Raw genomic sequence first — 115,556 nt, 5'->3', positions numbered from 1 at the left:
TTTATATACTGTGGCTAAATTTGCCTCTCATGCCTTTACTGACTCATCATGAAACCAGGGATGAATGTAGGGTTTTTTAAATTGTCATTTTATTACCAATGTTTGATGTTTTGTTTGTTTTTTTTTTTTTTTTCCTCAGCTATCTTCACTATGGGAGCTGCCCTCCCTTTTTCTTCCCTCACTCACTTCTCTAGGCTTTTCTGCTGCTCCTACCACCAGGAGCCTAACACCTATTAGACCTGGAAATTCCTCATCTGCTTCTGCACACACACTGCAGCTGCTGCCCCACATGTGCAAGGTATGAGCCTCTGTCAGATCTCTTTACTTCTTTTTCCATGTGTGGGACATCATGAGGACCACATCTCCTGTGGAGGGTTGAATTGCAATTGTTTACAATTTCCAGATGTATAACAGGATGTTTGGGGGTTTCTTATAAAATCTTTCTAGGAATTAATGCAAGGGGGAGAGGCAGAAGGGACATCATTCTGTGCTCTGCTTTTTCTAATGTGGGCAGCTTGTTTTGGCCTGTCCTTGGCCCACAACTCCTCTCCCAGGTAACCTCTCCTGGTGGGTGGCAACTGCACTGCTCCCCTGAGTAAAATGCACCTGATTTCATGTGGAATTTTTTATCATCAGTAATCATGTTTCTTTATTTTGATTGCCATCTGCTGGCAGAATGATGTGTTCATCACCATTTCACACGTGTCACATATGGGTTTTTTTAATACTAAGCATTTTGAATGTGTTTGTGTAGTTTGTATGTGCATGTTGCAAAAAAGGGCTGCTTTTGGATGTCTGAATTCACAGGCTGACAATGCCGGAGGCAGAGCTCACAACCTATGAGAACAGATGCTTCACAAAGTGGAGAGAAGCAAGTAATCTATGCTGGAGAATGAGGAAGAGGAGACATGCACCACAGGAGTCTTGAAGTTCAGGTGGGGATGGACACACGGACTGGAAACAGCACAAGAGAGCAAAGGGCTGGGCAGCAAGCATCCAGGTAGATCCCGGGGCTGTGCCCTGCATTTGCTCAGCCTGTGGTGAGTAGGTGTGACCTCAGCACAGACACACAGTGTTTGGAATGCAGGTACTCAGACAGCTGCAGGGAGAGGAGAAAGAACAGACTAAGCACCCAGAGATTCTGGGCGGTGCAAACGGCTGTACTGTCCTAACACCTGCTCTGAGTAAAGGAGGCTGTAAAATGAGTCCCTGACAGTTCAGCCCAGGCTGCTTCACCCGTGGGGAGATTGTGTGAGGTTCCAAAGTGACTGCAAAGGGTACCTGCCTGCACAGCCCAGCGCTAGACCCAGGGTTAGCATCCTGAACCAGTGCTCTCATGGAAAGGCCCATTTCTCACCAGTGTTTCTGTGCCCCACCACGAATGCCACAAAATTCATCTGGTTAGCACCTTGAACACTCAAAGTCAGCTTCTGAATCAAATTCTGTCCTGGAATGTTTCCTGTCTGAAAAAAAAATGTCCACAGCTTCAAAGGAAAATTTATGTACATTTATTAATCCCCGTGCAGGATGGTATAAAACTCAGCCCAAATGACAGCAATTCAAAAGGATGTAATACCAACAAGACCTCAAAAACAAAGTCTGAGTTTTACCTGGATGAATGACTGAAAACTGCATCTTTAATATGATCAAGCATCTTGTGTAAGGTAAATAAAATTAGATGAGCTTCAACTTTTAATTCCATTGCTGTGAAGTGTAATGTGTCTGCTTCAAATGAGAAATCACAAATGCTGTTGTTTAATTTCAGTTCTATGCAAATAGTATTAGAAGATTACTCCAGATGCTGGAAGATCAGAATCTGCTGAATTTTTCAGCAGATCTTTAGCATAGACTGGAATTCCTGTTGCTATGATCCATGGTGGTGTTTAATACTTTATATCCTTTTCCACACACAGGCAGAAATGCAAAAGCATTTCCCAAAGACATTTCTCCTGGCAGTGTTCTCAATTTCTGCAGAAGCATCCAAAGAAGGAGATGTTAGAAGACCATGCTCTTATCCAGAATTGTGAAATGAAGCTCCAGTTCTGCAGAGCAGTGGTGTACCTCTGTGTCCCCTAACAGGAAAAAGGCTGCATCAGTTTTAATGACCCCCACTGGACAGTGTACAGGAGAAGGCACACACCTGCCTACTGTGCCAGTTTTGTCCTCCAGCCAGACCCACCCCTGCATTTTCTTCCAGGAAGTCACTCAAGTTCAAGGTAAAGAAAACCAAGTAATCTTTCCTTACCTTTGTCTTAAAAATGGCTCGAGTTTTCCCTCTATATTGCTCTTGTGGGCTGCCACCTGTAGGATTGAGTCCACCTCTGTTGCCCTCTGCAGCATAGGGGTATGGACCTGTGGAAGTGAGTTCCAAGGAGGCCACAGAGAAGATCAGAGGGCTGAAGCAGCTGTCCTTTGAAGAGGTCACTCTGAGGTGACCTCCTTGTGGCCTTCTAGCACCTAAAGGGGGCTTATAAAAAGGAGGGAGAGAGGTTTGTGGACAGAGCATATAGTGACAGGACAAGGGGCAGGAGTTTTCCTGGAGCTGAAGAACCTGGACGTGTCCTGGCATGATCTTGGGCACAGCATTGCTCCTGAGCTGGCTTCTCCAAGATAAGGAAAAGAGCAAAAATTTTGTCCTAAAAGGTACAATGCTTTGTTTATAGCACTGGTTACTTCATCAGTATCTTGCCTTATCCCTTCCTGTACATTGTTCATTGGCATTTCACAGCATTTTCCTGGAAAATGCTTTGTGGATGATGGTTACTAATTTTTTTCTTGTTCTTGGGTATTTTTAGGGAGATCTTTGTATGTATCAACCTTGCACATACTGGTAGATTATATGTTCTTGTCTCCTGTGAGTCCAGAGGGTTAATTATACCCTGATTATTCAGGTCTGCTGTTCCTTTGTATCTAGCACAATTTCTTAGGAAGGAAGAACAACAGAATTAGCACAAGCTAAACAAAGCTTACACTAAAAGACATTTGAGGCAATGTCTCAAAAACAAAAAAAAAAGCTCTAAGCCACAGGACAAGAGCAGGCACTGACCATCAGACAATTTTGCTGTTGCAGTTTGCACAGATGGCCAAAATCAAGCAAAGATAAATTTAAGGCCTGATAGCTTGAGGTCTAGTAAAACGATGTGTTGAAGCTCAAGATCTGTTGTTAGTATGACTGAGCCACAAGGTTACAATTTCTAGGTGAGAAAAGGCAAATCCAAGGCCTCTTTGATATGAAAGATACGAAATGTCAGAAATTCTGTTTTCAGTGATATGTTTGTGGAGGGCAGACACTTAGCAATAGGAGGTCAGTACTTCTGATAACTTAGGCAGCTTCAAAAAAATCCAAAGTTTTTACATTTTAGTGCCTTTAGTACAGGTGCTACAGGCCTATGTATTTCATATTTCCTGATATTTGACTCTGTCTGAAGTAATGTTTGCCCTTGTTTTACACATCCAGTTATCGATGGTGAAGCAATTTATTTTTGGAGCAGTGAGCATGAATAAGAAAGCAGCCCAGCACTCTAGGAAATGTGTGCTGAGGCAGAGCCCTGTTTTCAGGTATGTGGCTTTTGCAGAATTATCTGCTTATCTATCTCTGCAACTCCAATGTCAGAGTCTTCTGAAATAGTGGTGATTTATCTATTTTTCTCACTATGGAATTTTTTGAATTCTGTAGGCGTTCCCCTGGCATTAAATACTGCTGCAGTGGTGCCTCCACTTCTCTCTTTAGCTTCAACTCAGGTTTCCACAGCAGTGACTGGCCAGTGCTGTGGGATCCCTGGTTTGGGCAGATGTGTCTCTTTGGGGGCACATGGACACCATGTTTCTTGTGTCACCTGGGCTGTGCTCCCAAGCCAGGCCCAGGAGTGGGTCTGCACCAGGCCACAAGCCTTCAAGGAGGACAGAGAGGATTTCTGTGGCATTAGCAAGGTGCAGCTTTCCCAGCAGGAGAGTTTAGTAAGAAAATTATGCTTTTCATTTCTGCTTCTTTCTAAAGGGCAGAATAAATATTGATGTGCTAGTAAGGTCCAGCTGAGCTGTCTGAATAATCCTCTAATAAATTGTACAATAAAGAAGTGAATTCAGTAGGAGATAAGCTGTTTACACTGATCTGTAATTGATCTCTAGCAAATAACACATGCAGTTAGAATCTTTCTTTCTTTTAATATGGACATTTCAGCCCTGGGGACATGGAGGATGAGATGACACAAGCTGTTTCCTGCCCCTCTACCTGTAATATCATAGTTTGTAAAGTCACCAGGACCAGGAGCAGTGGGAGCCATTGCTGGCCAGTTGAAGGCTGAGGCTCTGCATAAGCAGCATGCAGCTACACAGACCAGGGACTGATATCTCGAAATAGCAGAAATACCTCGCTAGGCAGAACTGGTTCTGCTCCTGCTGCTGCAGACTCGACACCAGGAGCTGACAAAGGAGCTGGCTCTGCATTGCTGCAGGGGAGCTGTTTGCAGAAGCTTGCTTTAGGGCTAACAGAGACTGCTGCAGGAAGAAGGGCAGCTCTGGGGTTCTGGGTGCCTGCTGGGGTATTGGACCTCTGACTTCAGAGCAAATCTTTTGGAAGCAAGGCACGTGACACGTGCTAGGAATCTGCACGCTGCTTCCCCAGGGATCCTGAAATAGTTCCACCCTCTGTCATGTGGTCTGGACCCCTGGGAGTCAGTCTTTGAATGGTTATTCTTTTGGCTCCAGGGCTATCATATCCTGGGCTTTCTGGAAATTTCATACAGCATCTGTGATGCTGAGAGCCTGAAGCATTGGAACAGCTGACCATGAAAATGCAGGTCTAATCGTTCAGCATCAGAGAGGGGATCTGCCCTTCTCCAGGGACTGGTGTCAGGCTAACAAACCCTTTTGTACCATGGGACAATGAACTGAATAAAAGGACTTGGGTGCCTTCAACCAGCCCTCTATGATCTCATGCTGTTTCCCCTGATATGCCTCATGCTTGGCCAGGAGGCCAGAGGAACCCGCCTGTCCTGTCCTGGACAGGAAACCCTGTCCCAAATGTCTTGGAGGGGCCTGTCCTCTTCTTCCTGTCACAGCAGCTACAAGGCAAGGAACACAATGTTCTCCTTACAGTCCAAAGTTGTACTTCTCAAGTCTTCTACACACCCTTCTGCAACAGACCCACCTCTGTGTCATACAGCAGCACAAGAGGCCCTGCTACTCACCCTGGTTTTTCCTTGGTACCACAGAGGGACAGGCACTCACAGGCTTCCCTCCTGCTGCCCAGCCTGTGACAGCTGTGCTGAGCTGCAGGGCATGACACCTTTTACAGCTTCTCACCCTCTGCTGGGTTTGAGGGCGCAGGGTTTGTGCCTAGCAGTGAGCACTGGTTATGCTTTGGCCCCAGAACAGGTTTTACGTGTGTCCTTTGGAGTCCTGGTGCGTGTCCGGGTGAAAGGCTTGTTGGGTTGCAAACGAGCCCTGGGTCGATGCATGCTGTCAGCAGGTGCTCCTGCCATCGCACAGCACGGTCTGCCTCCTCCAGAGGGCACGGGCTTAACCTGCCGGCGAGCAGAGCTGCGGGGATGCAGAGCACGTTGCCATACGCATGGCCAGTGTCAGTGCTAGGAAGGCTTTACTTAGAGCCTGTGAAATGAGATAAGCCAGACAGCGTTATGTTGGTATCGGTGGACAAAAGAACTGGAAGTAAGGGCTCTGCGTAACAGCAACAACAACAAAAAGATATATCAAGTCTGATGTTAGATGATTCATAAAATAATTAGCGTTTCCAAGTGTGTCCTAATTTCAGACAAAAGTGAAAATACAACAAGATGAGCAGAAAATGATGGGTTATGCTTTTAGAACAAGGCACTTTAATTGAGCCAGATGGGCCCAGATGTTTCCTCACACTCTGACTGAAATGATCACCTATTCAAAAGGATATGCTGTAGGAGAAACTGTAACGAAGATGCAAGAGGAAATTTTCCACAAGCAATAAATATATTAAGGAGACTTGAGTTAGCTCTTACTGCTCTGGTGAGGCTAATTGTGTGTGAAAATAGGAACATTTCATGCTGACTTAGAGTTCCTTGCTGCTGCTAACACTTCAGCTTGTATTTTGATCCAAGAAAGACTTTATAATCACTCTCCTCTCTCATCATATGGTTTTTACTCCAGGTCTCCTTTTGGTCATCTGCTCTTTCTGTTCCTGGTTAATGCAAGCAAATCTCTCCTCTCTGTGCTTCCAGTTTTCCTGATGAGGTTGATAACAGTGGCTGTTTTTCTTCAAACCTGCTTTTAGAGTATCAGTTTGAAGTTGCACCTCAGAGAAATGGTTTTATATGGTTGCAACATTTGAAATAATCAACCTAACCAGACATCTCTAAAGAGTGTTTCACACTGTAAAGGCCTCCCTTCTTCCCTGCAGATGCATTTGAAGCTGCCAAGGGATTCTGTGTTTGTGAGGAGGTGTAAAGCATGTGTGCACTCATGCAGATGTGTCCACACAAGAAAATGGAAATTTAAGACTACAACACTAGGAGACTTTTTGGTATTAGGAAGATAATGAGGCCATCAGGTCTGGAATGGGTCTGGTGATGCTTTATCTGTCTGTCCTGAGTGCTCCCTTGTTCCCTGCACTCCACCTCACCCTCTTGGCTGCAGTCAGTCACAGTGGTATGAGAAAGAAGGCTTGGTTTATTTTTCTGCTCAGGTTTGCTTTATTTTTTGGCTGTGGTGCTCAGGTGCACAGCTGCGTGGAAGCTGTCCTTGGACAGCCCTGGCTGCATAGCTCAGTGTCCTGTTACTTGATCCTCTGCTTTGCTGTCCTTGTCCTTCCCTTTAACAGCTCAATCCCCTCTCAGATAAACAGAACATACAAAAATGACACAACATGGAGGTGGCTGGGAAAGTGAGGAAACCAAGTTCATCACTGTGAAAATGGAAACCTCAGAAGTCTGGGAGTCAATTCTCTTTTTCTAAATGCTCTCAGAGTGAGGAAAAGGAGCCTCTCCCACGTGGCCTAATCTTCAAAGTGCTCCACTGTCAGCCCCTGCACTGGATCTTTGGCTCTTACAGCCCCACCACATACATAGAAGGAGCTGATGGGCCTTGGATGACATGGGGTAGGGCTTCTGTCTCTTCAGAGAGGTTCACTGGGAGCTGTGTACCCCTCCTCCATCAGCTGTATCTCAGTCTAGCTCAGCTGGAAAGGAAGGCAGGGTGTAATTTTTTAGTATTTCACTAATTAACATTGCAGAACAATGTTTCTCTCTCAGGCACACCTGACCCAGCTCCTCCACTGTTAGGAACTAGCTCCTGCTCAGGCTGGCAGAGCTGGCAGAGCAAAAACCTCCCATGAGATCCAGTGATTCCTCCTCTTCCTTGCATGATGAAAGTGTTAGTCCCATGGACCTGGGTTTGCCTTACAGCCAAACAGGAGACTGCTCCCTGTGACTAACTTAGGGCAGCAGGCTTCTCTCCACGTGCCTCAAATGCTGTTGCAGATTTGCAGAGGACCTGCACAAACATAGTGTCCAAGATGGTGCTTGAGGCATGAGAAGCTGCTGCATCCATCAAACACAACCACGTTCTTATTGGGAAGGGATTCCTAAAAGGAGGGCAGTCGAGAGCTGGACAGCAGTACCCACCAACCTTTCTCTGGAGGCTTGTTCCTCCTTAGCTTGGCCCGTTTCCTCTGAGCCCCCAGTGTGCACAACTGGTGTTCTGATTCTTGCTGTGGAGGCCTGTTTGCATCTCAAATTGTCTAGAGCTGTATCAGTAGCATAATAGTTCCTGAGGTGAATTGTCTTATAGGTTCTATTCTTCATATAAGAAAAGCCTAAAGTCACTCTTCAAATCTGTACTCTGGATCCCTGTATTGTGGATTAACCTCTGAGAGCCCCAGGGGGCAGAGCTCATACACATGTTCAGTTGTTTCAAGCAATGCTACAAGCACACAGCTGTTAAAAGAATAATCTTATGCAGGTAGTAACTCCTCACCATCCCCTCACACCTGTTACTTAGCTTACAAAATCTCATTTCTGCTGATGGGAATAAAGAGCATTTGTTTTTTCCCCCATTTTCAGTAGGTTTCTGGGTAGGAGTTAGTTGTGCAGAAACAAAAATTACACAATTTCCTGGCCTGATCTTGGTGTAGGAGGCAGTATCCCCCCCCCACGCTCTCCCTGGGCAGCTGCAGCACCGAGTGCATCAGCAAAATACAGCTGGGAGGAGGGAGGGAGGGAGGGAGGGAGGGAGGTATAAAGGCTCCTTGGGCATCCTCAGGCATTATAGCTGCACAGAGACATAAATCTGCCTTGAAGCAACTCTTGGTAGCTGTTTACCCTGAGCTATTGCTACCACTGGACCTCAGAAATGAGAGATATTCATTTAGGAAACAGATCTCCCCAGGTAACCACAAATCCTTCCTTAAGCTGCTCTGTTACAATGCACAGAAGTGCGTGAACCACAGCTCCCAAATGTAGAGTGCTTTTTGCATGCACCCTGGGATGTGGGAACATCATTCTCTCAGCTTTGGCTGAGAAAACCTTACTGATGAGCTGGACAACCTCTCCTTTGTGACTGCATCACAAGCTTTCGTTGGTTTTGGTTTTTTTTCCCTTGGAAATAGAGGGCAGCGAGCAGATGAAATAAAGACAAATTGCAGTGTTGTGAGTGGTTCCTCAGCAGATTCACAGAAACTCTCCCAGGAGTGCAAAAGCTGTTCTCAGATCTCTGGTTTATGTTGGTATTTGAGCACTTAGCGTATGTGATACTGCAAGAGTCACTGAATCCTAATCAAAGCAACTCTCAAAAAGAGAGAAGCTGCTTGACTATGAATCTGGACACCAGGGGTTCAGGCATTTTGAACCCTGGCATTCAGCAGCTGTTACCTAGAGGGGATCCCTCTAGGGGATCTGGTATTTCAGAGAACTCCTTTCAAAGCAAGAGTCAGTTGTTAAACCAGGCACGGGGGAGTCTGAATATTTATTCAACCTTAGCTCTGCCCCTTTGAGCATGACACAGCAGCTCCCTATTGTGAACATCCACCTGCTGTCATGTTACCCGCTGCAGCTTGTACAGGGAGTTGTGTTCACAGAAATCCTAGGAAGCAGTTTTTCCTATGCTGAAGACACCGCACTCTGCTTCCTGGAAGCACAGAAACAGGCAAGAATGTATTTGGGCACTCTAGTTTCTTCCAAATATATGTACATCCCACTACTGCTGATAAAGGAATTGGGTTGCCTCACTGGCTACAAACACAGGTTCTTGGGTTTTTTTGGAAGCAGAAACAAAATTCTTTAGTAGTTCTTAATTTCTAAAATCATTTTAGTTCATCATGAGTTGTACAATGGTAAAATCTTCCAGTAAAAATAGATTACCTTTGTTGCTGTCACTGCCAATTTAGGACATGCCTTCTCACATGGGACACATGTCAGAAAAGGCAAAAAGAAACTTTGCAAAAACCAAACCAAAACACAAGGTAAAGTCACTTTTATTAATGTGATCTGGCTAGCAGCAATACGGTGTTGAACAAACACAAGCCATTGATAAATGAATGATGACTAGCTCTTGGCCTGTGAAAGGAAATGCCTGCCTTGTCACTGCAGTTGAGATGGCTCCCAATAATGGCTCTGGTTCAGTCCTGGAGGACACTTACAGTATGTGGGATATGGTCAAAATGAAAATGTCATGAGTCCTCATCACCACAGGCAGCTGCACTTTGGTGATGCTGGGTTCTGGGTTCTGCAGAACACTGCAGCTGGGGCTCTTTGCTGCTCCCAAAGTATTGGTGAATCCTCTTTTGTGAGGGCACCCACATAGTTAAAAGGCCTGTTCTTTTACCACCTGAAACCCATGCACAGTCTGAGCCCTCTTGTCTCCAAAGGCCCTGGGAAGGAAATTGGCTTTAAATGGATGTTTGAAGGCTGCCAAGCAGTTAGCAGAAGTGGTGTCTTCAAGTCATGCCCACTGCAAGCCCTCCTGCACACTGGGCTGGGAAAGTGACGTGCCCGTGTGCTGTCATGGGGTGCCTGTGAACCTGCTAGGAATTATGAGGGGGTCTGCATGTGCTCTTTCAGGGGCTTTGCAGGGGCCAAGGAGAGTGAGAGGAGAGGATCTGCACTCTCTGGCCTGGAGCAGAGGCAACTCCCTGAGACAAAGGGGTCTGGCAGCAGTGTATGTGCCCCGCTCCCACTGTCCTACCGTCACAGGGACTTGCAGTATCTGGAAGAAAATATGCCTGAGCCAGAAACACATTTCTGCAGGTTCCTCCCTGCATTCTGAGGAGAAACCCCCTGATTTGGGTCAATGCTGCTTTCTGCATCTTGTGAACAACTATTGTAAGGATGTGACCTATTTCTGTGTACCACCTGAAACAAGTCAAGTACCCTCCAAAACATCAGAGAAACTTCTGCCACCCTGGATTATCTGTGCAACCCACCCCCAACAGATCCTGCTCTAACAACAGCATCCTGTCTTCCTCCTTTTTCTCAGGTAGTGTCAGGTCTAACAGTTAGTAGGACTCCCATGAGTCCTTCTGTTTCAACAATATGATAATCATTCCCTCTCTGCCCTACTTCTAGGCTTTATGGCATTCAGAAAGGTTAATAGTTCAATTCCTAAAGGAGCTGAATACATATTTCTTTTGTATTTGAGGAACTGAATAAAACAGAGGGTGATTTTTTTTTTTTTTTGAGACTGTATATTGGGGACAATCTAAAACTTGTTATTCTAGTTCCCCTGGTATCCTGCAAAGAAGTTCTACCAGCAAAAAGCATATTTTGCCAGCTGGTGTACAGCATCTGTTTTGTCTATGATTAACACACTTTTTAAACAACACTCCTTTGTGAAAACAGAGGATGTAGCATCACTGTGCTGGACAGGAGGGGTGTCAAACTGTCCAGGGAGCTGGTGCAAGAAGGAGGAGCAGTGGGGAGTGCAAGAGGGCTCAAGCATGGTCTTGAGAGCCTCTGTGAACATACCCACGGCTGTGCCTTAGAGAGGATGCTGAGTGAAACTTCCCCAAGGACCTCTGGGGACTCTGGCTGAAGCTGAGAGGAGTTACTGAGTGCTGGTATGACATGTGTGCCATGGATCTACCTATCCTACCTGGAAACTGCTGCAAGCTGGAGGGAATTAATTTACTATTGCCTTGATTTCTGTTCATCTGATTATGTGTTCCCTCAAGAGCAGGTTGTTCAGTGCCTGTTCTGACAAAAATCTGTCCCCAGCAAGGTTCATGGTATCTTCACACACCATAGTGACTGTAGCCACAACAGAGAGATGGTCGAAACATCACTTATGTTTGTTCAGACTGAGCAGGAAGGTGGAAAAATGGGCACCCTAGTGGCTGGATGACTTGCTCTGCTTCCCTTGCATAGGTAAGAAGGAGAGAGGTTAGCGCCTAAAGTTCTCACTCCAGTCTCAGCAGGCTTAGCATCAACGTCAGGCAGTTTCATGAGGATGCCGATCATGTGCTATTGTTTTAGCAGATTTCCCAGGTGCTGGTCTCTGGATAAGAACTCAATTCCAGGGGTTAGCTCACGAGAAGGCAGACTTTGCAAAGAAACTGAACTTAGAAATTATGTATTAAAAATGAACAGTGTATTGCAGCAGGTGAATTGAAATTAATGCATTATAAATAATAAATAGAATAAATAGCATGTGATTTAATTCCTATAAATATAACAGAAGGGAATACTTGTGTACTGAACATTTTGAAATCTTGAAAATGTTAAAATACCACAGATGGGTAGCCAAACATTGCAGAGACTTCTGATGCAGCTCAATTATTTTAAATTTGGTTTTACAAGAGCTAGCCTGGATTGTAGGCAGTTTGAGGGTAAAAGTAAAAAAAAAAAAAAGTCTACGTTACTTCCATAGCTTCTTATTGAAGACCACATTGTCTGGTTCCTCTTTTCTCTTTGATCCAGCTTAAACTGAAGGTCTTAACATAATACTCATAATCCTTCAAAGAAATCTAAGGCTCTGAAAGAAATGCAAAAATTTATTGCCTTTGCTACTTTCCTACTTCCCTTTTTTTGTATATGCAGCTTGGGATTAAAAGCAGCTGCTCTTGGTTTTTGTTTGCACAACACCCAAATCAGCAGATTTGGTCCATCTCTGGGTTTTCTATATTCTGCTGAAAAGCCTGCATTTTCTAGGCAACCATCAAGCTTGCATTCTTGCAGGAATCCAGACTGAATCTGCCTGCCTGAAGACAGCAGCAGGTGCTTTGTTCTTGCACCCTCCTTTCCCTCATGCCACTTCTGAAATGACATAGCTGTCTTTACAAGAGATCTCTGCATTTGTATCATCTGCACCAGCCTGGAAAGCCATATATTCCCACTGCTTGTACAAACAGCTACATGGTAGTGCTCACTGTATCCCATGGCAGGGGGACTGGAGCCAGATGATCTTTCTTGTCTCTTTCAACTCAAACCATTCTGATGAAATCATTCTGTGATTTTACTGCAGTCCTTAAGCAAAATCTCAGGCACTCAGATGAAAAGAACTGCTTTAAATGGGGGATCACTGTGCCCTGGAGGCTTTGTGAAATAAACTTCTGTTGTATAGCATAGTAAAACAAGAAGCTCTGAAAGCATTTCACCATTGGTGCTACATCATATTGTCCTTTCCTTGATTTCCATGTAGTCTCTTGTTTCCTACAAGCTTCAAATGAAGAAATTCTTTCTATCAAGAACATAGAAGAAAGCTGCTGCTTGACCACAGCTCTTGAATTTAGAGGTGTTGGTGTTCCTTTGCTGGAGCAGTTCTGACTGTTAATAGAGCATTGTGTGCCACTCAGTGCTTGACCCCAAGACTAGCCACATGTAAATAATCAGAACTTCCTGCAGAATGAAGTTCTGCTCATTCTGAGTGAAAAAGCAGGTCCTTCATTAACTTCACTGCCTTTTGCTCATGCTATTTTTATGAGAGTAGTCCCCAGATGGCACTGTTTGGTCACTTAATGTGATTATTTCTTGTCTGCTTTTTTAAACATTCATATGCAATGTAGTCGTTGAAGAAACACTACAGATTCTCTCCATACAGAAGGAAGGGACTGCTTCCTAGGAGCCATGGCTTGATGATGGGATTATTTATTTCTTCTTGTTTTTAGAGTCTCCCTCACAGAAATGGCTTCACTCTTTTTGAATGTCAGTGTTTCACAATTCTCTGCTCTCCAGAAGCCCTTTCCTCCTACAACAGATCTCCCTTGCCTTAGAATGTTCTTCAAGTATTGCAGGCAGCAAGAAGCTGACAGCAAGGCCCTGCTGTACTTGCTAGGTGGCATATCCTGAAGCATCATACTCACAACCTGCCATCCTTCTTTGCAGTTCCAGGTTCCCATCCTTATACTCTCAGGGATGTTTATGTTTCTTTCCTTTTTTTGATGTCTTTTTTTATGACTGCTTCCATTGTTACATTCCACACTTCATTCCACACTTCAACTATTATTGGAAAACCAAGGTGACTTTGATACATTTTTCTCCAGACAGAATTTCAAGCTGGTAAGGGACTTCTAAACTGTAAATAACTACTAAGATTGCTACTGCTATGATTTGAGAAAAAGCCAAAGAATAATTTTTCTTGTTGCACTCGGTGCTCAGGAAGGGGACCCAGAACCAGATAAAAACAGAGTAACACAATGGACAGAAATAGCAGGGGAAGGATGCCATCCATAGTGGCAGTGAAACCTGTTCTTGGGTGGAAAGAATTAAGTTCCTCATCTAGTACGGGAAATTATGAGCTTCAGAAGGAAAGAATGTGTCTATTCATGTGTAAAGTCATGTTAACACAACAAAGTGAGTGAGACAGATTTATAGGCACTGTGCTTGGGATTCGGAGGAATAGCTGATTAATAGAAGTCAAAGGTGCTGACTGCAATAGCCCATTTAGAGACAGGACTGATCTGTGCTGTCCTGTGGATGGTAACTTGTTTATATTTTTACTAGTGATTTTTGGCACAAGAATTAGAACTTGATTATTTAAGGTGAAGAGAGCAATGATACAATATGAGCTTCAGTAATCCAAAGTGGTAAGATTATGGTCTTGAGAACTAGCAGCTAGAATCTTTGTGTTCAACTGGAAACACATCAGAGGTCATGTAGGCGAAACAAAATGCATGACAGCATGCCATTTACAAAATTATCGGAGAATTGGTGGGGCACAGCTGGGAGAAGATCTTCATGGCCACTGCCTGCAGAGACGGAAGAGACTCTCATGACCACTTGGGACTTACTGAGGCCTTCTTCAAACACTGTGGGCTGCGCTGGTCACTTGCAGCATTGAAATGAGGCCCAGCACCTATAACCTAGGTGGGTGCAGCACAGCCAAAAAGGGCTAAAGTGTGGTAAGAGTTTTCTCGACAAAGTCACCAGTGCAGGGGGATGAAAAGCCTGCTGCGAGTGAGAGGAGCTAAGCTGGATGACATGAAGTTCTGGCATGTGAACAAGGGATCCTCAGTATGCTGAGGGTGGAAATTCACAGCTTCCTAGAAATTGTAATTCATCCTCTTGGAACAACCTAAGAAGCCCAAATAACAACCTGGAGTGTGACTGGTTTAAGGAAACCAGCATGTAAGATGATAAGAAAATGATGAGGTGCAGCCCCTTAATCTATTTCCCTGTGCCATTTTGCTTGAAAAAAAGAGATGTGATTTTTCGTAGTTCATTCTTTCTTGTAGAGTTTTTGGAACTGAACTTAATCACTGTTACAAGCAAAATAATAGAAAAAGACCTCTCCAAAAACAAACCAGAGGTGAAAAAAACAACACAAAAATCTTGACCTGCTGTTGTACCTATTACATTGTGTGGTTTTGGTGTTCTGCCTAAGTTGATAATTAAACTCACAGTAGAGTCTGCTGCAGTTTAAAATAGAGTGTATAAGGAAGACTCCTACTCCAATAAAAGAGGATACACAGATACCTGTCCTAATAATACAGGCATTCAAGGAACAGAAAACCTTTCTTACTAAGGGCTGAATAGAAATCTCATCTTCTTGACAGTTTTTGATTCTTGGTTATAGTAGTTCTTGTGCTCATTGAAAGCTTTCAAAATTTATTGAAATGGACACAAAACTACTGGATTTTTTTTTTTCCTTTTTCTACTGTTAGGAGCACTGGTTAACTTTGAACATCCTCCAAAAGCTCAGCTGGTTCCATGTTGCTGAGACCCAAGCCTCATTCTCCATGTACATTTTGAGAACACAGGCACTGAGAACAGCCTAAGTAAGGGAGAAATCTTGCTTAAGCTTTGTTTCATTTGATGGATATGCCAGAAGCTGTCTTGGAAATGGAAAAAAAAAAAAAAAAAAAACTCAGACAAGGAAACTTTTTCAGTTTACTAGTGCAGGTAAGATTAACAGCCTGCAATTAGATGTAAGCAGTTCTTGACTTATTTCCTCTAGAAATAGGGTTTACAGGCTTATAATGTCTATATGTGTCACTGTCAGTCCATCTTAACACTTTATTCCCCTTATCAACTACAAAGAAACATGCAGATAGGCAGCAATATTGTATGACTTGAGGACACAGGGGCTGAGTAAGGTAGAGAGGACCTGGAAGGCTGGAAGTAATATTGAGCCCCTCAAAATTTGGGCGCCTCAAGATCTGAATCAAACTTCACAATTTTTTTTGTTGTGGTCAATCAGTAGATGTAGCTAGACAGTTATGATTAGGCAATTGCATTGTGAACATAAGCTTGGCTAGTGTTTGTTTTAGGGAAAAGGGAAGACAATCCCAGGATGAATGGCCTGTCTGAATGAGAGCCACCAGCAGTAAGGTCAGGACTGAGCAGTCACTGGGAGAGAGTTAATTCCAGCAGTGGACCATCAACTCAGTGAGCACCTACTCAGACCCCGGAGTCAGACAGAGGGAAGAACTGCACCTGCAGACTAATTAGCATGGCAAATAGGGGATTGAGTACTAATTAATGAAAGTCACGTAATCTGTGAGCAATGAATGCTGATGCTTTGTTTGTTAAAATGTACAAATGCTGTAAAGTTTTGATGACTGGGGAGCCAGTCTTTTGTGGGCTACCACCCTGCTCCCTCCTTTGCACAAACCTGAATGAGAGGTAGAAATACCTCGCCTGGGTGTGTGAGTTGGTGCTATGCAACAGGGAAGGAGCTGGAGGTTGGCACAAGAGAAGCACTAAAGCAAAATTCTGCCTTATTAGACCTTAGGGATCCATGAGACATCATAATTGGCTCAATTTGGTGGGGCAAGCAAGAGGTCCAGCCATATAAAGAAATTAAACTCTGGAAAATCTAGATGGCTTAGTTTTTCTGCCTGGCAGTCTAATCTTGGCCTGGCTGCAGGGGTCAGGTGTGAATACAGGTAATTGAAATGTGGTAATGCAGATTGTCTGTCTAAGGATCTTACTTCCCTTGGGTGACACTGCACCAGGCTTGGCCCGCTGTGACCATTCAGGCAGGTCAAGCTCCCTCTGATCCCCTATGCTCCTTCACAGGGTGGGCAACAGCTGACAGCTCCCCACCTAGAAAACACACCACTCTGCCATTGCAGAAGCAAGCTGGGAAAACCCCCAAATCAATGGTCTCGAAGAGCTAGTTGATTCAGGGCATGGAGGAGAGAGGGCCCAGGTGTGATGACTGTGACCCATGAAGGAGCAGCTAGACTTTTCCCACAGGGCAGGAAATGGGTACATCTGCATGGCAGGCTGTTACTCTGTGATAAAGCTATTAGAGCAAGAAATCCTAGGTACACAGCACTGGAAGAAAATTATCCTGAAACTACAAACACTTGAAAACCTTTTTCAGAATTTACTGATGCCAGGGCTTGATGCTGATTAATTACCCTCGGTGACTAAAGACAGCTAAGTTGCTGTTTCTTCCCTCCTCACAAACACTTTTGCTTTGGATAATTTACCAGCTGACAGTTTCTTGTTTTCCTGACCTCCCTGCAGCCACTAACACATCTTATTAAGGCCCCTTGTACAGTTTCAGCTTCTCCCTTGGCGATGACTTGGCTATCCAGTGTGAAATTTGACAAAGCGCACACTTCAGCTAGCAAGCGCACCAACAGCCTGCACTCTCAACGCCTGCCAGCCTTCCTCACTCTCTGCTTTCTCAGCCCAGACAGCTGAAGAGCGTCTGAGCATTAAGATGAGCAGGCTTATGATGCTGCTTGGTACAGCACAGCAATTCCCTGCAGTGAAAAGCAACACATAAAGATCTCTCTCCTGGAAACAAGTGCACGAGGAAATGTCAGAGAAGGTGGTTTCTGAAACAAGAAGTGCTTATGTTATATTTTGGTATTTTTTAACACAGTGTAGTGTTTAGCTAGTAAAAAATACCTAGGCCTAAGGTAAATAAACGCAGTGTCATTGAACATCTGGCACCTGCAGGTGAATCACTTAAAAATGAAGGCTTCAGCTTAGAGAAGGGAAAGATGCGAGGCAAGAAGTCTATGAAGATAAAAAAATGCTTTACTAGGATATTTTAGGAAGGTAATTTTAGTAAAGTCATATGTCATGGAAGAATGTAGCTACATTTCCTATTTTATTGTTGTAATTGTTTATCACCATTGATCGCAGGGACACAGGAAGAGAGGATTTCTGCAGCATGAGAAATTCTCAGTAGGATAAAGACCATGTGACTAAAGAAAGCCCTATAGCACTAGGCATATCAGGCAAGCAAGGAGGACTGGAGGGAGTTGAAGTCACCACCTGCATGCTGAGTATAATGTACTAATGTCATGGAGAAGCAGTAGCTAAGGAGAAAAAGAGACAGTCGGATTTCTTGCAGCTGCAGGGAGGAGTTGCTGGATTCCCTGGTAACCAAGATGCAAACATTTGGTTGTTTTGCACATGTTTCTGGATGTGATGCTTTTGCACCTGATAGGGAGTCAGGTTACACAACAGGCAGTTTCCTTGATAGGGGCACTGACAATGTCTGTTTGCTGTTTCAAATCACCATTAAATCTGGAAAAACCTAGTATCACTGGATTCCATGTTCATTACCTCTCCAAAAAATAGCTAAGGCTGTCAGGAAAAGCAGGAGAGAGATAGGAAAGAATGTGGGATTAAAGGAGGGTAAAAGATAAGCAAGATAAGTGGGTAAAATTGTAGGGAGGAGAGATTATGGTTAGTTTTCATGTGTCATGAAAAGATGTTGCTTCAGCTGAGCCCTGATTTGGCTCCTTCTCTCAGTGCCTGCTCTGAAGGCTAGACGACTAGCATTACTCTAACTTGTGGAGTCTGCTGACATTTGGGGGAAGTTTCAGACATTAATACTAACAGAATCAGTCCACCTTAAGTGGTTTTGGAAGTTTTCCTTGAGGTTTTACTCTTTTTCATTCACGTTTTAACCAGTTAATTTAGACTGAATGAAAAACTTACCTTGGGTCAGCATCCCATGATCTGTTCTAATCAGCAGCACATATGGGGTTCATGCTCAGTGACCCCAGTTTATGGCTGCAGCTCTGAAAGAACCTGCCTGGGTGAGTGCACAAATGCAGCTCTAAAGCCAGGGCTTTCTTAAGCAAGAATGACTAGCTACATCTCTGCACAACCCTGTGTAGAGGAAGAGGGATGCAGATATTGCTACTAAACCGTGCAAACTTTGAGTGCAAGGCTCTGGGGGGAAACTAACAAGCAGCTTCTTTCTCCAATTAGTTCTTGCTCTGCAGCTTTGCTTCCCCTTCAAAAGCAAGTAACCTCATACTGCGGCAAGTAACAAGTCTGCAGTGTACAGAAACAAACCAGGCTTTGGCTCCCTACAGCTCACCAGCTCAGGGGTTATCAGGGGTTATCTTCATCAGTGATCCCTAGTAGCCTCAATCTCAAATCCCATAAGCTCTTCAAGCAGGGTTTCCAAAATAGCTAAATCTGAAGGCAGACTTTGGTGCATGTGTGCACACATGTGTGTGTGCACAAAGACAGACAATCAATTATTTGATGTGGATAAAGTTATTGAATTATTTCTTAACATATTTTTTCCTAAGTGAAGAAAGTCCTGTTTCGTCTCAGATTTCAGAAGCTGGGTTTACAATGCAGGGCTTTTGCTTTGTCTTTTGCCTCAGCAATTACAATCTCTGGAGGTTTTGCAGTGCACCAGAATGGAGGAGGGAGAGTCACACTTCAGCAGTCTTTTATAACCTTTTCTGATGTTTTACTGTGTCTTAAATACAGCAGATACCTGACATACATTCAAATTGCCATGTACTGAAGATTGGAAAAATGATAGGAGATAAAAAATTACTATGTGTCCTTCTGAATTTCTAACTACATCACAGTGCTTTCAGAGTGTCAGATCACCTTGGGAAGTCTCGTTTTTTTATTACAGTTTCACTTAATTTTTAATTAATTCTTCCTCACACCCCTTGCATGTAAAAATGATTGCTTTTGCTTATACATGCCAATTTTGCTACTGTCCATACTCCTGCTCCACTTGTGTATTCTCCAATAAATATTAAATGTATTAGGGACAAGTTTAAGAGGTATCACTGATTACAGAAAAGAGATGTTTTGTTTAAATGCCTTGTTTAAACCACTGGCATGAGGTGCTCACATATCTGACACTGTCAGTGTCAGAAGAGGTGTGCAAGAGATGTGCATAAACACACATTCAGATGTGAAATCCTGTTAAATTGGGCCCAGAGAGGAGAATAACACAGGCAGTTCAAAAAGCAAGGCAGTGAGCTGCAGATACCCAGAACTTATCAACAGCAGGTAAACAGGCCTGAGAGCAAAACTACATGGGAATATTCAAAATAAAGCTAAGTAAGAGAATGGAAAAATTGAAAAAAAAAAACAAAAACTGAGAAAACTGACTGCATATTGTCTGTATTTGAAACTAAGGAAAAGGGAAGATAGGGCCTGTTTCTCTAGTCAAATTGTGAAACATAAGAAATGAAAGAATCAGGAGAGAAGGAGCTGGGGAAGCAGACATGCTGAGTGCTGACCAACAGGCAGTGTTTCATTAAGTGGTGGCAGAGGACACAGAGACTGTTGGAAGGGGGTGTGCTCTTCCCCCATTGGACATACCAATTTTTTATCTTATCTAGTTTTTACTAGTTGACTCAGTAAAGAAAAGCCTGAGGGATGCCAGAGTGACTAACAATATCACCTGGCTGCTTTAAATGCTGGTGGCAAAGACACTCACCAAAATGTGTTCCTACCAGTTCCTACATTTGCCTCTTGAAGACAAGGCTTGGTTGGCTTTCAGTCTGCTAATTTCTCAGCAGATTTGGAAAATGCCTCTAGAGAGGCTTTGCACAGAGCACTAAATTCCTTCTTCTTCCTCAACACACAGAGATGTAAATTTGCTTGAGTGGCTCTTCACAACAGCAGCAGTAGCAACATGCTCTCCTGTAGGGAAAGATGCAAATTAATCTCTGTCCTGGATTGCCAAGCAAATTGTATTCTATTTGCCATCTGTATGGCAGTTGTCTTCTGTTAAGTGGGCAGTTTTCCTTATCTCTTCCACACCCACTCCTCCCTCCGGGGAGACATCTGCTGATAACAGGCTATGGAATGTCACTGCATGACTGATAACAATTACAGCACCCCATTGTGAGATGCCCTGCCCAGAGGGAGGAGCCAAGCATTCCTACCCAGGTATAATCTGGAGTTTCTGGAACACCAGCACAGCTTCTCCACTGGATTTCCCAGTGGAACAGCAGCTGTCTCTTCCACTGGATCTTTAGAGGAAGGCTACACCTTTCCACAGGATCCCTGCTCCAACAGAACCACATCTGACACTCCAGGAGGACTGCAGCCACAATTCCAATTGGACTGCTACCAACACTCTGACCAACAGGGTGTCAGGTTGTGTTCTGACTCTGTTGGTGTTGTTTTAGTTTACTGCATTGTTTATTTTATCTTTTTATTTTCTTCCCTAATAAAGAACTGTTATTCCTGCTCCCATATTTTTGCCTGAGAGCCCCTTAATTTCAAATTTACAACAATTCAGAGGGAGGGGGTTTACATTTTTCCACTTCAGGGGAGGCTCCTGCCTTCCTTAGCAGACACCTGTCTTTCAAAACTCCCACAGGGATGGGTTGTGCTGTGTTCTAAAATGTTTGCTAGCTCTGATGAAACAAAAGCCTTCTGAATCACATGAAGTGCACTATAATGCACCTTTCCAGACATTCTGGCACGAACCTTTAACCTTCCAAAGGCTATTTAAGTCAGCCGGTACCCCTTCAACATAAATTGGTGCATGCAACACTGATTGTGTGCTTACAAACTGGGAATTCCTCTGAATGCTCACAAAATCACCAGCTGTCAGGGCATAAATGAGTTATGCACAACAGAGGAGGTTATACCCAAGAGGCTGTAAAACGGCCACAGCAGTGCACAGCAGTGATTGTCAATATATTATGTTGTAACATGCTTGTAGACTCACAGACAGACAGATTTAAAGTCTTGTACAACGCTCAGGATTCTCCCTGTATTTGACCCCTGCAGTTAAGTGCTACAGTAATGGACTAGAAAGCATGTTGCTGCAAGAACTTGCCAAATGGTGATGGTACTCAGTAAACACCCAGCGATAGGTCCCAGGGAGTGTGAATCACATGCTAGGTACTGCTTTTATGTCTGTAGAGAAATCCTTTTTCTGAATGCAAAAATTCTGGTCTGCTGTGGGAATTTGAAGGTTTGAATGCGGCAGAAAGATGCAGTTTGGGGAATTTCCACTTATTGAAAGGGAAAGTAAGCTTTACACATGAAATAAAAAGAAAACAGACATTTCTTATATGTTCTTCTTCTGTTTTGTGATGAATAAACATTGCCTACATTAGGTTGCTTTATATTTGTTAGGCAACCTTTCCTAGTTTCTGGTTGGAGAGTCTCACAAATTCGAAAAATACCCATAAAAAAAGCAACCAATACAGTTTCTCAATACAGTACAAATAATGTAACTTTAAGGCATATTACCTAAAGCCATTTTAACGTTTGAATACAATGGCCCAAAGTTGCTTTCTGCCATGTCCTACTGTTTCAAGCAACATTCCTTGTATATTTTTTTCTGAATTTCATTGCACTGCCCATAATCAGCTGAAGTTAATTACTGAATACTAACTTTCCTGGGCCCTCAGAGTTGTGCTTCTGCAAAGAAACAAGTGAATAGTGTCCACAAAAATACAATTTCTTTAAAAAGTATTGGTTTTGGATCATCTCAAGAAATGAAAATGCTATCAGTATTCTCAGTAGAAGCATGAAGTGGTAAAAGTGGCCAGAAAAAGCACTGCATAAGTAGCATAGTGCGCAGAGATGCTCATACGTAAAGAGCATGAATCCACAGGACTCAAGCTCCTTGATTTTTTCTCTGTATTTGGAGACCCTACGAAAGGCCAATACAAAGCTGTTATCCTGAACCCACTCACACATGCTTCTCACGTCACAGCAACTTTGCCTTGTGGCAGGAGTTGCAAAGCCCAGAATTAACAGCTGGCCAGTGAAAGTGGCAGTAAAACCACAAATTGACCAACTGCAGCAGGAAAACATTTCTCAAAGCACGGTACAACGCATTTGGCCTGAGTTTACACAAAACAGATCATGCTTTGCGCTGAGGGAAAAGACCCAGCAGGAAAACCAGCCTGGGGTCTGCTCACATGGCTCTTGCAGGGTCACACGGGAGCACAGGCACACAGGGAGCTGTGGGTGGTGGCTGCAAACAGGTGCCATGCCAGCAGCAGACTGTGGCAGTGCAGCTTTGTCCTGAATGACCACAGCCAGACGCATCCCGGTGTAAATGGAAGTGCAGCTGGCAGGGTGCTGTGCTAGTAAGATCAGGGAAAATGTGCCACTCACAGGCAAAGCCAAGGACTTGTGTACACTGCAGAAACATGTGCCACATCTTTCCAGCACAGTGCTGGGCCATACATAAACTGCCTGGGTAGAAATGAGGAGCAGTTTTCTTTGGGAGAACAAAATTTTGATGCTATCTTCCTATTTCAGTATACATAGACCAGTATAAACTCTGCTTCACTTTGCAGAGTGTCTTTGGTTTCCTTTTCAGAAAATTTAAATTTAAAACTTACTTCTCCTCATCTTCTGACATTATCTGCCTGCCATAGTCCATTTCCATTGCAACGGAAAGACTGAGAAACACCCTTATTCAGTTTTATTAAGAAGTGTGTTTGCGTGGGGAAAGATTCTGCTTGCCAAACACCCGCAGCAGCCACTGTGCAGGACTCCTTCCTCACCTGCCAAGCATTCTTTGCTGCAGCAATCCATCGAACCTCCTTTCCGCTCCCGCCGGGGAAGGCGGGGTGTGGACGCGGGGTGGGATGAGGGGCTGGAGCGCGGGCTGGGGGTGTGGGACGCGCATTTGGGCCGCAGGTGTGGGACGCGGGAGTGGCAAGCGGGGGCTGGAATGCAGAGATGAGACACGCAACGGGATGCGGGCCCCAGAGGCGACCTGAGGAGGTGGGACGCGGGGCTCGGGGGGGGTGGGTCCAGGAGGGGGGACGCAGGCCCAGGAGGCGAGGCCGGAGGCGGGATGCGGGATGCGGGGGCCGGAGGCGGGGCCGGAGGCGGGATGCGGGGGCCGGAGGCAGGGCCGGAGGCGGGATGCGGGATGCGGGGGCCGGGAGCCGGAGGCGGGGCCGGGAGGAGGGCTGTGGGGGCGGAACGAGGGGCTGTACTTCCGGTTCGGTGTTGCCCTTACCCTCTCGCGCAGGGGCTGCCGGCCGCTGGCAGAACCGGCGCAGCGCCGGCCGGGCCGGGCCGGGTCGGTGCGGTGCTGCTGTCGCCGGTGCCGATCCAGGATGCGGCTGCGCTCGGGCGTGTTCGCCTCCTCCTGCCTCCTCGTGCAGGCCTTGGGCGTCGCGCTGTTCCTCCGCGGCTTCTTCCCGGTGCCCGTCAGGTCCGTGCCCCGCAGAGAGGCCCGCGCGGACCCTCCCGCCGAGCCGGCCCCGCCCGGCCCAGGTAACGCGAGCCGCTGCCGGGCGCGCCCCGTCCCTCGGCGTCGCGGAACATCTTGCTGTAGCGCCCTCGTGTTTCCAGACCGGTTTCCCGAGTAGTTTAGAACTGAACTGGTTTTCAGGTAGTTATGGATCACAGGCAGGAGTACCTGCTCGCAGTCGAAAAGCCTCAGGCGTCAGCTGTCACTTTTTGGAAGGGTGTGTTTTCCTGTCGTTTTGTTTCCCTCTCCCTGACTGATGGATCCGTGATACCCGGTCCTGTTCAAGGGCAGGTTGCTTGCATTCAATGATGCCGCCTTAGCTAAAACGCCTCACGCGTTTCCTGTGATCATTCGCTGGCTGTGCTGTGCCCGAGATTCATTGTTTCTGTGGTGTGTGAGTGTCTTAATGCCACCTCAATGAGACTTTTAACACCTCAGTAGTGACAAAGCAACTGTAGTAATGCAGGTTGCAATATGTACAGTATTGCCATCCGTCACCATTTCTGTGAAATCACTGTCTTTACAAGTCCTGCTCCGTTCCAGAGCTGAATTGTGAAAACAGAATTTTCAAGAATCTTTTTAAGGAGCCTGTAGAGGATGTGCTAATAAAGTAGTTGTTTCATATGTTCAGTCACAAATTGTACTAAAGTAATGTGAAGAGGACTGTGTACTTGAGGGACTGTTTTTCACCAGTTTGGAGCTTGTGGGATGAAACTTCAGGTTCACTTGGCAGCTGGATAGAGTAATATTTTGCTCATACAAAGCTCTTGATTGGGACACCAAGTTATGGTGAACTTTTTGGAGCAGGACTGTAACTGCCAAACTGGGTCTTTAGCTGCTTGATATTTACTGTTAATTCTTCTGAAGTGTGCGATGTTATGGCTGTAGGGACAGGCTTAAATTGCAAGACACAGTGGAGAGAACAGAAGGCTGTGTGGTTTAGAGTGTGGTGTGCTGGTACTGGTTAAGCAGGAACACTGAAAGAATCTAATCTGGTAACAGACTGAATGGTTTCTGCTGAAAGGCAGGTTGATTTTTAGCTGGAGTTTAACAAGACTATATATATATATATATATATATATATATATATATATATATATCACTATATATTTGTTAGGCTGCTGTGAGTGAAATGTTGCATTCATGTGTGATTATTAGCAGAAGACTTATGTAGAAGGAGACTGTTTGGGTGGGAAGGAGATGTCAGACAATTTGGTTTTGAAAGGACTGGTTTGTGTTGCAGAGTGGAAGTGTGTGCCACAGGGCTCTACAAGCAGTTTAAATTTAGGCATGTCACGAGCAAGGCTAGGTGTGCTAGGCGAAAATGGAGTAACAGTAGGAGAATACTTTTGGTAGTACTTGGTTACAATGTGCTTGCAGAGTTATGTCTGGATGATAATGTCTAAAGGCAGGGTATTGCTTACTAAACCATGATGCAGAAGGCTTTCAACCTACTTTAGACCTATTCAGAAAACAATATTTCTCCAGTGCTTCTTTAACTCCTGAATGTTTCATTTTGTGAGTCCTGACTGCTTTTGAGTGCATGCTGTCTTGCCTGTTAGAAGGCTGTGATAGTGAATGCTTGCAGCACACTGTTGTAACAAGATCTTGGTAGAGTACCTGTGGTTTTCTTCACAGAAGTTCAGGTTCATTCATAGAGTAACTGTTTTCTAAGTAACCCTGGCAGAGATAAATAAGCGTGCTGCACGGCAAGACCTGGACAATGTGTTGCTTTAGCTATCTTACAGTAAGTATTTTCACGTGGCTTGTAAATGACTCCAAATTCATTTGAACTTCTCAACACTTTGACTTTCTGATAAATCACACTGCAGGAGGAGGTTAGGAATAGGGCATATGTGTTTGTGATGTGAACATTTTTGGTGTCCAGCAAGCTTTCTTTCACTAAGCAGTGGATAGGGGAAAGATGTAACTAACAGAACATTTGGTGGTGCCATCTTGTTTTTCATGGAGAGCCAAAGCATACCTGATAAGTTGATAATTCAAGTCCCAGAAAAAAACAAAATTATAAATTTAGTTAGAATTGCTTGCAGTCAGCATTTTGTTGTTGAGATTTCCTTCTTCTCCCTGCTGTGCCCTGCTCCCCCATTTCTTGATCTGGAAAAATTGCTAGCAGTAACTACTCTGTGAATGTCAGTTATCACAGACGCTTATCTGTGTACCCCAGAATAAAATTTCTGAGGTTGTTTTTGATGTTGCTGTGTTAGGCACAGCATTATCTGCAACGTTTCCAAATTGTCAACTGCTTTTGCAGAAAAGAAACTTTGCTCTAAAGGATTGTAAACCCCCTAACTTTATATAACGCATTTACTGAGCAGTTGATTCAACACAATGGTGTCTGGGTAGAGGCCTGTGGGTGGGCTACATTCTGCTTCCATTTTGCCCTTCTGTGTTTTTTCCTGGTAGAGAAATGAGACCTGTAGAGGTTGGAGCAAAAATGCTGCTGTAAGACCATGAATGTCACCATGTGGACCAAGTTCAATGCAGATGAAGAGTTGCTGTGGCCAGAATTAAGTCCATGCAAGAGAAAGAGGTGGGCTTGAAGGCATGGCGTTGCCTACTACTTGATGCACAGCAGCATTTTTTTGTACCCACCTCCATGTTCAGGGAATTCTGGAATTGCATTTTGGCCCTGCAGCTGCCATCACTGAGCTAGCCTGTCATACAGTCTTCTACCTTGAAGGTAGTGAATGTGCATAAATCTATTTCATGCAAGTTTCAGTGAAACTATCTCTTTCTTCGTAATCTTCCCGTTATCTTATGGTGAGATTTCATACAGAGGCATTATTTTTGTTGTGATGTGCAAGACTGGGTATTAGCACAGGTGAATGCTATGTCGTTTTTCTAACAGAAGTTGTCTGTCAGATAGTTCAACTTTACTGAAGTAAAAAGAGAGAAGGTAGCAACAATTCCTTCTTATTACTTTGAACACTCTCAGTTTCAAAGCTTTTCCTCAGTTTTCTCAATTGCATGTGACACATTCCTTTCACATCATGTTTTACTTCCTAGAGGTGGTATTGGAGTTGTTGTGTTATTCCTGTGCTGGATGGCTTGAAAACTCATCTTCTTCATATTATTTCTCAGGTTTGCTGTTTGCAGCTGCTTGTTTCTGGGTGTAGAATTAGTAAAGAAGTTGAAAGTACTCATTTATGTGGTGAAGTTGTTCTTTAACTTCTGTCTTGCCTTTGGTAAAATTTGTTGACGACTTTTATATGCCCTGTTTTTGTTGTTTAGGAATGGTTTCTAACTGGACCAAGATTCCTCCACCACTTTTCAAAAAAGTTGTCATTGTGCTGATAGATGCTTTGAGAGATGACTTCATGTTTGGATCCAAAGGTAAACAGTTCATGCCGTATACTACTCAAGTTGTTGAAAAAGGGACTTCCTACAGTTTCATTGCTGAAGCCAAGCCACCCACTGTGACTATGCCTCGAATTAAGGTAAGAGGGATTTTTTTCTATAATTTCATTGGAGAAGCTTTTGAAGTATGAGTTCTTTCATATGCTTGGAGTTGGCATAGAGGACGTGTGTGGTGTTAGTGCAATCTATGGCTGAATGTCTCTTTGCTGTAGTAGTGTGTGTGGTAGACTCCTGATTTGCCATGGGCAATAGGTTAAGGACAGGTAAGGCCCTAGTCCAGGCTTAAATGATTGACATAGCCTTTTTATTTGTAATCATGGGAAGGCGGTAGTCTCTTAGTTGTCCAGTTTTCCAATGTCTTCTATCTAGGAATATTTTTATTGTATTTCTCTGTGTTCTTGTAACTTCTGAGAGAAAATCCAGTTTAGTATAAAATTGTTTTGTCACAGAGATGCTTCTGAAGAGCTTAAAAAGGAAATTCTGCCAAGTTCCAGGTAAATAAAACATGAATTTTGTTGGTGTCATCGAAATACTAGATCATTCAGGCTTGTTAATGGTAGATCTAAGTAACACCTCTGTGCACTGAAGAGGCTGAAGGAATGATCATTGATAGGTCAACTAGCAGGAAAGTGAGGGAGAGACAGTCTGGTAACTCTTTATACGTGGACTTCAGTGCTTCTTCTAGAAGTTTCTTACTTACTGTTTTGAAGGTACTGTTGTTGTTAATGGTGAGTCAATTTACTTACACCTAATTTGTCTTTTGGCGGTTTAATGACCAGTAAATGAAACAAACATCAACTGTTTCTTTGATGAAAAGACTGAAAGTCTTTTTTCTGTCCATTAACTGAGACAGTAATATTTTTTGTACTTTCTGTAAAGCCATTGTCATAGACATCAACTAGCACTGTGTTGTGGCAGATGAGGTTATGTGGCAAGACAGCTTGTGTTTTTTACTTTGTTATACATTTCGTTACCAAAAATATGATTTGTCTGCCATCTGACTTATTGTTTCCTCCCATTGCTACTGTCTTCTGAGCACTGGAAGTTTCCTGTTTAATGTGTCTCTTTTCTTCTGTTTTAGGCTTTGATGACAGGTAGCATACCTGGTTTCATCGATGTTGTTGTGAACCTCAATTCTCCAGCTCTCTTGGATGACAATCTGATATGGCAGGCAAAAACAGCTGGGAAAAGAATAATATTTTATGGTGATGATACTTGGGTCAAATTGTTCCCAAAGCACTTCGTAGAATACGATGGAACAACATCGTTTTTTGTGTCAGACTTCACAGAGGTGAGAGGTTTTGTAGAATCCCAAGTTAAATGAAGTGAGTACAAACAGTGTCAGTTTCTGAGAATGAGTGAGTAAAGCTACCCTTGTTTGAAATATTCACCTGGCAATTAAATAGAAATTGAATTTGTATGTAATTTTGGTGTGGGTGCTGTGAAGCTACGCATTTGAATCCCTCATGCATGTGCTGTAAAAAGTGTTAGGATGATACAGTAATCATGAATTTATCACTCTATAATTTAAATAAACATGCAGTTTTCTCACAAAACTTGTTGTGGTTGGAAGTTAGACTAGTTGCTTTGTTTAAAAATTCTACTGTCCACATTTTCAGTTTACTATCAGATATTTTTAGTTAGTGCAGTCTTGAAGAGGTCCATTAATATATTAGCTTGGTCTCTTAAAGGTATACTTTTATAGTATTGCATCACTTTTGTAATTGCAATGGGAGCAGTGTTTCTTTATGTTGTAAAAGAGGGAGCATAGAAAGTAAGTGAAACAAATTCTGATAGTTCTTACTCTGGGCACATTAGAAGAGTAAATACTTTGACAAATTTACTTAATTTTTGAACCTTTATGATTTGTAGAACCTCAAGCCATTGACCTGCTGCTACTAAGTATTTTATTATTTAAGGAAGTTAGAAAGGTCTAATGTGAATTGGAAGACATGTTTAATTGGTTATGTTGATAAGACTTGCAAAAGCTTCTACCTGGAGTAAAAAGTACAAATGTTCTACTAGATCTGTGGTTATGTGACTCCCAAATTCTTTATGTAGTCCTTATGCTGTCTTAATATAGTCTATTAAACACACAGCTTTTTATAGTCTTTTGGTAGTTATATACAGACTCAACAAATTAGTATCACATGGGAAATATTGTAAGGATTTTTAATAACTGAAGAGAGTATATGCAACTAAAAATGCGTTGTCAATCTAAGCAGGAAAACAGCTGAGTTAGGCCCCAAATAGCACTTTTCAAACAGTATTTCTTTCTCATTGTGTTGTCAGTTCTTTTACTCATAGCAAGTACCATCTTCTTGTGTTTGCACGTTAAATGCAGTTCAGAGATTAGGGTTTGTTGTACCTCCGACTTTCCCATGGCTAAACTGAGACATTTTGTTGTACTTGTGATACACTGTATCACGTGTGAAGTGATAATATGGAGTGTGCAGGGTGAAAGTGATTGAAAAGTTCTTGGAACAGTTTTTAAAAGTTTCTGTGGCAGCTTGGCAACCCATTTGCCTTGTCTGCATGTATTCTGGTGTGTCCTTACCAGAAAAGATTACATGGGGTGAAGAATATTTTGTTAGACAAATATATTTGACTGCCTGATGTTGAACTAATCAATTTTTTTTCTTATTAACATTGTGCATGTAATCTCATCAACTTCTATAGAACTTTCATGGGTAGTGTAGTTAATTTTTTTGTGCTTTTTAAAAGAGCGAAGTTTTTTTAACCTTGTAGTTGTTTTCTTTGAGGTTGATGATAATGTCACCAGACATTTGGATAGAGTGTTAAAGAGAGAAGACTGGGATCTCCTAATACTACATTATCTGGGGTTGGACCATATCGGTCATATGACTGGGCCAAACAGCCCATTAGTGGGACCAAAACTTCGTGAAATGGATAACATACTGAAGAAGATTCATATTTCCCTTCTTTCAAAGGTAATACAGCTTCTTGGATCAATGTCTGTTAGTTGTGGACTAAAACATTAAAATGCTTGCTGTTTGTTGTTGGTAGCTTTTTTATTCATAGACTGAAGGGTTTATTCTGTTCTTTGCCTTCCTGGGCTATTTTCCAGTGTAGCATTTTTAAGGATTTGGTGGCTGACCTTAGTAACATCTGCTAACAGCATCTTCTGGGCAGCTGTGGGAAATAACGTCCCCTTGATGTGCAGGAAGATGAGAGGAATGCCTGCCAAAATTCTCTCATCACTTGTGAATTAAAATGGTTGTTGGTGTGCTTTCTAGTAATGAAATTCTGCAGAAGGAGTAATGGGCACGTGTAGCTAATAGCTCTGATGTCCAGGATTATGAAGGCAAACAGAACTCTTAGATATTTGATAAATTCAAATGGAAGTAGTGGTCTTAATCTGTTTTTTTTTTTTTTTTTTGTTAAATTTTTTTTTTTTTTTTTTTTTTTTTTTTTTATGGTAAATGTAGCTCATCTGAATCTGTTTTTAGATTTGTAAATACTAGTGGTCACTTACCTAAGCAGTCTGGATACTGAAATACCAAGTCCTAGTTCCAGGTGGCCTGAAGCTCTTTCTATTGTTTGTTTTTGGTTACTGCAATTCAGAATAGCTGATCATGAAATTTTAATGGTATTTTTAGTCAAGTGGATACTATTACCTGAAAAGTAAGGTTAAATCCTGTGTGTGGAAGTTCTATGAATGTTACAGTTGTTTTGCTGCATTTTAGTATCTTTGCTTTTGCCATTTATATTCAAGTCTTTATCTCTGATAAAGAGAATACAGATATAATAAAAGCACTTATTTTTTGGATACAGTATGTACTGGTAGTAACTAGAGGTGATACAAAAGTACTTTGTTGTTGAATGGCTATTAATTTTCTGCCACTGATTTGTTAGCTCAAAATTCTTGGACAGGTCTCACTTAAGTTTCTGTTTCTCTATTCAGAAACATACACCTCATTCAACATCATTCTTTGACAATCATTAACAGTTAGTCTTCATTGACAGATTTAAATCCCAAATCAGTCAGATTTCAATCCCTAAAGCTCTTGGGAAGCTAGAGACTATTAGAAACAGGATTATTTTTTTATATTGAATTGATATTTTGTTAGTATTTACAATATTAATAATTCAGCATTTATATTAAAACTTAGTGAAGCTGAAGAAATGAAGAGGGGTAATATTTCTGTGTTAATGATGCTCTTCTGGGACTCCTGATTTTCTTCTCATGGTGTGATAGCCTTTATTTCATCTTTCAGAGAGTTTCTTGTAACTCTGTAAATTCAGGGTTTTTTAAAAAAAGATTTTTTTATTCTTTTTTTTTTTTTTTTTTTTTTTTTTTTTTATTTTTTTTTTTTTTTTTTTTTTTTTTTTTTTTTTTGCTAAGATACTGACTAGTATGTTAGATGTGAATATGCCTTAACTTTTTAAAATTACTATTACTGAGTTACACTCAATTGCAGTGATTATCTGCCCCATAGTGAGCAAGTTTCAAAACTGAAGTTAATGTTGAGACATACTCATGTTTGAAAATGATGAAGATAGTGAAATTATAGAAATGAATTGTGTTTATATGGTAGTTCAGATTTTTTTTCCTGTGATTTGCAGGAGGAAGCTTCTTTTCCCAATTTGTTAGTTGTTTGTGGGGACCATGGAATGTCTGAAACAGGAAGTCATGGTGGTTCTTCAGAAGGAGAAGTGCACACACCGCTACTGTTTATCAGCTCTGCTTTTGGGAAGAGAAGTGGTATGTATCAAAGAAGCCTGATGTTTTTTAGAACTATCTTAGTTTCAGATGGAATAGAGTTAATTTTCTACTTAGTGGCTGGTACAGGACTGTTTTCTGGATTCAGTATGAGAATAATGTTGATAACAGACTGGTGTTCTAGTATTTACTCTGAATCAAGGACTTTTCTGTTTCCCATGCTCTGCCATTGTGCAGGTGCAAAAGGAGCCATTATGGAGCATAGCAAGGACATCTGACCTGAACTGGCCAAAGGGATATTTCATACCATGGAACATCATCCCTAGTATATAAACTGGGGCTGTCAGTCACTGCTTGGGGATGGACTGGACATCGGTCAGCAGGGCGTGACAAATTTTATTGTGAATCACTTGTTTCTCTTGGGTTTTATTCTTCCCCCGTCTTCTTTTCATTACTATTATTATTATAATATTTAATTTTGTTTCAGTTATTAAACTGTTATAGTCTCAACCCATGAGGTTTACCTTTTCTTTCTCCTCCCCACCAGGATGGGGGTTGTGAGTGAGTGAGTGGCTCCAGTAGATACCAGTGCATAGTGTACTCTAATGGGAACACTACTACTGCATATAACTGTAACAAGAATAGCAATAATAATTATGTGTAGATTATAGTTATTATTGTAAGGGAAAAGGGGGAGAGAGAGGAATAAAACCCAAGAGAAACGTGATGCACAATGCAATTGCTCACCACCTGCTGACTGGTGCCCAGCCCACCTTCAAGCAGCAATCCACAGCCCTCAGTCAACTCCCTCCAGTTTGTGTACTGGCTATGATGCTCTATGGTATGGAGTATTCCTTCAACCAGTTCAGGTCAGCTGCCCCAACTGTGTTCCCTCCCAGCTTCTCATGCTCGCTGGCAGAGCACAGGAAGTGGAAAAGTTCTTGATTTAGAGTAAGCCCTCCTTACCAACATCAGTCTGTTATCAACATTAGTCTCATACTGAATCCAAAACGCAGCCCCTGTACCAGATACTAGGAAGAAAATTAACTCTGTCCCAGTTGAAACCAGGACAAGAACACACTGGCAACTCTTAATTTATATTATACTAGAATTCTTTCTGAAAAGTGCTTTGGTTTGTTTTACAGTTATTTGGGAAAGCCCATTCTGTGTGATCTAAAACTCTGGTTTCAGCCAAAGTTAGCATCTGTATCTCCGTGAAACTGAGAATCATGAATCAAGCTTTGTAACCAGTGAGAGAATTGTGTATTTCTGAGATGATAATCTTTTACAGCACTGTCCTATCCGAATGTTGAGCGCTAATGAGACCTGTTGTCAGGATACTGGGCTAAGGGTAAATGAATAGGTGTAGATCCAAAATCCTATTTGCAGTGGGTTGAAACTGTGTCTTTCGTGGCCAGAATATTTCCTTGGCCTCCATTCTTCTCTCTCAGGCAGCTAGGATAAAAGAATGAATGACAATTTCTCACACAGAGTCCACCAGAAGGAGGAAGAAAGCCTTTGGGAGACTAGAGACTATTTGAAATAGGATTATTTTTAACATTAAATTTATCTGACCCTTGTGAAAGGGTGAGAGGTGATGGCATTGACAACATGACTATTGATTGCAAAGTCTTAAGGATAGAAATGGACCATGAGTCTGTTTATTGTATAGGCTGGTTAATTTTATATCACTGATTTGAGTTCACATGGTTCTGAAGCTTATTTTCTACTTGTAGATAATGATAAAAAATAAAAACTAGATAGTTAAAGGCAAGAGGCAATAAAGAAATTGAGTGGTTGAGAATCTTTAGTCTACTTTGTAGAGTTGTGCTTAAACAAACTCCTTGACTGAGTGGATTGGTAGAGTGTAGTTATACCAGGAGTGAATATTTTCCCCAAAATAATACTCCCTTCTGCCTTTCATTCTGCCACTTGCTCATTTCCATATGATTTATTTTCTTCTAAAACCTGTGTGCAGAACCTTGATTTATTTGTCTTGCTGGAGGTTTCTGCAGCACAGTGGAGGTAGATTTTCCTGTAATCTGTGAAGTTGTTATTAAGCTATTACGTTATGCAATAGAAAACACTGCTTGAGAAGTCCTTGACCTCTTCTCACGTCTGTAAACAAAACAAAGTCAAGAGTGGATCAAAGCTCTTGGCTAAGTTTTTATTTTATGAATTTCACTAGCATGTGTTGACAACCAGGCCACAAGAGTATAGATTCTGTAAATGCAGTCTCCTGTTCACTGGAATTAGTTTAACCTGAATGAGCAGTTTTTACAATACAGTGAAATATACCTATTTACCTGTCTTTTGGGATAGAGTTTGTGATTTCTAATGCCTTTGTAAATATCCAGCAGTTTACTTTTCATTGGTACAGTAATCAGGATTCTAGTGACTACTCCTTATGATCCTACTGTAAACAAAATGTACTGTGGTTAATTTGGTAGACCTCAAAATAGTAATTCTGTGGGCTTTTTACATTTAGTATGCTGTCAGAGTATTACTTGTATAGCCTTCTACAGAGATGTGTCACCCATGATTGGCTAAACGTGTTTGGTAGTTTGGCTTTTTTTACCAGTTAAGAACTTGCCTTTTAAAGATAAAATCTGAAAACTGCTGACATACAGGCACTCATGCAAAGAGGCTTTACGGATTATAGATGGCATTCCGTACAAGTATGGGATTAATCTGAGCTAGATGAGAAATGAGGCAAATTTTAAGTCTCTTTAAAGCAGCCTTGAGAGGAATTAAGACTATATAGAATTCTTTCTATACTGCATTTAAGTCAAAACACTCAATGCTTGAAGTTACAAAGAGGATGAAATAAAAGCATGTAGAAAAATACCGTTACCTAACTAGTTCTGCACAAAAAGAAACAGCTGGCAAAACAATCTTAAACAGAAGGTTCCTTATGTTAATAAAATCATTCATATCTGCAGATTTCTGTGGGACTGAAGGCTAACCCTGATAACTGCAGTAAATTAATGGAATCTTACATAGGACTCTTTAAAAATCACTGGGTTTGCCTGCGTGTAGCCATGGATTTAGAGCCTCAGCATTCTTAACCTGATGTCTAATTCTGTTTTCCTAGTGACCTGATATTAATTAAATCTTGAGCTGTTGTCATTATATTGAGATGCTTCTGGAATGCAGTCAGCATTATTTTAGGTTCTCATTCTTTGTTCATATATTAAATTGGCCTACTGTAGTGCTTTCTATTATTTCTAATGTAAAAGTTATGAAATCCTCTCAGGATGTAGGCTGCAACTTGATATTAAGGTGATGTTCTGGACCATCTGTTTTCTTACTTGTATAACATTTATGTCGTGTTTACAGTAGTTGTTAGCATTGAAGAGTGTGCTGGCTAAGAATTTAATAAATATTGGATTTACAGCAGCAGATGATAGCAGCTGAAAAAGATCAGTCAGCTCTCTGTAGACCACTTAAAATAGCTGATCTAACACCAATGAAACAATTTTCAAACTAATAAGGTGCCAGCTGTCTCTGGAGAAATAGAATGGGCTTCTTATTGAAATACTTCTTTTCCTCTCTCTTTTTTTTCTCTTTTTTTTTGTTCATTCTAGCTCCTCTAGCCCAACCTGAACATGTGCAGCAAACAGATTTAGCTAGCACACTGGCAATAGGTCTTGGCCTACCAATTTCAAGAAACAGTGTTGGGAACCTTATATTACCAGTCGTTGGAGGCAAGACAATGAGAGAACAGCTACGTTTTGTGCACTTGAATGGGTTCCAGCTTAGCAGATTGCTGCAAGAGAATACACCTGCATATGAAAAAGGTAAATTAGCTAAAAAAATGTTACAGATATATTAAAAGGAAACATGAAACAGTTTGGACTTTTAAATTTAATAGTATGGCATTGCACTGCAAGTTAGCTATTCTTTTGAGGGCAATATTCAGAACAGTTGTACTGAATTCAATCTTTACTGCAACCTACTTTGATACACTTCTGAATACAGTTTTTTTAATGACTGCTAATATTCCTAGTTGGCAAAAGAGCAAAAATAATGATGGAGTAAGATTAAAGTAAAATTGCCAGTGTAGTTAAATCTCAGTGGTTTCATAACTGCTCTATGTGAGGTGTTCTATATAGGGCACTGACTCTGAGCTATTTGGAGAATTAACACAATGGACTGAATTTTCTAGTTTAAATAAAAAGATGCTTCAAGTAAAGCTGGGAGATAATTTAGGGTAAGTTATCATTTTATTTCATTTTTATGTAATAAATTCTCTTGGAATGAGAACCTAGAGAACAGCTAATTAAAAATTCATGGGGTGTGTATGTGTACTTGGAGGAAAGAATAAAAAACAAGTAGAAAAAATAAACCAAGCCTAGCAAAATGTGGTATTTCATTAGGAAGCATGATACAAACCGCAGTATAAATAATGAAGTTAATATGATAATTTTGTGAAAAAAAAAAAAAATTGAGTCAGAGGGTGAAGGAGAATATTTTACCATTGACATTAGAAGATGTCTTAAAGTGACTGTGAAGCTTGTCAATTGATTTGTAATCTGTTGAATTATTAAAATAACTAGATGAGAATGCAGAACTGTTTTACAGCTAGGAATAATTAAAGTGGATAGCAATGTAGATTTTAGCAGAATGATTGTTCTAGGTCAAGAATCAATTATCTTTCAACATCACAGCTTCTAATCATAATTAAACCTTGTCCAGGAATCTCAACAGAACAAATTCTACTTGTAGCAACAACATGCCTATAGCTGGACCCATGCTCCATCTCTTCTGACATTTTTTTTCTGCACAGATTTCTTCACTTAACCCAGTTGTGTCAAGTGAGGAACTTGCCCTGTTGAGGGGTTTCAGGATATGACTGTGTTGCTGAAAATGCCATCACAAAATTCCATCTGACAGTATTTCTGCAAACACTGATGAAGCAGGCTGGAGTTTCTACCAGCTTCTTGTTTGTATCTTCATTTTAATTTTATTTTTTGTCTGGGAACAGCTCAATTTCAACTTGTAGCTTTCATCTGAGTAATTAAAGGCAAAATTGCCAAGGATAAAAATGTGAGAACTTTTTATGGTGCTTGCTTGTGACTGCAAACTTACTAGAGGTGCTACCATGCTGGAAAGAGTTTGGGAGGCAAAGCATCCACAATGACTTTCTCTCCTTTCAGTAATGGAAAGTCTCAATTACATGGTGCAAATCCAAGTCCAAGTCATGGTAGCTTTTTTTACAGTCTTAATGTCAATTTCCCCTGTTTCTGTTGACTTCTTAGAGGGATCTTGCTTTTCTTAGAGTGTCCTAGATGTGCAAGGCTATAGGTTAATGCTTGGCTCTGTTCAGTTAAGACTGGCAGGGAAACTGTACATTCTGTTTGTTTAGTGTTGTTTGATTGATGTGGATACTTCAGGCCTAGAGATACTAAAGACAAAGTCACTAACTCAGTGACTAATATATGTAACTCAGGATCGTGCATGGATGGCCATTTGTTTTGCGTGGCTTTCAAGTGAAGATAAATGCCATCCCACTATACCACTACAGGCACATATACATATGTCAGGATTCCTCTAGAAGGAGGTTACCTTGCAGAGAAGTTATTATATTCAGTAATCTGATTCATGTTCAATAAGTTTGCCTGCTTCTTAAAAAAGGTAAAAAGGAGGATCCTGGGAACTGCTTAACTAGTCAACCTCACCTCTGTGCTTGGTAAGATCACAAAACATCTTCCTGGAAGACATACTAAAACATATGGAAGACAGAAAGGTTATTGGAAATGACTGACACTACTTTGCCATTGGCAGATTGTGCCTGACTAATTTTGTGTCCTTCTATGATGGAGTAAATGCATCAGTGGACAAAAGATGTGTCATCTACGTAGACTTCTGTGAGGCCTTTGGTAAGGCCTCCCTGAACATTTCTGCTGCTGTTGTTAGAGTGATATGGTTTGACAAATGGACTCTCTAATGAATAAGAAATTGGCTGCATGTCTGTAAAGTCGGTGGCTTAATGTCTAATTGGAAACCAGTAATGAGTGGTGATGTAGTGAAAGATGTCTCCATTAACAGGGCTGGTGATGAACGAGAGAATCTTAAAAGCAGCTTCCAGCCTGAATAATTTTACAATTCTAAGATTTTAAGTTGGGAATGTGAGGAGGGAAAATTGATCTTTATGTAAGAGAGTGATAGGCATGTAGCTGTGCCTGGGAGTGGATGATGAAATAGCTGAGAACTTCTGGGTCAGGATTAGTGCACAGACCAACATGGGCAATATTTTATGGGCATCTAGGACAGACGTATTGTAAGGAATTCCTAGCTTTTCAGACAACTAGAGGGAGTCTTACTTTCATTAGCCATGGTGCTTATGTGGTGCTTCAGCCATCCTGTTGCATTTCAGACTAGAGATAACTGGACAGTGAGATGGACTGAAAAGTGGCTCACCTTCTGGGCTCATGTGAATGTGATCAGCAGCATGAAGTCCCCCTGAAGGCCATTGTGATCAGCCATAGGGCATGACTCAAGCCAGAACTATTCAACATCATCATTAGTGATCTGGCCAGTGGGACAAAGTGGTGTCTTAGTAAGGGAAGGACACAAAGAAATCTGGGAGAAGTGCTTGATGCAATAGGTGGGTCTCTTGCCACTCAGAAGCACTTAGACAGGCTGGAGAAATGGGCTGACAGGAACTTCTTAAGGTTCAGAAAAGGAAAATGCCAAATCCTACACCTGGGAAGAAGTAATCCCAAAGTATTGTAGCAGACTGGGTTTTGACTGACTGGAAATAGCTGGAAGAACCACCGCGATGTGACTAGAGACACCAAGTTGATTATCAGGCAGCAGAGCACCCTTGTAAAAGGCAGGGCAATAGCATCCAAGGTGGCATGAGGATGACAGTCATCAGTTGGTCAGTCCTGCCTCTTCTATCAGCTGTGGTGAGCAGGCATCAGGAGTCTTGGGTCTGGTTCTGGGCTTCTCAGTACCATAATTTTGTGGATATAACATAGTAAGTGCAGTGCATGGTCATGAAGGTGATGAAGGGATTGGAATGTTTGTCATACGAGGAGGGCCTGCGGGTGCTAGGACTGTTTAGGAGGGGTCTTATCAATGTAGGTAATATATGATGGGAGGGAATAAACAAGATGGGACCAGAGTCCAGTTGGTGGTCCTCACAAAAAATCTGGAGGAAACCTTTTTAGGTAAGATTTGTCAAACACTGGAATGAGTTGGCAAGAGAGGTTGTGGAGGCTTCATACCTGTAAATGTTCAAGACCTGACTGGACACAGATCTGAGCAATCTTCTTTAACTTACCCTACTCAGAACCTTTTAATCTGTATTTGTAGAACATCTGAACACTCATCCGAGTTGTACTGACAGCTCTTGGGCTATATAATTTCTGAATTCCACAGACAAGGACTTCTGCCAGGTTTTTTTGAGTGAAAGAAGCCCCAAAAGACAGTTGGAGTCAGTCATTTGCTTAGTTGGACATCACTGATATTGAAACTGCTGCTGTAGTTTCAAGCTTTCCAATGTGGATTCTCCTCTAATAGCAACTAGTGGATCATAACATTTCGGTTCAATGCTAAGAGAAATGCCTTTTACTGGAACTTCAGTTTAAAGTGAAAGATATACTTGAAAATGCTTGCAAGGATAGCATAAGTCTTGCTGCTTTAAAAAAAAAAAAATTTCGACTGTTGAGGTGAAAACCAGTAAGCTCTGCTGAAGGAGAAAACCTGGCATTCCTGTCCAGTGCTGTAATTTACAGGACAGGGGTTAGAGCACCAGCTGTTGGGACCATGAGGATGATGACTGAGTCAGGAAAAAACTCACCCATTTTAAGCTATATCATAAAATATACTTTCATTTTTGGTGGAATATTAGTTTCCTTCTTGACACAATGGGATGAAGTCAGCTGTCAGTTGAGTTGAATCACTGTCAGATGGGAAGGCAGAATGATTTTAACAAGCTGTTTGATAAAGAAGCCATGGATTTCCCTGAATTCGACTGCTCCAATGTTAAGAGCAAACTGTAATAATAAATGAAAATTTCTTTTCATCTTCAAGCGTGTTTTAAATATACCTATTAATAAATAAAGAGCAGAATGAAGGTAGGTCGAGTAACTCTCCCCCCAGTGTTTGTTCATATAAGCACACATTTTAAAACTAAGAGGTTGCACAACATTTAATTGGACTTGGGCTTTGCTTTATTAAGGTTCAAAAGAATCCTCACACTTAAACATATCATCAAGTAAATTAAATTTTACATGAGATACTTGAAGGTTGACTAAGCCTTTATTATTTAAAACATATATTTTGAAACATGCTAATAAATTGTAATGTGAGGCATGAGGTTTCTTTTTGATAGATGTGGATACATGCAGCTAAAGAAAAAGTCTGAAAAAGGAGAATAAAAATAGCTAGCAAAAATTAAAAAGCTGAAAGAAGAATTATCTAAAAACACACTTTGAGTTTTTGAGCAAGTTTATACCTCAGTGTAGGATTGGTAGCCCTAGGTATCTTGCAATGCTTCCCTTATGTTCTGAACTTCTGAACATGTAGTTGAATGATAAATTAGGGACTTTTCTTTGAAAGACATTTTACAGTGGAATGAAGAGTCATGCTGGAGAGGAAGTTGGCTAGTGTTATTAAAATGAGTGCAAGCTTTTAGCTTGGGACTGATCTTGAAATTGCATTAGATTAAAATAATTTGACTTTTACTGGGACATGTATATGTTGAAACTGGAGAAGTCACTTTTACATTATTCATTCTTTCTTATAGCTCTTTTTAAATGATTGCTGCCTGTGACTGGAACTAAGTGAAATTATTGTCAAACAGGTGCTTGCAAAGCTTATCCATCTGGTTGTGATGAGACGGTAGTAAGGCTGAAGCACAAATTGCTAATGTAATACTATGCAAGTAAAACATTGCCAGTGCTTTGTGAAATGTGCAGCTGGGCAAGATTTCTTTGGATTTTGTTTCAATTTTGACTTGTTTTATGAGTATCCCATATGGGAGTGACTTGCCAATATTACCTACCTGTTAGCAAAATGCTTCTCCAACAACTTAATGTCCATGACCCTTATTATTTTATGCCTTCTGCGTATAAATGTGCCACTGAACCAATATAACTGGTTCTCCAATGAAATTTGGCAACCATGGTCTTTTATTCCTGTCTGAAAGATGTTTAAATCATTCATTCGTGAGAGTTTGGCTAAAAGTCATCTTTCATAACATGGATGCAATGGTTTTGGTGGGCAGTTAGCTTGGAAAGGAGTAGATGAGAATGAAATAAAAATGCTAAAAAGGCTGAAGAGGGAGACTAGTCAAGAAGCATGAAAAGAGAGAAGAACAGGAGCAGAAGATGTGGAGGAAATTTATTTATGTTTCAAAATATAGCCTGAACTCATTTCAGTCTTCTGTATAATGAAAAAGTGTCATGTCAAATCTCAGTTTGATTAAAGCTCATTTTAGATGATCCTTTATGGATGTCCTCAAACGTATGAATATTTAACTCTTATTTCAAATATACCGAACAAGAAACTTGACAGGGAAGTTAAAAGAATTACAGGAAGGAAATGAAATCCTCTGAGTGCACAGGCAGCTACCTTGATATACAGGTGTTTGCAGATCCCTGCAAGCCCCCTGCATAGCAGGGTCAGCATGCCTTGGAGTCAGAAGGGCTGGGAAAACAGACTGGACATTTTGAGTTAAACATTGCCTTTTAAAATTCTCACCTTGAATTCAGCCCACAGTAGATAATGAAATGTCTTGTGTGATAAGAGACTTGTAAATAGTAAGCACGGTTCTTTCATGACTATACGGATTGAGAATAGAAATACTTCATTCACTTGAAATAAAATTTAAAATGTTTCTGGATTTAATAATGTACTTTTGCTGAAAAGACTTCACAAAAAAAAAAGTGTTTTTTTTTCCCAAGTAGAATACACTGTTCATCTACGAGGAGTGAAAAAGAGCTGCAACTTAAGTCTTTATGACACCAAAGTTATTTCACTCATTGTTTTAACCTTTTTTGTCTGAAGCTGTACAGCTGTACAGTAGTTCACAGTAGTTCCCTACTTTCAGCTAAGAAGGGAAGAACTGGACATTATATAAAATTTCCAAATTGACCTTTTGTACTTAAAGTTATCTTTATCTTTCAAGTCAAATTGCAGGGAAATAGCAAGTACTATTAGTGTGAATGAAAATAAAAATAAACATCTGTTTTTCAGAAAATACTGCAGGTAATTGTGAATATTCATGTATAGTGTAGTTCCAGTGAGATATGAGTTTCTGAAAATTATGCTCTTGCTTTCCATGTGTTATCAACTGAATTTGTATTGTGAATGCATACTGTATTCAATGACCAGTATTTGAAAAGCAGAATCACGCATAAGGTGAAGTTGGAGTGGATCACTGCAGGTTATCTAGTCCAACCACTGCTCAAGCAGGGTCCCCTACAGCCCATTACTCAGCAATGTGTCCAGACAACTTTTGCATAACTCAAGAAAAGGGCTCTGCAACTTCTCCATGCAACCTGTTCCAGTGTTCAGCCACCCACAGAGTAAAAAAGTTCTTCCTCGTGTTTAGGTATAACTTCCTGTGTTCCCGTGTTGCCTCTTGTCAACAGGCAGATTCCTGCCTCTTGCTGGGCACCATGGAGAAGAGCCTGGCTCCATGCTCACACCTTTCCTTCAGATACTGACAGACATTTCTGAGGTCCCCTCTCAGCCATCTCTTCTCGAAGATGAACAGGCCCAGCTCCCTCAGCCCTTCCTCAAAGAAGAGATGCTTCAGTCCCCTCATCATCTTTGTTGCCTCCACTGGACCTGCTCCAGGAGCTCCATGTCTCTCTTGTCCTGAGGAGCCCAGAACTGGACACAGCACTCCAGATGTGCCTCACCAGGGCTGAGCAGAAGGACAGGATCACCTCCCTCAACCTGCTGGCAATGCTCTTCCTAAGGCATCCCAGGATCCCATTGACCTTCTTGGCCCCCAGGACACACTGCTGGCTCATGGACAGCTTGTTGTCCACCAGGATCCCCAGGTCCTTCTCCACAGAGCTGCTCCCCAGCAGGTCACCCCCAGCCTGTGATGGTGCCTGGGGCTGTTCCTCCCCAGGTGCAGGATCATGCACTTGCCTCTGTTGAATTTCAGATATTTCTTCTCTTCCCATCCCTCCAGCCTGTTAAGGTTCTTCTGAAGGGCTGCACATCCCTCTGGGGTATTGGCCAGCCCCTCAGCTTTGTGTCATTAGGGAACTTGCTCATGGGAGGCCTCTGTGCTCTGTGTCATCCAAGTCACTGGTGAATAAGTTAAACTGCTTTGGACCCAGCGTCAACTTGCAGGGGATGCTGCTGCTAACAGGCCTCCAACTAGATAGACTTGACACTGCTGATTAAAAAACCCTCTGAGCTCTGCCTTTCTTTTAGTTCTCAGTCCACCTTCACCATCCACTCATCCAGCCCGTACTACCAGCTGATGTGGTGTGCGTGTTGTCTTCTTTGGTGTTTTCCCTTGACATCAGCCATTTGATCATCTCCTACTTAGCTTATACAATGTGTTCTGGATAATGAGTAGTTCCGGTGGGCAGCATTGCTTTCTTCCCCCTCCCCCCACCCCAGTATCTAAAGCATTTAAATTGTTTGTCCTGGAAACATTTTGTAAAAATGAATGACAAACTTATTTTAATGAGTTTGTCAATTGTTAGAGGTCTTGACAGTTTATTAGGTTAGAACTAATTGCTTTTATTCCAAGTAACTCGTACTGCTGCAGGAAGACAGTGTAATTTTGTACCTGTGAAAAAATTTTCAACTGGCATAGTAATTATATATTTTTATACATTATACAAGCAAATATAAAAATATGATTACATCTCCGAGTAATGTTTGTTCATGGATCCTCTTGCTTCTTTTCTTTTCTCTCCTTCTCTCCAGATCCTGGATATGAACATTTTAAGATAGCAGAAAAATCCCATGGTAATTGGATCAAACTGTATTTAGAGGGGAATAATTCAGAAATACTCTTAAATCTTGGCAAGAAGGTCCTGAAGCAATACTTAGAGGCCCTCAAGACTTTGAGTTCTTCATTAAGCAAACAAGTGGCACAATATGACATGTATTCGATGATGGTGGGGACTGTGATCATTATGGAGGTATGAAAATAGATCTTTCTGTGTAAAAAGTTAAGTGCACAAAAGTAAAGTATCTTGGTGTTGGATATGTAATGTATACACCTACTAATCTTTAAAATTACTGAATATAGATTCTTAGGGTTGGCTGACATTCTGCTTGCATAAGATTAATACTCTTTTTAAAGTAAAATCTGGCCTTTAAAATGATTCAAGAGTGCTTTTGATGTGAATTACTTATGTTTTAGTGTAGCTAGTTATAGTAGATACGCAGATGTGCTACAACATCAATTACTCCCATATTAGTTAGCCTTCTGTTTTTGAGTAACTTTAGGGAAAAAAACAAGAGTCTGGCAAGTAAATCCCTAGCTGTTCCTCTTTATCTAATATTGAGTATAGCTGCTCCAAGCAGGCAATACCTTATATGGAAAATTCTCACAGTTCCAGGAATTGTTCCTTGTACTGATACATTTAGAACCCTGAAATAAATACTTGCTGTAGGGTTACCTTTTCATATCTCCTGTAGTTACAAGGATAAGATATACCATATCTCTTTAAGTGGATCTGTCCAAGTGATGATTTGTGGAAAATTCGAGTGCTGGGTCTCCTTTGCCCTGGCAGGGCTCTGTGCCTTGTCTCCCATGCACTAACAGAGTGCCTCTGAAACGGCTTTCTGGTAGACTGCTCAGTGGGGTTAGTCACTCTGCTGATCGCTTCACAGGAATGAGTTCCATGGTGCCGTTGCGTAGATGGGATGGTAGGTTCTGTTCCTGCTCTACAGATGGAAGATCTGGAGGTGGACAAACTTCACTGCAAAGGTGAAGGTGCATATCTTTCTTTGTTCCTTTGTTTTCAGAACCTGTGCATTCAAGCTGTTGACTGTTATTTTAGATCTGAAGCACTGGATTTTTTTTTTTGGACTGCAATTGTAGATGCTTACTATTTCTGGAAAACAAATCTTAGGTGTTATACACAATCAGTTTTTTATCAAAGAAATACGCAGCTACTAACCACAAAAATTTTTGTTGAGAAGTGTATGCTCAGTGTAGTTGTAAGACTCCAGCAAAATGGCTGGAGTTATTTTTTTTCTCCAGTGCAACACTAAAGAAACTGCCTTGCTCTCCGAAATGTTTTTGTCTTGAAATCGATTTTCCACCTTCACTGAATAAATAAGAGTAGAGGAACTCAGATGTCTCTTTAAACTACACTATGCTATAGATGCTGTTTATCCTGTATTTCAGATAAGGAGAATACCTCTGAGAAGTGAACTGATAACAGTGCATTTGTTCAAAAGACCTAAATTTAGTTTGGTAGATACCTACAGTTTGAGCATTTTCCTGCCATGAGTGCTATTTTGGTTTTAATTTTAAGTGATGGGCTGAAATGTAAGACTTAAGCCAGTGTGATAATCAAAACTGCATATTTTCATAACCAAATGAAATATGCAGTAGAATATGAAGAAATAGCTGACTATTGCAATACATTTTTTTTTGTCTACTTTACTATGTCTCACTGTAGTGTGGGAAAAATTTTAGGCATAGGTCTTTACAAGTGACAGTGAAAGATTTCAGATTGACAGTGGTCTGATATAGTTGTTTTTGTTTTTATTTGTTTTAATCTTGCCCTACCACCAGCTGATTGAGGTCAGTCTAGTCCTAGCTCCTTCTCTGCAGCTTGCAAACATTTTAGCATGTGGCTGAAATTTCCCACTTTTTGGTAAAGATTTGTATATGAGCACAGAAAGTTTCTTTGTGTTGTTCATCTCTGCTGCCACAGTTACGTAAGAGAAAACTTGGAATTCTCTTCGATCTGTGTGCAGGTCAGAGCAAAGTGAAAGTAAAACCAATAAATTCAGCTAAGGTAAGGAGAGATACAAGAAGTAAATACTGCGAGAATTCATGAGCTAGAAATTCAGCATACACTTCTGCGATGGTATAAGAACTTCCCCTAGTTTGGGAAGCTATTTAGCTCAGCAGGATCTCATACATATGTATTTCTTATACAGGAAATAAATTGCCTTTGACAGAGTGTATTAACTTCAGGCATTTACAGGTGACAAACAATGGGTCAAATTTGTTTGCTTAGGAACTATTTTGATACTGGGAGCTCAAGATCTTTTACAGGGAATGAAGGTCATACATATCACTGGTTGCCACAGGTGAGGAGGCAAATGATGAGTTATTAAACTTGGGAACTTGTGTATTTAAGCCCTTAATAAATGAAAAGACAATATTGCGTTTTCCCATTTATATGGTAATATCTTACTGGGGGAAAAGAAATCCAATATAATTCTTCACAGGTATTTTTGATAAAGTATGCATATCAACAGAGTGACATGGATGACAACAGCGTGATTTTTTGTGTGAATTCTTACTGTATGCTAGCCCAAATTTTCAAAGTATTAATTCTCCTTTTTTTTTTTTTTTCTCTAGGTTCTGATACTGCTTTTGCTCAGTGTTCCAAAAGCCTTGAGCAAGCGGGCAGAATTTGAAGTGCCCCTCTCCCCTCCACTGTTCTCTCTGCTGTTTTACTTGATGTGTCTGATGCTGTGTGCTGTTCATGTCATTGTATGCACATCAGCAGAAAGTTTGTGCTATTTCTGCAGTATGTCCTGGTTAACAGCAGTTGGAGTGATGATGCTGATTTCTGCACTCATGTGTGGTATTTTATCTGCTGTTGCAAAGATTTTTGAGAATTACAGACTACCACCGAAGGTGAGCGTGTGCATTAATTATGGTTCAAAATGTTTTATCTTTCATATACTGTTTCATATACTGTCTTCTATCTTCTATCAATATTATTATTGTCAGTTAAAATTTTGTTTTCTTTGTATATGCTTAAAGAAATTCTTACAAAGAATTCTTTGTAATGTAATATGAATATGTATTTAAAACTGTGATTGAAATGTGTTGTGGTCCCTGTGGCATGATACCAACCTGATGAAGATCTAAGAAGTGCTTTTTTTGACATGTTTTGAAGAATTTTTTAAAATACTGTACAGTATTTTTCAGTTGATTTTATGAGATTGGAAACATATATATATGCCTTGTATATGCTTTTACATAGTTAGGTTTCACAATTGCAATTAAAGCAAGATGTATAATACTTTACAATAATATTAACAAAGGACAAGTGACGATACAACAGACAGTAATGCTCTAAGAAGAATATACTTTTCCAGTATACCTTTTCTTGTATTGATGTTATTAATGTTTGGGGTTTTTAAAAAATAATTTTGAAAATGTGATAAAGGGAGATAATTTAATCTGTCTTTTCTACTTTTTAAGCTTAAGAAATAGAGTTTGTTAAAATCTTTTGGAGTATGAGGAGTTACCTTCTGTATATTACTTGATGAATTTTATTGTTGTGTTCAGTAGAATACAGGTAATTCCAAGGAAAGAGAGTTTGCAATGTCTTTTCTTCCACTATGAAACTTAGTGTGCCAAGAGCTGTCAGTCACACCATAAAATCAGTTTCTAGCTGTTTTTTCTACTGATTGTTAGTCATATTTTTCAAAGGTCTCTGATGTTCAATAGCTTCACTGCTCATAGTACTCCATTTGATGGTGCAGCCTCTGCGTAGTACAGTCCTTCATCAATCTGTGTTTTCTAGAATCAAGCTTGGGGGTTTAGTACCTTTTTTTGAGTGTCTGACAAAATATGGCAAGTATGTTGCTTTTATGATATGACAACATGCTCTATCAAGGAAAAAAGCAAACTTTCTGACTTGAAGAAACATTTTGTAACAGCTATGTTTCTTACAATTCAGAAAATTCAGAACTCCCGAGTAAAGATTAATTTTGCACTCTGTGCAGATATGTGCTGTAATTCCTGAGTGTAGATTTAAATCCAAATTCTTACAAGTAGGGCTGCTAATATATTTTATTCAAACTATACCAGATCATAATTTATTTCTATAATTTCTGATTAGGTGCTTTTTTTCTTAGAAAAAGAATAAAAATATAATCTTGAAATAATTATTAATGCTCCAGTGTAGAAATCTCACATGTACTTGGTGTGCAATGACAAACACAACTATGAAAGATAAACTTGTTTTTCATATCTTTTTACTAGTTTTTCTAATTTTAGTAAACAGTAGAAATTGAAATACAATGAATTTTGTAGACCTGCATAAAATTTACATACATGCCACTTCAATAGCATGAAGAGCAATTACAACAGGTGATACATTTCTTCTCCAGTCTCAAAGATATAGTCTCAAAAAAGATAGTCTCAAAGAATCACAGAATGACAGAATGGTTTGGGTTGGAAGGGATGAGAAAGATCATCTGGTTCCAAATCACTTCCATGGGCAGGGACACCTTCCACTGGACCAGGCTGCTCAGAACTCTATCTAGCCTGACCCTGATGGGGCATCCACAGCTTCTCTGAGCAGCCTCTTCTAATGTCTCACTACCCTCAGATAATCTGCTTCAAGTTGATAATACACAAATGAGATTTTCAGCAATGTCTTCCAGATTTGTTCATATGTTTGTTTTTCCAGGGCTGGGGCAGATAGAAATAAAAAATACTGGATTCTTCATCCCAGGTTGGTCTGTGATCATATTCCTACCTGAGATATATCTGAAAATGTAGAAGCTTAAGTATATCTCATGAACTTTAGCAATAGTAATTCTGGTTGGGCAGACATGACTTTATATTCAGACCAGTAGAAATAGATTTTTGTCATCCTGTCTTCACTCCTATCCCATGGGTGAGTGAATTACTGGATGTATCTCATTGCATCAGTCAGGGAGGCTTTGCTGTCTCTGTTCAAGTTCCAAAGAAAGCTTGAAATATTCCTTGTGCCTTCATTCCAGATATGTGTAAAAGCAGTGACTTGGTTCTGAATAACATTTTATATCAGTCTCAACACTGTTGCAGAATGATGTAGTGGGGGTTTTTTTGGGTCTGCTTAGACATATACAGAGCCTGGAGAAGGTGAAAGGAGCAGTGTATAAATCTGGTGCTGATTGTAATGCAGATGTGTTCCAAACATTCATCTCCATCTTTCATCCCCTTTCCAGTAGAATGCCTAGATTTTGGGGGAGAAATGGGTTCTTTTTATATGCTGTGTGTTGATCTCAAGGGGCCTTCTGTGTGAGATGTGAGTATCAGTTATGCTAAAATATCTCTGAATCCAAGTGTTTTGTGACCTGTGCATCTCCACATTGTGAATCTGCCTGTGGAGTCAACTTCTGAAAGAATTCTGAAGCCCTTGTCTTCTGATGGTGGGAGTACAATCCTGAATCTTGGCCTTTCTGGTTAAAAAAAAAAAAAAAAAAAAGCTAAAAAGACTTTTCTAAGTTCAAACTAGACGATAAAATGTAGGTATTCTAAAAGTAATTAAGATAAGCTCTCCTGTTAATGGCTTCAGAGCTTTTTTTCCTTCAAATTGTTTCCGTTCACTTCTAAAGATTTCTCTGAAGTGCTTCTCATTTGTAATGCTTTTTTTTCCCCACTGTGGCTGAATATAGAAACTGATTACCAAGTTCATGAATTTTCTGAAGACCAGTGCAGGCAGCTTTAGCATCTGCTTCCTGACTGTTATTTATAGATTCTGATTGCTGTGTTTCTAGCAGAACCAGTCCCTTCTTTTAATGATACTTCAGGCTTTAAATAGTTCTGCAGCCATTTATGAATTCCAGAAAATCATTGAAAATTTTAACTTCTTGTTCATAGTTTCACTGTAATTGCTTGGTAGTTGATTTAAGCATGGTATTTACTACTATTAATTGTGGGGGGGTTTTGTGCTGTTTCTGGTGGAAATAAAAACTAACTATTTTTTTGCAACTAGAATACAGAAGTTAAGGCTTGTCAAGTAGAGTTCTTGAGAATTTTCATTATGCAGAATTACAGTGGGTTTTTATCACATCTACAAAATGTCCTTCTTTCAGTTTATTTTACAACACCTGTTCATTTAACAGTATTTTTGATTTTCCTCCTTTTTTTTGATATTCTTGATGAATTGAACAATGTTACATTTTTATGCAATTGCACTTAAAATATTTTTGGCATTTTCGGTCTTGGGGAGAAAAAAGCTGATTGGGTGATGTCTTTACCAGATAGCATTCAAAAATTATCCCAAACTGCTGTGAAAATGTAGGAGCAAGTGTGATCTGTAGTACTTTGTCATGGAAAAGTAACCATCATAGAGAATCATGGGTTCAGGGAGCTCAAGTATCAGAAGGGAATATAATGATAAGTGCTTAAATTGTAAGAGATGGTGAGCATGAAAAATAAAATGTTTGTCATCTGAAAAGTAGTTGCAGAATTTCTCAGGCATTAACTGTAGATGGTTAATCAATCACACACACAAAAAAGGTAACTGGAATAAGACTCAGAACACAGACTACAGGAGGTTTATTTCAAAGTGAAGAAATTTCAAAATTTAATGATCAAAGGTGCATGTACTCTGTCATTTAGGTACTGACACTTTTGCAAGCTAGCAAGGTACGTTCAAAGATAGGGCAGAGAGGTCAGTTTCTGTATTGCTTAAATATTAGTGCTGATACATCAGTTGTTAAAATTGCCTTGGCTTGGAAGATGATATGTTTACATCACTTGAAGCCTGGCATTTAAAGATTTCTAAACAAAAGCTTCTGTTTTAAGTTTTTTTGCCAAGATACCAAACAAGCTGAGAGTAATACAGGTTTTTTAGTATCTGGAGCGTCTGCTGAGTTCCTGAGGGCTGGAAATGTTCAGCAGCTGGAAAAACAGAGCTGTGAATATCAGAATAAGACCTACATTTCAATGTCTTTAAACCAAATCTAAAAACTAGGTACGATCTAAATAATCTAATGTCAGACTGTATATGACACCATACTCAAGGCATTCATAATAAGGCACAGTTAATATATAAGGGATTAGAAGTAAATGTAGAAATCCTTGATGAAGGTATTTCTAGAATTTCTTAAGATTATCAAGGCTCAGGAGATTATAATTTGCATCATAATTTTAAATTTTGCATAGTGATTTAACTCTGATCCGAAATGTGGTTTATCAGTAAATGTCATTGGATTTTAATCCTTTGATGTAAATGTAGGAGTAATTTTTTTCTCTTTTCACTGAAGTTATGAGAGACAAGCAGGCAAGAAATACAGATTTCTGATCCTGGGACATTTCACATTAATGCCATCATTTTAATGAGGTTTTTGTATGTTCCCCACTGATAATGCATCACTTCTTCAGTTTCATAGTAGTTGCTGACAGAAAGTAGATACAAGAGACCAATCCTTCTATATATTTTATGTTATGTCTTACAAAGAAGACAAATTATATCAAGGACTTGTTCATTCTCATTTATTTAGGATCTCCGATTCCTTTGTCTCTGCAAGCCAATGGTGCTTACATGCTCATTTATTTAGTTAGCCAAGATCTTTAAGGTCAGCATGATAGAATTATTGGAATTTAAACTTGCTGAAGATCCGTCATATACTGTTCTTGTCCCAGCTTTGTGAATTTCATGCTCTTTGGTCTTTGCAGAGACTACCTTGTCCTTTTGTTCCAAATACCAGCTTATGGTATTTGCTTTTCAGAATAGAGTACTAAACAAACCTGAGTGGTCTTTAGAACACCAAAGAAATTTCAAATGCTAGTAAATTTAGATTGAAACTGGGCATTTTTTTCTGATTGTTGGTATTTTTCTCCCCCATCATTGTTGTATGTAACCTCATGGGGACTTTTTTGGTTGTGTGGGGTTTTGTTTTTGTGTTTGTTTGCATTGTTGTGTTGGGTTTTTTTTTAAATTAAATGACTTTTATGTAATGTATTCTTTAACAACACAAGAAATGAAGATGATGTGAATAGGTCATAATTGTAATTATAGCTCCTGCATTCTTTCACATATATCTCATTAGGTTTCAATTTTGCAAAAGTTTTTTTTCCCTAAAGCAAAGTTCCTAATAATGTTAACTATCTTCTTGCATCATGTTGTCTTCTCTGTGTTACATTGTCTTGCTTATTGAACAAAAATATGCTGCTGTCAGTAAGTTATAAACACAAGTGATACTTGCATTGAAGATGCTTAGAGATACTTGTATTGTTTATACCTGCTTTCTTGTTATCGGCTCAAAGGTCAGTTTGGTTTGATTTTCTATTAACATGACTTAAACCGTGCAGGAATTGTAGTACACTGTGCATCTTTTAATTTAGTAGGTTCTCTGTGAAATTTATCCCTGTGAATATTCAAGATTTTTTTTAAAAGTTTGTTCATAGGTTAAATGTAGGAGGATGATGTAGTTGAAATACGCAGTTAAAGAAATGAATGTGAAAGTAGTTTCAGAGATCTTTGTTCTGAAGTAAAAAATGGCATACAGAAATTTCAATCTGGCTTTTAAATTTTTGTTTCATTAGGTGCTTAAAATATGTTTTAAGAGATTCTCCATAATATTCTGTAATAGTGCAAAATTACATAAAATAAAATAGTAATGTATGACAGTGTATTGACAGTGTCTTTCCCAAAATCCTTCACAAGCATGTATGTTAGCCTATTTGTTAAGGTATGCCAGGAAGCTCCTGGTGATTCCAGTGTCCTCTGGTTCTTGCTTTTACTCGCCCTGATCTCAAGTTTTTGACATACAGGCTACTCCCCAGCTACTTGCAGTGGCATCTTGAAACACCCATAGGTGGGACAGGGAGTGGGGTTGAACAGAAGACAGGGGAGGACTTAGTAAGACAGGATAGACCACAGTGACCAGGCACAGGGCTTAGTCAGAGATGTGCACTGGCTCCTGCTTATATGTAACTGAATCCTTTCTTCTTTCCCCTCTTACTTGGCCTCTGTTTCCAGCATGTTCCTCACCACCCCCTCTTCCCCACCCTTGACACTTTCTTGAAGCTCTCTCTAATGCGTTGGTACAGATCCACAGGTGCTATCAGACATCTGTAACGCCTATGTGCTGTCACTTCTCCCTTATCTGTTACAGAGTCCAGACCGATGCTCTTCAGAGCTATCCCTGTGATTTCTTACTGGCCTATCAATTAATGGCTGAAGAGTTTTGGTCATCATTATCTTCCTTAGTGCATACTTACCATGGTTGTGTCTCTCTGTGGTCTTTTTATGGCTTTCTCTTTGTGCTGAAATGGTTCTTTACCTGATAACAGCAATAAACTGGGTACTCTTAACTTCCTCATGCCCTAATGCTTTCTCTTCAGCCCTCTCACTGAAGGTAGTAATGGTAAGGCAATTCCAGTTAGCTGCTGAAAACAGGAAATTGAGCTAATGAAGGCATTAGACAAAAAATATTGTGGTTTTAGATAAGCACAGTTTGTAAAGTAAATAACAAATGGGTAAAGGTTTAAACTAAATTTTATGATAAAGATGCATTTCAAGCTAAGCAAGGTCAAAGGGTGCCATCAGGCAGTACCTTTGTTAACTTGAATAGTGAAGGCTGTCACTGTATTGAGTTGAAGATATCACAGATTACAACTACTAGAGAATTACCTATTATCTATATCTCAAGATTTCTGCCGGATTTCTATTTTTACTTCTACAAATATGCAACAGGGCATGAACTTCTTTTGAACCTTCTGTTACAGGGTGATAGGCAATCTTAATCTGTACAGTTGTGATGATTATTCATAGAGAAGTTTTATTCCTTAAACAGAATGCAGTTTTAAAAATTATTACTATGTTGTAGTGCTGAGTATGCTTCACTGAAATGTTGAGATTTCTAAAGATAGAAATAAGTTATCCTGCTATTTATTTTGTTTTTGTTGCTGTAAATTGCTCTAAGCACACTATGAGTACTTACAAGTGAAAGTTTTACATACTCTTTCACCACTGCTTTTTTTTTTTTTTTTCCCCAGAATCCTGTTGTGTCCAGTTATAACTGGTCAGAAATAGATGTCCTAATTCTGGCTGGAACTATTGGCCATGTTTTGAGTTTGGGGGCAAGCAGTTTTATAGAAGAGGAACATCAAACCTGGTATTTTCTTATCAACACACTTTGTTTGGTGCTGTGTCAGGAACTTTGTAGAAATAATTTTCTTCTGAAAGAACCTGACCCTCAACATAGCACCAATGTGAAACAAAATTTTGATAGTATCGGGGAATCCTCTGAATGCAAGAATATAGACATTCCAGCAGCATGTAATTCAAAACTGGGCAAGGCCACCTCTTCATCTGAATTCATAAAAGGATCAGATAAGTGGATAAGCTTAGCAACTCCATGGATCATCCTTATTTGCTGTCGGCTGCTTCGATCCTTGAATCAGACAGGTGTTCAGTGGGCTCATCGGCCAGACTTTGGACACTGGTTGACAAGGTGGGTATCTGATTTACTGTCACACTTTCTGCCTTATTTAAAAGTTAATATGTGTTTAATTCGATGAAATATGTATTTTTCTATATGGTCTCTGATCAGAAAGTGCTGCAAACATACAAAGCAGATAAATGATGAAGTGACGCAAGGAATTTTTCATTTCTATTTCATGCAGGAGTAATTCTTCGTGTACTATCAATAGTTTATAATCTTTGCCCTGCACCATGACTTACCTAATTAATGCCAATTATACATGATAGGTTTATCAGAAGCAAAAAGTAAATATTTTCCATGTGTAAGTCAACAGTGTCTGGTAAAATTTTGAAATTAAGGCAGGAAGGTTCTGCATAATTCCAAACTTTATGAAGTCACAGGAGAAGATGCCACACGTAGAATTCTTCCTTGTCTATCGCATGCTTGTAATGTGTGGGTGAAAAGCTGAAGGAATTTATTGAGTGTAATATGATAAACAAGAAAGGGAATTTTTTATAACTGGAAGTACAGCAGAGAAGGGCTTCTGCTTTTTCTAATGCCTTTCAGTATTTTTAAGAACTAAAGTTATTATTCAGTGATACTTGAACTGTCTGATGTACTCATGGTTAGTGGATGGAGATGCAATATTTTTTGACTGTCTAGTCAATGTTTTGCAAACAGCAGATGAAGAGGCTCTGCTGTGTAAGATAAATAGATTTCATGCCAGTATTTTACAACACATGGATCAAATGTAATTCATCATTCATTAGAAATGACATGAGCAAATGGACTAATATGAGACTTGTTATTTATTGGCAGCCTCACAGATAAAATGCTAATTGAAGTGACAGGCATAAGTGCTGAAAGACCTGAGTTATAAGGGAATTTATTGCATTATAGCGGTTGTTCTATACCAGAGTTTTCACCATGCGTTTCTGCTCTTGAGGTGAGGAAATGAGGAAAAAAATGTTTTATTTCCCACATCAAGTCCATATGATAGATAACTCACTCCTTCATTATGAGCTAAGCCAACGTGTGAGTAGGATGAGGTGTGATTTCGAGTGACTATGAGGATTTTTACAATTAATCCTGAGCATTTGCAAAAGATTTATTTGCCCAGTAATGTCCTGAGCCAGATTTTTGTCTTCAGACTGTCAGTCTTTTTCTTTGGAGTGTGCTGGTGCCACAAGGCCATGAAACAAGGACCTGATACTCCTGCAGCTGAAAAATTTTGTTTGTTTCAGATTAATGCTTTAACTCATGTGGTCTGCCAGAGATGTTTATTTACTCTTGGAAATGTTACCAGACTTCTAAAAATTGTGGGTGCATGTATGGACTTAACTTTTGAAGATCCTGTCTTGCTTTTGTGTGCTCCCACCTCTGATTTGTTGGCGCTAAGTATGCCTGGAAAGCAGCTAAACCTTTTGTAGCCTTGGCCTGTGGGGGTCTCAGGGGGATAACACAGATGGAGCGTAGACTGCAGATAGAGCAGGTGTTTTCTAATTTATAACAAAAGTGGGAAATCCTGTATGCCCAGCTCTAACACTAGTCGCCTGTTAGGAACTTCCAAGCAACCCATTCCGGTAAACCCAGTGATTTTTACATCTGTTTTAGTTTACTCTGTTTTTTTTGGGTTTTTTTTTGTTTGGGTTTTTTTTTTTTTTTGGTTGTTGTTGTGGGTTTTTTTGTTTGTTTTTGTTCTGTTTGTTTGTTAGTTGTTGTTGTTGCTGTTGAGGAAGGAGAGGGGAGAAGGGAGAGAGGTTTCTATTTTTGTGTTTGGTTTTTGTCCCTGTGAATTGGAATTCATGTGAAATTGAGTATGTCCATTTCTTTCTCTGTACTGGGTAACCCCTAACTGGTTGAACCCAGGGTGAGAAATAACCTTCCTCTGCCTTCTAGTACGGTTCTACGTATGCAGCTCCACATACTGTTGGTTGCCTTTGCTACAAGGGCATGTTGCATGCTGATTGTTGAGTCAGGGTCCACCCCGGTGTTCGGAGTCACCTCCGAGAAGATGGTCAGCCTCCAGTCTGTCCTGATACATGTAGCTACTCCTTCCAAGGTGCAGGACTTTCCTCTTGCGCTCATTGAACTTCATTAAGATCCCTGGTGGGCAATTTCTCCAGGCTGTCAAGGGGCCTTTGAGTGTCAGCAGACCCACTTACTGTACCAAGCACCCCTCACAGCTGCGTATTGTGGGCAGACTTGGTGAAGGGGCACGCCCCATCACCCAGCTCACTAGTGAAGACATTAAAGAGTATGGGCTCCGGTGGGGGCCAATGTCCAAATCCTAGGCTTGACAGTTAGTGACTGCCCTCCAGGTGGACTTTGTGCTACTAATGGCAACTCTGTGAATGCAGCATTTCAGTACTTTTAAGTCTGCCTGACTGTCCACTTTTCTAGCATGAGATTGCCTATGGGAATGGTATGGGAACTAGTGTTAAAAACCTTGTTAAAGCACAGATAAACAACAATGCCTTCTCTGTGCTCTTCCACTGAGCTTATCTCATCACAAAAACCTGTCACGTTGATAAAGTATTCTCCTTCCTAAAGCCATCACAAGTTCATTATTAATACTGTCTGCCTCCCCCTTCAGTAAGGCTGAAGTACAGCAGCTAGAGATCAAAACAAAACCATCAGAATTTTACAGATTAATTTCTTCCTCTGTTCCCTGTCAAATTATGGCCTCACATTGAGTATATTTGCTTAGATCTTGAAGCAAGTAGAAGAGAAAAGATTCTATGTCTGTAATCTTAGGCTATGACTGATCATTTGGCTAAAATGCTGTATTTTGCCATACAACTTGCTCTCTTTCTCCTCACCTCACTGGCCTGTATTTTACTTCTTCCTGTGTCAGTATGGTGAACTACTATGTCACTGCATAGATGTGTCTGGAAAAATAACTCAAGATGATATGGGAAACTCTTGGCTTTCAGCTGGATCACTTCTCACTCTAATTTACCATCAGTCTTGCCAGACAATTGGGCTGACTTAGTAACAGGAATGTAGGAAGGGAAGTGTATACAAGTCAGCACTGCTGTTGTTGAAATTACTGTAAGAAGAGAACATGGAAGTGTCTGCATCTTTTGAAGTGCTGCAGACAAACAGTTTTTTCTTTCTTCTGTTGTCAAGCATTCCTTACAAAACTCACTTGCCTTTCAAATCTAATTGAGAAAGAAGCAATGATTCCCTGTCTTGTACTTTGGGAGGCTTAAAAAGCTTATGCAACAGTCCAGAGTGTTGTGCCATGGGAGGCTAAGAGGATATGTGATTAGGACTGTCACTGTCACAGTTCTGCCTTCTCCCTTTCATTGGTGCAACTACTTCTGCTGTGTTTAGGGAACAAGTGAAAGAACAGAGCCCTGGCAGCCCTGGCACATGTAGGCTCAGGCTGCTGTCGGGCTACATCCTACTTAAAACAATGGAGCAATTTTCAGCCTAACAGGAGAATATTGTGTATGTATCCTTGGTGACATAAACTTCAGTTGCAATATAGAGTTAAAAGATTAGTAATATTTGAAGTATGGCGATTTTTGGACTTGAAAGATGGGATGTAGTTGAATGTATGACTCTGTTATGGCTCACTGAGAAAGCTTTGGAAAGGTTAGTCAATGATGCAGCTAAATCTTTACACATCCTGTGGTCTATAAAGTGTCTGGGAATTCCTATTTGGCCAGCATGCTTCCATTTTCTTTGGTCATGGGTTTTATCTTTGTTCCTTCTCCTTCACATGATATTAGGGTTGTAGAGGTGTCTGTTTCCCTAGTGATTTGATCAGTATTGAGATGATGTCTTTTCCTTTTAATATGAATTAAAAGTTGGTGATAAACTGAGCTGCATAAAGCGCTTATTCTTCTTCCCAAAAGGCATTGCTAGTCTATAAGGTTGATTGTTATTCTATTTTTAGTATTTGTTTAACTGGCATAGTTATGTCTTAATAGCATGGTTTTTACTAGTAAGAATTAGGAACCTTACTTAGATCATGTGTGCTGTTGTTAGTTTAAGTTTGGGCTACTCAGGCTTTTTCTAGCCAGCCTTCTATTTTGTCTTTAAGATAAACTAATGAAAAAACTTTTCATTCCTCTGTATTCATTTTCTGGACATCTGTGGTCATGCTCAGACTGGGATTTTGCTTAACTAGACAGTGCTTAAGGGGCTCAGCATTTAAAACAGAGAGACTGTTGTCCAGATTTTCCTGTTTGATGTAAGCATCAAAACACAGAAAATCAATCTATCTATAGTGTATTGAATTTGGCTAGTAGGAAAGCATTCAGCAGTGCTGAAATAAGGAAAATGTTCTTTGTTATTTGCAGACAGACTGTGAAACCTGAAAAATACTTTGATGGGACAAAAAGCAAAAGAAAATCAGACAGTAGATGAAATGGAAGAAAACATGCAATCTAAATCTGACTGAAAGTTGAGTTTTCTTTTTGATTGGTTCGTATTCAGTTGGCTTTATTTGACTGTTAATCTTGGTCAGTGCTGATACTTGAAAGGTGTCAGAGCTGCTACATGGCATTGTCAGCTTGAAGAGAAGTGACAAGAAGCATCAGCATGGGAAGATGATAACATTTTATTTAGATAATGTACTTAACCATTCCCAAATGCCCTTCTCCTCAAAGCTAGCACACCTTGTGACTTCTGTGTATTCAACTGTAAAATGAAAGAAACAATTAAAAAATATGTTGTCTACTGAAGTTATTAATCATGAACATTTACAACTTGTTTCACTCTACTTGTATTTGCAGTAATGAGGTGAGGTAAAACAGTGGAAGAAAATGTCTTCAATCTTCATTCTATTAACCAGAAGGATGAGTCTAGACCTAACAAGCAATTACAGTAGGAAAATAGAGCCAAAGTGCTCTTTCTTCCTTCCCTTCTCACCACATTGTCTCTCAGGGAGCTATTGGTTCTTTGCAGTTTTGCAAAAATTTCAGTTTTGTGGTTTGTGCAAAACCCAGGACATGGCAGCTGAGATCAGAGCAGCTTGTTTGTGCTTGTATTTCTGAGCAGACTATCAAAACCATTTAGAACTTTGATAAATGATTGGACTCTGTTAAACAGCTACCATCTCCTTTCAAAATATATGCTAACTACATGTGCTTTTAGCTGCCTAGCTGTAAGAACCTTGGCTGGAAAACCTTGAAACTACAGGTGACTTGTGCTGACCTGACTTTGCTGTCTGTAAATCTTTTCTTTGTTTCTTCAGCAAATGCTATGAAACACGCAGGTAGGGCTTTTCCCAACAGATTTATATGATTCAAAAAAATTCCAAACAGAGATCACAGAAGACTGTTACCAGAAGACCTGGACATGAGATGTATGTTAATCCCTATGCTAGCAGTCAAGAAAGTTAACTCAATGTGTATTGAGTTTTTTAGATAAAGAGACAAAGATGGTGATGAGGGTGTGCTGTTACTTATCCCTGATTTGTCTTGCTCTCATACAATGACTACCCAAGGAGAATATGACCAGAATGCTTAGTGCTTTCTGTAAGTGCTCATTTGAAAGGTTTAGTGGCTACTAAATTAGTTTGTTATATTTTGATCATAAAGAAGGTGGTGCTTGCATTATCTTCACAGATTGCTGCAAGAGTCCACTGCTTCTTCTCTCTCCATGTGTAGAGGAAGAATAACTGGGAGGAGAAACATCATGACTACATTTTCTGTCTCATAATATTCAAGATCTTATGCCTCTCACTTTTCTCCACTGGGTTTCAGAGAACAGTGCATCCCTTGGGAATTGTGTTAAGATGTACGAGCTACTTGACTGGGTCCTGCATGCAGAACTAACAGGACAATTTATCTGCCCTGCAACCTTTCCTTCATGAGTTTTCAAGCACAACACTTGGCACAGTTATTGGTCAAGCTCCTGATAAAGTGTATGCTAGGGAATAGGAAAGTAAACCTGTTTTTGAAGTACAATAATTTTTATTAAATCAGAGATAAAACTGAATCATAAGTGTGATTGAGTTTAATGCGGGTAACAGCCCAGGCGCAGTATTAGTTTCCTGAAGTTAGTAATCTTTTATCATGGGATTTTGAGTTGTGGAAGACAGAAGATGGAGCCCTTAGCTCTCAAAATCTACGTGTTGTTCTTAACTGAAGGCAAATTTAACAAAATTAGTGGTTTTATGTTATTTGGGATACTGGGAATATTTTCAGTAGGCATGGGTTGGCAATTCTTGGACTTCAGCAGGCTTTCTGAAACTACATGTTAAGAGGTGGGTAGGGATCTTTGCCTTACCCCACTACATTTTGCAGGCTGGCTCCTACTAATGAAGATTTAAATATATAACACTGGCAGCATGCTCAGTGGAATGCCCTTGTTTCTGGAACGAGTGTTGCCTATTTAAAATGCAGGGGAACAAACAAACAAGCTGTATCTGTGATCTTCTCTGCCAGTGATGCAAATTTTCTGTCTGTCTCTTGCATGTATTGACAGAATACAAGGTTCTATAGTTGCTTAAGGGAATCATATTGTGCTAATGAGTTTGTGTGTGTGTGTGTTTTAAACTATGTAAGTATATTTTTGGTCATTTTGGGTAGATAATGTGTTCTATAGGTGGTAGGGTAGGTAACGTGTCTAAAATGAAACAAATACATATGTAGTTATTTCAAAAGACAGTTCTAATCCTGTAGTGCAAAAATCTTTTGTGTAGTGCTAGAAAATGAAATACTGTAGTATAAGAAAAACACACTTTTTCAAAAGGTATAAATAACAAAATTCTAGTTTAAAAGCAGTAGACCCTTTTCCATTATGCAATATGCAACTCAATTTTTATATAATTAGCAGAATAACTACCATACGGTGGAACACAATAATTACACTTTTAATATGCATGCTTGAATAGAAAACCTCATTAATAAAACTGCTTTTCTAAAAATACTAAAATATTTTACCGTACCTTTTGGAAAGTTCATAACAGACACCACTGCAGCGATTAATTAGGTGCTGCATTAATTAATACAGTTTGTTTAATACAGTGCTGTAGCTTCTAACTGCAGGCTGCGGTCACAGGGAGTATGTTCTCTGGCCAGCTCACTCCCCGAGACCGTGGGCAGTCACGGCAGAGGCCGTCCCTGGATCTGCACGGAGACCTTCCCGGGTGTTGGTGCGTGCAGGCGCTCGCAGCGCCCTGCCGCAGGCGGCTGTGGCACGGGTGACACCGCAGCAACCCAGTATGAGGCACCAAGGCGAAGGAATAGAGAGGGATTACTTGTCTGAGTTCCAAGAAAGGTTTATTTCCCCAGAGAAGTCAGGGACAAGTGACAATAACTGAGGGCAGGAAGCTGCTTTTAAGGAGGGGAGGGAATAAGGGGAGTGCACAACCTTTTACCAATAGGAAGGAGTACAGGGTAAGGGCTATCCAATAGAGCCAACAAGGGGAGGGAGCAAACCTTGCAATCGGGTCTTGCTTTGAGGAAAGGATGAAGGACAGGGAACTTTCCAGAACAAAAAGGCTGTGCTATGTTTGACAGACAGGGGGATTGACATACACTTCGCGGGAAAATCTTGGGGTAAACAACTCAGGGCTGAACCATCAGGGAAGCCAAATGGGGTACATGGAATGAACCATTACAAACTTTTAACAAGGAATATTTAAAACCTACTACAAAAGAACAAACTGTAACATAACAGACTACCGCAGTAGATAAGGCTTTATCAAATGTGTTTAGCACTAATTACTGTTTTCAAAGTTTGTTGGTTGTTTTTTTTTTTTTCTTCCCCCAGCTCTGAACATAAATCTGAGCTCTCCTTCTTGGCTGCAGTCTCCCTTCTTATGATCTTCTTTCTGGTTCAAAGAAGATGCTCCCTGGTTTCAAAAATTGCTATGGCACTCGGGCTCCTGGGAGTTTACAGTTACCGGGCATCTATTGGAAATGTCGCATTTCCATGGCAACATGGTGGCAAAGATATTTCAAAGTAAGTTCATCAGCAGATAAGTAACTGTTTCCAGCAAGGTGTTGAACACTTTGGCTATCAGGGGATGAGGTGGATAGGATGTTCTAGGTTGGAATTACATTCTTACAAATAGAATTGTAGTTTTTGGGTAACCAGCTCTGAATTTTTGTGGTGTGTGCTTAATTTTAAGCCACATGAAGTGTCTTTTCACTGTGACAGATGAGAAGCCAATCAGATAAGAATTAATATGAGGAAAGTCTAGTAGTTATACTCTATAATTTTTGCTACAAAAATCTCCAAATGCACCATCTCTTGTTTTTAGATGGATTTGCCACACCTAGCAGAGCACAAGCCACGCTCATTTAGCTACTTCTTAGTTTCAAAAGTGCTTAGTAGTTCAGAGAGCTGCTTTTCCATACCTTACTTTTGCACTTGAGTGTTCTATAGCATGGGCTTTCAATAAAGGTAAATTGTGCTTGACCAACTTGACTGCCTTCTGTAATGAAACAAATAAAGGGATGAACAAGGGGAGAGCAGTGGATGTTGTCTACCCTGATTTCAGCACGGATTTCAACACTCTCTCTCACAATACCCTTGTAGAGAAGCTCAAGAAGTGTGGATTGGATGAGTGGACACTTAGGTCTTGGCTGAACGGCACATCTACACAGCCCTCAACAGGCTGGAGAGTTGGGCACAGAACGGGGGTGACCTGCCATAAAATAGCTCTGCAGAGAAGCACCTGGAGATCCTGATGGACAACAAGTTGTCCATGAGCCAGCAGTGTGTCCTGGGGGCCAAGAAGGTCAATGGGATCCTGGGATGCCTTAGGAAGAGCATTGCCAGCAGGTTGAGGGAGGTGATCCTGTCCCTCTGCTGGGCCCTGGTCAGGCACATCTGGAGAGCTGTGTCCAGTTCTGGGCTCCTCAGGACAAGAGAGACATGGGGGTCCTAGAGTGAGTTGAGAGGTGGACTCTGAAAGTGGTTAGGAGACTGGAGCATCTCTTCAATGAGGAAAGGCTGAGGGAGCTGGATCTGTATAGCCTTGCAAAGAGAATGACTGAGAGACAACCTCAGCAATGTCTCTGAAAGAAAGGTGTCAGAATGGATCCAGGCTCTTCTTGGTGGTGCCAAGCAACAGAGCAAGAGACAGTGGGCAGAAACTGATGCACAGGAAGTTCAACTTGAATACGAGGAAAAAGTTCCTTACTGTGAGGGTGACCAGACACTGGAACACATCGCATGGAGATGTCGTGGAGTCTCCCTCACAGGAGATTTTCAAGAACTGTCTAGACACAATACTGTGCAATGTGCTCTAGTTTGTGCAGTGGGCCCTGTTTCAGCCTTGAGCAGGAAGGTTGGATCGGATGACTTGCTGTAGTCCCTTTTAGTCTTAGTTTCTCAGACCTTGCACTTCTAGAATTGAAGGATTGCAGGTCACAGTTTTTAAGCCTACTGATTCTTCTTGTCAGCTTTTTTGGACAACATGTTGTGTTTCCTTCAGAAGCTGGCTTTCACTGGAAATTAAGAGGCAAATGAATTTATAAGTGGTTTGAAGATAGTGTAAGTGCTAATTATACTTACAACTCAAAACATACTTTTTTTGTAATGGAATTGCTTAGTATTCAAAAATACTAACATTGGATTTAACCTGTTTGTCAGAACTGGTTGGTCTTGACCTCTCTTGAAAGGCTCTGAAGTAGGTATTAGTAAGTAACTAATCTTCCTGGTATATTTACTTATTAACTTTTTTTCAATTTTATTTTCTCTTTAGGGGGATTACTGAAGCTCGTTTTGTTTATGTCTTTGTTCTTGGCATAGTCTTCACTGGCACTAAAGATTTACTAAAGTCACAGGTTATTTCTGCAGACTCCAGCATGAAGAGCACAGGATTATGGGAAGTATATAGTGGATTGGTTCTACTAGCAGCTCTTCTATTTAGACCTCACAATTTACCAGTCTTGGTGTTTTGTCTGCTGATTCAGACAATGATGACAAAATATATTTGGAGACCTTTGAAATTTGATGCAGCACAGATTACTATCATGCACTACTGGTTTGGCCAAGCTTTCTTCTATTTTCAGGTAAGCTGAATACTCTCTCTGCTGCAGAGGTGGGAGATGGAATAGTTTTTCAAAGAAATATTGTCCATTGTAAATAAAATGCTAACTAAATATTACAGTGGAAGAGTTTACTGAGTTCTCAGAAGGATTTAGTTTCTAAATGCTTTAATATTGTTTAATTTTCAGCACCAGGGAAAGATGCATACCTTGGTGTCCTGTCCTCATTGTAGATTTCCAAAAGTGTTACAATGATCAGAGACCTATACCAGGATGATTTTGGTCTGTTAATGGGCCTCATAAGTATTTTTCAGGTGATAATTACTTTAAAAATGTTATCTGAGTTGATTAAAACCAGTAAAAGACAGGTGGCTTTTGTCACTGGTTATTGAGAATTACAACAGGTCTATATACTGTTTAAGAATGAGAGAAGGTGCTGTGGCATGTAATATCTCTTATGAGAACCAGAACTAATTTTCTTTGTTATTATATCAAATGATACCTTCTTTCCTGAGGAGGATTTCTTACTTCAATAATCTAGTTTCTGCATTGCAAATAAGGTTGCAATTCCACAAAAACTTTGCTTTGCCCTGAAGCTGGAGAGGCTCTTTCTGCTTCTATTGTTGATGGAACCTTAGCATAGCAGGCTGTCTAAAGAGAGCATTTATTAACCTGGGAATCAGGTTTAAGAGGTGGGGTTTGCAGAATTTCAATGTGGGACCTCCACTGACTACCTCTGAGCCATGGCTGGGGATGTTGAAACTCTGGTCAAGCTTAGGGTACTGTAACTGCAGAGGGCTGGCTTGATTGAGAGTGGTATGTGTCCAGATAGGGAACTGCTGATGCAGGTAAGATCATCATGATTCATCTTTTTGTACCTACTTTTCCTGTTCAGAGGGGATAGCATGTGTTGCTTGAGTGGCTTTTGCATGTTTTGAATGTTACTATTCAGGCAGTCAGCTTTGATTACACCCTTCTGAGAGCACCCCTTAGTGCAGCTGGCAAAATGCTGAAGACAGAGCCGTCTCTGTACTGAGGTACCAAACAAAAACAGCTACCAAAAACTTAATGGTGGGGAGGCTGGCACAAAAATCCTAGTGGAAATGAGACTGAAAGAGAATGGTTCAGGTTTTTTCATAAAGCAGCTAATGGTTCATAAATGTTTTCAGTGATGTTGAATTCTTGATACACTTGGCTGAGAATTTCACAGGACCATGAAATTACAGGAGAGTTGAAGCTGGAAGATGTCTCTGGAGATCATTTAGTCCAACCTAACCCTGACATGAATCAGCAGGTCAAACAGACCAGGTTGGTCTGAACGGTGTCCATTCTCTATTTCAAATACCCAGAAGGGTGAGGACTGTGCAAGCTCCCTGGGTAGTTGATCCAGGGCTTGACCACTCTAGCTAGTAAAAAAAGGCTTTTTATTAGATTAAAAAGGATTTTAATTAGAACTTCTTGTATTTCTGTTTCTGCATATTGCTTTTCATCCCTTTGCTAGTCACTGTTGGGTGACTGAGAAAGTCACAGTCTGGCTACATTTTCTGTACTTCCTCTCATCAGGTATTTATGCACATTGTTATGATCCCTGCTGAGCTTTCTCCTCTTGAGAGTAAAAAGACAAGAGTTGCTTGTATGACATGTGCTTTGTTCCTGCCGTCGTCATCTGTGATGCTTCAGTGGACTTTTTCTGGCACACCCATGGCTTTTCCATGGTGGCAAGCCTAGAACTGCACTGAATGTGGGTCTCACCACTGCTTATTAGACAGAATGGAGATCTCCCTTATATAGCTGGGGAGGCCCTTAATGGAGTCCGGGATGCTGTTGGTCTTTACACAAAAAGGACAATGGCTGGCTGATCTCTTCCAAACTGCTTTCCATATGGTTAGTTCCCAGTGTCACCAAAGGCATGCTTTTATTCCTCCCCAGGTGCTAGATTTGACATTTCCCTTTGCTGAATTTCTTGTCATTCATTCCTTCAGCCTGTTGAGGTGCCTCTGATGGCACCTCTGATGGCAGCTGACCCACGTGCGGTATCTGCCACTCTCCCAGTTGTGTATTGTGTGCAGACTTCCTGAGAGAACTCTCTGCCCACTGGCCAGGTCATTGGTAAAGATGTTAAACAGTATCAGCCCCAGTGTCAATCCTTGTGGCTGATCACTAGTGATTGGCCTCCAGACGGACTTCAAGCTGCTGATGGCAGCCCTGTGAACTCATCATTTGAGCGGTTTCCAGTCCATATGAGTGTCCAGCTTCCTAGCCTGGACTGCATCCGTTTGCCTGGGGAGATGCTTAAAAGTGCTTGTGAGGTGAATGTGCCTTAGATAAATGTAGCCCATGTATCTTCAACCAGTATAGCATGATGGAAAAGAAAACAAAAGCTTCTTAAAGTAATAGTTTTGTTTTGGAAGTATAATATGGCAGATTAAATGCAGTGTCTTTTCTGATCTGAATGATGCCAAAAATTTTGGACTAACTTTTCTGGAAGAATTTACATCAACTTTGAAGCAGTTGTAAACATATTCCAGAAATATGTTTACATATTTCAAGAGCTTGATACATCTTTCCATTTTACTGTGCTGTGTCAAAGGGTTTTTCCTACACCAATAAAAACATATTTATGCAAGACCTATAGAAGATAACAGGATCTAGTAACATCTGTTTCAGCTTTCTAGTGGTCTTAAAATGGTGTTATGGGGAAGGCTGCTCTTTTTCATGATGAATGTTTTGCAATTTCAACTTGCAGTTGAGGAATTTTTTCATTTTCAGAAGACTGGAAGTGATTTCCATTTTACGTGACTGCAAATTGTGTTATTGCACATCCTGAAGTTTCAGAGCATCTGCCTAGGCCCTATCACTCTGCTGGCAATTTTGACATTTCTTCTAGAAGTGTTTCCTTTGGAAATAATAACTTCCAGTATGATACAGATTTCAGCAAACTTCAGGATATTTGAAAAATTAGGTCTGACAAGGGAATTTCTTCCACACAGACATGTTGCTGAGTCACAGCATCCAAACCTCATAAATGAGAAATTCTCCACTGCTCTGTTATGAGCCAGATTTCTGGATGGGTCTTTGTGCATCTCCCGTCACTGTAAGATCTGGAAAATTATCTGATCTGGGTGATAGTTACTTACCAAATCTTTTGCTAGAAGCACAGCAAAGCTTTTTCCCCCATGTTGTTTCTCATGCTGCTTTGTATGAAATAGAACAGGCCCAGATAAGAAGCTGCCTTTTTGTGTCCCATCACACATTCCAAAGCTCTAGCTTTGAAAAGATTATTTTGAATTAGCAATGGCTTAGCAAAAGTTTTGGGGAATTCTTAAGTTGTTTTAGCACAGTACCATTTAAAAAGTATCGATTTCAGAAGAACATGCTAACAGTCTTCTAAAATTTTTTTGTGTGTCTGTCCACAAAAAACTAAGGTGTGTGCTTATTCACAATTCCCAAGACTGATTAAAATTACAAATGAATTATAATAGAACAGGAAGGATTTCCTCTATTGTCTCTATTTCTCTTTCTGTTTTTCTGTTTTCAGAACATCTTAGAAACGTTTCAGAAATAGAGAAATTAATTATTCTAGTGAAAAAAGAGCTTTTAAGGGTCAAGTCAGATGGAATTTTCTTTCCCAACCCCCCCACCCCCTTAGAGGAAAAGTTTTTGGTTCTCTTTTAGAAATGTTGTAAGTACATTCATATTAGATGCCTTTTTGGGGTGGAGATTAAGAGTTTATCTTAAACAATCTTTAAATGTTGGCTTGTTCTTTTTTTCTCTGATGAAAAAACTGTTCTGAAGGTATGGAAAGAAACAATTCATGCAAGGGTAAAAGGAACTTTTTTTTTTTTAATTTCATTTCAGAATTGAAAAGCAATTATCTGATATGCAGAATGTTAGCATAGAAAAGTAGAATGGTTGAGCTGGTAGTTCATAAATTACAGAGGTTACAAAGGTGCTTCAAAATCTACTTAATGCTCTCTCTTCAATTTGTAAATTTCTTTCAGTTTATTCTGAGAATAGTTTTTCCAGTCTGGGTCCATATTTCCAAGGATGAAAGGAACTTCCTCCAGAAATGATGTGTAATTTCATGCCTCTTTTATGTTGTTTTCCTCAGTGTGGCATTCTGATCTGAATTATCTGGGAAAATCAAAAAGCTGGCAACATACAAAACTGAATTCTTCGTTATTGGTGTTTTTAAAAAAATATATTTAAATATCTTCTTCCTGTTCCTTTGAGTTCTATCTAGAGTATGAATGACTTGTTGCAGAGGGAAAAGTGCTCAATTTGTGCATCTTAAAATCAGGATTGAAATTTTCTTTAGTTTATTAATGACACATAATTAACTGGCAACTCTATGTTGATAATTGACTGCCATCTATAGTCACTGGACTATAGATGCAGGATCCATACCAGATATACAACAGGTGAGCTTTTACCAATATTTATGCTATTTTGTGTACCTGATTTGGAAAAAAAATCTACCCTGCACTGGGACACCAGTCTCCCAAACATATGGAGGTAACCTCTACCTGTTTACTCACACCTCCTTTGACAAATGCAGGCACTCAAGCTTTCTTCATGTATCTCGAGAGTACCATAGGCAAATGACTCAGGTGAAGCTAGAGATGATTCAGCATGGTTTGTAGATTTTCCAGCTCTTCCTTAAGTGAGTGATGGAGGGTGGAGGTCTGGATGCACCCATACTGGTTTAGTATTTAGTAACAGATTCTACTTGTTTGAATAAGCCATTTGATCTTTTTCCTTTACCTTGTGGGAAAACCAGGAAGGTCTTTGCTTGATGACAACTTTCAGATCCCCACCTTATTCTGTGCCTTCCCATGAAGTGACAATGTTCTTACTGAGTACAGTTCAGGTGTCCCAGGTTTGGCAACTACCTGTCCTGTTCATGACCATCAGTGCTGAGTTCATACATTTTGACTGACTTAGGACAGGGTTGTCTTTTAGACAGAGCATGTGTGGTTTGCTCTGAGACACTGAATAAACATTAAGGAAGTATAGCTGGGCTGTTTCTGCTGGAGCAGTCCATCAAATTCTCCCCTTCAGTATTGACCTCTGTTTAGCTTGCTCTAGGTAACAGATGGTCATTTGTTTACTGCCTCAGGAGCAAGCAATACCTGTGCTAGAATTCTAGGGGAGGGATGTGAAGGAAGCACAACTGTATTATTAGGTATGATATGTACTGTTGGCGTAGATTTTTTTTTTTCTTTACTTTGTTTCTCCAAGTTTTGTGGTCACTAGAGCTTCAGTATTAAACTTACTGAGTTCAGACTGATGCTAAGGTTTTAATTTCCAGAGAGACATAAAGATCTAATGTAGCATACAAAAAAATGGCAGGCTTATTGTTGAAATACAAGAACTGAATACCACTGAAATTCACTGGTGATGTAGATCACATTGGATGCTAAATTTAAACTGTGCTGGCTAAATGAGGCAGGAGAAGAGAAAAATAAATGAAATATGGAATGCTTCCATCTGGAAATAGGAGAGAGGTTTGGAGAACTACTTTTTGCACATATCCTGGTGTGATTATGAAGTAAATGAGAATTGCCCGTGTTGCTGAGTCTTTATTAAGTCTTGGTAGACAATATGGTACATAATGACTAAAGGAGTAACTGTCTTGCTGAGTGTGGATTGTGAATGATGGTCTTTTGAATATGATAGTAAAAATAGCCTTGTTCAGGGTAGCATATTTAATGAATGAGGCACTGTTCTTTCAAAAAAGTATTGTAGAGTCCTTCAGGACTTCATGGAAGTAGATCTGCAAAAATCCCAAGTGTACACAATAAGCAAAGCTGACAGGAACAGCTACTACTTTTTATTAATCATTTGCTATAGCTGATGAACATGGGGATAAAAATGAAGTGTTTGGGTGTGGAAGCAAACTTTTTGATTTTGTGTGTAAGTAGAAAAAAAAAGAAGGATGGGTTATGTCTTGGTTTCAAAAGACAGGTGTCTGCTAAGGAAGGCAGGAGCCTCCCCTGAGGTGGAAAAATGTAAACCCCCCCTCTCTGAATTGTTAAAAATTTGAAATTAAGGGGCTCTCAGGCAAAAATATGGGAGCAGGATTGAAAACACCTTGATCTTACACTTGGTTTTGCATTCTGCATTTTGTCTGTGAGTGCATCTCCTGTCTCAGAGTTTAGTTAGCAGATTTCAGGGACATGTCCTTGATGGAGAGAGGAGCTGATGGGAGAAAAGCAGAAGGGAAGGCCTGGCTCTTCTTTCCATTCTGGTTCTGCTTTAATCTGATGCTTTACTGCCTGTGTTGTATGCCAGCTGTGTAAGCAGGTATGTGTGTGCCTGTCTTAAACTTTCTTGATCCTGCCCTGGACCTAACCTGATGGTTGGGCTTTCTGGCCTAATCTTGGACTTGCCTTGTCATTACAGACTTGCAGTCCCTGGGCTGCATCCAGCCCTGATCATTATCTCTGGATCCAGCCCTGACCTGGACATGGCACTGAAGAGTCCTGTCTTACTGCTCTCACCTGCCTTGTTTTCACACTCGTTTCCCAGCTTACCTTCCTTTGCAGAACCAAAGGAAGTCCTTTTCTGCTTTCTGGCAGTTTAGATCTAAAAGGCAAATTTGTTAAACAGTTGTAAATTAAACGGGAAGGCTATGTGTGATGTCATTTTTCCAGCATTTTAGCGAGAATAGTAAGTGCAAATAGTGAATAATAAGCAGAGGAAAAGGTTGTTCACACAGGTTGTGCAGTCTTCATGCTTGGAGGTTTTTAGAGATTGTCTGGATAAAGTGCTGTGTTATTAATGTGGAGCTGGGTAAACCCAATTTGTTTTCTAGTCTTGTTTTAGTAATTAAAGGCCTTTGCTTGATTTATCACTTTGTGTGAAAAGATGAAGTGAAGCAAAGTTTAAAATACTCCAGTAATGTCAAAAATAAATGAAATTAATACATTTAGTCAGAATACTACTTATTTGTCAGGATATTATTGCAAGCTTGAGAGTCTCTTGATGAATTTTACAATGAGCTTGAATAATTGATTGGTTTTTCCTAAGCCCTGAGTTGTCCACGTCTCATAACTCAGCAGCCATTTCCCAAAAGTTTGTTGTATCTTTATCATTACTATTTGTCCTTAAAATGCAGTAAGAGTAGAAATAAATTACTTGTTTTTTTTTTTCTCTTGAATAAACTAGCTCATAAAAAAACTTATTTTGCTGTAAATATTGCTAAAATATTTTAATTTCCTTGTGTGAATGCTCATAAATGAACAAAAATTCCATGTATTTATTTATTAGTCTTGTGGAGTTTTGTTGCCATGCTTAGAGCAGTATATCTGCTTAGAGCAGTATATCTGCAGAATGGGAGAAAAAAATACAGTTTCAGTTTCTGGTGGTTTTTGTCACTGGAGGAAACCAGAATAGGTTTGTATATTTAGAATTATATATATCTAATTCAACTTTCCTTTAAGTAAAGAGATGGACTGAGTGACTATTTAAAGTGATTTTAACTTTTTCTTGTTATGATTTCAAAGCATTGTATAATGAGGATAACTTACATTGGAAAGGACTTCAACAAGCTCACAGTTCAGTCCCATTTTCAGAACAGTGTCAGCTGTGAGGTCAAACGAGATGGCTTAGGGTCTTGAAACCTCCAAGGTCTCTCTAGAGACAGCAGAACCTTTCTGACCAACCTTTTCTGAAATACTGGAGTGATATGTTAAAATAAAAGGAGGTATTCTGAATTGTCAGTTTTTTATTGTGTGGAGCATTAGAATTTACAGCTATGAAAATTTAGTGTAATTACATGAATTGGTCTTGGAGAGAGATATTTAACTTGAAGAAAAACTGCTTCTTACTACTCACCAGGGCTTTTCCAGTAGAACAGTGACAGTAGTATCCATGGGGCTCGGCAGATTCACGGTAGGAGTAAGATGTTTGGACACTTTACAGGGTGATTGGAGTTGTGTGTGTCCTTGTTCTACAGCTGTGTCACTTTAAACAAAGTCAAAGACAGATGGAGTGAGCCCTGTGGTGAAGGGACTCAGGGAGCTGAGGAGGAGAACCAGTTCCTTCCTCCTGGTTTCTTACTTGCCTTGACTACCTTCCATAGGGAAGTACATCTTTTTGCCTGCACCAGTTCTGCAGGACCAGTGACATGCACTGCAGTGCAGCATTTATTCTTGCTTCTTCTCACATATAGTGGCATGGGGAGTTGCCCCAAGATGCTAAAGATCAACCATGTGCATGGATTAAACAGTGTAAAGAGACCTTTTAGCTCCTCATGACACGAGAAGGAAGGATCACCTGATGTCTCAGCTTTTCTACTCTGTATGCATCATGCAGAGGAGAAGGACAATGAAAAATAAGTAGATGTGGTGGGCAAAAGACCTACTGCTGTGGACAGGAACTGGAGGAAAAGAGAGCAGGTTCCCTCCATACCTGTCCCTGTCAAACTCTCGCTTATTGAGAAGCAGTGCCCTGCTCAGCGCTCAAAGTGCTACACTTACCCTTCTGCTCTTGCCATGACCTCAGTCTGTACTGGTTAAACCTGAGAAGTAGTCTTATTTTACAGCTTTCTTTTCCAGTCTCATATTACAGGTTCTAGGGCACAGACGTGGGGGTTTTTTTGTTTTTTTTTTTTTTTAGCTGCTTGTCCTTAGTTGTCCTGTGCTTTGCTCCTGGCATAGCTGGACATTGCACTAAATGCGTAACAATAATTGTTTATGCTGGTGCAGTGATTTACTACAGTGGTGCATGATGAAAGTCAAAATGAGGAAGACTAACAGTCCTAAGTGAAGATTTTTCTACTGTATGATATCTTGGTAAACTCCATACCATACAGCCCTCTTTCAGCTTCAGGCTTCTCGTATATTCTGGGGATATCTTCATGGTGAGATTGATTGGGATGGTGACTACTCATAATGAGTTCTGAATAGTTCCATCAACACAGATGCCTTTTTTCTCTTAGGTTTTAGAGCTATCTCAGGAATAGGGTTTTTTTGCTGATGCCTCGTTAGTTATGTACCTAAAAGAGCTGCCTATCTTTTATGCTTCGCTGTGTGCTCTGGGCTTTGTGACAGAAGTGTATATTTGATAATAGCACTTCCTTGCTGGGTTAACTTGCAGTTCAAGAGGACTGCAGTCACTAAGGTGACCCGAGGTCAGGTTTGAGGGAAATGGGGAGCTACCACTCCTCATATGCTCTGCTGGGATTGAGTCTAAGGATATTGGTGGTGACAGTCCTTACATTAGTATTGTTCTCGGATTCTGTAGGTGGAAAAAGAGGGTTTGATGGCTGTTAGAAGATCAGTGCTGTAGAAACTGATCAGTTTCTCAAGGTACAGCAAAAATATCTGAGAGCTTTCTCACTAGTCTGAGGAAACCTATCTGTGACCTGTTAATTTAAGAAATATTCTGCCTTAATCATAGGGTGTCTTTGTTACTTTAGGTATTTAGATTTTCAATGGAAAACACTTCCTTCAGTTTTACATTGTTTCTTGTTATTTAGTGATTCTGGCCACTGGGAAAGAAAACTAGGTAAAACATACCAGACTTTGACAGCTCTTGATACTTTAATTGCTGTATGTTCCTTCTGTGTTTCTCTTGGTAGGTTTAAATGCCTTTTATTGATGATTCAGGCTATCTAGACTGACTTCTGGTCTATTTCAATGCAATCTTATGTGGTGCAGGGACTTGAGAAGGAGAAACCTCTCTAAATTTGCCTGTCTTAATCTGTTTACATGCAGGAACTTGTGCCGTGAGGCAGGCAGGTGGGCGATGTAATGTTCCATTACAGCTCTAAATTAGAGTCCTGCTGTCTCTAAGGGCAAGAAATATTTATTCTTGGTGTAATTTTAGGCAGCAGACCTAAAATCTTGTGTTCTAACCTTGGGTGACAAAAAAGATGCATCTTTTTCATTAATGTATCTGAAATCAGCAAGTGGAGCTGTTTATTTTAAATTCTTTTTTTTTTTTTTAATGTAACTTATTAAACAATAGACATGTTAATTTGCAGAAGAAATAAGACTCGCAAAGTTGCGTGCTGTTTATGCCTTTGTTAATCTGTAAATTTTAATTAAAAACACTTGTTTGGCAAGCTGTGTTATTGAAATTCAGATGTAGAGAATATGGCTGTACTGTAAAGCAATTTAAAGAGTAAGTCCTTAATGGGTGCAATAATTAATATTATTCTAATGTATTTAAAATATATTTTTGTAGGTATTTGGATATTTACTATTTTATCCCTATTTCAGGGAAATTCAAATGGCATTGCTACTGTGGACATTTCAGCAGGTTTTGTGGGACTAGACAGCTATGTGGAGATACCAGCTATCTTCCTCACAGCATTTGCAACATATGCGGGACCTTTCCTTTGGGCCATCCATCTGCTGTGCTACTTGAGTTCTGAAGTTAGCAGGTAATAATTTTTGAACTGAAGTAATGCTCCTCTATGCACTGCAGTTATAAACACCATCCATGAAGCATATATATTTTCAAAGAAATATATATGTTCACATTATGTTTTTTCCTGAAAGTTAGTTTTGTATTAAAAAAATGCATGTTACTTTTTTCAGTTTAAGTTCACCTAACTCTTCCAGTTCCATTTTGTCTGCAGAAGCTTTGCTTTGGGAATACATGTATGTTTTACTAATTTTGTTTCTTAATGAGTTCTCAGTTTGCTGTTCTAAATTACTTAAATTTTTTTTTTCTTTTTATGATAGCATGTTCTGCCTAAAAACATTTTTCTTGAAATCTTTTGAGGCCTGAGAAGGGCTTTTTAAAGTATAAGAATAGGATTCAAACTTAACTTGTACTTCTTTGGGTATATTGTGTAGTGGATGAGTTAAAGTAAAATGAATTATTGCATTGGAATTGGAATTTTAAGAAGACAATTGTAAAATGCTAATGTAATTTAGGAGTGTGCATATAAAATCAGATTGGACTCTCTGAAATTGCTTTTACTCATCATTCAGGTTATTTAAACTGAGTGATACAATATGTTTAAATAGGGGAGTTATTGTATCATATCAATGTACAAATGCCAAAATTTCATTAATTTTAACAGATTTGACATTTGACAGTGACAAAATTCTTACAATCTCGGAGTCTTTTCTCTGTTATCTACTTTTTTTTTTAGTGATTGTAAAAATATTGCAGTAGGCTCAGTAGGTGGGATTTTAGACAGTATTTAGTTTATCACAACTTTTTGCCTTACTTGTCAACATCTGTAAACCTCTGACTCCCTTCATCTACATAGTGTCATCTGGTTTCACCCTGTCAGTGATTTTTGTTTTCTTGCTTCTCTCTTCTCTCTTTCCTTCTTTCTCCTTCTCTCTTCTTGCTCCTTTTGCTTTGGGCTATGCCTACACTGTGCTTGTATTGACTTATTAAAGGTGTAAGGAGATGGGATCGTCAGCTGACCAAGCTGCACAGACCAGTGGAGATTTTTGAGCCAGGAGGGACCTGTTCTAGCAGACTAAATTTGTGCCCAGTCACTGTGTCCATTTTTCTGGATTAACAGGCTTCTTAAAAGGTATTCAGAGTGATTAACCTTTTTTCACTGATTTGCCTGTCTGCTACGTGGCTCTCTAAAGACGTCTAGCAGTCTCTTCTTGGTTGCTGTGGATTTATGCAGACCAGTGCTGGGTCGCTTTACTGATCTACTCATGCACTTAGTGTAAATTGAGACTCACTGTAGAACCTTACCTCTTAGTCTGAGGCCAGCTACCCTGAAGTTGTCTTTGGTCTTCAGTAGATTGATATGGTCTGAGTACAGGTGTTTGAATATAATACTTCTGAAAGCCAGGCTTTTCTCTGTTCATTCACACTGTTCATTTTTTTGCTTCAGCAGGAGTATATGTGGAGTACACTAATTATTGATGTCTTGATTTGTGTAACCTTAGAAAGCCCTTTCCTGAATTTTCCTTACTACCTGCTGACTTGACACCAAACTGAGTTTTAACGCTGTTTCTAATGCTCCCCAGTTTAGCTTTAGTTACCGCTTTGCTCAGTCAGTATGTTTTTACAGTATCCAAACTCTTCAAGTGTTCTCCATTCTTTCACTCTATTTTACAAAATACTGAACTTGTACATATAAGAAGTGTTGCCATTTGTCTTGTGGTAAATATGTTACCCATGAATCTGGGTATTGCTTGCATTCTTTCAATGTCCTGTTTTTCCCAATTCCTTTATACCTCTGCTGTGATTTGTTTAAAATAGCTCTGTGCTGGTTTAAGAATTCACATCTGTGTTTCTGCCATGTTGAATTTTTTTTTTTTTTGTGGTCCAAGTATCCATTCTTTGTCATTATACTGGCGCTTTTTGTTTGAGCTTGGAGGATTCCAAGCAGAGTAGAGAGCACTGCCTTGGTGGCATTGTCTGGGGAAGGAGGAGAAAAAAATGAGCTCTTGTAATTTAAAGAACTGCAGCTTTATTGTTGTTTAAAACCTAGACTGCAGACTGTGATGAACACTAACACACATTGAAGGGAAAATGATAACACACAGCATGTTTTTGGAAAGCTCTTCTAACAAAATAACGAAAAACTTTTGGCGCCAAAATCTTTTGAGTGTCTGTACTTGTTTGGTATTGCTTCGAATAATGTGCCTCTACAGTAGTGTTGCTTGTTGTTCTGGTGTTTTCCTGGTTGAATTTTTGCAGATTAAATCTCAGCTAGTAGTGTTGCCAGGTACAGAGCTGGCTTAACCTGCTCTCAAATGGGTAGCTACGGCCTGTAACACCCACATCACTTATGTAAGTAGATTCCATCAAACAGCTTCTGTCTGTAGCCATTCTAAGGTTCATTTCAGTCAACTGGTAAGGCTGTTTCTTCAATGAAACAGTCCATAAATATGGACTGGAATCTAGCTGCTGGGACTTGCTTAAATTGTTATGTTAATCTGCCTAGAACTTGGTCTGTATGCTTTTTATTTTTTATTCTTGTGCTTTGCCACTGCTGTCCAAATGACTCTTATTACTTGCTTGTTGCTCCTTGGAACCAAAGCTGAAACTACAGAAGGCAGGGGGTCGGCTACTTAATATGTTTTCTTAAGCGTATGGGAGACTGAACTTAAGTGCTAGATGATTTAGGATGTTCTTTATAAAAGCTTCTTATTAACTGCTTTATAGCAATATGCCTTGGTTAGTGGAATTCAAACCCCTGCTTTTTGATTGTGGTTCTGAGAGCAAGATTAAGATGTGCCCAGAACCACTCAGGAGTGTCATTCTTTGCAGAGCCTTGCATTCTGCAGCCTGTTTAACAGCTGTTGCATCTGAGGAGGTTGGCCTGGATTGGAAAGCCTGATAAAAAAGGCTTTGTAAATTTCAGCCACTCTAGCAGAGTCCATGTAATTTACAGCTGCATCAGTTGGGTTGGCTTACCAGAGCTTCTTGCATTGGGCATCATTGCCTAGGTGCAAGTACACATACATACCCTTCCCTCTTTTGGCCCTTTGCATTTATGAAGCCACAGAATACTTGAGTCTGGAGTCCAACCCTCCTGTCAAAAGGAGGGTCAGCCAGAGCAAGCAGAGATACTCCAGGGTCTTCTTGAACAACCTGTTCCAGCATATGGCCGCACTTGGAGTTAAACGGTTGTTCTCTGGTGTTTAAGGGCAGTTTGTTGTATATCATTCATCCTTTCACTGAGCACCAGTGAGACGAGTCTGAGTACACCTTCTGCCCATGAGACATTTAGGAACATTGGTGAGAACCCTGCCAAACTTTCTCTGCTCAAGGTTAAACGTCCCGGCTTTCTCAGCCTCTCACTTTGTCAAATATGTCTCCAGTCCCTGAGACATATTTGTGAGCTTTCAGTGCATTCACTCCAATAGACCCATGTCTGTCATGTAGTGGGGACCCCAAAACTGGGTCCAGAATCCTAGGTGTGATATCACAACTGCTCAACAGAGAGGGAAGATCACCTCCTTCAACCTGCTGGCTCCACTTTCCGCACTACAGCCCTGGGTTGATTCATGGGAACATTGCTTGCTCTTGCTCAACTTGTTGTCCAGCAGGAATGATATATGTCCTTATCTACCTAGCTGCTTTCCAGATGGTCAGCCCCAAGCCTGTTCTGGTGTGTGGTGCAGAATTTGGTGTCTCCCTTTGTTAAACATCTTGAGTTTCTTGTCAGTCCATTTCTCCAGCCTGTCGAGATGCCCCTGAGTAGTAGCAGACTTGTCTGCAGACCCAACCCTGTACAAACTATTCCTCCCAGTTGTGTATTGTGTGCAGACTTGCTGAGGGGACATTGCCCCCTAATTAATCACGTCACCTAGTTCATTAGTGAAGACATTATGCAGTACTGGCCCCTTGTGTGACGTCCTGTGGTTAATCACTAGTGACTGGCCTTCAAATAGAATTTCTGCAGCATCTGAATAGTTTTTCAGTTTACCTGAATGTCCACTTTTCCTAGCCTGAACTAGGCTAGGAAAATATCAGAAAATACCGGTTTGCTTGTGGAGATGTGATGAGAGACATTAAGAGCCTACTTGTGAGATGAAAGTGCATTAGATACATGTAGCCCATATGTGTTTTGCTGGTATGATAAGGTGGAATAGAAGATAAGGATGTGTTGAGATAGTGCATTTGCTGTGGAAATGTAGTTGGAAGTCCATAAATAGTTTGCTTTCATCTGAATAAACTCGTGAAACTATAAGATATTCTCCTCATATGGAAAGGTAAATGTGTTTCTAAAATAATTAAGTGGCATGTGATAGACAGTAACGTGGATATTACTGCCACTTTTAATCGTTCAGGCTCTCCTGAGAAACTTGGCAGCATAAATGTGAAGGGATTTTCACAGACAGAAATAGAAAGAACTCTTTAGGTTCAGTCTCCATGGAAACTGTGCAATAACTCTTGAAATTATTTTCGAAATGGGGAGTACTGATTAAACTGATGCCTGAACTTAACCAAGTGTTCTGTGTGTGACTTGCATAAATTCCTGCGAGTACCTGGTTCATATAAAACGTAGTTTTTACAGTGACTGCTCTGTTGCTCTGATCTGAGATAGAACTTTGGGGTTTTGGGTCCTTAAAACTGGAACAGGGCCATGTTGTTGGATAACTTGACCTATATTATATGACCTCACTGTGCAGTACACTCCAGATGGATTCAGTTTCCAAGCTCCTACCCAAACAAAATTGTCATGTGGGTGATGTTTGGAGTGTTGTGTAATTACCACTCTTCAGTTAGGCATCGTGATAGTTTTCAGATTACCAGCACATTGAAATCTGTGTTTTAGTTGGTTTAGTTAGTTATGTGTCAGGGTGAACTGGTGGGTGTTTCCTAGCACTAGAAGCCTGCATGCCTATTAGTTTTTGTTCTTCAGATATCAAAAGCTGTAACAGTGCTTTCACATTAGCAAATGGCTTTCAGATAGCAAAAATGGATGTATGCCAAACAGGAGGTTGTTAATAGTTGCATAACTTTAATTTTATGCCTTGACTTTGTTGATGTAGAGCTCTGGCACAGCAAACTTAAATTCTTTTATGATGCTGATCTAAACAGAATTAGGAAGGTGTGCTAGCTGAAGGAATTTCAGCAGTTCATGTCAGCTTTTGCCATCTTGAGCCAAATGTGTTTGATTGATTGAGTCCCCCGTCTTGGTTTGAAAAGACAGGTGTCTGCTAAGGAGGGCAGGAGCCTCAAGAATCCAGTGAAGAAGACAGCTGCTCCTCTGGGAATCCAGTGGGAAAAAGCTGCCCATTGTGTTCCATATCTCAGATTACATCCAGATAGGAATGCTTGGCTCCTCCCCCTGGGTGGAGCATCTCCCAATGGGATGATGTAATTTTATCAGTCATGCAGGGACACTCAATGGCCAATTAACAGAAGATATCTCGTGGAGGGAGGATGGGTCATAGAAGAGATAAAGAAAACTGCCTGATTAACAGAAGATAACTTCCCCACCTGTAGCAGTTGGTGATAGAATATGCACCCCCATTTGCAATCTAAGACACCCCCATTCATTACCCATGTTAATGCATTAAAACTTTTCCTTCTGACATAAGGTGGACATGCAGTGAGTGTTTCATTATACATGTGGTGAGTGTTTCAATACCTTTTTTTTGAGTCCTGGGTAGAAAGTGTCTCCTTAAAGACGAAGGACAGTCCTAACATTTTCCACTGAAGGCTTCAGTATTTTATACAAATAGTTTTTAATTCTTCTGTTTAAATCCATTCTGTCTTACTTAGGTTAGCTGAAGAAGGTACAAGCTGAAAAAATGTTGGCATCTAAGAGTATATGCTGCTGCATTCTCTAAAATTGTAATACTTGTTATCTGTTATACTGTAGCAGTCTCATTGTCTAAATAAATAGAAAGAAAGGTTATCTACTTGTTTGTTGATATGCATGGAAATCTGGAAGTGGTTGGCTAAAACGGCGCTGGGGTTTTATTGCCGCAAGCTGGAAGAGTATTCTACTCACTTATGTTTTCCTGAGATGCTGTCATTGTGGTGATGTCTGGAGATTTCTCTTGGACTTTGTTACTGCTCTGTGATGGATACCTCTTCATTCATTCCTTTTTAATGTTGTCAAGACACTGACTTTTCCTATGAGGCTTCCTCCAGGCAGCCATGACTCTCAGTATTGAAAAGTATTTTCTAATTGGAAAGTAATCCAGCAAAGTAGAGTTGCTTCTGTTATAAACAAATAACAAATTACTTCAAAGCCATTTGCAAACCAAATATCATCCTTTTGCTTCATGAATCAGTTTTAGGAGCTGAAGCACTTTCTATGTAAGTGTTAAGGAAAGTTATGTGCTCAGAATTTATGAATACACATATTTGGGGTAGGTTAGGTTATTTTTGCTTTCTGTAGATAAAATAAATGTCTGAATAGATTTATAACTTTAAAAATTGTGATCTAATTTTTGGTAGCGTTAGCATATCCAACATGAGGTTTACTTTCCAGTGATGACCCTAATTGAGAACTTGTCCTCCAGTGTGCTAGCTACTGCCCAAATCATTGAGACTTTGTCACTTGGCTTTTAAATGGTCTTACTGATGCTGTTTATTGCAATTGCTATGAGATTTGTTCTCATCAGCAGAACTGCAGTCTTAGGTAGAGACCACTTCGAGTAACATCAGCTATACTTTTTTAATTGAAATAGTCTATCACTTTTTCATTGTGGGTAATACTGAATTGAAAGGGTTCTGAAAATCTTTTTTATTTCTGCCCAAGCTCTGATTTGAGGTTGTCATGGTTACATTGTCTTCTTCCTCTTGTTCTTCTGGTTTTCATGTGACTTTTGCTCAAGAGCACATAGCTCAGTTGACGTTCTCATTGCATCTTTAGACTGCAACTACCTACAGTGCAAATATGTAGTACCACTTTTCTGTACAAAAGGATGCAGTATTTGTTTTTCATTTTTGTTTGGAACATCTGTGTTTTAAGACAGTAATTTTCTGCCAACCCAAAGTTGCATGCACAAAAGAGTTCATTAAATGTTAATACATGCAAAGCTTATTGAATATATTAAGACAATAAGTATTAACCATGTTGGATATGAGTAGCTTAGGGGAAGTTTTGTGTTCCGGTGGAAAGCATGCAGAGTATCCTCAGAGAAAAATCACAGTCTAGTCAGAAGCTGTTAGCAGGATTCTAAAAGGACTTGAAAAGCTGAAAAGATAATAATGAAAAGTTGGTTAAGTTTTGTGTCTGTAAATAAACTTATGGCAGTCCTTCCTGTTGTTACTGAACTATGCTTACTGAAACTTAATAGAGGAAAACTAACTTTCCTCAAAGTTGCCGGATAATAGGTGGTCGTGCAGTATGTTATTTCAAAAACCACATCATTCTGCAATAAGCAGAATTTTAGTAAGCTTGTATGAAAGGGATTAGGTTTTTCTACACTGCCTTGTAAGAAAATTTTGATTAGTCAACCCAGCTGATAGTAGATGAAAAGCTGTGAAGCTTGGTGCTGCAATAAAATGAAGTTTCATTTTCCTGTGTGCTTTCCTGTTGTCTCTGACTCACTGTCCTTCATTATATCTTGCTTGCTGTCTGTCCTCTGTATCCTTTTCTTTAGCTTGTTTGGTATCTTCCCTATCCCTCTCTTGTTATCCACTTGCCACCACCACCCCACTCCACCCCAAACTTCCCTTCTCGGACACACTGCATCTGTTTTTCATACTTCTGCTCACTTGCATGTGCATCACATCTCTCCCTCTCACACTTGCATCAATATAAGACTGCTGCATGCACACTGAGGAGAGAGACCAAGATGGAAAGCATAGAATTACAAGAGTAAATATTTGTTTATGCATGAAGTGTCCCAATCAAACTGAAGACCTGGATGTGGTTTAATACCTCTGTTCATTCTCCTCTCTCACTGGGTCAGTCTCTCTCTTTGTCTCTGTCTGGTGCTACACCTGTCTTCTCTCTGCCTCCCTTCCTCTTGCTTTCCTACACTGTCAGACACTTACCCTTCTTGTGCATGTTGCCTGTCTCTCATGGCTGTGCTTTCATCTCTCATGGCTCTGTTTTCATCACCCCTCATATTTAGGTTTCCTGCCTCTTTTACATGCAGACTTTTCCCACTTGCCTCATGTGTTTGCTTTATGCCTCTTGTGCATGTGCTTCCTGTCCTGGCTATGCTTACCTCTCTCTTGTGGGCTTCCCCACTTTCATGCTCTCCTCCTCAGTGCTCTTCTGTCACTTTCATGGTTCTGCCCCTTGCAAGCATGCTTCTTCCTGTTTCATGCTTCTGCATGAGCTTTCCTCCTCACACACTTCTTCACTCACACTTCATGGCTCTGTGAATCCCTATCATGGCTTTTCCCCTTCTCTCTTACTCACTTTTTCCATCTCCCAATTGTGCTAGCTCCTTCTTATGTATGTGTTCTTCCTGCTTTATGTGCTCTTTACATCTTCTCTCACACACTTCTCCCCTTCTTTCACATACCTTTCTCCCTCTCTCTTGCCTGTTTCCCTTACCCTTCTGCTCTTCCCCTGGTTGGCACACTTCTCCTCTTTTGAGTGTTCCCGTCTTGCAGCTCCCTTGTATGCTTCCCCCTCTCACGCATGCAACTCTCATTGCTTGTGCACTTTCTCCCTCTTGCAAGCATGCAAAGGATCTCCCTCTCTCATTTGAATGTGCTGTTTTTCTCTTGCTTTCTTGTGCATGTTCAGTCTCTTGTGTCTTTATCTTGTGCATCTTATGCCTCTTGTTTTTCCTGTTTGTGTCTTTCCCTTTTGTAGCTTTTCTCCTTTATTGCATGCTTTCCCATGCCTCACAGATTTTCCGGCTCTCACATGCACTCAAATACTTTCAAATGCAAATTGCTTGCACTCTCCTTCTCTGTCCCATGTTAAATCTTTTACCTGAATCTTCATCTTCTCCCCCACCTTTCTTCTTCACATGCCTTTTTCTCTAGGACTTCCCTCCCTCATTCCCTTTTTCTCTTTATCTTTTACTTTCTCCTTTGCATGCTTTCCAGTCTCTTGACAGATATACTTTCTTGCATGCACTATGCCTCTCTTAAGCTTGCAGTGTCTCACTTGTGCTTTCTTCTTCCCACTCGTTCTCTGTCCATTCCATCTCTATAGTTTTTTTCCTAAATCTGTAGAGCTTTCCCCAGCTATACCCTACTTTTGGCTTGTCTGGAACCTGTTTTTCCTCCTCCTTAGATTTGCATTTCCTCTCTCTTGGGGATTTCCTATCTGTCTTTCAAGCTTTCTTGAGTCCTTCCCAAAACACAGTGGCTTCTCTTCCTCTCTCCCCTCTGTCATTATCTCCAGTTGTTCCTCTTCCTCTTCTCTGTTGTTCATTTCCCACATCTCTTCCCCCTCTCACTGTGAAACTTCTTCTCTCTTTATATCTGCACCCACATTTTCCTTTTTCTGATAGGCTTTGCTTTTTTCTCATGTGCTTTGCTTTGCCTGCCCCTCATCTGTACCTTTATCAGTCACCTGTACAAGGGGACCAAGTTAGGTAGGAGTGTTGATCTGCTGGAGGACAGGAAGGCCCTGGAAAAGGATCTGGACAGGCTGGATCAGTGGGCCAAGGCCAGTGGTATGATACCCAAAAAGGTCAAGTGCCAGGTCCCACCTTTGGATCACAACAACCTACAGGGTGGGGGCAGAATGGCTGGAAAGCTTCCTGGTGGAACAGGGCCAGGGGGGTACTGGTTGGCAGCAGCCGAACATTGAGTGCCCAGGTTGGCCACAATGGCCAATGGCATCCTGGCCTGTATTAGCAATAGTGTGGCCAGCAGGACCAGGGCAGTCCCCCTGTACTTGGCACTGATGAGTTCTGTGTCCAGTTCTTGGCCCCTCACTACTGGATGCATATTGAGGGGCTGGAGCATATCCAGAGAGGGCCGTGGAGCTGGTGAAGGGTCTGGAGCACAAGTCCTATGAGGAGCAGCTTAGAGAATGGGATTATTTAGCCTGGAGAAAAGGAGGCTCTCTACAATTACCAGAAAGGAAGTTATAACTAGGTGGGGGTCAGTCTCTACTCCCAAGCAGCAAGTCATAGTACAAAAGGAAGTGGCCTCAAGCTGGGCTAGGGGAAGTTTAGATTGGCTGTTAGGAAAAAGTTTCTTCACTGAAATGATTGTCAAATATTGGAACAGGCTGCCCAGGGAAGTAGGTGGGTCACCATCCCTAGAGGTATTTAGATGTGCAGATGTGGGACTTTGGGACGTGGTTTAGGGGTGGACTTGATAGTGCTGGGTTCATGATTGTACTCAAAGATCTTAAGAGTCTTTTCCAACCTAAATGATTCTGTATGTTTTTTGCATGAATGTTCCTTCTCATGCTTTCCCTGCTTGCTTTCTCTTGCATGTTTTGCCTCTCCTGCCTTTCGCCTGAATATTATGCTGTGCCTCTCTCTCATGTGCCTTTTTTTTCCTTGCAACTCTGAACTTCCCTTTCTTAGTCTTTCACTTTGTCCTTGTGCATTGACCTTTGCTTCCACTTAAACGCTTGTTTCTTCCTGCATGCATTTTCTCTCCCTTGTACACTTCACCTCTTACGTATCTTTCATTCCCTTCTGCATGTTGTCATCTTTACACACGTGTTGCCTTCTCTCTCACATACTTTGTCTTTCATGTGGGCTTTATCTGTCACATGCTTTGTTGTTCCCTCATTAGTGCTTTATCTCTTGTGTCACCTGCTTTGCCTTCTCTTCTCTTCTCTTCTCTTCTCTTCTCTTCTCTTCTCTTCTCTTCTCTTCTCTTCTCTTCTCTCCTTCCCCTTCTCTTCTTTCTCTCTCTCTCTCTCTGTGTTTTGTGTTCATGTGCACTTTGCCTCCTTTGTGTGTGCTTTGCCACTGTTTCCTGCATATGCATTTTGCATCTTTGTCTTTTGTACTTTGCTGTCATTGTGCCAATTTAAGCATTTTACTCTCCTAGTCTCTCTTCTTATAGTGTCTAAACATTCTTCTCTCTCATGCATTTCCATCTTTCAGTTTGTGTCTCCTTGAACTTTGTCTCATGACAGCTTTCTGTCTCTCACTATCCCTCTTGTGTCATTTGCTGTCTCATTCTTTGCCTCACTGTACCTCTCTCTTCTGCTCACTAGCCCTCCTTCTCAGTCACATCCCCAACGATTCCTCTCCCTCCTGAACTTTCCATCTCACTCTGCATCTCTTTTTCCCTCCCTCTTCCCCATCAGTCTATGTCTCTTTGACCTCTGTTCTTCTCTTTCTTTGTCTCTTCTGCTCCATCTCCTATCTTTCCACCTCCATGAGTTGGGCTTTTCCTCTCTCATTTGTATCTCTGCCCTGCAGCTTTTCTTGTCTTTCAGAGATGTTTTGCCTCTCACTCCACTTCTTGCATGATGTTTTTTCCCATGTTTGCCTTTTTTACATTCTCCCTTGCTTTGCCTCTTTCACTTTCTCCATTCCTCATGTGTTTTCCCACCTCTTTGACACTTTCTCTCATGCACTTTCCCTCTCCTTCATGCTTTCATTCCCTTGCTTGTGCTTTCCCTACACTGCTTGCTCTTTCTTGCTCTTGGCATCCCACTGCCTTCCTTTCTCTATCCATCTGTCTCTTGGGCTTTTTCTTTGTCTTAGATGTGTTTTCTCTCCCTCTCCTCCTCACAAATTAACTCCCAATCTCACTCTTACTTTTTTCACTTTGTGTAGCTTCTACCTTTGTCTCTGCTTGTCTTAGGCTTTCTCTGGACTCCTCTCTGCCTTCCACTTGTCTCTATCCTTCCCTGTTTTCCCTCTTAGCAGTGTGTTTTTTTTCAGTCAATTCCCTCTTATCTCTCAACCTTTGCCTCCTTCTTGGCCATGTTGTCCCCTTCTTAAAGAAACTGCTTCTTGTAGAGGTGCTTTCTCTTCTGATCAGCCTTCTCTTTCGCAGACCCCTCCCCTCTTCTGCAACCTTAAACACATCTGCTTTCTCTCACATACATAACCTCTCACACACATGTTGCTTCTCTCTTGGTTTGCTTTTCCCTTATGTTTTTGTGAACGTTGATGCTCTTGTAACGTTTCTTTTCTGTTTTTCTGTGTTCCTCACTTTTTCCCCCTGCTGTCATCCCATTGACTTCTCTTTCTCTTGCTTTCACTTTCCCTATTTATTTTTCACTCTTCTGTCTCCCAATTCTACTTCTTTCTGAGATGTGCTTTCCTTCTCCCTCTAATAGGTTTTTCCTCTTCCTCTAACATGTTCCCACTTTTGCATTTTTCCTCTTTTACTTGCACCTTCACACTTTGTGCTTTCTTACTATCTGTTGCTGTCCCTCTCTCATGTTTGCCTTTTTTCTCTTTCTTGTTCATCTTTCTCATTCCCTTTCCAGCATCCCATGGCCTTCCTACCCACCTTGTTTTGCTTGCTTTTGTCTTCAACTGTCTTGTCCCCCTGCATCCTTTTACCTCTCTCTCAAGCTGTCCTTGTCTTTCCGCTTTCTTGTGCTCACTCCCATGCTTGTGGCTTCTTGTTTGTCTTCTGTTCACTACTTCATTCTCAATTGCTGACTTCCTCCCTCTCTTGCTTACTCTGTCCTGAGCCTTCCATTTGTCTCAGACATGTTTTCCCTCTCTTTTGGATGTGCTTTGCCATTCTACTGGACATACTTTCCCACTCTCAGGTAAGCTTTCCCTCTTGATTGTGCTTTTCTTCTCTGTCTTGCTTTCCTCATCTCCCTGATGCGTACCCACTCACTAGCACTCCCTCCAGCAGGCTTATTTTCTCATGGTTTCCCACTTTCTCCCTGGCTTGCATGTTCTCCCTCCCTCCCTCCCTCCCTCCCCTTCTGCCACTTCCTTCCTCCCTCCCTATTCAAACTGCAAATCACCATCTGCAAGCTTCTGAAAGTTGTACGCTGTTTAAATTTTCTGTCTCAGAGCCATTACAATTACACTATCACCAAAACTAGGGCATGAAAAATCCTGTGCTGATTTGTCTGTCTTCTCAGCTAGGGTCCAAAGAGGAGGAGGGTCTGCAGCTACTAATCAAGGTATCTTCATAAAACATCAGACTGATCTTGCAATTAATTACATTTTACACTTAATGATAATAGCAGTGTCTCATCCTTTGCAGAGGTTAGGATATGGGTCTACAGATCATGCTGTAATCCATTTCCAGAGAAAGTATGTGGGGCTCTGCAGTCTTCATCCTGATGCTGAGTATTGCTCTTTAAAGTAATTTGCACAAAGCTGAATTACTAAGAAGTCCAATACTCCTATAAACTTGCCAAAGTATAAAGTGTATATGACACTTGGGCTTAGTAAGAGTATCCCTGTGTAATCCCAGAAGACGTCTCATTGTACTGCAAGGAATAAAGAGTCTCTGAAGATGAATATGCTGTGCATTGTGCTTGAAAAAGCTGTGAAGAAAGTTGGGAGCAATATTCTGAGTAATGCATGAATGCACAGTTCACTGAAGAAATTATTCCATTGTCCCTTTCTCTTCAGTACTTTGCATATTCCTTCCTATTTATTCTGAAACAGATTGGAGCATAGTACCAACTTCGTTTCCTCTCTTAAATTAGCAAGAGGTGCGTGATGATGTTGGACTGCGAGTGGTTTATGCTGCTACTCAAGCAGAAGCAGTGTCATTCAGAAGAACACTACTGGAAAGAGAGGGTCACACTTGTAGGCGTTTGGTTATATACCTCTTTATTGTACCTCTTATACCTCTTTACCTCTATACTTCTTATACCTCTTTATTGTAGCAATCTTTCTAGATGTTTCCTTTGATTATGCTGGTATTGGCTAGTCCTGCTATTCTTACAAGTTTTTTCCTTCTTCACCATTAGTTTTCTGTTCTCCCTTCCATGGGCAGCATAACTGCTTGGTTCTGGTAGCTGTGGATAGGACTGTACATGACATACTGTCATTTTGCATTTATCTAGGATTTTTCTATCTTCTTTTCTCACACCTTTTCTTGAAGTTAACAAATTCTTCTTGAATGTGTGTGTTACTGGGATGGCAGGAGTAATTTGAGGAGAGAGCTGTTATTTCATTTAAGTTGTAAGTTTAAAAATGGTTACTGTAGTGGAAAAATACAAGACAGTATTCTGCACTGTTCAGTGCAGAAGAGTGAGCATTGCTTCGCAGAACCACAGAACACCCCAAGTTGGAGATGCTCTTAAAAGATCATCTGATTCAACCTTTTCTGGGAAGAGGAGCCTCATGAGATCATCTAGCATGCTGTCCAGTCTTGTCTTGAAAATTTGCTGCGAAGGGGACTCTACCAGATCCCTGGCAAGATTGTATCCGTGATTGATTGTTCTCACTATAGAACATGTCTATTTTATACTGAGATGAAACCTCTCCCAGCACTACTTGTACCCATTGCTGTATATTTTCTCCATATACCACCTGGTGAGGAAAGCACTTCCATCCTTTGTTGCCATCTTGAAATAATTAAGTACAGGAATGCTGTGGTGAAGTCTCCCTGAGCTTTCTCCATGAAGAGGAGACTTACCTTCTAATGTCTTATGTTGTACAGCTCTTTCATGCTCTCCAGTCCTTCTTTAGAGGCCCTCCAGCCTGTCCATGTCTTTCAGGAAGGGTGGGGAACAGAACTGAACATAGTACTATACAAGTATGTCCTGAGAAACACTCAATAGAGTTGGGATAATCACATCTCTCCCTGCTGGTAGTGCCCCTGAGAAAGCAGCCCAGGACATGATTTGCCTGTTGCTGCAGCAGTGCTCTGCTGGCTCATAGCTTGTTGTTCTCCAGTACCCCCCGCTCCCTTTCGGCAGCACTGTTTCCCAGTCATGTGCATCCTAGCCCATAACCTGGGTGCAGGACTTTGCACTTGTCTTTGTTAAACTTCATATAGGTCTTAATAGCCTGACCAGATCTCTCTGTAAGACAGCTCTCCCTTCTACTGTGTCCACCTCAACACCCAGTTTAGTGCCAACAGCACATTAGCAAAGGTGCTTTCAGTCCTACCATCTAGACTATTATGAAAATGTTGAGCAGTTTGGGGCTCAGTAACATTCACTGTGGGACCCTACTTATGACTGACTGGCTGCCACACTGAGTCAAAAACACAGATCACCACCCATTCTGGCCTTGCTGGCCAGTTTCCTATGCATATTTAAATAAATTGTGCTTTACCTTTCTAGAAATGCCTTGTGTCACTGTCAATATGTCTTGTTATGCTGGTATATTTTAACATATTACATTTGAATTTAATTGAATAACTTGGACACTAACAGTCTGTGTTAAATTTCTTCAGATCCCATCTGTCAATAACAATTGTCGGATGCAATTTTTCTTTACACCTTTAGCTAAGGTCATGAAGAATAACTGTTTGTTTCCAAAGATGGGCGGGAAAGCCTGCAGATGCACCTTAACAGAAAATCAACTTACAAATTTCCTTGTTATTCCTTGCACGTATGACACCAGAGTAAAATGCTTCAGGTTTTTTTCCTACTGGAAACCTTATGAAGTGTTCAGTGAAGTTTGGAAGAATAGTCAGAGAAAATTGACTGATTCTGGGCTTTGAAATACTTAGGATTTGTGTTTTTCTTGTTAGGTTTGGTAATACCTTGCTGCTATAAAATCTGGAACAGTGTCAACGGGAATAGGCTGGCTTGGTTTAGGGGTTCTTTGGGTTTTTTATTGGGTTTTTTTGGGGTTTTTTTTGGTAGTTGTTTTGTTTTGTTTTGGGGTTTGGTTTGTTTTTTTTTTTTTTTTTTTTTTTTTTTTTTGTGTGTTTTTGGTTTGGGTTCTTTGTGTGTGTGTGTATGTGTGGTGTTTTGTTTTGTTTTGTTGGGGTTTTTTTTGCCTATTTTGCTGACATGAAGCTCACAGCACAGCTGACTATGCCAGCAGCGAGAACTGGAAAAAACATTGATACAATTCTATTTTTCATACTCTTTATGCTGAAATCAAGAGAATTGAAGTTTTAATTGAAGCTTAGTCCTACTAGCTTTTTACAGAGAAGTCTTTGTGAGAACCTGGTGAACCCTGTACTACAATCCACATGTACAACAGTCCCCTGTAATACTGCTACAGACATGACCTTGCTCAGGTAGTTGTACCTTCGCTGCCTTTCTTACTGGAAAAAAGAATGCAGAGGACAGAGAAAAATCAGTCATCCCCAAGTTCCATCATTTCCAGGGCAGCAGAATACGCTTTACAGCCCTTTTATCTTGCTGGCAACCACCATTTTGACATTTGTCCATTGATAGGGTGTGGTGACAAAAATCATGACTTCATAGCATTAAAAGTGTTTTTCTGATTGGTAGTTTCTACCAGAATTAATCATGTAAATTTCCAGAGGAGTCTTGTTTCCCTTGGAACTGCTAAAAATATAAAGTGTTTTTCCATGAAAATGTGGATTGTGTTCTATAATCTAAAATAGTGTTGTAGAATTATACTAAGTAAGAATGGGATGTGTGGGAGAGATGTAGCAAATTTGTTCTTGCTGCTGAACTGATTGATACTTGCTTAGATCCTAGAAATTTCTTACACATTGTAGATACTCTAAGATGTCAGAGAAATTTGGAGTGCTACAGTTTGTTTCTGAGTGAAACCCTTCATTAGTATATATGGGGCAGATGAACAAAATGCCAAGTATTTTCAGAGGGCACTAAACAGGGAGATCTTTGAAACCGCAGAATGCCTAGAAAGTGCCACTTAATACTGTAGAAGACGTTAATATTGTAAAAATTGCCTTCAAATAGGCAAATTCAGTATCTCCAGTAGGAGATAACTTAGGCAATGATGTTCAGCTAGAAAAGGGGGAAGTAGAAGGGTGGAAACGCTACAAGGTAACTTGCATTGAAAGGACTCAGCGCATTCATACTGAAACCCATCAGAATGGCCCTCCTCTTCCAACCCTAGAAGAGTGACAGTACTAGGGTATTCCACTTTCATATGCTTGCTTATTTCTATACTGTTTTTTGGCATGGTATGTTGGAGAAAGGGTTGGAACACTGTAAACACTGTAAAGTTTATTTTTAAATTCCTTCTGGATACATTTGTAGGCTGTCTATGGAGATGTTTTGCATGATTTTTAAGGCACAAAACTTGTTGCCACCAGCTGCCAAGTATTCTATATAACTAGGAGACATGTTTTCACAAGAAAATAGTGGTTTTTGTTGGTTTTTTTTTTTCTTTTGTGGGGGGGGGTGTGTTTTGGGTTTTTTTTGGTTTTTTTTTTGCATTGTAGTTTTTTTCATTTTGCAAGCCTTGTATTACTCAGCGGCACCTTAGAGATGGATTGAGAGGTAAAAAATTTGTTGATGAGACATCTACTATTAGGGTTTAGGATATCCAAAGAAGTGTAAACCTATTAATATAACAGTTTCGTGGGCATGTTTTACAACGCAATAAATATTTTCTATTAAGAGACAATTTTTGCTGAAAGCCGATATGTTTTCTAGACCATACTTAATGTTTGCATTCTAATTACAGCATTTTTTGTGATTTTAATCTATAGTGTTCTTTGCTTCAGAACGCTCCAAAAACATTGTTTTTTCCTGGATCTCACATGAAGTTTGGATGCGCTTTGTCATCTGTAACACATATGGATCTCTCTTTCAAGTCCCATAAGCTAACTTCCTAGATGAGCTGATTATTAGAAGCTGAGTATTCCTTCTTGTTACTCCTCTATTGTGCAGAGGCCTTAATAGTGGGCTGTTTTTGTCAGAGCAAGGAGGTAGTTTATATCTGTCTGTGCTGTTCTCCTTTAAATAATGAAAGGTGTTAATTGCTGAAGAGACGATTCACTGTGGATTAGTTACAGATTGATACTTTAGATATGTCCTGTAGTCTTCCATTATTTTAATTGAAACAGCACTGAGAATTTGCAAGGTTATTCATTACTGGCTGGTCCAGATCATAAACATGAGGATACATGAGTGGCATCCCACAGACAGCCTTCTCTGTTCTTCTGGTGAATTCATTTGGAGTTACTCAGAAACCGGCAGAACTAGCTGGATTGTCACAGTCATGTTGTCAATAGCTGCCTGATCCCTGCATGCTGCCTTCCTTGTGGCCTGGAGATGCAGTGTGCACTGTGTCTGTAGAATGAGAAGAAGGAGCACACAAAAGGCATTACTATTAGCTGTTCAAATTTTGTCCCTGGCCGAAGTAAGAGGAAAGAATGATGATGTGCTTGAGGAGCTAAGTTGTTGCCTTAGGGTCAGGCCAAGTAGGGCTAGCTGCTTCTGCTCAGTCATTCCAGCAGTGCTCTGTCTGCAACGATGCACATGTGAACGCTTTCACCAACTCTGAGATAATCCCAGTTATTCTGCTGTTGATTCCCACTAACACTTTAACTTCATGGATACAGTGTGCTTTTGCTGCCTTCTCTAAAGGCAGCACCACTGCATTATACAGTGAAACTGTTCAAGTTTTCCCTCTGAAGGTATGTGTCTGTGTTATCTTGAGAGGTGAAGTGAATGCTGAGAGCTTTTGTAAGTAGAGGTATCTTGTACGTAGAAAACAGTTTTAGCTATTTTTATGATATCAGAATACAGAAAGAATTGTATCATTGACCTGGGGATTCATTATATTGTCTATCAAGTGCATTTTTTAACTCTAGAAAATGTTTTTTAAAATGCCTGCTTGTCTGATTGAAAAGTCATTTCCTCTGTTTATTCAGTGGTCATCTGACTATTACAAATACTGTTTTTACTACAAATACTGTTTTAACTCATATCAGCATGAAAACAGCTAAGACTGAGTGAACTGCGCTTTGTTTAATCCTTGTCAATAAAATCAGTTATTAAACATAAAGCAGGTTATTTACACAAGCTCACCGAAGACTAAGATAGTTATGCAGAAGCAGAGAGCAGTATAGTTCACTCCCAAGTCTCAGTTTCCTTGGCTAAGCAGCAAGGGAAGTAGTTTTCTGAGAAATGAATGTATGATTTTCAGTCATTCATACCTGCTGTTCTTGATTTTAAAATTCTGCTTTCATTACCTGTTCTTCCTTCTACTGAAAGCCTTAGGAATTTAGATCTTGACTTCACTGGAAAACAGGGCTGTATCCAAGTTATTTTTATTTAAAGAATAAGAAGTTTAATGGTTTATGTAAAATACTGCATTCTGTAGCTTACTTAGTCATAAATGACTAATTAACATCTTGCAGAAAGTGCTAGCCGTGTTAAATTTTTATTACTTGGAACAAGATTAGAATTAAAAACTGGGAGGAGCAGAACAGATTCTCAGATCAGGATTTTGCTGTAAAACATTTCCACTCTTTGCCAGTGTGTACTTTTGGGAGCTGCTTATGTAAAATATTTTGATGGGAAGAGGAAAATGTTCACTTATTATTCCAGTGAAATAGTTTTTTCTTTCCTTTTGTCTGAAGGGGTAAACATCTGAATTTAGTGTGAATTAATCTCTGCAGATATATTTTGGGGAAATTGGACAGGGGCCAACCCAGCATCACTGAGTTAGTGCCTCAGTAGAGGGAGGACAATCAAAGAGCAGAAAACCTTTTCACTTCCATTTTCATCTGACTCTTGTCACCCACCAAAATACATTGATGTTGCAAATGTGGTCGATGTAGGTTATGTGGGACAGACATTTCTTGGGATGCAGTGGACCCAGCTGAGCTAAGCAGCTGTGACAGAAATGTAGTGTATCACTCTTGGGAGCCTAAGAATGTGGTATTCCTTGGAGAATGTTATGTTAGTTAGCTTTGCGAAGTTTTCCAATAGCACGGTTTTTATGTTGTTTTGTACAGTGTTGCTGGCTACGGGCAGGAGTGCACTCTGACAAGTTTTATGCCCTTTACAAGGGGGCTGCATGCTCCCATCTGATTGTCTGTTGAACAGGTTAGGAAGCTTTGTGAGGAGTACTGTTGTCCTCTCTTCCTCCTGCCATTCAGGCTCTGTGGAACGGCACTGTAAGGCCAACAGCAGACAAAGCGGTCTTGAAACTGCTTAATGGAAACTTTGACAACTGGAATAAAATACATTAAAGTACAGAACAATCTAAGTGTGAAGTGAACTACTATGCACCTTTATTGTAATCTATGCTTACACCTGACATACACACTATAGGATATATAGAGGTGACAGGAACAAATTTTATTGGTTCATCATTGCATTAACAATCAGATTTCTAACACAAAGTGGAGATCTCAGAATACTCCTTGTGTTGTGAAATAATGCTAAAGAGGGGAGGAACTCCAGTGTCTTTTCTGAGTTTGCCTGAGAATGAACTCCTCTGTTTTTTTTCCCAGGAATTCTGCAGCAGTGGGTCACGGCTGTTTCTGCTACGCTCTAATGCGTTCAATTCCAGTTGCCATCTACGTTGTTTTGGTGACAGGTCTGCGCTACCACCTGTTCATATGGAGCGTCTTCTCGCCAAAGCTCCTGTACGAGGGAGTGCATGTGTTCATCACAGCTGCTGTCTGCCTGTTCTTCACAGCAATGGACCAGAACCACTCTTACAAAGTGCAAGACTGAAAATAGGTGTGTGGTATGCGGTTCTGCATTGCAATGTCTGCTGTGCCACTGGAATGGAAGAAGGAAAATATCGGCTTTAAATTGTTGTGGAGATTTTGAAGAGCAAATTGTTAACCGAGTTGTTTGTTTTAGTCAAGATCAGTCTTGTGTTAAAACTGAGCTTGCTTTAAAAATGTTGAATTGAAATAAACTATCTTTTCAACAATACCTTTTGTTCTATAGCTGTCATTGTAGCACTTCCCAAATAACAGAATGGTGATATTACATGTTTTGAATTTAAAAATATGCATCTTGATATAAATACAGACCAGTGCCTCATGGGCACAGAAAAAAATCCTGTGTGCATATATTTTTTTTACTTTCTTAGACTACAGAATCCTAAAAATGTGCAGGATTTCTAGGTGCTGTTCACAAGATCCTGAATCCTTTAGCTTCAGGAGATTTTTCTGTTTGCTTGCTTTCCAGTGGATGCGTTGAAATTTTTACTGTACAAACATCCCAGGTAAGAGATTTTGTTTGCTTTGCATAGGCAGCAAGCATTTCTGTTTAAAAACAGCATTCTTCTTTGTAAGATGAGTGCCATCATTATTTGTAATGGATTTCCATCTGCACTTCAGGCACTGAATAAGAAACACTTACTGTCTAACAAAGTAATGAATCTTTTATGGAGTCCATTCATGGCTAAAATGTTGTTTCTTCTTATCAATGTATAAATGAAAACTCAGGTTGGTGCAGGTATGCTGAACATCTTATCATGTTTTCCACACATGGGTAGAGAGTTGTGAGCAGTGAACAGGAAAACAGTTTAATGGATTAAGTTACTAGCAGAATGAAACGTGTAAAAGCTCTATTTGCAGTTTGCATCACCACCCCCCTAGTGACCTGTCTAGCCATCTCACTTGCATGTGCTGTAATTAATTTCTAACAATGTTGTTTTCCTTGCTTCTGTCAAGAAGATACATGTTGATGACTATACTGAATATCAGTATTCATGTGGGATCTTTTGCCTTTTAGTTTTGTCCATGTTTTGTCCATCTTACTGGCTAATACGAGTTAGTCTAAATATATTTGAGGTATATCAGAAGAGAAACATACAGAGACCTTTTAACTTTTATTACAAATATGGAAAAATAAAGCTTTTGAGACCGATATAGCTGACAGCACAGTTAAAATCACTGATGCACTTTTTGTCTCATGTTGCAGATAATGCAGATCTCAAAATGTAGGGCTTTAGTTTTTATACATTAATAATAGGCCATCTTGGTTACTCATAGTGAAATATTTTTTCATCTGTAAAACAACTAAAATTTTCAATACACTGGCAGCATATTGCTCTTTACTTGAAGGAGAGAATACTGGATCTTAATGTCCTTTACTGTGACCTGCTGGAAGATTGAAAATTAAATATGTCTAATAAATCAGTTTTTACTCGCAATTACGGTTATTTAAACCAGTTTGTATTTGTGAATGTCCATCTATCATTTTCACAATTCTCAATATTTTTTTGGTTACCTGCTGGCTAGCAGCCATGTTGGCATTATCAACATATTCTCTGTTTACTTACATCATTAATTTGTAAGCAGTCCTCCCTAAAATTCATACAGAGTATGTTTATAAGGCATTTGAGTCAGAGAGAAAGGCTGCTACTAAAGAGATAGAAGGCATAGAGCAGAGCTTCTGGTGTACAGAATCCTAAAACAAGGTCTTTTATTCCTTTCTTCTGGGTTTTTTGGAGGTTTTTTTGGGTTGTGTTTGGTTTTTTAGTTTGTTTGTTTCTTTGTTTGTTTGGGGTTTTTTTTTTGCTTCTAGTATATATCTTTTATCAAATAGTAGAATCTAAACTATCATGTGTGTATTAAGATTGTATTTTTTCAGATTACTTAGTTGAAGGATCAGTGTCCCCCTTCTCCTCTGAAGTTGAAATCTAGGATTGGATCTAGGATTAAATGGCTTGGGAAAGCTATTACTTAGGTCTTAAGACCAGGAAAGGGGGGAAGAAGGAGAAGAGTCTGCATCTCTCTCTCAAGTCATCTCATGAGTTTGCATGATATATGAAAGAAGCATGATGCTTTCAGCTTCAGAATTGACATTTCCTTTTCACCCTTTCCCTTTGGGTGTAGGCAAATGAAATAATGCTTCATGAGCTTAGGGGCTCTAGCAATGCAAATCTTAGGCAGTGAAGGAGTGAATTAGTTCCTGCTGCAGGCAACCAGGCTTTAACTGAGGGATTATGTTATAATAATTTTATTTTAAATCAACATAAGCAAATGCCTGAACACAAATTCTTATCTCATTAGTTAGTTGTTCCACCTCACTGCTCATCATGTTCAGCATGTTTCAAACCCTCAGACAAGGAGACGAGTGATGTGGGAAGCAGGAATGTTACTGGGCATGTTTTTTGCCATTCTGAGCATATCAGTTTCTTCTGTCCAAGTCACCTGTAGTCCCTGATCCAGTGCGGGATGAGCCTGGAATTCCTTGGTAGTGCCCTGTGCATAGGCACAGACTCCTCCTTAAATACCTTCTGAGCAGTCATGTTTTCTCTGTTTGGATAAAGTTTTGCCATGTTAAATATTTCTGCTCAGCACTTTTATTGCTGGTCAGACAGTGCAACCAGTTACTGTGGGTTACTGCTTGCTCTGCTAGATTGCACTAGATCACCACCAGTCAGCGCAACTCAAAGATCCTAAATGATGTCTGGTATGGTCCCATGGATTCACAGTGGTGAAGCTCGAGCTTCGTTCTTGTAAATGAATTCAGGTTTAAGAAAAAAATATTAAATCTATTAGTATTTCAGGTACTACATATATGTACTTCTGCTCTCTGGGAAAGAAGCCTCCATTTTCCTTGCCTCTACATAAGCCAGCATAAAATCCACAGTGTGAACCCCAGCCTTTCCAGCAGGCAGGGCATGTGTGTTAGGCCACTGTTCCTCCGTGGTTCTCTCTGTTAGGATCAGGGCAGTTTCTGAAATCCCTCACATCAGGCATTTGCAAACTAAATAAGATTTAGCTCCACAATTGTGAAGTTGCAGAGGTGGGACCACAGTTGCAAGCTACCATGAGGGGCTTCCTCTGGAAAACCAAGGTTTTCCTGCGTGCTTCACCAGCAGAAGGCGAGGAAGGAAGCTGTGATCCCACTGGTCAGTGGGGCGGGAGAAGGAGCTGGCTGATGTCATTATAGGCCTCCCACTCTCCTAACTATGAAGGAAGGACTGTGATCAGGGGGTGTTTGTGAGGCTGGCATTGCACCATCTAACAGGAGTATGGAAAGTCTGGGAAATAGCCTCTCTTCAGTCCACAGGCAGATAATACAGAGGGAGACTCTTTGCCAAGAGCTAGATGGAGGGAAAATGACAGAGGGAATTTGTAGGACAATTTGTGTTTGGCCCATTGGTACTTAATTTCTTCTCTTAAGAGATGACAGACTGTGGAGAAGGGAAGAGCATGGATGTTGGACAACTTGAACAAGGCCTTCAGCAGGATGTACTTGGCAGCCACATGTTGAGCTAATAGATGAGTGCTCTTGAAGGATGGACTGGATCTCTGGGCTCAGACTTCAGTGTCTGAGTCACCCCATCTCAGCCTTGCTTGGCAGAGAAGTGATGCGATACTAAGGCAAGGCACTTTAGAATCATTCTTAAGCTGGATGAGGGGAGAGACCAGAGCAAATCTGGAAATGGTACCAAGCAGGGGGAGTGGTGTATATGCTAAAGGGAGGACCACCATTTGAAGTGAGCTTGGCACACTGGAGAGGGGGCTGCTGACAACCTGCAATACAGCCTGGGCACGTGCCCCTGGCTGGTAATGGTGCAGGATGGTGTCCATGGTCTGCTGAGCAGCCCTGACAGGCTGATCCTGCTCCCCAGCTCATCACTGTTCAAGGAGCAAACGCGCACAGACATCTGCATGGACAGTTTATCCAGTATCTGGCCTAGATCCCAGTGGCCTGCCTTGCTGCTGTCATTCAGGCAAGGGAATCCCAGAGGTTTCCAGCTCCTGTTGCTGGTATCCAGACCTCTTCTCTTATGAGTGAGTCCAGCTTGAAGTTCACTGCTGTTCATAAATATCTATAAAGAGTAGAGGATGCAGTCAAAAGAAGTTGGATTTAATGAGAGGAGGGAGCACTCAGCAGTGATGAAGTGAAGGACTCAAATACACACACTAGAGGCCTGTTTATACAGAGCCAGCACTTTTTCTCTACGTTTTCCTCTGCTTTCCCATGTTTATTCCTTTCTGAGCCATCTTGGTCTTTCCTTTTCCTGTCCTTTTGTCTCTTCCCTAAGTATGACTTTCATACTTATGCATGTTTCATCAATCCCCATAAACACGTGCCATAAATTTTACTGAATCCTGAAGTGCTTTTCCCTGTGGGTCCCATGAGTCCTGTGCTCCTCCAGGCAATAAATTCCTTGAGTCTGTGAGGTCTTCAGGAGGAGACATTTCTTTTCTTTACTAATCCTGGTGTGCTTCACACCAGGGATAATTGTCCAGTTGCTTAGTGAGTGATTATATTGTCATCTAAATAAATTACTATAAATTGCTGATTGAGCAGTTAGGTTAGCCGAGATCCTCAGCAAGTCCTTGCCCATCTGACCTTTGTGCAGTCATGAACAGCCTGTTATCACCTAAGTTCACAGTGATTTGTGCCTTGTTTTGTTTCAGCCTGGGGACCAGGATGCCTCAGAGACCTTTTGGCTGCCATCAGCATGAAGGAGGAGAGGCACAGAGGTGAATATTTCTCAGAAGGGCAGAGGGAGAGCCTCAAAGGCAACAGGCACAAGTTGGAGTACAGGACATTTCCAGGAGTTCAGGGGACTCTTTTCTTACCTGTGTGTTTACTGTGGGAATAAGCCCCAGGTCTCCACCCTCCGCCCTGGGAGATCTTCCAGCGGTGGAGCAACCTCATTTAGTTACCCCCGCTGTGTGTTGGAAGTTGTACTTTGTGTGCTCTGAAGTTGTCTTCCCGCCAACATTCAGCAAGGATTCTGTGTTTTTATTGTGTTTGAAGTTTGTCTCTGCAGTTTCTTACTGACCATTTCACAGGTTACTTCCTGAAGTCAAAAACTTTGTAATTGATTTCCTAATTAAAAAAAACAAACAAACAAACAAAAAAAAAAACCCCAAACAAACAAAAAAGAAAATGTCTGTGTCATTTTTTTAAAAAAATAGATAAAGCTCACAGTTGAAAATTGTTGTTAATTTCTTGTCCTTCAGTGTCTCCGTAGCTTGAGGATTTCCAGAACTGATTACAAAAGGTGCCCCATTCTGTATTGCCTCTGTTATGGTTCAGGTGGTTCCCCAGAATGTTCAGACTGCCTATCAGGCCTGCGGTGAAACTTGTGCTATGACTGTGATTTCTGCAGGTCTGTGTTGGGTATGTTTGGTAGGACATACATAGGTGACTAACTTTCTGAAGCTGTTTTTCTGTTTTCAGATTGAGAAATAGGCTCATGGACCTTAATTCCTTTTGTTTTCCTGATGGGGGACAGAGGGTCATTCCAAAGGACTTGTTACCTATCCCTCAGCATTTGATGAAAAGCTTGAGTTGCCATGAGGAACAGCCCTGTTCCTTCAGCTGTCTCTCCCACTCAGGACAATACTGTTGTCCTCCCCACCTGCAGAGTGCTGAGGACACATTTCCAGTGTGATACAGTGGTTAAGGTGTAATTCAGTGAAAAGTTCAATCTGTTGCTCAAAGCACCGCTGTCTTTGCATAACATCATTGTCATTTGAAGAACTAAGGATGCTAGCCACTAGAGGTGGGATTAAGTGGTACTTAGTCTCAAGATGAACTATACATGGCAAAACTTTAACCACCTAAGCCTTTTTTAGGCCTCTGACATTTCCACTGCAGTGTGTTGTATTTGCTGATGTCTGCTGCAAAGACTACCTGTGGTGCAGGACCTGACACAGAACCTGACACAGTCCCATTCACACAGCAGACATGCACCCAGTGCTGTGTGGTGGTGTATTACTCACCAGCAGGAAGACACGAGCTCCCAAACACTCAGAAGACCCTGCACCTGTTGCCCTGAGAGCTGATTCTATCTGTGGAGATAAGAAGAGCTCAACTTTTCCTAATAGAAAAAAAAAAAAACAACCCTGAAAAGCTACTGTCTTTGGAGTTCCCAAAATAGCCCTTCTTGGTCTTATGCTTTTGCTGACCTGCAAAGGCTGTTAGTATGGGGGGGTCCCCTGGGAGAGCTGAGTCTGTGGTCATGGAACAGCCCTGGAGAGAGGTGCAGTGTCTGGCTTGCTGGTTTGGCACAAGTTGGTTTGTATTGTGGGTGGCTTTTTGTTTTGAATAAATGTTTAAAAGACTGACATGACTGGAGTCAACAGCCCAGAGCAGTGAGTGGCTTAGGAGTGGGCAAACAGCTTCTTAGATTTTGGTTGCGCATGAGCTCACGCTATGCATCAGCGGTCAGGACTTTTGGCAGTGGCACGGAAAGCCTAGTTCCTCCACAAAAATGCTGCTGGACGTGCCTTGTCAGTGGAGTTAGGTCCACGGTCCTTCCCTTTGACAACTGGAACACAAGGCAGCTGCTGAGGAAAGACAGAGAGGCCTGTAAGAGAAGATTTTCACAGCTGGAGGTGCAGTTACAACTGGAGATTTGTTGTCCACATCTCTGACAAAGACATTCTTCTGGGAGTGTGAGCACCTCCCTTCTGCTCTGTGAGGCAGCAAGTCTCCAATGTTGCCTGTTTAATGTTGCTCAACAGTGTGCCACAGCACATAAGTAGTGGCTTCCCTCCTGCTTTGCCGTAAGCGGGAGGGCAGCCCTGTGGAGATCCACCGTGGGAGGGAAATGGGTGGCACTGCCCCAGGGACCCCAGCACAGCACCGCACTTCATGTTGTCACTTGCACTGAGGTGCCTGCAGTGATAAATCCTTTGGTGAACAGCAGCATGGGGCACAGCTTTGGTTTACAAAGCGCAGGCTGATGTGTGAAGCGCGTGAAAGATTAATATGTGGAGAGCCATTCTCAGCTGTGTGTGATTAGAAGCTCCATGCCTGGCAGGTCTGGGTGCACAGAGGGCAGCCCGGGGAACCCCTGTAAGGGCACTGGGGCTCATTTTTGTGGCTCGCAGTAGCTGACTGAGAGGATTCCCTGAAGGGATGTGAAGAACATTTAAAGGAGCTATGGTATGGGATGTGCAAGGATGAAATGAAATGGTAGTTATCAAAAGCAAATTGAATTTTTCTGTTGTGGGGTAGTTTTTGAAGGGTGGGCTGTGCTGTCAATGCCATCTGCCCTTTCAACATGTGTAGTGTTTCTGAGCGAGCCAAAATAAATCCCTTTTATGAAAACCCCAGAATGAAAAAAAAAGGGGAAAACCAACCCAGCAAAAACCCCCAAAGCAAAGCAAAGCAAAGCAAAGCAAACCAAACCAAACCAAACCAAACCAAACCAACTCCAATCACAGTAATCAAGACAGTTGTCTGACTGGAACCAATAGTTCAGCTACATATAAATTCACAACAGCTGACTTTCAATAGGCTTTGACTTCAACATACTACTCAAAAAGTTTTGCTAGTGTACAGAAAGGAGGACAGAAGGAAACAAAATGTATGTGACTTTATCTGTCCTGCTGACCTGTTTAAATCAAACCTGGATTTGATTTAAAATTTTGTCTTGGCTAAACATCCATTATGTTTTATGTAGAAAGTTCCCAGGGCAGGCGTCTGCAACTACCTTGACTTCCACAATGCTTTTGGCACTGTCTCACATAACATCCTTGTAGATAAACTCAGGAAATGTCGGTTAAACGGGCTCCTCAGTGCGAGAAAGACAAGGAGTTACTGGAGAGGGTCCTGTGAGTTGCCAAGATGATTTGGGGTCTGGAACATTTCTCTTATGAGAATAGAGAAGGAGGAATTGTGAGACCTGGGCCTGTTTAATCTGGAGAAGAGAAGTCTGAGAGATTTGGATTTGCACACAAATATCTCCAAGGCACATGCCCAGAGGATGCTGACAGACTCTTCTCAGCAGTGCCAGCAACAGGGCAAGGGTTAATGGCCATAACCATAACACAAGAAATTCCACCTCAACACAAGGAGGAATTTCTTCACTTTGAGGGTGGCAGAGCACTGGAACAGGGCTGCCCAGGGAGGTTGTTGTGTCTCCTCCTCTGGAGGTGTTCAAAACCCACCTGGGCATGTTCCTGTGACACCTGCTCAGGGTGACCCTGATGTGGCAGCAGGGCTGGATTGGATGATTTTCTGAGGTCCCTTCCATCCCTAAAAATTCGATGATTCTGTAAAGACTGGGTAGTCAGAACTTAGCCAGTGTCCATTCCACATAACAGCAGCCTGACCAGACCATGCACATGTAAAGAACAGGTGTTGAAACCTGGCCTTGCTAGTTCCCCTGGTCCTGGAACAACCTTATTTAAAGGCAAAGTGAAGAAGCTTCTACAAGTTCCTTCTTACTCACCAAAGAGACAGTCATCTGACTACTCTGCCTCAGTAGCAGAATTTCACTGGGTTTTTGATGAAGGCTCTTATCCACAACCATGGTCAACACTTGCACCTCTGCCTTAGCATCCTTATGGTGGAGTCTGGACAGCTGCTGCCTGTTTTGATTCATGAGTACAAGTGCAGGATAGAAATGAGTCACCCTTTCCATCTTTCCCCCCCACTGCTGTATCTGTCAGGGTATGTGACGCTGTCTGCACTGGGTTCCCATCTCAGCAGAAAGGGAGCCAGGAGAGTCACACAGCCTGCCTGAGACTTGGACAGTGAGCCGGGAATTAATGCTTTATCCTCTTCACTGAATGCTGTAGGGCCATGGCTGGGGGCTGTCTGCCACCCGAGGAGACACACAACACTGTCCTAGCTCACAGATCAGCAGACAAAGGTCTGACTTTCCTTCTGCATTTTAAGGATCACTTGTGTGGAGCCTGCTTGCTTGCCCTAGGGTGAATTTTGCAGAGCAAACTTCATGATACCAAAAGTATACCACGTGCTATATACCACGTGCTATATACCACAGCTAGCAGACAGGTATAGACAAACAAGATATTTAAAGCCTGAAACTCAGATGATAAAATACTAGATGATTAGCAAAGTAATTTTCTCCATTTGTAACAAATGTGCTCATTTGCATGAGGAGTGCAATGAACGTAGATTAGATGAAACAAAAGCACAGAGATTGGGCAGTTTTCCTCTTTTATGCAAAGACTATAATTAGTCTGTATTTTGATATGTGATGGTTTGAAAATATCTTAGCTGCATAAAAAGCAAGTGTAACTTCCCTGGAAGTGTTTCACCTGCTGTTAGATGCTTAAATTGAATTGCTGGATTTTTTTCATCAGACCAATTAGATTATTTTACATTCTTACATGTGATGTGCCTCCCCCCCTCCTCTCCCCCAAACTCCACTAAACATACTGTTTCCCTGGAATGGGCTTTTTAATTGAGCCTTGCTTATTTCCACTGAAATCAGGGGTGTTTTACTCATGGTGCCAAGAGAGCCCTAACTTGCAAATCATTTCCAGTTGCCATCACTGAAATCTGTTACTTGCCTGATGCTGTATTGCTTGAGATATATGAAGTACTCTTAGAAAATAAAGACCAAATCAGTTTAATTCTTCATTTGAAATGTTACTGTCATGCTGCTTTTATGTAGGCCTACGCATATTGAGTACTATTTTCTGAGTGTAATTGTTAAATGCTGTTGATCGTGCAAAGAGAATGGTGCATTCTCTAATTCAAGAGCATCAAAGATCCAGATCATGAAAATGCCTAAGCATGTGGAGAAGGCCTTCTCAAGGGATGACACAGACGTCCAGCTACTCTTGTGTTCAAGGCTGGGTCTGCATTTAGCAGACTGATACTAGGAGAGGCACTTTCCGTCTTATCCCTGAGCAGTGCTGGTTGTTGGAGGGAGAGACTTGGCAGGAGAGGAGAAGTGGTGAGAACAGTTGCAGGCAGGAAAAAAGCAGTGTGGATAGTGTTTGGAATCAGATGGAAGTAGCCAGATGGGACATAGAAAACACCAGGAAGGCAAACGAACAAAGGCAAAAGAGGAAGACTGAAATACGTGAATCCAGTGTCAGAGAGTGATCCTTCAACTTATTGGTGGTAATGTGAAAAAGCTGGGTTGAAATCTGTTTTCAAGGTGTTTCTTGAGGGCTTGTGACTCACTTCAATCCACTCTATTTGTGAATTGAAATACAAAGAAAACTAAAGAGGGCTTGAAAACATAGGATGGACAAAATGACTAGCACTGGAAAACCAAGATAGTTTGAAGACCAGTTATAAGAACTGCCAATTAAAACTCCCTGCTCTTACTGAGAACTCTCCCTCTCCATTTCATGGAAAGTTTATTCTGTTCCACACTGGATGATTTCTTATGAGCAGCATCCCACAGCACAATGTTTGAGTGCTTGCAGTCTCATTGTGTTTAGCCTGTCCTGCTGACTAGTAAGCACTCCATGGGGTCCTGTCATGATCACCCTCTGTGCCGCTTCAGACCTGCACAGAGCAGTGTGCCCTGATGTAGTGGAGGCAGAAAAACAGTACAAGAAAGACATGGACCTAAGCAGGTCCACCTAGTGGATCCAGAGAAGAGCCACAAGACTGATCAGAGGGCTGGAGCACTTCTCCTAGGAGGACAGGATGAGAGAATTCAGGCTGTTCACCCTGGAGAAGAAAAACATCCTAGAGGACTTACAGCACCATCCAGTACTTAAAGGGACTTTATAAGAAAGATGGGGACAAACATTTTATTAGGATCTGCAGCAATGGTTTTAAATGAGAAGAAGGTAGTTTTAGAATTAGGAAAAATTTCTTTACTGTGAGGGTAGTGCCCAGAGAAGCTGTGAATGCCCCATTCCTGGTAGCAATCAAGGCCAGGCCGGGTTGAGCTCTAAGCAACCTGGTCTGGTGAAATGTGTCCTGGCCCATGGCAAGGTCGTTAGAACTAGATGACCTTTGAGGTCCCTTCTAACTCAAACCATTTTATGATTCTAGGACTCTGATTCTATGAGATTTAGACTAGGTAAAAGGAAGAAATATTTCATTACAAGGGTGGTGAAACACTGGCACAGGTTTCCCAGGGAGGTGGTGGATGCACTGTTCCTGGAAGTGTTCAAGGCCAGATTGGACAGGTCTCTGAGCTTAGTGTTGAAGATGTCCCTGCTTATTGCAAGGGTCTTGGGCTACAGGATCTTGAAAGATCCCTGACAAGCCAAACCTTTCTACGATGCTATGAAAATCAGGAATAGGGTGGGAAAGCTGTAAATGTAATGTACAAATATCCATAGACATTGCATGCTGAGCATTGCTGGAACTGATAGTACAGAGCAATTTTCTGTTTCATGCACAAATGTTTTACAAAACACTCATTTTATGGCTCCCACTTCACAGAGCTACTTGCTCCCTCAAGGTAACATCTCAAGAAAGGTCCTGTCACAGCTTGTGAATGGAGGGAAGCTTGTTTTAAGAAGGATGAAACTAGAAAGTGGTTGAGAATTTTCATTGCTTTAAAGAGAGAGAGAGTTTTACTGGAGGAAGAAAAACGCAGCAAGTCTGTGAATAGATATCTAGAAATCCCTTATTTTCTGAGCACAGGAAATGCAAGACCTTACCAAGTGGAAGACAGCATCTGTATTTGCTTGCCTTGCTTGTTCCTGTGTCATCACTTCTAGCCTTCAGGCAACCGCTGCCCTCTCTTGCTTTACCTGCTGAGTCCTTGCACTACTCAGCTGCACACAAACCAGCTTGTGGGAACACCACTACCATGTGCCTCTTTCAGGGTGCATCTCACAACTTTATTCATGCCTTTCTGTGTATGTGTTTGTCCATCTGCTGCATCTCACATAGCTATGTTGAGAGAAACTACTATGTTTCAAGAGGGAGAAAAGCTGGTTTAGATCAGCAGTGCTGTGCCTCTGCTTTCGAAGGGCAATTACTGCCTTCTTCGTATGCAGACAAATGGGGTAGGGGGGAGTTTCTGGGATTCTACTCCTTTTTATGACAAATTAAAAATTTTCCCAAATTAAACGGCAGAGATCAAACTCATCCTCTTCTGCATGCTTCTCCGTAACTGCTGTCTGTTGTGTAAAACAACACAAAACCATGAGAATTTCAGTCTGCTAACTGATGAGGCTGGCAGCATACTATGGCATGGAAGCTGCAGCTGGTCTAGCTCTGATCTTGCAGGAGGAGGCATGAGGGGGGCAAGAGGGAAGCACTTAGCCTATCCTTTCTTCTGCTGTGCAATGTATTCACAGGAAAACGAGCTTCTACCCATGCTCATCTTCCCCATTGATTTAATGGTTAGAGGGAAAACTTAGAGATGGGTCACAAAATGGGACAGAAAACTGGCAGTGACAGGTTTTTCTCCAGAACCCTCTGATTAGAGCTTCAATATGGCCAAGATGAGGGATCAGCTGTCTGAGTCCCTCCAGCTCTAGGCAGTCAGGAGCTTTAACTGAAGTGTGCTTTTACCCTTAAAGTGGTTTGACCCTCTCACTCCTCTCCAACAGTGCATAGGGGAGAGAAAATATAACCAAAATGTTTATGAGTTGAGATCAGGACTGGGAGAGATAACTCATCGAATACCATCATGGGCAAAACTGACTCAGCTTGAGGATATTAATTGAATTTATTGGTAGCAAAATCAGAGTGGGATAATGAGAAATAAGAAAAGTATTAAAAACCGTCTTCCCCTCCTCTGCCCCTGCTCTTTCCTAGCTCTACCTCCTTCCCCAGAGGAGCAAAGAGAGAGGGTATGGGGGTCAGTCCATTACACGTTGTTTCTGCTGCTGCTCAGGAGCAGGAGCTGTCTTCCTGCTCCAGCGTGACATCCCTCTTACTGGAGACAGTTCTCCATGAACTGCTGCAACATGGGTCATTCTTACACAGGGTGCAGTCCTTCAGACACAGTCTGCTACAGCATGAGTCCCCCACCGGCTCACAGGTCTTACCAGGAAATCTGCTCCAACTCCTCTCTCCACGGGTCTGCCGGTCCCTGTCAGGAGCCTGCTCCAGTCCAGGCCTCCCAGAGGATAACAGCCTCCTCCAGGCATCCACCTGCTCCGGGTTGGGGCTCCACCATGGGCTGTGAATGGATCTCTGCATCCTGATGATCCTTTGTGGGCTGCAGGGGCACAGCTGCTTCACCGTGCTCTGCACCATGGGCTGCAGGGGAATCCCAGCTCTGGTGCCTGGAGCAGCTCTTGCCTCTCCTTCTTCACTGACCTTGGTGTCTGCAAAGTTGTTCCTCTCTCATATTTTCATCCCAGTCTTCTCTGGCCGCAATTGCATCTGCACAGTATCTTTTTCTCCTAAAATACATTATCATGAGGCATGACTATAATTCTTGGCTGTCTCAGCCCTGTCTTGGCTGTCTCAGCCCTGAACAGTGGCAGGTCCATACTGGAGCCATTTGGCATTGGCTCTGTTTGACATGTGTCACCATTGAGTCAGGACCGGGAAGGATAGGCAATATATACTCCATACGTTATCAGAGGCTAATAATATTTTAATTAGGAAACCCATTCTTTTTATACATGGTTTTACATTTGATACAGGTGGACCTGATTGGTTCTTTAATCAACACACTGTCACTATTGGCTAATTAAGAAACCACCCTTTGGTAAACATCTTTCCATAACACATTTCATATGTTCGCAAACACCAGATGCAGAAACTTAAGATAAGAATTGTTAAATTCTTTTCTCTGAGCTTCTTGCAGCTGTTCCTGGAACAATTCCTGGGAAAGTTTATTGGGCTTTCTCTCTCTGACCAGGGTGTTGGTACCTACAGACATGGGATCACTCTTGTAGTCCCCCCACCACCAAAGCCTGTCCGAACAAACCCAGTGCAACCCCTTCCTGCTGACTCTCTTTTCCTTTGTATGAAGCAGATGAGCATCCATCAGAGCTGAAATTCCTCCCTCAGATAATGAGCTGCTTTCCTCTGTGCTGTGAATATTTACATTACTTATGCAAGCTGAAGGACTGAGAGGGAAAGCAAGGAGCATTGCCCTCAGTACAGCTTGCAGTGTGACCAGGTGAGATGTCCCTGTGCACAAGACCGGGTCAGATATAGAAACATTATTTCTTACAAAGGCAAGGCATGAAATGGAGAGAATGAATTTTATTAGCTTGGGCAAAAATCAGGCAAGTTCTTGTATGAATGTCTACACAAAGAATTTGCGTGTGAGGGAAATATCAGTTGGAAAGCCAAAGGAAAACGTGTGCCAGCTCCCAGAAATCCTAACTACAACATTTCATGATATGGCCATCCACAAGGGCTTGTGGAAGAAGGCAGCTTACTATACTGCAGGTGGCTGGGCAAAGCCCTGGAAGCATCTCACTGCCAGCTGATGTGCAGGCAGGAAGAGCTTGGTAATTCCTGCAGGTCTGTGGAAGCTTTCAACTGGTGCTCTTAGAGACTGGTGTCCTTTAAGGTGGTACTCAGCAGTCCCACCCAGACTTGTGAATGTCCATGTTCATGTACCTATCTAGACAAGAATGATTTCTCTGGTGACTCTGCTCCTCTGGTGTGTGAGAAGCAAGTTTTGAGTGGTTCCTTCCAACTGTTGGAGACTTTACTGACCTCAAGACAACTGCTTTCCAGACCTCAAAGATAATTTGTGAAGAAAAGGCAAAAACTTCCTTAAAATTGGACAAAGTGAGCAGGGCTGTCTTGTCCAAATGAAAAGCCTGAAAGAAAAGCAACACAGAGTTTCAAGAGGCTTGTGTACTGCCAAGAATGGAGTTATCTGAAGGTGTGTATGGATCTCCAGTGTCTAATCTAAGAGGGAAGCAGTTTTCTGGGCACGTTGCTCTCTCGGGTGCACCCAACAAAAGCAAGAAGTCAATTGATGAGGTGCTGACAGGTGAGGGTGGAGCTCCTTGGGGACATTGTTTCAAGGAGCTAAGGGCTGCCAGAGGATGAGACTCCCAAATGAAATGGAAGATGGGGAGCTCTTAATTTCTGTGCTTTACAGAAAGCCACTACCATTTTCCAAGGTGTGCCCATGCTCATTTGGAAGATTTCTGTTGGGGAAGATGAAACAGGAAAGCCTTATAAATATGATTGCCTGGCAAAAGAATTTGAGAATATGGAAACTGTAAGCGAGATTGAAATGAAAACAAGCTTTGAGATACCTTAGTTACTGAAGAACGGGAAAACAATGGTATGGCCGGCTGAAGGTAATCCCCTTTTGATGAAACAATATCCTCTGCTTGCAGACAAGGCCAAGGGTCAGAGCAGACCCTACTAGCTTGGCAGAAGGGATCCAAAGAGTAGTTTTTAGGGTTTAAAATGTGACACAGTATGGTAATGTAATGATTCTTATAGGCTGTATGCAAATGCTATAGGATTAATATCTTGTATTAGATTGGTTAGTAAGAATTAGAATATTCAACACAGAAGACTTATTGTATTATGACAGGAACATCTCTCTCTCATCCTCTTTACCATGCTCTTGCCTTCTTTCTCTCTACTACTCTCTTTACCTCTCTCTCTGTGGCTGGCAGCTCCAAGCAGGGCCCCTGCTCCACGCCCTTTGCAATAAACAGCGAGTTCTAAGACCTGGCTTCAGAGATCTCTCGTCTCTATCCATCCCAACCGTCCTACCCGCTGTCGCTCCTACAGATTTCATTCTCAGTGTGTGAAGTTCTGGCACGGATGGGTTATGAGGGAAGACAGAAACCCCATATCCATGATGTGGGGACTAGCACTGCCTGGAGGTAACTGTTGCTTCTGTCCTAAGAGGATCTACCTCGAGGGTCTGACACAGGCAGAATGAGGCAGGAAGGGAGTTTAGTGCGAGTTCCTTGGTGAGGAGGCCACCCTCTGCAGACACAGATGGGCCAGGGCCCGTGGTTCAGTGCTTATGCTGAGGCAATGGCACTGAGACGGTGTGAAGGTGAGTGGCTGCTCTGGGGATGCTGGGGCAAGGTGTAAACTCAGCCCTGGTCCTCCACAGGCTGATTTTGGTGGATTTTCAACATGTCCTTGAAAGCAGATGCATGCCCACGCTCATTGTGGAACCCCAGCCCCAGCCCCTGGCCTCCGGTCTTACAAATGCTGCTTGGGGGCAGAGCAGCTGGAAGTCCCTGCATGGACATGAGCTGTGATGTCTTCTGGAGAGCCAAGCAACAAGCCAAAAGCCAGCCCTTACATTTAGTTGTCTGCTATGTGCTGCCATTAATCCACTTCAGTTTATTTGGCAGCAGTGATCAGAATGAATTAATTTGGGATTTTCAGGCTGTTGAATGTTTTTCCTCAGGCAGCTTTCTGTTGAGTTCTGGGCTCTGGGAATTAGCTGCTATTTAAAGCAGTGTGAACTTTTCTGATGGCTTGTGCTCTGTCTGTCCAACTGAGACAGAGGAAGAAGTGATGCATGTGGGTGCTAGTCAGTGCTCTGTCTTGGCTCCTCCATCCCCCATGGGATTGATCTCCTTGAGTTTCTAGGATGTAGGCTTTCAAATCTTCCTGTGTGCTGGGGTCTGCTGCGTGGCAACTAATGTCATACTAGAGACCTGTACAGTCTTGATCTCTCCAGGAAGGGAAGGTGCTTCTTTGGGGCTAAAGAAGCTGTTTTTTGCTGTTTGTTTCTTGATGCAGACAATTCCATCTGCTGATTCTACTTACAGAGCTGCCCCAGGGGACCAGTCTTCAGTGTTGGAAGTAAAGCAGCTAAATAGAAAGATTGAGCTATGAAAAAGTGGCAGGGGAGTTTGGGGAGTGGTGCAGGGACATGAGGAGCTGCTGTGAGAGAGAAGCTGTCTCCAAGCTGTTCAGAGCAGAGCAGGAGAGTGTGTCCAGGAGCCTGAATGCACTGTGCAGGGGCTGCCCTCTCCCCAGCCCAGTGAGCCATGTTTCCCTGCCTGCCTAAGCACTTAAGCATGCCCTTCATACCTTCCATACCTTCTCCTAACAGATTCTCTGACTTGGCTGCACACAGTAAGGGTCACAGGAGTCTGTGAGAAGAGCCTGGAGTCTGGAAATTGCTTGCTGAAAGGCAGGTGCTTAAAATCTCACAGAGAGGCTGAGATGTGCAGCCTGACTTTCAGATGGGCAGAGAACATCCCAAAGGCTTTAACATTTGGAAACAAAACAACAGAACTACCCAATAGCTTTGTGTGACTGACATCCGGTTTTCAGCTTCTCTTATGTTCAGCTCCAGTTTTCCCCTTTTTGTATCATGAAGTAGCTTTTGCTTTGTTTTGCAGTGAGAATTTAAAGGGAGAGCCAGGATGAAAAATAGAATAGGTGCAGTTGATCATCTGGTCTTGATCTTGCAAATGCACTTGTCTGGGATGCTGCAACACAAGGTCTGTGAGATCCACACAGAAGGCTGTGGGCCACAACTGGCCCAAACTCGCACTGGCCAGAGCCTGACCATCAATCCTGTGTTCAGAAGCTATAGCTCTGTTTCCTCCAGCAGCTGTAGGTGCAAGCCTTGTACTAATCTCTGAGCAGACTTTGACCTCACCTGCAATCTGTGGTTTAGAAACATTAATCTGTTTTTTGAAACATTTAGATAAAAATCAGTGCTCATCTCACACCTTTCTATTTTCAAACTAGGATTTTTTAACTGGACAGAAGTATATGTCTGTGACAAAAAAGATAGCAGCTGGAACTGTCCTGGTGACTGATTTTGTATTTGCAACTTACTATAGAAAACTTTTCAATCCAGAAATATTTTAGCTGGCACTTGTTTAAATTGGATTCTCTGAAAATAGCATGAGTTATTTTGGAAATCTTTTCTGCCTTGAGCTCCTTAGTACCTATTAGGAAATTTTAAGTGTGCATTCACTATGCTAAAAGAATAATGGAGAACTCAAAGCTACCAGTTCTGTGTGGGATGCTTAAGGCATTAACATATTTTGAAAAGATTATTTCCAAAATAAGATATCTAGAGTTGGAAGTGATTGTAATGTGAAATTCCTGCCGTTGAAAGATATAGAATGGGAAATGTAGAGAGCTGGAGTCATGTATGTGTTCTGGATTAGGATTAAGTGTTTATGTGTGCACTCTTGCAGCCTACTGCTATAGCATTATTAATATCCATTTGTACATAACAGATTTAAAAGTTATTCACTATAAGAGCCGGTTTCTGTGATCTGAGAACTTCACATGGAGATACTAAACTAAGTTCTGACAACTCAAAACAGATAATATTATTTATTATATAGCTGGTTTTATTCTTTCTCTTTTTGTACATTGGAAATTTTCCTTTCAGTGGGAAAATTACCACTGATTCCACAGCAAGAAGAACAACCTTTTGCCTGTGCCTTTATTCTGGATGGAGGAGTTTGTGCTAGAGAAAACCACATGATACTGGATGGAGATGCAGAGGGGTGAGCTGTCAGAGACAGCTTTGGCCACCCTACTGCCCCCTAAGAGCCCTGTGATTTTGGAAATGTTAATATTTTCTTCTCTCTGAAAATCTCAGGTAGCTTCAGGATCCCTGGCTGATCTGGTGAAGGAGTTCTGTGAGGAAGGGAGGGGGATATTTGTATTATAGGCTGGAACATCTGCAGTGTACAGGAGTATTCTTGAAAGCTTCTGGGGGCTATTCTGAAAATAAGGAAGTACTGCAAGGTAGGGACAACCTAAAAACTAGATAAAACTCGTGCCTATTTTGTCTTGTAAGTCACAGGACCACCCCTGTAGCTCTCATTGCAGCATCCAGAATGCACCTTCCTCTATTTATGCAAATAATGTCCCCATTTAAGGACCTTCTCCTGTAATGTGTGCCTGTAAAGCACTAAATCTCTCCAAAACCCCAACATGCATGACAAAATGTGTGCCAAAAGCCACAATATGAAAAAAGCCACATGCTCTTCCTCCTTGCTTGTCCTACTGCTTGAAGCCATCAATTTAGGCATAGCTATGTGAATGCTCAGTCCTGAGAGACAGAGGTTTCTGTCCACAGCTTGGACTGCTGCATCTCTTTCTTGGTACACCTCCTTACAGAATTTGCTGCTGCTCAGTCAATGAATTCACTGCAAACACATACACATACACACACACACAGAGCTCCATAGCTCTGCATGGCTCATCATCCAAAACCCAAAAGTGAAACCTGTCTGATCTACATTTTTTCTAAAATGTTATCCATAGTCTACTGAGTTAATTTCTTTTCCTTCTGCAATGAGCTGAAATGTGCTCTCAGAAACAAAGGACAATGTCTGCACTTGAGGTTTCTCTTTACACAAAATTAAATCAGCCCTCAAGCTCCTTTGTGTTGTGTTCAGTGCCCTGCAACAGTGCCTCCATGATTATCAAAGGAAATGTGAGCTTTTTGAGAGTGTCTTGAGTAATACTCAAGCCAAACAGCTACTGGTGGGTATTAAAATACTTTACTAGTTAAAAAGTTCATACAGCAAACATTTGTTAACGAACAAGAGTTCTGGAAAGGCAGTAAAATGAATCCAAATCAAACTGAAACCCATTATGGTCATGTCTCACCTGGCCCACATTAAATGAATATCGAGAGAGTGTTTGAATGCATCCCTGTGGAACTTGTCATCAGAATGCCTTCTAAATGAAAAGGCATTAAACAATTATTTGGCTAAAAATTGTTTTCCAGTGCCCTTCATGCCCCAATGCCTTGGAGTGTTTTGGGCTCGCAGTAGTGCTAAGCAAAGTCTTTAAATTTGTGGTAAATAAGTACCCTGGAGAAAACACATAATGAAGAAGAAAAGCCATGGTTGTCTTTGTGGAGTGGTCCTTCTTTTTAAGCACTCTCTGATGACAGGCTGGGTGACTGAGGTCAGGTTTCCAAGCACAGCTTCACTTCCACAGCAGTTGGAGGCATCCTCTTGTCTCGTCCCCTTTGGACAGGATGCAACCATGCAGCAGAGCTGGGACAGACCCTTCCATGCATTAAACCCTCTCTCAAACAGCTGGAAATACCTTTAAGTTTTTTTCCAGCAGCTGGGCACAGAGAGAAAATGTTGATGCATCTTCTTTTCGTTGCAAGGGGCCACCCTGAACTTTATAGCAGTGATTGTGACATTGCTGCATATGCATGCTGGATGAAGGAATGACAGAGGTTTGGAGACTAGCAGCCTGCCACCTTCGTCAGATCCTGGTTGCCCCAGGAAGGATTCAAGGAATACACACTGGTCATGATGCAGGAATATAAAATGAGTTGGGATCTGGGAGACAGTTTTCCTTCACATGATGATGTGAAGTTGCTGAGCTGTGTCACTGCTCTGGGAATGGCTGCACCCTGGCACAGCAGACACGGCAAGGGGACAGGAGCATGGATCCTCCCTGTAGTGCTGCTGTTCTGTGCTGGAGAGGCCATGGCCACAGAACCACTTCCCTCCTTCCTTGCTCTTGGCTTTTGCTACACAAGGTACAGGGCTTGGGGCTGAATCCCACTCTGCTCTGGAGAAACTGTCTCTTCCAGGAGTTTCTTCTGGCTGCTTTGGCACATTGAAGTCAACAATGACAAAGGTGTGCTGGTGACATGCACCTAGGAGCCCTTCTCAGACTGACAGCTAGTGGGACAAAATGGTTGATGTGGCCTGGG

General features: G+C 41.1%; 1 protein-coding gene across 6 annotated transcripts; it reads left to right on the top strand.

The window, feature by feature from the left end:
* The first annotated feature begins 23,218 nt into the window (after nucleotides 1-23,218).
* Nucleotides 23,219-96,468, top strand: PIGG (phosphatidylinositol glycan anchor biosynthesis class G). 6 transcript variants are annotated; one of them, XM_041471098.1, is made up of 13 exons: nucleotides 23,219-23,363; nucleotides 27,094-27,299; nucleotides 28,301-28,510; nucleotides 29,982-30,170; nucleotides 31,807-31,945; nucleotides 35,491-35,703; nucleotides 43,817-44,034; nucleotides 46,443-46,724; nucleotides 53,820-54,277; nucleotides 61,982-62,173; nucleotides 63,924-64,233; nucleotides 74,439-74,602; nucleotides 94,813-96,468. In XM_041471098.1, the coding sequence occupies exons 2-13, from the start codon at nucleotides 27,096-27,098 to the stop codon at nucleotides 95,036-95,038; spliced, it is 2,805 nt and encodes a 934-aa protein (XP_041327032.1). In that variant the 5' UTR covers nucleotides 23,219-23,363; nucleotides 27,094-27,095; the 3' UTR covers nucleotides 95,039-96,468. The 6 variants fall into 6 exon arrangements, 5 of the variants coding, with proteins under 5 accessions (XP_041327032.1, XP_041327023.1, XP_041327040.1 ...); XM_041471089.1 differs by lacking the exon at nucleotides 23,219-23,363 and adding an exon at nucleotides 23,654-23,864; XM_041471106.1 differs by lacking the exons at nucleotides 23,219-23,363; nucleotides 61,982-62,173; nucleotides 63,924-64,233; nucleotides 74,439-74,602; nucleotides 94,813-96,468 and adding exons at nucleotides 23,654-23,864; nucleotides 58,561-59,062.
* The last annotated feature ends 19,088 nt before the right edge of the window (nucleotides 96,469-115,556 follow it).

Source organism: Pyrgilauda ruficollis, unplaced genomic scaffold (assembly GCF_017590135.1).
Source record: "Pyrgilauda ruficollis isolate IOZ18807 unplaced genomic scaffold, ASM1759013v1 scaffold106, whole genome shotgun sequence".
NCBI classification, from domain to species: domain Eukaryota; kingdom Metazoa; phylum Chordata; class Aves; order Passeriformes; family Passeridae; genus Pyrgilauda; species Pyrgilauda ruficollis.
Note: the sequence above shows the minus strand (reverse complement) of the source record. Positions and strands in the feature narration are given on the sequence as shown.

What these genes read in the sequence shown, in the direction of transcription:
- PIGG (XM_041471089.1), top strand. Translation starts at nt 23,705, where the DNA reads ATGCGGCTGCGCTCGGGCGTGTTCGCCTCCTCCTGCCTCCTCGTGCAG. An exon ending in ATTACAGACTACCACCGAAG is followed by an intron (nt 46,725 to 53,819) that starts GTGAGCGTGTGC and finishes TTTTTTCCCCAG; the next exon opens with AATCCTGTTGTGTCCAGTTA. An exon ending in TTGAGTTCTGAAGTTAGCAG is followed by an intron (nt 74,603 to 94,812) that starts GTAATAATTTTT and finishes TTTTTTTCCCAG; the next exon opens with GAATTCTGCAGCAGTGGGTC.